This window comes from Balaenoptera musculus, chromosome 12 (assembly GCF_009873245.2).
Source record: "Balaenoptera musculus isolate JJ_BM4_2016_0621 chromosome 12, mBalMus1.pri.v3, whole genome shotgun sequence".
NCBI classification, from domain to species: domain Eukaryota; kingdom Metazoa; phylum Chordata; class Mammalia; order Artiodactyla; family Balaenopteridae; genus Balaenoptera; species Balaenoptera musculus.
Genome location: NC_045796.1, coordinates 75,901,183 through 76,045,361, shown reverse-complemented (window position 1 = coordinate 76,045,361; position 144,179 = coordinate 75,901,183). Strand labels below are relative to the sequence as shown.

Here is a 144,179-nt window from a genome sequence, read left to right as displayed (position 1 = left end):
CACTAGCAATGCTTGAAAGTTCTTATTTTTCCACATCCTTGTCAACACTTGCTGGTCTTTTTAATTTTAGCCTTTTTAGTGAGTGTGTAGTGGTATATCATTATGGTTTTAGTTTACATTTTCCTGATGACTAATAATATTGAGAATCTTTTCACATACATATTTAAGATTTATATCTTTTTGTCTGTGAAATATCTGTTGAAATGTGTTGTTCATTTTTTTCTGTTTTTTTTTTTCTAGGTGGAGGGAGTCTTATTAATAAGTTTTAAAGTTCTTATACTCTGGATACCAAATATTTTCTCCAAATTAGGGTTTGCTCTTTTATTTTGAAGAACAGAATATTTTCATTTTGAAAAAGTCCGTATGAATTTTGTTATTTTGTTGCTAGAATTTTTGGTGTCTTGTCTCAGAAGTCTCTGACTCCCCAAATAGCACAAAGATTTTTCTCCTTTGGTTATACTTTTAGCTTTAGGATTAGGTGTATGATTGAGTCCATGCTAGATTTTGTGCATGGTGAGAGGTAAGTATTGCCATTCACTTTTTTTCATTTGGGCAGATTATAGATTTTCCAGCACCATTTATTGAGAAGGTTATCCTCTCACTTTAAATTAATCTGATTCCTTTGTTGAAAATAAACTGATCATGTGTGTGTGTGTCTGTGTTTATTTTTACTTTCAATTCTGTCTCATTGACCTATATATCTATCTGTATGTTAGTACCACACTGTCTTGACTTCTATAGATTTATTGGGTATTATAAGTCTTCCAATTTTGTTATTTTTCAAAGTTGTTTTGGGTGTTTAGGTTTTTTGTACTTTCATTTGAATATTAAATTCGGCTTGTGAATTTTTACAATACTTGCTGGGATTTTGTTTGAAATTTATAGGTCAAATTGGGGAAAATTGACAACTTAATATTGACTTTTTCAATTCATAAACAGTCTACTGCTTCATTTATTTAGGTCTTTAATAATTTTCAACAATGTTTTATAGTTTGTTTGGAAGTTTGCACAATTTTTATTAAGTTTATCACTAAGTATTTTAGGTATTTTTGATGCTATTATAAAATACCAGTTTTTTATTTTACTTTCCAATTGTTTATTTCTAGTATATAGAAAAATAATTATTGTTGTGTGCACTGAACTTGTATTCTGTTTTCTTGATAAATTCACTTGTTAGCACTAGCAGCTTTTTGTTGTATATTCCTTAGAGTTTTTATGTACATATCATTTCCTATGAAAATCAATAGTTTTACTTCTCTCTATATAATATACATGTTATTATTTCTTTTACTTGCCAAGTAACCCTAGTTTGTAATGATGTTCTTTCCTATATATTGCTAGATTTAATTTGGTGATGTTTTGCTAGGAATGTTTCTATCTATGTTCATGAATATCAGTCACTTTCTCTCTTTTAATTTTTAGTATAATGTTTATGAAGTCTATCCTTTCTTTTATCATGTCCTTGACCAGTCTTGATATCAGGGTAATGATGCCTCAAAAAGTTATTTGGGAAGTATTCCCTTATCTCTATTATGAAAGAGATTTTAGAGGCTTGGTGTTCTTTCTTTCCTAAATGTTTGATAGAATTCACGAGTGAAGTGACTGGACCTTTCGTTTTCTTTGTTAGAAAGCTTTTAATTAAAAATTGAATATTTAAAGTTAGATGAGTATTATGATATTCTATTTCTTCCTGTGTCAGTTTTGATCATTTGTATCTTTCAAGAAGTTTGCCCATTTTGTCAAATTTATTGGCATAATTTATTGATAAAATTTCCTTAATATCTTTGAAATATTGATAGAACCAGAATCAAAGTTCCAGTTTTCATGCCTGATATTGGTAATTTTTATGCTCTCTCCCCCCCCACCTCTGTCTCTATTTCTGTCTCTAAGTTTAGACATAGATATAGCAATTATTAATATATTGATCTTTTCCAATAATGTTTTGGATTTTGATTTTTACTATGTATTGTTTTTTGTTTGTTTTCTATTTCATTGATTGCTGCTCTTTTCTTTTTATTATTCTTTATTTCTATTTACTTTGGATTTCATTTGCTTTAAATTTTCTGTTTATCAGTCTTTGATATTAGACTTTCCTACTTTTTCTGAATAAGCATTTAGTGTTATACATTCTCCATAAATACAGCTCTATATTTAGTCAACAAAATTTGAAGGTTTTATTATTATTATTTTTTTTTACATGCGGGATATTAGTTCCCTGACCAGGGATCGAACCCATGTACCCTGCAGTGAAAGCATGGAGTCCTAACCACTGGACCACCAGGGAAGTCCCCAAAATCTTTGCTTTTTAATTGGAATGTCTAGACCACTTATGTACTTATTCATTTTTAATACTATTTTAAAAATTAACACAGTACATTGACTTTTTTTTTTTTTTTGGTGTACAGCTCTATAAATTTTAACACGTTTACAAATATGAGTAGCCAATACCAAAATCAGGATACAGACAGTTCCTGTAAACCCCCCAAAGCCTTCAAGCTATTTCTTTTTAGTTGCAACCTCCTTACAACCCCAAATTCTGTCAACTATTAATCAGTGCTTTGTCACCATAAATTTGTATTTTTGAGAAAGTAATAGAGATATATATCATACAGTATATAAACTTCTGAAACATTCCCTTGAGATTGATCTAAGTGGTTGTGTATAGCAATAGTTCAATCTTTTGCTCATTAGTTTTCAATGGAATTATGTTGATTTACTACAATTTGTTTATCCATTTGCCCTTTGAAAAACATTTGTTTCTAGGTTTTGGTTATTATGAATAGAGCTGCAATGAAACTTCATGTACAGGTTTTTGTATAAACCTGCAAATTCATAAACAGATAGAGAATTTCAGCAGTGAAATGCAAAATATAAAAAGAGACAAATAGGAATAATAGAAATTTCAAAACACAGAATATCAGAAAGGAAGAATTCTGGAGATGTATTTATTAACAAATTCAATACAATAGAGGAAAAAAAATTGATGAGCTTGAAGACAGGTTGACAGAAATTATTGAAATGAAAGCAAAGAGAAAATACATTAAAAAAAAAGAAGACAGAGCATTCATGAGATATGAAACAATACCAAACTCTCTTTAGTACTGGAGTCCAAGAAAGATAATGGGGCAGAAGAAGATATATGAGGAGAACATAGCTGAGAATTTCTTCCCCAATAATGAAAGGCATTAAAACACACACACACACACACACACACACACAAAATCACCTTATACACATCCTATTCAAACTGATGTTCATTAAAGATAATGAGAATATATGGTAAGGTAAGGCATGGTACAAATAGTCTTCTCTTGTAAAATGATCAAATGATACTGTTTTAAGCTGAAGAAACCAAAAATAAAATTATTTTATTACTTAAATGTTGTAACAGTAAGTCAGAAAGGAATTAAAATATTATATCATCAGAAATATATTAAAAATTGCTGGCTTACAGAGACTGACTCCTCATCAATCGCAGCAGGAAGTCCTTAGATAAAGAAATCTGTCCTCAGATATCTAAATCTAATAAATTGAGAAGTAGCACTAGAATATTTTTTACATATATTGAGTACCACTGGAGAAAACAGTTAAATAATTAGGATTAGTTGTGTTAAAGTACAATTTTTAAAAAGAATGTCTCTCATACAACAATAAAATGAAAGCATGTCAAATATATTATTCAACTCATTAATTAAAGAGGGAACTAGTAAGGTGGTATGACCAGTTCAAAGAGCATTTGAGCTAAATATTGCTAGGCAATTGAAGAAAGAAATATTAGGATAAGATGCTGAGTCAATACAAAATTGCTTAATGTCTTACAGGCCAATAAATTGTATCCTTTAGGATTATCTTTTGCACTGGACTAAAATTGGTAATATTCTCTATCAGACAAAATTATACAAGTTAAATTCACTAAGTCTTGAGCTTTTATCATTGGCCTAGAGTGTTGCTTTTGGGGAATTAGTCTAGATATAGGAAAGAGTATTAAAAAATGTGTTTTTTTTAGCTATGTGCATTTATTACTTTTAATAGAAAATAGAAAATAAATAAAAATATTTGTCTATTAAACAATATCAGCTAACATTTGATGCTTGATGTGTGAGAACTTTGCAAAATATTTTATATGTATTACATAATTTAGTTTTAGCCCAATACTATGAGATAGATAATACAGTTATCCCTCAGTATGGAAAGGGGTTGTTTTCAGCACCTCTGCAGATACTAAAATCCACAGATGCTCAAGACCCTTTATAAAATGGTCAGTGGGCTTTCCATATTTATGGATGTAGAACTTGCTGATATGGAGGGCCAAGTGTATTATTTTCTGCATGTTACACATGAGGAAACTGAGTTACAGGGAAGCTAATAAACTAAGCGAAGGTTACATATATACTAAATGTCATTCTCCTAGCCTGTGATTTTAACTGTTCATTAAGGTGATAAAATTCAGAGAATGAGGAGAAGGTGCTGTTTCAAAATGTGAATAGAACACATTAGGATATGGGGATTATTCTGGAATTTGAATAATTCATTGGGAAAATAAACAAAATTCCTTTCTGATTTGATGTTATTTATGTGTAGGAGCTGCCAGGAACAAGAACTGGAGCAAACAACATTTAAATGCTTCAGTACTCCAACAGTGCAACAGAGACCTTTCGTTTGAATATCCCTATCTTTTCTCTCGCACAATTTTAGCCTTGTAAGCTCTTTTCAACAGATTAGCTCTTTGAAAGTGAATAGTAGTATGTAATTATTAGCATCTTTAGTAAATGCCTTTGCTAACTGCAATTTTCTCTGAATGATTATTCAGCCTACCAAAATATTTTGCTTTTCAGATTCCCTTTTTCAACTACAAGTGATATGATTGTCTTTTGAATATGGAATATCTAATCGTTGCCAAATACTTTTGTTTTTACTACAATAGCTAGTGTCTTAATATAGGTATGCTTGAGAATATTTTGTCTGTTTAAAAACAGAGCTAATTTTTTTTTTTTTTAGTTTTGCTACTTAGAACACTATGCTAATGAACTGAGTCCATGATATTTCATTGTTTTTGTGTTTCTTCTTATGCGGTACTTTTTAGTTTTACCTAGAGAACCCAAGTCCTAACACTGCTGCATATTGAAAAGGAAACTTTGTAGGAATAGTGCTAAAAGAGGAGGAAAATAGACTTAGGTCAGTGTGTGTTTGTGTGTGTGTGACTATTTCTGTCACCTACTCGCTTTAGCTGAGACCCATCCTATCCAGCCCAGAAGACTATGCTTTCTGGTTGCCTTCTCAGTATCTTATTTCTTTTCTCTCTCATCTCACAGGCCAGTATCAGGGGTATGTCTTCTTACCTCCTTTCACTGCTGCCAACCATAACTTTGGCGCCTGTCCTCCTGAACCCTTGGGACTAGAACATTTTCTCTCCCTCCTGTTGGTGTCACCTCCTCTCTTCCTCATCCAGTGGAGACTTTTGCTCCTGGACGTTCATCTCCTCCCTAAAACCTCTTATCCTTTCTGCCACTTTAACACCCACAGGGATAAAAATTCTAACACCCCCAAATTGTCCATTACTTGACCTTTCATTTCCAGTAATCATTTTCTCCATATGACTTTTCCATCCACTCCCATGATCATATGCTAGATTTTGTTTTCAATGTGTTTTATGTCTTTTTTGTTGCTCAGTTTCTCTATTATTGCCTTATTTTGTGTTATATAGATATTTTCTATTGTACTTAAAAAAATTTCTTTGTCATCTCTTTTGCTATATTTTTTTGTTAATTTTTTCCTGGCTGCTCTGGGGATTATAGTTAACACCTTAATATATAACAATCAAGTTCAGATTTTTAAAAATTAACTAATTAATTAAATTTATTTTTTTGGCTCCATTGGGTCTTCTTTGCTGTGCGTGGGCTTGCTCTAGTTTCAGCGAGTAGGGGCTACTCTTCGTTGCAGTGTGTGGGCTTCTCATTGTGGTGGCTTCTCTTATTGTGGAGCATGGGCTCTAGGCATGTGGGCTTCAGTAGTTGCAGTACGCAGGCTCAGTACAGGCTCAGTACTTGTGGGGCACAGGCTTAGTTGCTCTGTGACAAGTGGGATCTTCTGGACCAGGGCTCAAACCTGTGTCCCCTGCATTGGCAGGAGGATTCGTAACCACTGTGCCACCAGGGAAGTCCCTCAAGTTCACATTAATTCCAAATTAATTTCAACAATAAAAAAATATTTGTCTCTATATAACTTGTCCCTCAACTTTTATGCTGTTATTGCTGCAAATTATATCTTTATACATTGTGTGACCATCAGTCTCAATTTAAAATTGTTGCTTTATGCAGTTCTCTTTTAAACCAGATAGAAAAAAAAAGAGTTAAAAACCAAATATACATTTATATTGTCTTTTATCTTTATCTGTATAGTTACCATTCCTAGTGTTCTTTATTTCTTCATGTGGAATTGTTACTGTCTAGAGTTCTTTCATTTCAGCCTGAAAGACTACCTTTAGAGTCTCTTGTAGGGCAGATATGCCAGCAATGACTTCTCACAATTTTTATTTGGAAATGCTTTAATTTCTCTTTCATTGTTGAAGGCTAGTTTTGCCAGATACAGAATTCTTGTTTCACAGGTTTTTTTTTTTTTTTTTTAGTAATTTAAATATGTAACCTCATTGCCTTTTGGCCTCTATAGTTTCTAATGAGAAATCAGATGTTAATCTTATTAGGCATTCCTTGTATGTGATAAGTCACTATTCTGCTGCTGCTTTCAAGATTCTCTCTTTGTCTTGGGTTTCAATGTTTGATTTCAATGTACTTGGTGTGGATCTCTTTAAGTTTTTCCTACTTGGAATTTGTTGAGCTTCTTGAAAGTGTAGGAAAAATGTTTTCAAGTTTTGGAAGTTTTCTTTTATTATTTTTCTCAAAATATTTCTTCTACCTCTTTCTCTCTCTCCTCTCCTTCTAAGATTACCATGACATGCATGTTTTTTCACTTGATGGTGATCCACAGGTCTCCTAGGCTCTGTTCACTTCTTTTTATTTGTCTTTCTTTCTGTTCCTCAGAATGTGTGATCTCAATTGACTTACTTTACAGTTCATTAATTCTTTTTTCTGTTTGCTCAAATCTGCTCCATCCTTCTTGAATTTTCCACTTCAGTTGTATTTTCAGCCCCCACATTTTTATTTAGTTCCTTTTCTTACAATTTTTATCTCTTTATTGATGTTCTGTGTTTGATAAGACATCACTCTCATACTTCCTTTAGTTCTTTAGACATGGCTTCCTTTAGCATGCTAAACAGATTTAGAATAGCTGATTGAAGTCTTTGTGTAGTAGTGTCTGGGCTTCCTCAGGCAGTTTCTATGATTTCCTTTTTCTTGTGTATGAGCCATACTCCTTGTTTCATTGCACACCTTTTATTATTTTTTTGAAAACCAGACATTTTGAATATTAGAATGTGGCAACTCTGGAAATCAGATTCTCAACTCTCCCCAGATTTATTGTTGTTGCTGCTTGTTTTAGTGGTTGTTTGTTTGGTGACTTTTCTAAACCGATTGTGTCAATTCTGTTTTCTTTGTTGTATGTGGCTGTGAAAGTCTTCTCTGAAGTCTGTTAGCTAGTGATTTTACAGAGATTTCCTTAAATGACTATAGACAAAAGCAAACAAAAAATCTCCTCATTTTTGCAGTTTGGCTCTCTGTTGGGAAATTCCTTCTTACTCTCAATGCTTAGCCAGGGCATTTACAACTCTGCCTTAGCCTTCCCTTCCTGCTTCCACAGAACCTCAAGGTCAGCAGGAAATGAGAGCTCAGGACCTTCTCAGGTCTTTCCTGAGCATTTGCACAGGTCTAATCTTGTGTGCAGCCTTCTATATTTCCAACAGTGTATTGGAGCTTTTCAAAGCCCCCATGTACATCTCACTCCTCAGCCTTACTTTTCAAGCTCCTTGGCTAGTATACAACAGTCTTTGATAGTCCCAACTGTCACCCATTATCTCAGGCAGCAGCAACCAAGACATCAGCCTACAAATGTTTTTGACAAATGTCCTCCTGGAAGCAACTTTAGCACTGGGTCAGTTTCAAATTAGGCAAAGTAAAGACAAAAGTTTTGGGTTGTTCCTCCAGGGAGTCATCAGACAGGTCAAAACAAATAATTGCAACTCTCTGTGAATGAGATTTATTCTTTTCCCTCCAATATTGGGAATGCAGGCTGTTATTTTCAAGGCTATCACTGAGCTGAGGTGAGGGAAATGAGAGTGGGGTAAGTTAAAATGCCACAAATTTCATTATTCTTACTGAAAATCAGCTGTTTTCCTTGAATAAGTGCTACCTATGTTGCTACAAGCCTTTAGTTAATTTCCAGAGTTCCAAATAAGTTGATTCTGACAGTTTTTGCCCTTTTTTCATTGATTTAATGGAGTGGTAGAATTTGGACTTTCTTACTCTGCCTTTTTCACAGGTATCACTCTACATGCTAGATTTTTTTAAAATTTATTTTATTGAAATGTAGTTGATTTAAAATGTTGCATTAATTTCTGCTGCACAGCAAAGTGATTCAGTTATATATATATATACACACACACATATATATATTCCTTTTCATATTCTTTTCCATTATGGTTTATTACAGGATATTGAATATACTTCCCTGTGCTATACAGTAGGACATATTGTTTTTTATCCATTCTATATATAATACTTTGTATCTACTAATCCCCAACTCCCAATCTATCACTCCCCCCGTCCCCCTCCTCCCCTGCCCTGGTAACCACAAGTCTATTCCCTACGTCTATGAGTCTGTTTCTGTTTTGTAGATAAGTTCATTTGTGTCATATTTTAGATTCCACATATAAGTGACATCATATGATATTTGTCTTTCTCTGTTTGGGTTACTTCACTTAGTGTGAAAATCTCTAGGTCCAGCCATGTTGCTCCAAATGACATTTTTAAATTATATATATATTATATCTTCTTTATCCATTCATCTGTCAATGGACATTTAAGTTGTTACCATATATTGGCTATTGTGAATAATGCTGTTATGAACATTGGGGTGCACCATATGCTGGATTTTGACATCACCACTAACTTCCCCATCTCTGAAAATTCTGCTGCATAATGAAATATGCTTTTGATTGCTGTAAAACCACCTTCTCCAAATAAAGCAATAGATTTGAAACTCTACACTGGATACATGTTGATATGAGTAAAGTGAAAGTGGCACTTCTTAAACTAGTGTCAAGAGGGACTAAAGCATAATCCTGAGGTCTTTTAGCACAGTATTTCCTCTCACATAATTATCAATTACTCAAAAGATTAGATACACTTCAAAATGTTTCACTCGGTTATAACAGGAAAGATTTACCTAAGTTTTAGACTGATGATGAGTTGAAGCTAATTAAGTATTCAACTGAAGTGACACACATTAGTGATTTTGTCTTTGTGGCTAAGGGGCCCTTGCTTTTTGCATTCATGGAAACGTGCCATTGATCGTATATCATGGAACAAATTTATCATTAACTAAATATATATCTCCCAGAATCTCATTCTCTTCTGTATCTTGGAGAGTTTTATGTGGAACTTCCTTTTTCACACCTGCAGTCACAAAAATAGGTGAACTTGTTGGGCTCAGAAGAGCGAGGGGGCAACAATTTCTTTTAGTTACTTTGTAACAGGAAAATTGTAAGGCAATTTCTCTAAGTTTAAGTTGTCTCTAATTTTCTTTTCAAGAAAGTGACTTTGCAAATCGAATCCGTATTTACAAGGAAAATGCAAGCTCTTTTTAAACATTATCTTGTCACCAGTGATTTATCACTTCGGTCACACTTTGAAGTGAAATGATTTGTAATGCTGATCTCTAAAGTCTGAAGAAAATTTAGCTTGTACTAAATATCTCTGCCCTCTTTTGGAAAGAGTAAATTTTTTTTCACAAAGTATTTGAGATGGGCTAGTATGTATTAATTAGCCCTTTCCTGAGGTTCATGAAAATATTGATAAAACTTAGTATTCACATTGAGAATAACAATGATGTAAATATTTAGGTTGAGCCAGGTAAGTTGCTAATATTTGACCATTTTTGACATACAAAAATGGCAACTTCATATTTATCAGCCACTTTCTAAACAATCAGATATTATTATTTTTCATTTATTTTTAGTGTTGACACCAATCTTTCTAAAAACATCAGTGAGGTCTCCAGAAGATAGTATCTGTTAATTTGTGGTTATTTAAAATAGTGATTATTACTGAAATAATTACAATTGCTAACAAAGAGCTTGAGGTTCAGCCTTTCTAAATTTTTTAAGTGTTTATTATATGGCAGGCATTATATTAAGTGATTTTTAAGCATGATATAATTTAATTCTCACAGTAATTTGTGACACTGGTACTATTATTTTTCAGAAAAAATTAATGAGTCTTACTTAATGTAAGTAGTTTTCCCAAAGCAACACAACAAACAAGTAGGGTTTAAATCCTCCTCTTTCTTCACATCTCATCTCCCTGGGAAGCCTTTCCCAACCTCCCTCATTTGGGGCAGGGCTTCCTCAGATACCCTGTGCTTTCATGGCATCATGCATTTCTGTTTGTTTGAGCATCTGTTTTATCACTTGATGATTCATGAGGGTATGGTCCATAACATATCAGCAACTCTAGAATTACACTTGACATGTAGTAAGCTCTTCATACTTATTTGTGAAATAAGTGAGTAAAGTGAGGAAGCCACTGTTTGATAATCAGGAAGTCTTATTTATAGGTGTGTAAAGTATAGGCTTTAGTCAGTTTGAATAATTTTCTGGACCTCAGGCATGTTGAGAGAAAAGAGACTAAAATTCATTTTTTCCAGTTAGAGTCAAATGGAAAACTCACTATCCAACACTCCAAAGTTCTAAGAAACTAAACTAGTTATCTTTAAGATTATCTGCTATTTTAACTATCCCTTACCATGTTTTTATACATTTGAGATAATTACTTGTATTTTCCTTATGTATGTTGTTAAAAATATATTGTAGAGATATCTTGCAAAAGGTGAACAGGCACACCTAGGGATACTGTGGGTTTGGTTCCAGACCAGTGCAATAGAGGAAGTCACACAATTTTCTTGGTTTCTCAGTGCATATAAAAGTTATGTTTACAATGTACCATAGTCTATTAAGTGTGCAATAGCATTATGTCTAAAAAACAATTAATTAAAAAATACTTTATTGCTAAAAATGTTAACTATCATCTGAACCTTCAGTGAGTAATAATCCTTTTGCTGGTGCAAGGTCTTGCCCCAATTTGATGGTTGCACTGATAAGGGTGGTGGTTGCTGAAGGCTGGGGAGCCTGTGGCACTTTTTAAAAATAAGACACCAGTGACGTTTATTGCATCTATTGACTCTTCTTTTCATAAATGATTTCTCTGTAGCCTGCAATGTGCTTTGATAGCATTTTACCCACAGTAGAAGTTCTTTCAAAATTGGAATCAATCCTCTCCAACCCTGCTGCTGCTTTATCAGCTAAATTTACATACTGTTCTAAATCCTTCATTTTCATTTCAACAATCTTCACTGCATCTTTGCCAGAAGTAGATTCCACCTCAAGAAACCAATTTCATTGTTCATCCATAAGAAGCAGCTCCTCATTCGTGAAAGTTTTATCATGAGACTGCAGAAATTCAGTCACATCTTCTGGCTCCATTTTTAATTCTAGTTCTCTTGCTATTTCCATCACATCTGCAGTTCCTTCCTCCACTGAAGTCTTGAACCCCTCAAAGCCATCCATGAGGATGAGGGCTGGAATCAACTTATTCCAAACTCCTGTTAATGTTGATATTTTGACCTCTTCCCATGAAACATGAATGTTATTAATGGCATTTAGAATGGTGAATCCTTTCCAGAAGGTTTTCAATTTACTCAGCCCAGTGCTATCAGAGGAATCAATATCTATAACAGCTATAGCCTTACAAAATGTATTTCTAAAATAATAAAATAATAAGACTTGAAAATCAAAATTACTCCTGTATTACCAGGCATGAAAACAACATTGATTTTGTTGTACATCTTCATCTGAGCTCTTGGGTGACCAGGTGCATTGTCACCCACGCAGTAATATTTAGAAAGAAACCTTTTTGATCTGAGCAGTGGGTCTCAACAGTGGCGTGAAAGTATTCAGTAAACCATGTTGTAAACAGATGTGTGGTCATCCAGCCTTCCTTGTTCCATTTATAGAACACAGGCAGAACAGGTTAAGCATAATTGTTAAGGCTCCTAGGATTTTCAAAATGGTAATGGACATTGGCTTCAAGTTCAGGTCACCAGCTACATCAGCCCCTAACAAGAGAGTCAGCCTGTCCTTCGAAGCTTTGAAGCCAGGCATTGACTTCTCCTCTCTAGCTATGAAAGTCCTAGATGGCATCTTCTTCCAATAGAAGGCTGGTTTCATCTACATTGAAAATCTGTTGTTTAGTGTAGCCACATTCATGAATTCTCTTAGCTAAATCTTCTGGATAACTTGCTGCAGCTTCTACACCAGCACTTGCTGCGTCACCTTGCACTTTGATATCATGGAGACAACTTCTTTCCTTAAACTTCATGAACCAGCCTCTGCTAGCTTCAAACTTTTCTTCAACAGCTTCCTCACCTCTTTTAGCCTTTATGAATTATACAGAGCTAGGACTTTGCTCTGGATTAGGCTTTCATTTAAGGAAATGTTGTGGCTTATTTGATCTTCTATCCAGACCATGAAAACTTTCTCCATATCAGCAATAAGGCTGTTTTGCTTTCTTATTATTTGTGTATTCACTAGAGCAGCTCTTTTAATTTCCTTCGAGAACTTTTACTTTGCATTCACAACTTAGCTCTTTGGTGCAAAAGGCCAAGGTTTCTGCCTGTCTCAGCTCTCCACATGCCTTCCTCATTAAGCTTAATTATTTCTAGCTTTTGATTTAAAGTGAGAGACATGCAACTCTTCCTTTCACTTGAACACGTAGAAGACATTGTAGGGTTGTTTATTGGCCTAATTTCAATATTGTTGTGTCTCAGAGAATAGGGAGGCTCGTGGAGAGGGAAAGAGACTGGAGAACAGCCGGTCAGTGAAGCAGTCAGAACACACAGCATTTATTGATTAAGTTCACCATCTTATGTGGGTGCAGTTTGTGGCATCCCAAAACAATTATAATAGTAACATCAAAGATCACTGATCACAGATCAGCATAACAAGTATATTAATAATGAAAAAGTTTGAAATATTGTGAGAATTACCAACAGGTGACACAGAGACATGAGGTAAGCAAATGCTGTCAGAAAAATGGTGCCAATAGCTTTGCTGGACACAGAGTTGCCACAAACCTTCAATTTGTAAAATACACAAGATCTGTGAAGTACAATGAAGCAAAGTGCAATGAAAAGAGGTCTGCTTGTAGTAAGAGTCTAAATTAGTAATGAAGACTTCTAAACACAGGGTACAGAAATTGTTTCACAATTTGCTTTCTAATTAAATTCTTTTGTAAATTTGTACTTTGCTTATAATAAATTGGAATCAGACAGACTTCAAATTTAGCCATCTGAGGAATCATTGACTCTCTTCTACTTTGTTAGAATATGAGTTTATTACATACTATTAAGGACATTTTCAATAGTGATTCCATTGACTCATATTTTTATATATTTACAAATCAAAATAGTTATATTCAACATTAATTACTATATATTTTGATATATAAATATATTTTCAAAATATTATGAGATAACCCTATTTTATGTTTTTATGTTCTACTGCTTCATACTGGAAAATTTCATGTTGAAAATAAATTATTTTATGCACATTAGGGAATAAAAGTGCTTCTGTTCACCAATAAATCTTCCTCTGAAAAAGCGCTAAAATAAGAGAGAGTTTCAGAAACTTTCAAGGCATATTTTCATGGTTTATGTTCAATAAAGGGAAAATGATTTCTAAATGATAACGTTACTTAATACCTTGAAGAAGAAATCTTCAATCTTATAGAATTAAACACATCTGATATAGTACCCACAGTATTTTAGCTGCAAAATAGCAAGACAAGCTATGCGAAAAAAATTATCTTCTTATATCTTCATTTTTAAAAAATAAATTTATTTAATTAATTAATTTATTTTTGGCTGTGTTAGGTCTTCATTGCTGTGTGCTGGCTTTCTCTAGTTGTGGCGAGCAGGGGCTACTCTTCGTTGTGGTGCGCAGGTTTCTCATTGCGGTGGCTTCTCTTGTTGCAGAGTATGGGCTCTAGCTGCGCGGACTTCAGTAGTTGTGGCTCGTGGGCTCTAGAGCGCAGGCTCAGTAGTTGTGGAGCACGGGCTTAGTTGCTCTGTGACATGTGGGATCTTCCCGGACCAGGGCTCGAGCCCATGTCCCCTTCATTGGCCACCAGGGATGTCCCATATCTTCATTTTGATTACTCTATTTTTACAAGTATTTGCTTTCTTGTGTTTTCTGTTTCATTAATGTTATAGTAAATAGCTCCTATCCAGAATTCAATTCTCTAACAAAATAATTTTCTGGAATTCCACTGAGAATCTAAACATTAACAAACAGAATCTCTGGTCGTCATATTAGATGACCTCAAATTTATGTCCTTTGTGCATGAGATATTTCAGTCCTGCATTCATAACTTATTTATGTAAGTTTATGTTATCCTTTTAACTTCAAGGTTAATAATTTGGTTATTTATTTTCCAAGATAAAAAATGAGAAATAATATTGGAAGTGGAAACCAGAGTTGCTGTAGCCAGGCACATTGAAAGCGCTGATGACAGATCTGAGAAATAGTATAGAGAAATGCAAAGCAGATCACAAATCAAGGGTAATCCTCTCACAAATCAAGCCAAACAATAGTAACAACAATAAAAGAAACAATAATAACAAAAAGAATCACAGAAATGTAACTTAGGATCATTTAGTTCAGGGGCAAATTTCTGTTCTTTTGTTAGTTCCTGCAAGTATTACATTGCAATAACTGATGTTTATAATAATGACACACATGTTAAAGATGACTTAAATATAAAATATAAACGAATTAAATATATTTCAACTATTTTACCAATTTTTTATTTGAATAATAAATAATGTTGCTGCATAAAGGAGTCAACCAGAAACTGTGAAATTCTTAATTAGCCAAAACCTATTTTTGAGGACTTCCTATAATCATGAAACCACCTTACAGTGACCATTACTATGATACAAGAAGGGGGTCAAAAAGGAGAAAAGAAACCATCATTTATTGAGTGTCTATTCCGGGCTTGTTACTCTGCTAGACTTAAACTTATTACTTATTTTTAGTAAAAAAAAATTGTTTTGCTAATTTTCCGGGAAATTTGCAAGAGAAAATTAGAAAGTAAACTGGAGACACACATCATGAAATCTACTCCCAAAGGGTCTTGAGCAGTGAGGCATTCCAGCAACTCTCATCAGGGAGGAGCAGTGAGCTGATTAGGTGAAACTGACCAGAAAATCAAATCTGAGCACCTGTTGCAAGTTCGTATTGGGTCTAGCCTGGGACAATATGCAAGAAAAGGTTCAGTCTGTGAAGGAAGAAACAGATCTTTGATGAAGCAGAAATGAGCATGATATGGTTTGTTAACTAAACTGTCACTAAATGCCTAACTAACATCTCAAGTACAGTGGAATCTTCCAAGATACAGTTAGCTTAGAAGACATTCTCTTCTAAGGGGACTGTTTCTGTGTTGAGCAGGTGCCCTTCTACATGTGAATTGACTGGTGCAACCAGAATTTTGGTTAATAGAAAATTGTTCTGTTGAATGTTATTAAGCATAAAGATAAGGATAATAAAGTCTCCCCCTTTAATTATATGTATATATATAGTTTCCTCATAATTATAACTATATCTAAACAGGTAATTATAAAATCCCTGGTAAGCAGGATTTTTAAAATTGTTGTTCTAGTTGGGTTTGATTTAGTTTATTGCAAGATTTCTCAGAGATTATACTATGCTACTGTATACTCCGAGTCTCTAAGATGGAGATAAAAGGGGTTAACAATCATAACTACTTTTGTTGAGCCCTTTCCATGTATCGAACACTATGCTAAGCACTTTAAATTCATCATTTCATTTTATCCATAAAGTAAGGGGTAAAATTTTATCTCCATTTTACAAGTAAAGGAACAGAAAAATAGAAGGGTTAAACAGCTTTTCCAAAGTCATGGATTCTGATGGGGTAGAGTCTGCAATCTGACTCCAGAGCTGATGCTCTTACTTAAGGGCTTCCCAAGTTTATTTGACCAGTAGCGTTTTGTTCATATACAAATCACTAACATTTCTAAGAGGAAGTGTGTATAGAAAGACATTTAAGAATTGTTGGGCTAGATTGTAAGCAAGTACAAATGGGAAAACTATGTCCTGCACATCTTTGTGTTTCTAGAGTCCTCAATAATAGCTACCACTAAATAGTTAATTAAAGCATCGTCATCATTATGATGTAAATAGTATTCTACATGCCACAATTTAGAAAATTATCTGAGCCAGATAACAGACAGAATGCTAGTGAGAATATGGAGTAAACAAGCATGGCAATATGCTGTATATTAATCAGTGCTGGGGGTAGGTTGGTACCTATATGAGAGAGTGGTACTTTCCAATATTTTTTGTTTCATTCACCACCGAAAACCCATAGTATGAGAAAATATTTTAAAACATTAGTTTAAGATATATATTATGCTTTTAGTACACACTTGAAAAAGTATAAGATAATTAGTACCCATTGGGCCCCATTTATGTATTCAACAAAGAATGCTAGAAAAGGTTAACTTCTGTAACAAATAGACCCAAATGTGTACAATATTTAATTATCATAGGTTATAATAGATTTTTCTTGTCCTACTAGCAGTATGGATAGATAAAAACATTGGGGGCATCCTTGCTTTATACAGCTAGCTCATCAGGGACCAAGAGTGACAGTCTCTGCCCTCTTGAAGGTTACTCTGAGTGTCTTCTTCATACTAGCTTGCCAGTAACAGACAAGAGCATAAAGGAGCACTATATTGGGGAACTTTATGGGCTAGTCCTGTAAATGGCATTCATGACTTCCATTCACACCCCAGTGGTTGGTAGTCAATGATATGGTGACACTTAATTCCAAGGAGACGGAGAAATGTGAGGCCTGGATGGCCAGCTACTTTCCAGTCTCAAATCTGGCATACACAAAGGGAAGCAAATATCTTGGTGGACTGCTAGTCACAGTGTTTATGCTATATAACCTAAATTCCAATCCATACATTATTTAACTATTGACGACAACAATTTTCCTCTGGATCTTGGTTCAGTGGTATAAGAAAATCATGAAAATTAAGAACCTAGTCTAGACCACATGTCTTTTAAGCATGCAATATAATGACACTTGTTGCAAATACAAGATGACTCTGCTTTTGACGTTGAACTATGCCTGCTAATGAAGGGAAAAAGGTATGAAATATTTTTGAAGTGAGGAAATATTAAAATATTTTAAAGTGACACTAAAGTTAATAAAAACATGTCTAAGATTTCCAGTGGTCACGTAGAGGCATGATATGTTCAATATTCTGAAATATCATGATTCGTAAAAGCTGAGGATATCGAGATTGCTAAAACAGATTGGACTTGAGTGCAAATGTTCCAGTAGCTACCATCACAACACTGTTAGACCACGCTAGGTCTATGTTGCAGTGTAATAGTTTCCATGAAACTCCACTGGCTTAAAATCATAAAGATTTATTTCTTACTCTCAATTCTGGCCACTGTAGGGCAGCCAAGACTTGGCCTCATATAGCCACAGAGAAATCAAATCTGATGGAGATTCTACCGTACTCTAGTTGCCTCATCTGGAACACACAACCTCCCAGTTACTACAGCAGAGGAGAGAGCCTGGATATGCACACAACAGCTGCTTACTGCCTCGGCTTGGAAATAATGTGCATAAATGTCACTTTCATCTTATTGGCCAGAATGAGACACATGGTTCTACTTAATTGTGGGGAGACTGGGAAATGTAAGGGAATAATTGGTGGGCATATTTGGTTAGTGTTATAGCTTCTGCTACAGGCATGTGCCCACAGATTGATAAATTTCTTCATTCACCTAAATGATAAGTTAAGGTCATATGCCTTATCATAATTTAGAAAAACATCCAAATATTTTTACAGAATATGAAGTAATGGTTTTCCAGAGCCAAATACAACCAGAGAGTAGATAAGGAATCTGTGTCTATTCCAAGTTAACACAGTCAACATTCCAGCATTTGAGGAGGAAATAGTCATTCATTATCAACTAATGGCACTTTGAAAATACTCCGCAGTAAGACATTGTTCTGTTTTTCCTGGGTCCACATCTATCCAATTATGCAACACTATCTGACAGAGACATCAAATACTTGGCAGAATTCTCACAGATATGAAATAATTATTAACAATAATTTCAAATTGGATGTAATTTTAATTTTTCTGAATTACTGTGGATTTTTCTGCAGGAAAACCAAAATCCATTAAGTGGAACATTGATGTTAAAACTTTGATAAACAATTCTAGACGGAGTGTGGTCAAGCTCCAGGGGGTGCTTGAAGCACTTGAAATTAATTATATATGAGTTTTTTGTGTGAATGGGCATGCTTTTGGGGAAGAGTCATTAAATTCTCAAAGAATTAATGATCAGCAAAGGAAACAAATCACCAACTTTAATCAATATTAATTTATTAAATAAATAAGTGTGTTCATGCATGCTATTTAATTAAAACCTATACTTCTTAAACTATTCTAAAAATTGCAGAGGAAAGAACACTTCCAAACTCACTATAAGAGGTCGGAATTACCCTGATACCAAAATCAGACGAAGATATCACACACAAAAAAGAAAATTACAGGCCGACATCACAGATGACCATAGATGCAAAAATTTCTCAACAAAATATTAGGAAACTAATCGAACAATACATTGAAAGGATTATAACCATGATCAAGTAGAATTTGTTCCAGGGAACGTGAGGATGGCTCAAGACCCACAAATCAATCAGTGTGATACACCGCATTAACAAGTTGCAGAATGTAAACTATATGATCATCTCAATAGATGCAGAAAATCTTTTGACAAAATTCAACATCCATTTATGATAAAGACTATCAACAAGGTGGGTATAGAGGTAACATACCTCAACATAATAAAGGCCACATGTAATTAGCCCACTGCTAACATCATACTAAACAGTAAAAAGTTGAAAGTATTTCCTCTAAGTTCGAGAACAAGGCAAGGATGCCCGTTCTTGCCACTGTCATTCAACATAGTATTGGAACTCCTAGCCACTGCAATCAGACAAGAAAATGAAATAAAAGGAATCCAAAATGGAAAAGAAGAAGTAAAATTGTCAATGTTTGCAGATGACATGTTACTATACATAGAAAATCCTAAAGATGCCACCAAAAACCTACTACAGCTCACCAATAAATTTGGCAAAGTTGCAGGATATAAAATTAATGTACAGAAATCTGTTTTATTTCTATACATCTACAATGAACTATCAGAAAGAGAAATTAAGAAAATAATCCCATTTACAACTAAAAAGAATAAAATACCTAGGAATAAACCTACCTAAGGAGGTAAAAGACCTGTACTTGGAAAGCTGTAAGACACTGAGGAAAAAAATTGAAGATGACACAAACAGATGGAAAGATATGTCATGTTCATGGATTGGAAGAATTAACATTGTTAAAATGACCATATTACCCAAGACAATCTACAGATTCAGTGCAATTCCTATCAAAATACCAATGGAATTTTTCACAGAACTAGAACGAATAATTTTAGTATTTGTATGGAAACACAAAACACTCAGAGTAACCAAAACAATCTTGAGAAAGAAGAATAGAGCTGAAGATATCACATTCCCTAACTTCAGACTATACTACAAAGCAACAGTTATCAAAACACCATGGTATTGGCACAAAAACAGACACAGATCAATGGAACAGAATAGAGAGCCCAGAAATAAACCCATGGACTTATGGTCAATTAATCTATGACTAAGGAGGCAAGAATATACAATGAATAAAAGACAGTCTGTTCAATAAGTGGTTCTGGGCAAACAGGACTGCTACATGTAAAAGGATGAAATTAGAATATTTTCTCACACCATATACAAAAATAAACTCAAAATGGATTAAAGACCTAAATTTAAGACCAGAAATCATAAACCTCCTAGGAGAAAACATAGTCAGAACACTCTTTGACATAAATTGTAGCAATATATTTTTTAAATCTGTCTCCTAAGGCAAAAGAAACAGAAGCAAAAATAAACAAATGGGGCCTAATTAAACTTAAAAGCTTTTGCACAGAAAAGGAAATCATTCACAAAATGAAAAGACAACCCACTGAATGGGAGAAAATATTTTCAAATGACATGACCATTAAGGGGTTAATACCCAAAATATATAAACAGCTACCTAAATGTCCATTGACAGATAAATGGATAAAGAAGATGTGGCATATTATACAATGGAATATTACTCAGCCATAAAAAAGAACAAAATAATGCCTTTTGCAGAAACATGAGTGGACCTAGATATTATCATATTAAGTGAAGTAAGTCAGACAGAGAAAGACAAATATTATCTGATATCAGTTATATGTGGAATCGAAAAAATGACATAAATAAACTTATTTACAAAACAGAAATAGACTCACAGACATAGAAAACAAACTTATGGTTATCAAAGGGGAAATGGCAGGAGGGATAAATTAGGAATTTAGGATTAACAGAGATACACACTACTATATATAAAATAGATAAACAACAAGGACCTACTGTATAGCACAGGGAACTATATTCAATATCTTGTAATACCTATAATGGAAAAGACTCAGAACAGGAATATGCATTGTATAACTGAACCACTTTGCTGTATACCTGAAACACTGTAAATCAACTATACTTCAATAAATAAAAAAGAAACAAAAAAATGGGCAGAAAACCTGAATAGACATTTTCCAGAGTAAATGCAGATGGCCAAAAGGCACATGGAAAAATGCTCATCATCACTAATCATTAGGGAAATGCAAATCAAAGCCACAATGAGATATCACCTCACACCTGTCAGAATGGCTATCATCAAAGAGAACACAAATAAAAAATGTTGAAGAACATGTGGAGAAAAGGGAACACTTGTACACTGTTAATGGGAATGTAAATTGGTTCAGCAACTGTGGAAAATAATATGGAGGTCCTTCAAAAAACTAAAAATAGAACTACCATATGATCTAACAATTCCACTCCAGGGTGTATATCTGAAGAAAACAAAAACATTAATTCAAAAAGATACATGCACCCTAATCTTTATAGCAGTGTTATTTACAATAGCCAAGATATGCAACCTAAGTGTCCATCAACAGATGAATAGATAAAGAAGATGTGGTATATATATATATACATACACACACACACACAGTCAAATACTACTCAGCCACAAAAAAGAATGAAATTTTGCCATTTGCAACAACATGGATGGACTTGGAGGGTATTATGCTTAGTGAAATAAGTCAGACAAAGAAAGGCAAATGCTATATGATATCACTTATATGTGGAAACTAAACAATAAAGCAAACTAGTGAATATGACAAAAAAGAAACAGACTTACAGATATAGAGAACAAAGTAGTGGTTACCAGTGGGGAGAGGAAGCTGGAAGGGACAAGATAAGGGTAGGGGATTAAGAGGTTCAAATTACTATGTACAAAATAAATAAACTACAAGGATATATTGTACAACATGGCAAATATAGCCAATATTTTATAATAACTATAAATGGAGTATAATCTTTAAAAACTCTGATTCACTATGTTGTACACCTGAAACTTGTATAATATTGTAAATCAACTATAGCTCAATAAAAAATAATTCCACAAAATGTGAATGATACAATATTGAACAATATTTTGGAGCTATTTGGGCTGCAAAGGACCTTCCAGAGTGTTTTAGTACAGTAGTGTATAAAACAGAGAGGGCTCTTTCCATGAGTTTCATCCTCTGAAACAAAGAAGGAAACCAGGACCTCAATGGATTTCAGTGAAGAAGGGAAGCAGAAGAAATTGGTATGGAGCCAAATGGTTAAGATATTTAAAAGTTTAAAACTTTGCAATGTCTCCAACTCTGTTATGTGTATCCAGTATATAAAGAAAAAGTACTAAAAAGGCATTCAAGACCCTGAGCACAAAATAAATGTGAAAGAAAGAAGTCTGCTCTTCTTCCACTTATATTTATCATGGAGCAGGTTTGGAAAGCATTCGTTCTGGCAGTATTTTAAAAGAATGATCATAAGGAATTTAGTGGATGAATGGATAGTTTTAAAGACTTTAGGAAACCTCGGATAAAGGGATTAACTGGAGCTAGGGAGTAGACCATAGCTTACCTGTGGAATAATACACCTGGGCTTAAAATTCAGAACTTGCGTTTGAGGTCTTTTTGGCTACTTTCACCCCAGGCTCTCACAGCCTGAAGAAAATGCTCTGGGCTTTCAGGAACTCTTTTACTACCCTGCATGAATTTGAGTCCAAGATTCAGGTCATATGTTACTAGGAACAACAGTAATTCAGAAGAACATCAAACAAATTTGACATGTCGTCATTATAGGGATCTTATTTATTATATTTGTATTGTATAGAATACCGTATAACTGTGTGTTGTATGTAGCTTAGATTAGTTAGTTCATAGGTGTCAAAATATCTTAAAGATAAACTTTCTTTTATACTTTTTTCTTTCTTTATGTTTTAAGTTGTTTTTAAAAAATTTTTATTGGAGTATAGTTGATTTAAAATGTTGTGTTAGTGAAGACAAATGTTCAATTGCTTGCAGTGTTAGTCATTTGATTATATTTCTGTTTATCTTTGTTTGTTTCCCTTAGTAAATATTACTTAAGAACAATCTTGATAAATATTTGACTTGGTTCATTCAGTTCAATTTTGCAACCACTTATGGAGCTTATTGAGTGTCTGTTCTGTGCTGCATTTGTTGGGCCATGGGACCCTGCCTTCACATAGTTCTCAGGGGAAAGGATTTACATGCTCTAGCAGAGACATATAGGGGCTTAGGAGAACATGAGGAAGGAAGTGAATTCAGAAAATGATAGAGAGAACAAGAAAGATTTTATAGAGGAGAGGTACATGTAGAATTTTGAAAGATAAGCAAGAGTTGGAAGGTAAAGAAGAATAATGGAGGCAAGGGCCTTACAAACAGAGAGAACAGTAAAATGTAAGTGAACAGTCTGCACACAATGAATGGCAGAAGTTTCAGGGGCTGTGCGGGCAGTGTATACCAGGTGGGGAGACTGCAATGAAAACAGGCAGGGCTTTTATTCCAGAAGGGAGTAAGCTAATCATATTCAAGCTCTAGAGCTATTCTGCTGGGCTAGAATGTACAGGGTGGAAAGGATGTGGGGAAGAAAAGAGACAGAATAAAGTCTTCGGAGGCTCCTAAATGATCTAAGGGAGAAATTAATGTAATTCTGAGCCGTGAGGATGGAGAAGAGAGGAGGGATTTTAGAGATGCTAAGGCAAAATGTAGGCAGGACTTTATGATCTATGTGAAATGGATGATGAGAGAGAGGCAAGAAAATGGAATGACTTCCAGATTTCTGTCTTAGGTGATTGGGTTTCATTAAATAAGAAAGGGAATATAATCTGGCAAATAACATGTTTCAGAAGCATCTGACAAATTCTCTTTCATCATGAATAGAATATAGCATATGCCAGACTATAGATTATACCCAACATATTCTGTAACATGGAAATACTCTTAAGTTTTTTCTGGGTAAAAATATGAAATCTATAACTAAACATCCATGAACAAATGGTTTCAATATGTGACTCCTGACAGGCCCATCCTCTCCAGAGACTCTAGTATGAGAATGTGCTGCTGTGTATTTTGTAAGGGTGATTCAGACCTCCGTTTAGTTAAGAAACTTGCAGAAAGCAATTTTGAATTTTAAAAAAATCTTGTTTTAGCTCTTGCCATCTGAGGGGTAGAGTATGAAGTGTTTTTCTGCCCCTCCGATTGCCCAGAATTTTTCTACCTTTTCTCCATGCCTACAGAGCAATAAGAGTCAACACTGGTGAACATATGTTGTTCTGTTAATGTCACACTTTTTCAAATGACAACTTCCATTTGAACTTTTTGTTAATTCATTTTTTTTTCTGTGTTAGAGGAGGTGGAATAAATACGTTGGCAAAATTTGCTGTTTCAGCCCTCAGGAGACCACCTAAGGGGTGGTCCTTAGATAAAGTGACATTGTGATCATGTTATCTCCATTTTGAATTGTTAGCAAGTGAGTGATGGAAGTGTCGTGGTGATGATGGAAATGATGTGACAAGCAGCTGCATCCTTTGTTGAGTATCTTTTTATGAGTTGATATATCCCTTTGGGTCTTCCTCCTTGTCAGACTTGCCATATTCCAGAACTCGGCCTATATATGCCCTCCTTCTGATTCACCTATAATTTCAAGAATTTGGCACTTGAAGTATAAAAATATTGTTAGCATGGTAATATAGCATCAGGCAATTAACACTCAATATCTGATGTTATACTCCAACTCTGATCATAAACCCCTAGACTATAAGTCAAAATGGGAGTAGGGAAAGAAAACCTCTACAAAAGTTTGTCGTTATTTTAGTTACCTTACTTAAATAGTGTATGCTTCTCTTTTATGTTTCTGCAGATATAAATAACAAGCTTATTCAAATTAATAACTTATTCATTATTTAACATTATCAGTATTAGTCTAACATGGCATACATATGTTTTAGTTTTCAAATAATACACAAGTCAGATGAGGAACTAAAGAAATAAATGACTGATATCATGATTCCTTTTCCATTGATATAATTTCATCTGTAGAACTTCTTTCTTAAAGTAAACAAGGGAGTTATACAGCCACAGTTCATGCTTTTTAACTTAAATTTATAAAGTGTGTAAAAGTAAAGTTCAGTTAAACAGTAACTTTTTTGCTGCCCTTTAAATCTTCTTCTTTACATAAGTTTGATTTTGACTACTCCATGCAATTGTAAATTGTTCAAGTGCAGTGTATTTTGGAACTTTTCAGAGGAGTTCCAGATGGTGAAGGTAAAATAATGAACAGGTTAAATCTAATCAGATTACACGGTACCTTTAAAAAATATTCATTAAAGTTTTTACACCCCATACCCTAGATCTTTATTCTACCTATTGTAAATCCCACAGGCTGTCTTTGATTTTGTTTTGTTGTCAACTTACAGTGAAAGATACTGACTTTGGAGCTGAGGGAAATGATACCTTCACAGTGTCTATTGCGGAGGACTGCAGGATGAAGGCATCTCAAGTTAGTGTCTGCTGACAGAGATGTTTCCCTTACCAGGCCTTGCTTAGCTTGAAGGAGTTCGGAAGTAGGAGTCAGAAGACCCGACTTCTAGTCTCAAAACACTCATTTGCATTCTATGTCACTGAGAAAATCACTTCAGCTCTCAAAGATCAGCTGGCAGTTAGGTTCCACCAAACATCGACATCCGGGACCCTGATTCTAGTGGCTGAGTTCAAGTTTCTTCACTGTGCATTGAAGTCATTGAACCTCTTTCTCTTCAGGCTGCTCAGGATGCTTTCATGCCCGATGTATCTCCCCGCTAATGAAGAAGGAAGCAAAGCCCGTATGATGGTCATAGATCTTCACTCTTCCTCCTGGAGCTGCCTTAGCTAGGCGTAAAGTTCTAATGTTCTTTTCTCCTCCTCCTTCTCCTCCTCCCCCCTTCCCTTTCCTCTCCTTCTCCTCCTCCCCTTCTTCTTCTTCTTCCTCTTCTCTTTCATCTTCTCCTCCTCCTCCTCCTTTTCTTTCTTGTTCTTCTTGTTCTTGCTTTTCTTCTTCTCCATCTCCTTCCTCTTCTTCTTCTCCTTCTCCTTCTCCTTCTTCTTTTTATTTCCCTCTCTCTCCTTATTTCTATAGCCCAGGGCCCTCATTTTCCTCCTTTACCCAGCCTCCCATGTCATGATGTACCATGAGTTTCCAACTTATAGCAAAATATAAAAACTGTCCTGTTTCCAGCCCTTTCAGGGTTCTCCAATATGCATCCTTTGGTAATGTATCAATGGTGGTTAGGGGCTTGGTGCTCTACTGGTTCTGAGCAATGTATTTATATTTTGAGTTTCAGGAAATAACAAACTCAAGGGAAGGTCAAGAAAAGTGCTGATGCTTGTTCTTGACAGGCAGGTATTAGTATTAGTATTATCCACTAAAAATAGTTTAGGTGGAGAAACACTGTGGGAACCTTAGGGGGTCTTCCCATTTACCTGACTTTACTCTTAAACTCCGTGCCTGATTGAATCTATGAGGCATATTAGGCCATAAGTGGATTCCTTGTCATTAGAGCACATATGAGAGTAAGAGATAAGTCAACTCAGAGTGCTTTCTTTGGTCTATGCAAAATCTGAAGTTTTAAAATATCAATTTAAAACATGGGGATTTCAAAGGTTCCTCTGAGCACGTTCTATGGTTTACCCAGTGACAACCTTACAAACTGATTTTCAATTTCTTTATTCTTTTATTAGTGTGTTGATTCCAGCTTTCAGACCTTAAACTCACAGAGGCTCCCTTAGAATCTTGGGACCCTTCCCAGGCCCTACAGTCATGAATGGCCCTGTTGGGGAAGTAAAGGGTCTTGAGCTGTCCCCCATGCAGGGATTCCTGGAATTTGGGGCTGGATGGGATTGGACTAACCTACAGCTGCAGGCATGAGCAAAACAAAAACAAGATCTGAGTTCTTTATGAGAGACTGAGGTGGGAGTTCAGCTTTAGGAAATCTGTTCAAAACATTAATCCCAGAGCAAAGACTGCGTCCATAGTGGAGGTTTATCGTCGATGTAAATGGGAAAAAGAAGAAAAGATGGAGGTGAAATGTTGGCGATAGCATACAAGAGAGACAGAATCTTTGAGGAACATCTGATGTAAGAGCCCTAGCAAGGAGATGACTGATAAAGGCACGGAGCCTGGTCAGAAAGTTTCACGTTAAGCAGAGTAAGTGTATTTTTACTTTAATTTTTTCCCATTAAATACAACTCATGTGTTCCTGAAGAAATGCAAAATGCAGAAAATAGAGGGGAATTTTAAAGATGATATGAGAGTAGAGGAAACAGGTTGTGAGCTCCATTATAGGAATGTCTGCCTGGACACGTGCAAGTCCAGATCACTGAGTCACTGTGATTCTGATGTAGTTGGGAATTCCTCTAAATGGGAAAAGTCAAAAAAGGAAGCGAAAAATATAGGGTTGAAGAAGCTGTGAATATGAGCATGGATGACTACTTTTGTGTACCCTCGTGTATGAAATTGTTATTTTTAAAAATACTATTTATGCATTGAGAACAAATAGAAATGTCCACCCTAGAAGGAGGACTCATTGTCTACAACGTTGAGGTTTTCAAAATTGTAAAGAAACAACCTGGGTTAATATGACAGGCTGTCTCTTTCTATAAAGAATACAACATGCCCTCTTGCAGTTGTTTTTGGACTGAGGTCCACCGAAGCTAGCAGATTTCCTTCAGTGTCCCATGTGCTTTATGAGAGAGGGGGTGTAGACCAGAGGCTGCTTCTGTCAATTTTAGGGGCAGTTTATACTGGACTTCTTTTCATTCCCTACACAGTGCTTCAGTTCTTTTCTAAAACTCCACTCTGGTCTTCCTCTAGCCACAGCACTCTGTTGACCCATTCATTTTTTTATTCCCATGAAGTCCTAAATCACTCTTTTTTCCATGAACATCTCTGTAGTTTCCAGTGTCCTCAACCTCACCTTTCACACAGACAATTATAGATATTCAGGAATAGACATTATTTGTGAGTGTAAAATATTTAAAACAAAAATGTAACAAAGAGAACGAGAAGGTTAGAGAATTATGGCTAGGAGGGCTAAAGTCCCATGACATCACAAACATACATATATATATATATATATATATATATATATATATATATATATTTTTTTTTTTTTTTTCTGTAAGTCTGTCCACCACTTCTTCCAAGGACGAGTGTGCCATCTTAGATGTGCCATTATTGCATCCAATGCACTGGAAAAAGCCATACCTTCTGTCCTCTGGTCATCCAACCACTCCCCACCTCTAGCTAGGTTCTAGAATGCAATGATATGCAAATCGGACAGACAGTCCCCATACTCATAGGATCTGGTGTGGGGGGGTGAGAGGTATAAGATTCAATGAAATCATCACACAGATACAAAGTGCAAGCCATGTTAAATGATGTGAGGGAAAAGTACAGTGAGCTATGATGCAGTTCGTGTAGATATTGCAAAAGCAATTCCTTCACACATGACACGTAACATTAAAGGCAAGAAGTGAATCAGCCCCACACACTCTGACTGAATTTCATATTTTGAAACATAGGATAACGAATGACAATAAATAATAAGTGAAGATGAATTCACTTGTGAGCCATATGTCTCTCGTCTGCTACTTAACAAATTGTAACTTTCCCTCAGTTTCCATAAAGATAGTGGAATTTTTATCACCAATCATCTAGTAGTTCCATGGGTTCTATATTGTCTCAATTTACTTGCCTTGGGGAAATCTCACACATCACCTGAAAAATCTCATCTGGTATGTGAATGAAGACCTTTTCTGTTCAAAACCAGGAGACTGAATGTTCAGTTACAACCTCATAATCATGATAGGTACACAGTGTGTTTGTACATAGTAAAAGGAGTCATTGAACATTTCTCTTTTGATAAATGTGTTTCTCAGTTCCTATGGTCTGGTCACGCTTGTGGTAGGACAGCCCAGCCATACGAGCCAAACCATGCCCTCAAATTACACACCTAAATTCTCTAAAATTCAGTGGTAGCTATTTATGTGTTGACTGATCACTATTACTATAGCAAAATATCCTTTCAGTTTAGTGGAGTTATTTATAGGGCTGGATTTGTCTGCAAGGACTGTTATATATATTACTGTAATATTGTTTAATATATAATATATTATTATATGAAAAACTCCATAGGAAAAACATGAATATTCAAGAAGACACATTTTGGGTTATTAATTTTTTCATTAACTCCTTTACTTACTTATTTCTAGCATTTAACTACTAGCTTTTATTAGTTATGTAATAGTTAAGTTTTATGGACAGACAAGAAAGCAAGAAGGGACATTTAAAAGATAAAGAATTCACTCAAGGTCATTTTCAGAGCTAGGCAAAGTCTGATATTTTCCTGGGCAGCTTATCTCTGTGCTTCTGTCAATGAATTCTATCTGTATCTCCATGAGAGAGCATATATTTTTACTCCCTTGTGATTAGGAAACACCCATATTTGGAATCTAATACCAACTTTATTTTACTGTCACTTTTGGTTTTAACCTTGGCTCTGTCTCTTACTCTGCCTTTGGGCAAATCCTATTCTCTCTGAATTTCAACCTTCTCATATAAAAATGAGAATAATAATGTCTCCATTGAAAACTTCAAAAGGTTACTGTGAAGGTCAAATAAAATGACACTTGTAAAACAAATTTAATCTGTGAGATGCTGTGCAAATATATTATTTAAGTTATCCCTTTTCTTCTATTTTCAATGGAAAAGCTGACCCATGGTAGAAAACTGCTTAGAATATAGTGTTGCACCTAAGATCAGTCATTTTCAACTTTAGGATGAGTTCAGAAGGTCTGGAGTGAGAAGCAGGGGTGGGAAAAGATTGAGGGAATGTTCTCAGCATGAACAATTCTAGAATAAGTTGTTCTGATCAATCTCTAAAAATTTATTAGGATATTCTTTCTTGCAGTGAGTAAAAGTTTTTCTTCTTTCCTGAATTGGTTCTAATTTTGATTTCTGGACACACCTGTACATACTTTCTCAGTATTTCCTAAATGAAAACACTTTATACTGTTACATATTGTCTTGTTAGATTTCCCTATCTTTCTATGGTATCCTAGATCCTTTGTGCATCTTATTTTAGTCAGTTAATCAAATTGAGTTGTCCCCTTGGTTCCAGGTCATTTTTGAATTTGATAAGCATATTACACCTATGTTTTTACTTATTTATTTTTGGCTACGTTGGGTCTTCATTGCTGCACATGGGCTTTCTCTAGTTGCGGCAAGCAGGGGTTACTCTTTGTAGTGATGCGTGGGCTTCTCATTGGGAGGCTTCTCTTGTTGCAGAGCGGGGGTTCTAGGAGCGTGGGCTTCAGGAGTTGTGGCATGTGGGCTCAATAGTTGTAGCTCACGGGCTCTAGAGCGCAGGCTCAGTAGTTGTGGTGCATGGGCTTCGTTGCTCCGCAGCATGTGGGATCTTCCCAGACCAGGGCTCAAAGCCGTGTCCCATGCATTGGCAGGTGGATTCTTAACCACCGCGCCACCAGGGAAGCCCAAATACCTATGTTTTCCTTGCATTTTTTACAGGAGATTAAATGAATGCTGGCATATGCTGGGTCCTGTGCCAGGACTTGGGGAGAATACAAAGATGAGTAAAAATCATGGTACCTGATTGCCATTTAGACTTCTTACCGTCAACCGGAAAGAGAAATAATATACTTTAGTAGCTCAAAGAAAATAGTGATTTCATATGAAACAAGGCTAAGGTTGTCCAACTATAAGTCAACAAAGCCCAGGGTTTTAGACAGCCCTCTAAATGTAAAAGAAATCAGGAAATGGCACTAAAATATTTGCTATTACTTTCTTATTTATTTATTATAATTTATTTATTTATTTACTTATTTATTTTAACATCTTTATTGGAGTATAATTGCTTTACAATGGTGTGTTTGTTTCTGATTTATAATAAAGTGAATCAGTTATACATATACATATATCCCCATATCTCCTCCCTCTTGCATCTCCCCCCCACCCTCCCTATCCCACCCTTCTAGATGGTCACAAAGCACCGAGCTGATCTCCCTGTGCTATGCAGCTGCTTCCCACTAGCTATCTATTTTACATTTCTTAGTGTATATATGTCCATGCCACACTCTCAATTCGTCCCAGCTTACCCTTCCCCTTCCCTGTGTCCAAAAGTCCATTCTCTACATCTGAGTCTTTACTCCTGTCCTGCCTCTAGGTTCTTCAGAACCATTTTATTTTATTTTTTATTAGATTCCATATATGTGTGTTAGCATACGGTATTTGTTTTTCTCTTTCTGACATACTTTACTCTGTATGACAGACTCTAGGTCCATCCACTTCACTACAAATAACTCAATTTTGTTTCTTTTTATGGCTGAGTAATATTCCATTGTATATATGTGCCATATCTTCTTTATCCATTCATCTGTCAATGGACACTTAGGTTGCTTCCATGTCCTGGCTATTGTAAACAGTGCTGCAGTGAACATTGTGGTACATGGCTCTTTTTGAATTGTGGTTTTCTCCAGGTATATGCCCAGTAGTGGGATTGCTGGGTCGTATGGTAATTCTATTTTTAGTTTTTTAAGGAACCTCCATACTCTTCTCCACAGTGGATGTATCAATTTACGTTCCCACCAACAGTGCAAGAGGGTTCCCTTTTCTCCACAACCTCTCCAGCATTTATTGTTTGTAGATTTTTTGATGATGGCCATTCTCACTGGTGTGAGCTTATACCTCATTGTAGTTTTGATTTGCATTTCTCTAACGATTAGTGATGTTGAGTATTCTTTCATGTGTTTGTTGGCAGTCTGTATATCTTCTTTGGAGAAATGTCTGTTTATGTCTTCTGCCCATTTTTGGATTGGGTTATTTGGTTTCTTGATATTGAGCTACATGATCTGCTTGTAAATTTTGGAGGTTAATCCTTTGTCAGCTGCTTCATTTGCAAATACTTTCTCCCATTCTGAGGGTCGCCTTTTTGTCTTGTTTATAGTTTCCTTTGCTGTGCAAAAGCTTTTAAGTTTCATTAGGTCCCATTTGGTTATTTTTATTTTTATTTCCATTTCTCTAGGAGGTGGGTCAAAAAGGTTCTTGCTGTGATTTATCTCATACAGTGTTCTGACTATGTTTTCCTCTAAAAGTTTAATAGTGTCTAACCTTACATATAGCTCTTCAATCCATTTTGAGTTTATTTTTGTGTATGGTGTTAGGGAGCGTTCTAATTTCATTCTTTTACATGTAGCTCTCCAGTCTTCCAGCACCACTTATTGAAGAGGCTGTTTTTTCTCCATTGTATATTCTTGCCTCCTTTATTAAAAATAAGGTGACCATATGTGGGTGGGTTTATCTCTGGGCTTTCTATCCTGTTCCATTGATCTATTTATCTGTTTTTGTGCCAGTACCATACTCTCTTGATTACTGTAGATTTGTAGTATAGTCTGAAGTCAGGGAGCCTGATTTGTCCAGCTCCATTTTTCTTTCTCAAGATAGCCTTGACTATTAGGGGTCTTTTGTGTTTCCATACAAATTGTGGAAGTTTTTGTTCTAGTTCTGTGAAAAATGCCATTGGTAGATTGATAAGGATTGCATTGAATCTCTAGATTGCTTTGGGTAGTATAGTCATTTTCACAATGTTGATTCTTCCAATCCAAGAACATGGTATATCTCTCCATCTGTTGATATCATCTTTAATTTCTACCATCATTGTATTATAGTTTTCTGTGTACAGGTCTTTTCTCTCCTTAAGTAGGTTTATTCCTAGGCATTTTATTCTTTTTGTTGCAATGGTAAATGGGAGTGTTTCCTTAGTTTCTGTTTCAGATTTTCTGTCATTAGTGTATAGGAATGCAAGAGATTGCTGTGCATTAATTTTGTATTCTGCTACTTTACCAAATTCACTAATTAGCACTAGTAGTTTTCTAGTGGCATCTTTAGGATTCTCTATGTATAGTGTCATGTCATCTGCAAACAGTGACAGCTTTACTTTTTCTTTTCCAATTTGGATTCCCTTTATTTCTTTTTCTTCTCTGATTGCTGTGGCTAAAACTTCCAAAATTATGTTGAATAATAGTGGTGAGAGTGGGTAACATTGTCTTGTTCCTGATCTTAGTGGAAATGGTCGCAGTTTTTCACCATTGAGAATGATGGTGGCTGGGGGTTTGTCATATATGACCTTTATTATGTTGAGGTAAGTTACCTCTATGCCTACTTTCTGGAGAGTTTTTATCATAAATGGCTGTTGAAAGCTTTTTCTGCATCTGTTGAGATGATCATATGGTTTTTCTCCTTCAATTTGTTAATATGGTTTATCACATTGACTGATTTACGTATAACGAAGATTCCTTGCATTCCTGGGATAAACTCCACTTGATTATGGTGTATGATCTTTTTAATGTGCTGTTGGATTCTGTTTGCCAGTATTTTGTTGAGGATTTTTGCATCTATGTTCATCAGTGATATTGGCCTGTAGTTTTCTTTCTTTGTGACTTCTTCATCTGGTTTTGGTATCAGGGTGATGGTGGCCTCATAGAATGAGTTTGGGAGTGTTCCTCCCTCTGCTATATTTTGGAAGAGTTTGAAAAGCATAGGTGTTAGCTCTTCTCTAAATGTTTGATAGACTTTGCCTGTGAAGCCATCTGGTCTTGTGCTTTTGTTTGTTGGAAGATTTTTAATCACAGTCTCAATTTCAGTGCTTGTGATTGGTCTGTTTATACCTTCTATTTCTTCCTGGTTCAGTCTCGGAAGTTGTGCTTTTCGAAGAATTTGTCCATTTCTTCCAGGTTGTCCATTTTATTGGCATATAGTTGCTTGTAGTATTCTCTCATGATCCTTTGTATTTCTGCAGTGTCAGTTGTTACTTCTCCTTTTTCATTTCTAATTCTATTGATTTGAGTCTTCTTGCTTTTTTTCTTGATGAGTCTGGCTAATGGTTTATCAATTTTGTTTATCTTCTCAAAGAACCAGCTTTTAGTTTTATTGATCTTTGCTAGCGTTTCCTTCATTTCTTTTTCATTTATTTCTGATCTGATCTTTATGATTTCTTTCCTTTTGCTAACTTTGTGGTTTTTTTGTTCTTCTTTCTCTAATTGCTTTAGGTGTAAGGTTAGGTTGTTTATTTGAGATGTTTCTTGTTTCTTGAGGTAGGATTTTACTGCTATAAACTTCCCACTTAGAACTGCTTTTGCTGTGTCCCATAGGTTTTGGGTCATCCTGTTTTTATTGTCATTTGTTTCTAGGTATTTTTGGATTTCCTGTTTGATTTCTTCAGTGATCTCTTGGTTATTAAGTAGTGTATTGTGTAGCCTCCATGTGTTTGTATTTTTTACAGACTTTTTCCTATAATTGATATCTAGTCTCATAGCGTTGTGGTCAGTAAAGATACTTGATACGATTTCAATTTTCTTAAATTTACCAAGGCTTGATTTGTGACCCAAGATATGATCTATCCTGGAGACTGTTCCATGAGCACTTGAGAAGATTGTGTATTCTGTTGTTTTTGGATGGAATGTCATATAAATATCAGTTAAGTCCATCTTGTTTAATGTATCATTTAAAGCTTGTGCTTCCTTATCTATTTTCATTTTGGATGATGTGTCCATTGGTGAAAGTGGGGTGTTAAAGTCCCCTACTATGATTGTGTTGCTGTCGATTTCCCCTTTTATGGCTGTTAGTATTTGCCTTATGTATTGAGGTGTTCCTATGTTGGGTGCATAAATATTTACAATTGCTATGTCTTCTTCTTGGATTGATCCCTTGATCATTATGTAGTGTCCTTCTTTGTCTCTTGTAATAGTCTTTATTTTAAAGTCTATTTTCCCTGATATGAGAATTGCTACTCCAGCTTTCTTTTGATTTCCATTTGCATGGAATATCTTTTTCCATCCCCTCACTTTCAGTCTGTATGTGTCCCTAGGTCTGAAGCAGGTCTCTTGTTGACAGCATGTATATGGATCTTGTTTTTGTATCTATTCAGCCAGTCTATGTCTTTTGGTGGGAGCATTTAATCCATTTACGTTTAAGATGATTATCAGTATGTATTTCCGTATTACCAATTTCCTAATTGTTTTGGGTTTGTTATTGTAGGTCTTCTCCTTCTGTTTTGTTTCCTGCCTAGAGAAGTTGCTTTAGCATTTGTTGTAAAGCTGGTTTGGTGGTGCTGAATCCTCTTAGCTTTTGCTTGTCTGTAAAGGTTTTCATTTCTCCATCGAATCTGAATGCGATTTTGTTTGGTAGAGTAATCTTGGTTGTAGGTTTTTCCCTTGCATCACTTTCAATATGTACTGCTACACCCTTCTGGTTTGCAGAGTTTCTACTGAAAGATCAGCTTTAACCTTATGGGGATTCCCTGGTATGCTATTTGTTGCTTTTCCCTTGCTGCTTTTAATATTTTTCCTTTGTATTTAGTTTTTGTTAGTTTGATTAATATGTGTCTTGGCATGTTTCTCCTTGGATTTATCCTGTATGGGACTCTCTGCGCTTCGTGGACTTTATTGACTATTTCCTTTCCCATATTAGGGAAGTTTTCAACTAAAATCTCTTCAAATATTTTCTCAGTCCGTTTCTTTTTTTCTTCTTCTGGGACCCCTGTAATTCAAATGTTGGTGTGTTTAATGTTGTCCAAGAGGTCTTTGAGACTGTCCTCAATTCTTTTCATTCTTTTTTCTTTATTCTGCTCTGCGGTAGTTATTTCCACTATTTTATCTTCCAGGTCACTTATCCGTTCTTCTACCTCAGTTATTCTGCTATTGATTCCTTCTAGAGAATTTTTAATTTCATTTATTGTGTAGTTCATCATTGTTTGTTTGCTCTTTACTTCTTCTAGGTCCTTGTTAAACGTTTCTTGTATTTTCTCCATTCTATTTCCAAGATTTTGGATCATCTTTACTATTATTACTCTGAATTCTTTTTCAGGTTGATTGCCTACTTCCTCTTTATTTGGGCTGGTGGTTTTTTACCTTGCTCCTTCATCTGCTGTGTGTTTCTCTGTCTTCTCATTTTGCTTAACTTACTGTGTTTGGGGTCTCCTTTTTGCAGGCTGCAGGTTCGTTGTTCCTGTTGTTTTTGGTGTCTGCCCCCGTGGCTAAGGTTGGTACAGTGGGTTGTGTAGGCTTCCTGGTGGAGGGGAGTGGTTCCTGTGTTCTGGTGGATGAGGCTGGATCTTCTCCCTCTGGGGGGCAGGATTATGTCTAGTGGTGTGTTTTGGGGTGTCTGTGACCTTATTATGATATTAGGTGGCCTCTCTGTTAATGGGTGGGGTTGTGTTCCTCTCTTGCTAGTTGTTTGGCACAGGGGTTCAGTACTGTAGCTTTCTGGTCATTGAGCAGATCTGGGTCTTAGCACTGATATGGAGATCTCTGGGAGAGCTTTTGCTGTTTGATATCATGAGGAGCCAGGAGGACTCTGTTGTACCAATGTCCTGAACTCGGCTCTCCCACCTCAGAGGCACAGGCCTGACACCTGGCTGGAGCACCAAGACCCTGTCAGCCACACAACTCAGAAGAGAAGTGAGAAAAAAAGAAAGAAAGGAAGAAAAAAATGAAATAAAATAGTTATTAAAATAAAAAATAAAAAATAATTATTAAAATTAAAAAAATTAAAAAGTAATAAAGAAAAGGAAAAAAAAAGAAAGAAGAGAGCAACCAAACCCAAAAACAAATCCACCAATGATAACAAGCGCTAAAAACTATACTAAAACAAACAAAAACAAACAAACATAAAAAACGGACAGGCAGAACCCTAGCACAAATGGTAAAAGCAAAACTATGCAGACAAAATCACACAAAGAAGCATTCAGATACACACTCACAAAGAGAGAAAAAGGAAAAAGAAAAATATATCTATATATCTATAAAAAAAAGGAGGAAGAGAGCAACCAAATCAATAAACAAGTTTACTGATGATAATAAACTCTAAATACTAGACTAAGATAAACATAAAACCAGAAACAAATTCGATGCAGAAAGCAAACCCTAAGTCTACAGTTACTCCCAAAGTCCACTGCCTAAATTTTGGGATAATTTGTTGTCTATTCAGGTATTCCACAGATGCAGGTACATTAAGTTGATTGTAGAGGTTTAATCCGCTGTTTCTGAGGCTGCTGGGAGAGATTTCCCTTTCTCTTCTTTGTTTGCACAGCTCCCGGGGTTCAGCCTTGGATGTGGACCCGCCTCTGAGTGTAGGTCGCCTGAGGGCATCTGTTCTTCGCTCACACAGGACGGGGTTAAAGGAGCAGAGGCTTCGGGGGCTCCGGCTCACTCAGGCCGGGGGGAGGGAGGGGTACAGAGGAGGCGGGGCGAGCCTGCGGCGGCAGAGGCCGGCGTGACGTTGCAGCAGCCTGAGGCGCGCCGTGCGTTCTCCCGGGGAAGTTGTCCCCGCATCACGGGACCCTGGCAGTGGCGAGCTGCACAGGCTCCCGGGAGGGGCGGCGCGGAGAGTGACCTGTGCTCGCACACAGGCTTTCTGGAGGCGGCAGCAGCAGCCCCAGCGTCTCATGCCATCTCTGATGTCCGTGCTGATAGCCGCGGCTCGTGCCCATCTCTGGAGCTCTTTTACGTGGTGCTCTGACTCCCCTCCCCTCATGCACCCTGAAACAATTGTCTCTTGCCACTTAGGCAGTTCCAGACTTTTTCTTGGACTCCCTCCTGGCTACCTGTGGCGTGCTAACCCCCTTCAGGCTGTGTTCATGCCGCCAACCCCAGTCCTCTCCCTGCGATCCGACCGAAGCCCGAGCCTCAGCTCCCAGCCCCGCCCACCCCGGCGGCTGAGCAGACAAGCCTCTCGGGCTGGTGAGTGCTGCTCAGCACCGAGCCTCTGTGCGGGAATCTCTCCGCTTTGCCCTCCGCACCCCTGTGGCTGCGCTCTCCTCCGTGACTGTGAAGCTTCCCCCGCCATCCACCCTCCGGTCCCTGCCAGTGAAGGGGCTTCTAGTGTGTGGAAACGTTTCCTCCTTCACAGCTCCCTCCCGGAGGTGCAGGTACCATCCCTATTCTTTTGTCTCTGTTTTTTCTTTTTTCTTTTGCCCTACCCAGGTACGTGGGGAGTTTCTTGCCTTTTGGGAGGTCTGAGGTCTCCTGCCAGCGTTCAGTAGGTGTCCTGTAGGAGTTGTTCCACATGTAGATGTATTTCTGATGTATTTGTGGGGAGGAAGGTGATCTCCATGTTACTCCTCTGCCGTCTTGTTCTGAGAGAGCTATTACTTTCTTTTGTTGGTGTTTGATCCAATTTCTTCTTATAGACAGAATTTAAAGATATTTTCTAAGAAAGGTATTTGTGTTCCTCAAAAATTATAGCATTGATATTTTCTAAATATAAAATTTGGCAAGTTCTGGGTTGCCTAAGAAGCTTCAGTGAGGCTGTTATGTAAGCTAGAATAATGGAGTAAAAAAAAAAAATAAAGAAATCAAAGTGGATTGGGGATTTCTTTGGTAAGGGGAAGAAAGACACTAGTAGAACAAAGGACAATATATTCACTAGAAGGTAAAGAGAGAGTAAGGGAGAGAGAGAGAGAGAGAGAGAAACAGAGAGAGACAGACAAAGAGAGAAACCAGAATTGAGAACTGAGAGATGGGAAGAGACAGCCCTGATTGTACCGGGTCAAGTTGCATCTGAAGACTGATGTCTCCTGGATTTTTTATTTTCTCCGTGGTTGTCCTTAGAATGATCTTAGAAGCTGTCACTGAAGGTTAAGACACATGAGAGAATTTAATCAGAAGATTTTAATATTTTTAAGGGTGGTAAAGCTAGCTGATGAGAATAACATAAAGTAATGCAGGATTTCTTCCAATTAAAAGAATGTCGAAATCCCATGCCATGGCTTTAATATCTTTGTAGAGATGCACAGTTTCAGAATGTCTGGTTCACATTATGGTCTCTGGTGCCTCCTGGGGTTGTGCATGTGCTATGTGTCATGCAGTATTAGAGCTGCAAGAGAGACACATAAATACTTCTAGAGAGCTGAAAAACACAAGACCATCAGATCATTTAAGGAAGTTAATTTCGTGTGTGTGTGTATACACATACATACATCTACATATATATCCAGTATATGCACACACACACATACATATACACTATGTTGTTGTGTATCATGTATATTTAGATATCCACTGTTCACTCTGAGAAGTAGCAGTTTATCTGAAAGGCTTTAGTTTTCTGGGATAAGGTGGAAGAGTTAGGAAATGATAAGATTTAACCCAAAGACATGAACTCTGTGGACTTCTAAGCAGATCCCATGACACATTAGTCATAAAAATAAGTTTAGCTTAGTTTTTAGAGTCCTGACAAAAATGACCCTGGATAATTACAATTCCAGATGTCACACCTGAGACAAAACCTCGGGTTTTCAAGCCACCTTAACCTCACCAACTGAGAAGGCGCTTGCCTCCTAGGGGATAAATGTCTTTAACTCCAAGGAGAACTGAAACTCTAGCTCTGAGAATTAAGCATAGAGGGATGAAGCAACCAAACCTACGGGACTGCAGTTTTTGGTGGTGAAATATTATTTGTGCAGATTTCAGCAGTTTAAGCTTTTAAAAAAACTTATGGAGATATTATCCTGGTAGAGTAACAAATGAGTAACTGAGTAACGAATGCTTAAACTTCTGATTGTTAGTTGAAGTCTTATAATATTATAAAATAAGATTTGACCACATAAAACATCTCAAAGCTTGTATTTATAAGCATGTCTTTATGAGAATTACTGAGGTGCATAGGAAGGTTTCTCTAATCATCTGGGTGTCCTTCAAAAGGAAATTAAATTTATTACATTTGTAATTACAGTTTTAAAATATTGAAGGGAAATATACATAATTACATTGTAAAATCTCTATTGCCAATGATTATTAAAATAGGCTCAATTAATACATAGAATAATAAGATTTATGAATTGAAAAGAAAGATTAAGGAAGAAGTGTTTTGAATTGGTAACTTTAAAAAGGGGAATAATAATATACCAAGGTTCCCAGTGAATAATTGTTTTGGCTCAAAAATCCACCCTCTAGGACATCCAGAAAACTCAGCTTGACAATATAGCTATGCTTAAAGTCAAAACCATCCTTGGACTTTTCAGTTAAAGTGTAAGTTACTCTGAGTTGGTTATCTAAGACTTGGAATAGAACATGCTTTGACTAATACAGCAGATTTGAGGAGACTTTGGAATGCCGGGGAGGAAGAAAGAAAGACTTTGGGAGGTATGTTGGGTTTTTAAGAGTATTTGGGGGAAATAGGATTTTTTAAAAGTCATGCTGTATATTTGAAGAAAATTCCACATCGAGACAGAGCAATATTAGACAACTGTTCTTTGAAGGTTGTAGAGAAAATTTGGAAAATGCCAAAATATGTAAATTATTCAGTCATAATCCCACCACCCAGAAATAACTAGTTAATATACCTGTGTCTTTTCTTCTAGTCTTTTACTATTTCTATGTATGTATACTTGTGTGCTTGTATAAAATATGTAATGATGACAATATATATCAATATATCTAGTCTATCTCTTTCTGTATATTTGATACATCTTATATACACACACACAGTTTTGTATCCTACTCTTTCAGTGAACTTCACATTGTAAAATATTTTAAAATCTATATTTCAAAACTCTTTTTTTTTTTTGGCTTGAGACTACCCTGGTTTTAAAAATAAAGTCTAATTCCTGCTATTCCATATTAAGCAGATAAAGTGATCTAAATTCTCTACAGGCCTTCAAGCCTGATTTCAAACATTTATCTATATCTCATGGAGTTCGACTGCCTGGGCTTTTAGGTTCCAAGACATGTGGACATATGTTAGATGTGATAAGACACAGGTAAGGCACTTTGGTCCTTGATTCAGGTACCACTTCCTCCCCCTTTCCTGCCACTCACAACTAGGGCTGCCAGATAAAATACAAGATGCTCCGTTCAAGTTGAATTTCATATAAACAACAGATAATTTTTTAACAGAAGTATCTCCATGCAATAGTTGACACATACTTATACGAAAATATTATTCATTAGTTTTGTGAAATTTAAGTTTAACTGGGTATACTCTATTTTTATTTGCTCAATCTGACAACCCTACCCACAACCCTGCCAGTTGCATCAAATTGAAGCAGAGATGGGTCTCAGAGTCTTGGTTAACATGTCCCTCTCTGGTCCACTTCCAATTCTCCCTTGTCCCTTATGCATTCTCAATAACAGTAAGAAAGCCCCTGGTCAAAGTAAAAGGCAATGAGATCCTGACCTAGAGTGGTTATAAGAGGAATGGGAAAGAAGAAACAGGTAAGAAGTATTTTGGATATAGAATTGAGAGAGTAAAGATTCAAGGATGACTCAAGATTTTCACTCGAGGCATGTAGGACAATGATTACGCCATTGAGTGTGACAGGAGAATCAGGAGGCAGGGCCATTTTAAAACCAGCATGATCAGCTCTGTGTTCTGTGACCACCTAGAGGGGTGGGATAGGGAGGGTGGGAGGGAGGGAGACGCAAGAGGGAAGAGATATGGGAACATATGTATATGTATAACTGATTTACTTTGTTATAAAGCAGAAACTAACACACCATTGTAAAGCAATTATACTCCAATAAAGATGTTAAAAAACAAACCAAAAAAAAAAAAAAAAAACCAGCATGACATCGAGTTGAAGACGATTGATTATCAGGTAACTTGTTCAACACAGGTCCCACTCCCAAGGTTTTGCCTTATAACAGATTATTGAGGATTTGATTGGAACTGTTTCAGAAAAGAATCCTTTTTTAAACTTTTTAACACTTGGAAGAACACAGACCACAAGAGTTGGTTTGATGTATTCTTCCTGCTTACCCCCCACTCCTGACCAGCCCTTATCCTTTTTCTACATCAACTGAAATAAACAGGGGTTTTAAATAAGGATGTTTCTAGAAAGTATCTGAATTGTGACAACCAGGATTTTTATTTCAAAAATCATTAAAAACACTCCTCAGAGCTCAATGAAGAATGCACCCACTATTAAGATAAAAAAGGAGGTTTTATGAGATTAGGTTCCAGCTGGCCTGTGTGACTGGACTCAGAGATTTACTCAGTAGATTTATGTAACCAGAAGGGCAACTGTCATGACACATGGAAAGAATAATGTTACATATAAGTGTCTACTCCTCACCAGCCCCCCCATCAAAACCTGATGATTAAATAAAATATTGATGCCTAACATAGCTAAAGAGTAGGGAAAGGGAATAAATCATTTATTTATACAACCTTTTTGGAGGGCATTTTAGCAAAATTAATTAAGCATATTAAAAATATGCCCATAACCTAGAAATACCCATTTAAAAATTAAATTAAGAACATAATCAGAACATATACAAAGATGTTTATATAAAGATGTTCATAGCAGCATTGTTTCGAATAAATATTAACCAAAAAAAACGAATGCAGAAGTATCAGCGGTAACATGTTACAAAAGCCTTATTTTAAATTACTTCTAAAAAAGAAAGGACTTCCCTGGTGGTGGAGTGGTTAAGAATCCGCTTGCCAATACAGGGGACATGGGTTTGATCCCTGGTCTGGGAAGATCCCACACACACACACACAAAAACAATAAAAAAAACCTCCTTACTGTCCATTAATAATAGATTAGTTAAATAATAATTATATATTTCCATATAATAGAATTTTATCTGGACTTTACATATTAAATAGTAAATGACTTAGCAAAAGTATCACAATATTAAATTTTTAAAAGTTATAAAATATTAAGCCCACAGTATTTTTGCAATTTTCCTAAAAATAATATCAGCATATTTTCCAAGGCATGGGAGTGGAAGAGATCATTAAAGGAAGGAAAATATTGAAAAGAGGGGCCAGGATACTTCCCCAAGACTACTGAGATCGAAAGGCCGCATTGGGAGAGAAATTGGTGAAAAGTGAGAAAATGTGGTCAGAACAGGTCAATGAAAAATGGCAAAAGGCACTAAATTAAAGAAGGTGTTTTACGAAGAGGATGGTGGCAAAAAGTCTGCACAATTTCAGAAAGAGTAGGAAAAGGATTATGAAACATTTCAAAAAAGATCAAGTAAGAAGAGAAATAGGTAAAATAATTAACAGTGTCTAGGGAAAGGAGATTTTAAATAGAGTAGTAGAGATATAAACTTGATTGAATAATAAACAAGATAAGGGAAATGATAGAGTGTTTGTAAAACCGAAGAACCAAGTGGTATTTAAGTCTCTCTAATACACTGTTGCTTTATAATGGGGAAAACTCCAGAATTTAAGATCTTGAGAAATATTTGTTAAAATGTGAAAGTTAAATTTTAAAAAATACATAAATATTCATAGAAAAACTGGAAGAATATGAAACGAAGTGTTAATAGTGATTATCTGTGCGGCAAGATAAGTGGTTTTTATTTTCTTCCACGTATTTTTATTTTCCAATTTACTACAAATATCACGTATTGCCTTTGAAATTAAAAAAATATGCAATTTAATAAACAACTGAATAAAATTATGGATTAGTATTGCATGCCTTTAAATTTCAACTTTGGTGGTGGAGGGGAAATCCTATTAAAACCATTTGTTTATTGTTTTAAAAAACGGAAAGTGTATTAGCAGGAAAGAACTTCGTTCTTCAAGCCTAGGAGACTACTAAAATTTTTGCATTTGTAGGGTTGATCTAAGTTTGGGTTCATCTAATCTTGTAAAAAAAGTGACCTCTAGTTTTTAAAGCTATATTTTAAAAGGTCTCTAAAATGCTGGAAAAAATTTTTTGGACATAAAAATTGCTCTTTAAATAACACTTGATGTCCTGTGTATAAAGGAACTAGAAATGTAGATTTGGAACTTAGAAGCAAAAATGCTTTGCAAAATAGCTTTTAGGTTCTATTCAGGCCTTTTGAAAAAATAGCTTTAAAAAGTGAAAGTAACCTACAATGAAAGTCACTCTAACTTGTAACTTAATGCAAAGTATCTAAAAGCAAAATTCAACCCTTTTACATGATTGCCATAGACCAAGTAGTTCCCCATGAATCTCCTCAGTCTCAAATCAAATGAAAATGCTCTTAAACCAAACTATAATGACTCTTAAAATAGAAAGTTTCTTGAGTTTATGGGGAACCACAACCTTTCAACCACCCAAAAAGCATTCTACAAGTAGGAATAGGCATCTATTTTGGGTGAAGTATTTTGAGTCCAAATCTTAAGGACAATGCTCAAGTTCTTCCTTGGGGCATTTCTGGGGTGGTGTAGGAAGAACTAACATTGTGTGTGGTCTGCGTTTCTGCAGTAATGACAAATCACTGAAAAGATCTGGAAGGGGAGCAGATAATGCACTCAGATTTCACTTGTGTCGGTGTTCTCCAGGCAATGAAATCTTCAAGGGGTGACACAAACCGAATTACTTGGACTTATTTTGTTAATTTTAGTGGGTATCAGTGTGATATCATCCCCCTGAAGTCTTCTAGGGAGGACCGATTACTCATTTTAAACAACTGTTTGCCCAAGTACATTACTCTTAAACTCACCCTTTACCATTGCCTTGTTTTATGGTTGCACGTGATACTGCCGATTCTTTGTTTCTGAGCCAGTCTTCCTGTTAACAGCAGGGCTTATATTTGAGCTGTTTCTGGAGGAGATGACTTGACACATGGCTTCAATCTCCCTTCTCCGGCAGCTTGTGAAGCCAGCCAGTTGGCAGATTCCAGGTCTATAGCAGAAATATGGGCTGCTATGCTTGCACTGAGCTGGGTTTCTGTTGTTATAGCAAAAATAAGCTTCCCACAACATGTGAAATAGTATAAGAGAAGAAAAGAAGTAAGGTGGGGATGGAAGAGGTGAGGGGTACATGGAGGCATTTATAGATGATGAGTATGGAAAATAATACAGAGCTGATACTGTCAAGTGTATCTGGGCCGCTATTGGGTAAGTATGGGCAGTTATCACCATTTCTGTTTGTGAAGTGTAGTGTCGGTTCAAAATCTGGTGTTGTTGCAATAGTTGATTCTCTCAGGCTTCAATAATTTTTTCCAAGATGGAGATTATAAAAAATACATTTTTCCGTTTCCATGTTTCTTTGTATGGGTGAAGTAAAAATGGAGTCCAAATTTAGTTTCACTGTTAAATATATGATATTAGGCAATTAATTTATCTTCTTGGACTTTAATTTTTCCTATCTGTACAATGAAACTTTGAGGTAGATGATCTCCAAGATCTGTATTTACTCTCAAATTTGAAATTTATCATTCCCAGTATTGGCCTGTTCCACCTAGAACAGAGGTTCCTGTTCTCAATCCTAATAACCTGAAAGGCTGACTTGAAATGTTTGCTCTTATTTTAGGCAGATTCCCCTCTTGTGACTAAGGACCCCTCTCCTCAGGGTTTGAGGCTTAAAAGTCTCTTAGTTCAAGTATGTCTGACATAGATGAGTATAGGCTGGGAACAAAAATGATTTTTCTTACAATTAAAGACCTTGCTTCTTCATAGAACTTTGTAAATATTGAAAGGGAGAATGTTTTGAGATACGATAGTATTTACTTTGAAAACATAACCTCTATAAGTGAGCATGGTGATATTCTACATTATGTTTATTAAGGTAACAAAATAATGTGACAAATTGTTGAAAATCTTAAGTCAAAGCTATTGTTGCCTGGAATCAATAGGGTCAGAATTTGTTAGAGAAATATATTTAGATACTTGGGCATGATTTACTTATTTGTTTAACAAATATTTATTGAGTACCTATTATGTAACAAGCACTTTTCTCAGTGTTTGGAATGTATCAGTGAAAAAACAGACAATGATCTCTGTGCTCATGGAGCTTACATTCTATTTGTTTTATTAGCTGCTAAGGAACATGAGTTATTTAACAGATTTGAAATAATTTTTTTTTTCAGAAGAAAAATTGATAGCTAAAGTGTAACTCATAATTATTCTCCACTTTATTATTTCCAAAAAAATACGACATGCTCTTTCTCCAAACATCTTGATAACTTGCTAAAGTCACGCATGTTCTCAAATAGCCTGTAAATGGGTTGTATTAAATAATAAAAATGACAGTGGTGTTCTCTTTTGGGTTAATTTTAGTGTGTCTCAGTGTCATAAGAAGATTACCTTTGGACAATTGGAGGATAGAGCTACAAATATTTCCCTAACAACACAACATACAATAAAACAGACGCAAAGAAGCAAATAATCATATAAGTAACAAGAAACTTATTTTTTGTGAAGTTATTAATCTGGTAGTAGTTCTCTCTTATCTAGATAAATAATTTAAACACAGTGTTCAATTTGTCAATCCTTTGGATAGCATCAAACTATTAAACACATTTCATGTTATGCCGATTTTATTTGATTAGTTATAATTATGTCATATAAATAGAGATCAATAGCATCTTGGTTGCACAACACTTTTTAAAAATACTTTATTAAAATGATTTTTTCAGCAATAGAATACTGATGATTCATTTCACTAAATGTTATGGATAGATTTTTTTTTCTCCTAAAATTCTGACACACATTTTCATTTATCAATATTTTGCCAAGAGCTAAGCAGCTGTACATATTTGGAAGTAAAAAGCAGAGCAACTTCCTTTAAAAATTTTTTTGGAATTTGGAATTTCCTTAACAATCTCTGTGGTTCATATTGAAAATAAAATTTGATGGCTTCTTTTTAAATGCTCTTTTACTCTGTCAGTACTTGACAACGAACCATTTTTATGAATTCCATCACTCTTTTCTCTAGGGATTATATAAAGACTAGGCATCAGTATTATTCTTGGTACTAATTGCCTGAGAAATTAATTGGCGGGTTGGGTATTTGTTTATGAATTGATGACCCAGAGTTAGCCTCGACATCCAGGATCTAGTATTGATACTTCATGAAATATTGCAGAAATATTTGGAAATTTCCTGGACTATTGTTTCTGCCTCAAAAAGATTTCATCATATGCTGACAAAAAGTATGGCAAAACTATGCCGTGGCAAGGTACCATTGTTCTTACTCTGAAGTGAATTAGAGATGAAGCGGACTTAGTACATTTACAAGAGTACATCTTAAAATTTGGGTCCCATTGTTTTTTTTTTTAAATTGAATTATAGCTGATTTACAAGATTATATTAGTTTCAAGTGTGCAACATTGTGATTCAATATTTTTAAAGATTATATTCTTTTAAAGTTATTTTAAAATATTGGCTACATACATTGTGCTGTACAATATATACTTGTAGCTTGTTTATTTTATACTTAGTAGCTTGTACCTTTTAACACCTTAACCTCATGTTGCCCCTCCCTCCTTCCTTCTTCTCTCTGGTAATCAAGAGTTTGTTCTCTATATCTGGGAATCTGTTTCTGTTTTGTTATATTCATTTGTTTTATTTTTTAGATTCCACATATAAGTGATAACATACAATATTTGTCTTTGTCTGGCTTATTTCACTTAACATAATACCTGTAGGTCCATCCATGTTGCTGCAAATGGAAAAATTTCATTGATTTTTATGGCTGAGTAGTATTCCATTGTGTGTGTGTATGTGTATATATATATCACATCTTTATCCATTCATCTGTTGATGGTCGGTCCAAGAGTTTTAATGTAGTTTTTGCAAGAAAAAAGTAATGTGGGGTACATGGCGGATTATGCCTTTGCTTTCTTTTCTAATACAGTTATGAGGGGTGGTGAACATCCATTCATCTTTTCCCCATTCCTACGAAATTGTGATGTAATCAATAAAGATTCCTTGACTTAGGATTTTTGTCATTAATAATTTTTCTTCCCATGGCAGTCATGGGAGGTCAATCAGGTTTAGTCACATTCTGTATTTTTAACTTGGATCATACAATTGGAATATATGAACAGCCTTACTTTGTCATAGCCTTCCATCGAATATTTGAGCACACGAATCTTGTGAAACTAGAAAGATCAATAAGGATTTGTTTTTTCAGATTTCTGTGATTATTTTTCTTACTTAACTTTTTTTTTTTATAAATTAGGGAACTATTACATAAATTTTTTTTTTCTGATAATCAGCCTATTTTGCATAGTATTCCAACAATTATTATGGCTTTCAGAAAGTAATATAACTAATTGGAGAAATATCCAACTGATCAATCATCTATCAGCTTACTGTTTTTTTTTCTGTTGAGTGCCTAAGTATGTGATTTGATGGATAATCCTACTCCTTTGGCCTTTGGCCATTTTGGTGTTGGATTACAATCTAAAACTTTGCATTTTCCTCCACTGATATTTATCTTGAAACGTCCTCTGTTTCTGGTTACAAAGCTGATGTAATCTTGAGATTATTCATGATTTTTGTAACTCTGTCTAAAGAGTACACATATTTACATAGCTGATGTTAACTTTACATGAGATGTTAAATGCCAGATTAAAATATCTGGATAAGCCATGATATTTGTGTTGTATTTTTGAACCCCGGGCCCAACCTGACGTTGAGTTTAACCATTTCTGGCCAAAGCCAGCTATTGAGGCCCCAGGAAGATAACAGTGGAAGTCAACAAGCTGTATATATAGACAGGCTGGGTCTGCCATGGCAGAGCAGCCTTTGATGGAAAGGGTTGTTTTGTTGTTCTCTGATGAACTTTGTAGGCCCTCTGTAGCCTTCTAATGGTCACTTCCCAGAGTGGGAAGTCTTCTGTAAGAAAAAGACCAAGGGGAGTAGTTGAGTGATCTCAGGACTGGGATGTCACAACGGCAGATTCAGAAGTTGCAAAGTTGATCTCAGAGGAGAAAATCACAAGGAAAAAGAGATTCAGGCAAAGAATAAGGGGAAGAGATGTAGAACAGATCAAGAGGCAGGGAGTGTGGAGGAAAGGACAGGCATTGAGATCAACAGACCAGAGAGTGGAGGTGCTAGGGCTCTGCTACACATAGGGCTTAGGAGAAGCAGTCCTCACCTGAAAAGGAGCCAGGAGCTTGCCTTGAAGTTACTTTTCAAAGCAAATGATTTCAACCTTGAGCTTGCAGCAAAATCACTTGAAAGGCTTCTGAAAACATAGATGACTGACTTCCACCTTCCAACCCCAGCATTCCTAATTCAGAAGGTTCCACTGGGAGGGCTGAGAATTTGCATTTCTAACAAGGTCTTCAGTAAGAATTCTCTTGCTGGTCTGAGAACCACTCACAGAGAGAGCCTGTCTCTGTCGGGGGCTTGGAGACTTCTGTGGAGATTCTGAAGGTACTAAATCCTGCCTGGCAAGTGGTCAGATTTCTCCATGCCTCACTTCTCTCATCAACAAAAGGGAAACAATGTCTAACTTGACTGTCTGGAATAAAGATTAGTGATAACAGATGTCAAGTGCCTGGTTCATATTAGCAATTCAAAATATGGCGGCTGTAGTGGAAAGAGCAATACAGTTACAGGATGCAAATGAAAAGACCCAAAATATGCAACACTGAAATTTTAATCACCTCTGGAATTTCTGAAGTTTCATAAAACAACATCTTGGTAGTCTTCTCTGACTTCTTAGAAGTTTTATATTTTTTTTTGTTTTTTTTTAAATTTTATTTTATATTGGACTATAGTTGATTTACAATGTTGTGTTAGTTTCAGGCGCACAGCAAAGTGATGCAGTTACACATATACATATATCCATTCTTTTCCAGATTCCTTTCCCTTATAGGTTATGACAGAATATTGAGTAGAGTTCCCTGTGTAGGTCCTTGTGGATTATCTATTTTATATATAGTAGTGTGTATATGTTAATCCCAAGCTCCTAATTTCTCTCTCTCCATGACGTTTCCCCTTTGGTAACCATAAGTTTTTTTTGAAGTCTGTGAGTCAGTTTTTGTTTTGTAAAAAGTTCATTTGTATCATTTAAAAAAATTTTTAGATTCCATATATAAGTGATAACATATGATATTTGTCTTTCTCTGTCTGACTTGCTTCATTTAGTATGAAAATCTCTACGTCTAACCATGTTGCTGCAAATGGCATTATTTCATTCTTTCTTATGGCTGAGTAATATTCCATTGTATATATGTACCACATAGAAGTTTTATATTTTTAAAACATTATTTTGTTCAAATGTATCTTGTGTAGACTATTATTTGTTATGATACATAGTTCCCTTAACCGCATAGTTAAGGTATATGCAGTCATTTGAAAGCAGAATCTAAAGAAAAGAAAATGAATGGCTATTTTTCCTGTGAAATGAGCACAGAAAAAGTGTGTTTTCCAGGTAGGGTCAAGGTTAATAGGAAAATATTGGATTTTAATTGCAGATTTTTTTTTTTAATGGACTGATCTTTTATTAAGTCTATCACTTATGGTCTTAATCTTGTGATTGCTACATAAGGTTCTTTGCCAAAATATAAGCACGAAAGGATGATTGCTTTTAATCCAAACACATGTTTTACTTCAAAAAAAAAAAAACCTATTTATAAAGAATGCTTTTTCCTGCTTTCACACCCCTCCAAGCCTCAAACTTCACTTTCAGGCTATGAACTTGTTATCAATAGCTTGGTTCAAAGAGATTCTTTTCATTTTCTGAATGACAACTGAAACAATTTAGAGGTTTTTATCATTAAAGAACATGCACTGTTCAGCAACAGTGCTTACCAAATTGGTCTGTTTTACTTTAAAAGTGCTTTCAAGGCCAGACTTTTTGACTAACATTCTCTGAAATCACAGAGCATAGTTGTATAAAGTTCCAGATGTTTTCAGATTTTGCTCTAATTGGGAAGAGAAAATGGGAACACCTGAAAGACATTGGCCTTGAATGAGAGATTCTCACTATCAGCACAAAACTAAAACTTTAAGTCCTGACACGTTTTGATTTGTTCCTTAGATAAGGAATTTTAATATCCTGGTTTATCGTGGATGTTTTCAGGTTCCAGAGCAGCAAGAGGAGTAAGTTATCTATGTGCATATTCTGTTCATTCTTTCACTTAACAAACATTTATTGAATACCTTCAAAGGTCCAGATGCCGTTCGAGGGTTCAATTTATACATTTTGTGTCTCTAAAGACGCTAACCAAGTTGTAAAATACATTCTTTCGTTTATTTATTCCACAATCATTTATGGACAATTTATCTTATGCCAAGCACTTTTCTAGATTCTGGATCACAAAGACAAATAAGGCATGATGCTTGCTTTCAAAGAGTTTATAGTGTAACAGGGAGAAAAACCTAAGTCATTAATTAATTAAACATATTTAATGAGCATCTGCCATGGGTCAGACAGGGAGCTGAGACAGAGGCCACGGTATATCCAATCAGACAAAAGATTTGCCTTCACGAAACCTATATGTTCTAGGAATGAAGGCAGAGAGTGAGCAAGTAAACAAATCAACACAGAGCCTTCAGTATGTACGGAAACATGGGGTAATGCGATCTAGGGTAATTGAGGGAGGGACCACTTTACACAGAGTGATGAGGGACTCTTCTACGGGTGATATCAAGCAGAGACCTGAGGAATGACAGTGGGAATGCACTGTGTGAGCCAGGAGAAGTGAGAGAGGAACACGGGGGACTTCAGAGTCTTTGAAGAGCGGAAGGATTCCAGTGTTGCTGGAGAATGATGAGGCTTTGGGGTCAGGCGCGATCTGAGCTGAGGCTGGAGAGACAGGAGGAGCCAGATCTTTGGCTGCAAGGAAACAGGTCCTTGCAGGCCATGGGGACTTTAGGTTTGCTTCTTACAGCAACAGGAACATAGTCAAGGACTTAAAGCGGTTGCTGATCCGAAGACATTTTTAAAAGATCACTCTAGAGGCTGCACGGAGTATGGGTTGGAAAAGAGTGGAAGGTGCAGGGTGGAAAGTAAGAGGCGAGTTAGGAGAATATTGTGATCAACAAGACCGGAAATGATGCCATGGGTTGAGCTGAGTGGTGGTAAAGGAGATGAAAAGAAGTGGGTAATTTAAGACAGGTGTCAGAAGTAGAACTGCTGGGGCTTGCTGATGGATAGAATTTGTAAATTGATATGTGCAGGAAAGTGTCATAGGTGTAATGCTAAGTGACCCAGATGAAAGAGGGGTCAATCCTCCTCAAAGTGTATGGAGCACCAGGAAAGACTTGAAAGGGGATGATAATGCTCTAGTTAAGTCTGTAAGATGAGTCTGTGTTCACAGGCAGTTGGAGGAGGTGTAGAGCAGAGGAAGGGTAATTCGGGCAGATGCATAGCATGAGTGAAGGCATAGAAAGGACAGCAGGGTGGTGAGAGCAGACATGCAAGAGCCAGGGCAGGGTCAGACACTGCAGGTCACAATGAGGAGTTTGGATCATCTGGTAGGATACAGGGAGATTCGTTACCTGGAAGAAGAAGACAGCATAATTGTAGAGTGGGGGAAAAGTAGTACATTTTTCTATTAACAGGAAATCTTTTAAACTTATTATTGAGTCATAGCTCAATCAGTTTTGAATACCATTAGTTTAAATATTATATTCCTACATTTTTATAATGTATACATTTTAAATTCTCTAAATTGTGAATGTTCTCTAAGCATATTGTTCTTTACTAATAAATAGCATTTACTCTGGCAAGAAAATCAACTTCATTATTGGTGGCAAGTAATATGATAGAAGGAGCGCATAGATCATTTGTATATAATTAAAATACCTTTCTTTCACACCTTAATCTCAAATTTTATTCTAACAGATCAGATGGTAATTAAACATTAACACTGATTAACTCAGAATTTATTTTATTTTCGCTTCTCCTTGTGCTATGTAGGTGTGATTCTGATCATTGAAATGACTGTGGTAGTCTGGAATCTTCAGATCTTATATCTAATCTCTGACATTCTTAAGGACTTTTTTTTGGTGGGGGGGGGAGTTTTTTCCCCATGTTTAAAAAATATAAAAGATAAATTTAAGTCTGTGTTTGTAGTATGAAAGTTTCTCAATGGAGTATTTTGAGAGCAATAGTAAGTGAAAATGGGATTATAACAGAAGTTGTCTGGAGACTATAATGAGGTAAAAGTGTTTTGTACCACAAGAACTGCAATCATATTCATTTTGGCGTGGCCAGGATGTCAAGCACTTTCAAGGTAATGCATTCCAGATGATTGTCTGTATTTTTTTCATACTTTAAATAGCATGAAGATGGTTGAAACAATTTGCTGTGGCATCAAAGGCATTGTGAATGGGCGTTGCCCTCCCAATTCTGAGGCAGAATTTAGCTTTGGCAAAGACTGGGTATTTTAATGAGCACTAGCTTACATTTTTTTTGGCATTAGGTTTATATAGGGCCATATTTCTCCCCCTTTGGAAAAGGATACAAAAATGTAAAAAATGACTATAATGGTTAACCAAAATGAATGTCCAATGCTGCTAGGTATTTTAAAGAACATCAGGTAGCATTTTGTGAGAGATTTAGCAACCCGTTGCTACCATGTGGGTGTTGTTTAAATGAGAGAAACAATTTTGAAAATGTGAATACCTTTTTTCTCAGGACTTTACTACATGCAGTAAGGTAAAATTCAGGAGAATGTTATAGTTAACAAAAGTTAATGCGAGTAGTCAGCAACTTGACTTGCTGGTATTCTGATCTGTTATATTGGAGCACAAGAAGAGCTATCATTTTAAGTGGTAAATACTTAAGTTTCCCAAAATGATATCCAGGGCAGCCTTGTTGACTCCATAATTCCACCTTGGATATATAGTTAGTTTAAGGACTTTAAGGTCACAAGTTTAGTGTTCAATCCAATAAAGATTTGATAATAAATTTGAGAAAGCAATTGATGTGGACAGACTTTAGGTTTTCTCTAATTTGTCTTTTGAGAAAATGGGAGAATATATTCTTATTTTTTTCAGAGAAGTAAATGTCTCTCAACACATACTATATGGGGATGAGGACAAAATTCTTTCCGAGATTATGGATCTAATTGTACAAAAATCTCCTAATATTTTAAGGAATTTTTATTGCCTTTTTGTGAAGTATCCTATTTCCTCAGTCTTTATATGTTCAGCCCTATTGTATGCTGACATTTGGTGTCACTTTTCAAATTAGTTTAAGCTGTAATTTTAAAACATGGCTTTAATTGTTCATAATAATTTACTTGAGAAATTTTGTGAGGCTAAGTGGCACAGGAGAGAAGTCCTAACATAGTAACTGCAAGTTTTGTATCATGTGGATTGAGGATCTAAATTAGATGACAACAGGGAAAAGAAAAACCTTTATTAGGATGAAAATTATGGGATTTTAGTCCATTCTGATCCTATATAATTTAAAGGATATAAGTATAATTTGAAGCATAAGCATTCACATTTTATCAGAGGTGTAATAAGGTGCATGGTTTAGTATTATTATGGTGCAATGCTTCCCCCAGGTAGGATAAACAAACAAACAAATCAAATAAGCAAATATTTTATTGGGCAACTTCCATGTGAACTCAGTGCTGTTGGAGAAGGAATTAAGATGAAATTTTCTCTCTTGAGAGCTTCTAAGGTACTAGTATCATATCATTGTCTCAATAATTTCTCAATAATTAAGATTTTTTTTCCCTCACCAAGAGCATTTTAACCCACATGCTATTATAAAGATTTCAACTGTGGATGGAGGTGAATGGGATTTTTCAACCTGTATTGAACCCTTGAAAAATTATTAAGAAGAGTAAATAAAATAAAGCCATGTCTTTTTATGACAGAAGTTTTCCCAACAAAGAAAAAAAAAATCACTGACAAGGAAGTTCAGTTTTCTTTAATTTTGTGAATCAGTAAGATGAAAATGCCATCTGAACTAAATCCAAGTTACATGTTGTATTTCCCTGTCATTTCTTCTGTGGACTCTTTATATCTTTTGGCTCATATATATTAGTATTTGCTTTGTCTAAAATGGTAAACATTAATTATTAGCAAATAAAGCATTTCTTATATATATATATTTCTTATATTACATCTTGATATTTATTCTGAAGTACTTACCCCTGATCAAACTATTTCATAATAAAACCTTAGCCAAAGTAGCACAAACAGTTGTGAAGTTTTTGAAAAGTACATTGCAATAAAAAAGATAAGAATTTGTTTTTCTAACAATTCTCAGATATTGCATAGAACATAAACTGTGTATAAATCAGAATAGTGTTTATTTAATTTACTGAAAGTGTAATAAACGCTTGAATGAGTACATATAATACAATTATAATGATAGATCTTTAGACTGATATTGGCTATGTGGCACATTTCCATTGCACTAGTTTGCTCTCATTTGAACCTTGAAAAATCTATTCAGAGCAGGGGTATATTAGCAAGGTGTCAGCCGATATGCCCTTTCACTTCTATTCCTGTGTTTTAGCCTTCCTGCCTCTGCATAAATTAAGGGCAGACTTTACCTTTAGAATTACAACTGGTTTCATAATATACACAATATTTCTGAAACCAATGCTTCTCATACCACCTGACTCTGAGTTGCCTTCCTACATCTACAGGATCTGCTACTGCCTTTCTAGTTAATTTCTCTGAGTTTGCGACCTTATGTACTCAGTGACAGCTGGAAAGTCATTCATGTTTATCTGGATTCTCATTCTTCTGTTCTTGTTTGGTCTGTTTGTTCGTGTCCTGGATGTGACTGAGGAACTCTGTGGACTGATGGTGCCATTTCCACATTGCTTTTACTAAATCATTAACAATAATAATGAATTTCTTCGCTTTTAAGACATTATTGATTTTAAGATATATCTTCAATGTAGAATCTTTATGTTAAATATAGGCACAACTTTATTATGAACCGGCACTAATATGCATTTATTCATTTTCAAAAAGCCACTTTGCTAGTGCCATAGCCTATGTCTTCTTTCACAATCCATGCCAGATTCATTATTTCAGAGGATTTATAAGTTATTTGGAAGGTTATCAAAGTATACTCTTAGCTTAATATATGAAGAATTGATTTGTGACGGACTACTACTTTGAGATATCATATAGTATGTAAGCTCTTCTGCAGCAACCCCTCCCACCATTCAGATTGGAGAAATGAAGTTTCCTTTTGATGGGAGATTCTTCAAGAATTCAAACCTGAAAGATTCTTGACTCCTGAGATTAAAAGCCTACTGTATGATGGATGGAGAAGATTTCAAAGTAATTTTAAAGTGAGAAAATCTGATAGGTTGGTCTGATCCCCTCTGCCTTCTGCCCTGGAATGTGGTCAACCATTCCAGTTTGCCTAGGATTGGGATTTCAGTACTAATATTGGGAAAGTCCTGGGCAAACTGGGACAGTTGGTCATCCTACCTATACCCATGCAGCTTTTTGCCTTTTGGAGTAGGCTGAGGGGTCAGGGAATGGTAAACAAACTGAAGTGAAGAGAATGAGGGTTTCTGTTACCCAAAGTAACAGAAGAAGTAGAGAAGAACAACTGGGGCAGAGAAGAACAATTAGATTTTTCCCATAAATTATTTTTTGGCGGAATTCAGAGTGTGGTTGTGTACCACACCCTATTTTGCCTAGAGTTCCAATATATGAAAGCCTGAGTTCCACCCTACGAGGGCTTGAAGAAAGCAAGAGAAGTAATAGGATGGCCTAATGAAAGGGCGGTCAGTGGAAGAGAAAGCAAGCAAGCACCCTGCTGGCATAGAGATCAGAAATGTTAAAATGTTTCATTCCTACAGGTATAAGTGGTAGAACACAAAATATATGAGTGGGTTGATTAAAATATTGGTCAGGGTTCTCCAGAGAGACAGAACCAATAGAAGATCTCACACACACACACACACACACACACACAGATTTATTTTAAGAAATTGGCTCATGCAATTATGGGGGCTGATAAGTCTAAAATCTGTGCCGCAAGCCAGCAGGCTGGAAGTTCAGGTCAGAGTTGATGTTGCAGTCTTGAGCTCAAAATCTGCAGGCTGGAAACTCAGGTGGGGGATCTACGTTGCAGTCTTTTTTTTTTTTAATTAATTTTTATTGGCGTACAGTTGATTTACAATGTTGTGTTAGTTTCTACTGTACAGCAAAGTGTACCAGTTATTACATATGCATATATCCACTCTTTTTTAGATTATGTTCCCAAATAGGTCATTACAGAGTACTGAGTAGAGTTCCCTGTGCTATACAGTAGGTTCTTATTAGTTATCTGTTTTATATATAGTAGTGTGTCTATGTCAATCCCAATCTCCCAATTTATCCCTCCCTCGTTTTTCCCCATGATAAGCATTAGTTTGTTTTCTGCATCTGTGACTCTATTTCTGTTCTGTAAATAGGTTTGCTTATACTATGTTTTTAGATTCCGCATATAAGCGATATCATATGATATTTGTATTTCTCTCACTTCACTCAGTATGACAATCTCTAGGTCCATCCATGTTGCTGCAAATGGCATTATTTAGTTCTTTTTAATGGCTGAGTAATATTCCATTGTATTTATGTACCATCAATGTTCATTGCAGCAAAATTTACAATAGCCAGGACATGGAAGCAGCCTAAGTGTCCATTGATGGAGGAATTGGTAAAGAAGATGTGGTATATATATATATATGTTGCAATCTTGAGACAAAAATGTTTCTTCTCCAGGAAACCTCAAGTCTTCAACTGAATGGATGAGGCTGACATGTTATTTAGGATCATCTGCTTTGCTCAAAGTCTGATTTAAATAATAATTACATCTTAGAAATACTTTCACAGCAACACCTAGACTGGGGTTTGACTTAGCAACTGGGTACCATAGCTTAACCAACTGACACATAAAATTAATCATCCCAGGGAGCAAATTCAATGACTCAGTGAACGGAAAATTGACCCTTTGAGAGGCTTGAGGTATGGACCCCCAGCTAGGGTCTACCTGATGCAGAGTGCAGCTGGGCTTCTGGAAATTACTCATACCAAGAAGGAGTACAGAGGCAAGATGGACACCCACGCAGTACCCAATGTGCCACCTGGTAGGACCAGTATTAAATATCACCCTCACTGAGAAAATAGACTACAAATGTTCCAGGAGCTGGATCTGCAGTAGACTTGGGAAAGGACACCACAATCACCCATGATCTCCTCACAATGAACGCAAGCTCAGTTTTTTAAGGGGCTCTTCCCCCTCCTTCCCTCTGTTTGAAAACAACCAGTAGGGCCAGGACTGGAGGAAGGAGAGAAAGTTTATGTGGTGCCTGTGATCAGCAAGATGGTTGAGAAAATAACACTGAGCTGGCTTTTCAAACGATTGGATGGAACTGAATTTATCTGAAAGTATCTAGGTGTTATTAATTAGTTAATTTAACATTTTTTGCTGCTGACAAAAATGGGGTCTTGAGAGTAAATTTCAGATACAGAGAATTTTTAAAGAAAAACAGCAAACCTCCATCTTTATACCCCTGGGTTTTGCTGATTTTCAATCATCATAAGTGAAATATTACACTTACATTGAATGCCTATTGCTGGAAGTTAAGCAGTTTATCTTGAAATTCAGCCAGAAGTCTTACCAACCTCTTCTAACTTTGAAAAGTCCTCTGCCAATTAGTAGTTTCCAAACTTGGCTGCATATTAGAATCACCTAGGGGTACTTTAAAAAACCTTCAAATGTTTAGTCTTCTCCACACCCCTCCACAAATCTGATTTAGTTGGTCTGAGGCAGAATCTGCGGCCTTGGTACTTAAGAAAAAAAAGTCCAAGGGATTGTAATATACAGGAAAGCTTAAGACTACTGATAAAAATATGGTGATTTCTATTGCCTTTCATTGCACTGGCTAGTAAGTTGCAGGCATCATGTTTTAGTTCAAGGATGAATTACGTAATTTTTGAAGATCTGTTATTAGGGATCTGAATTTAAAGTAAAATTCAACTGTGTGAGGCACTGCTAATGCAAATAACTCAAAAGTGGTTTAAATCGAGTGAACAGATGACTTTTAACATATGGCTTTAAAAAAAATCATACAAGTGTAGAGAATATCAATTATTTATATGTTGCATCTCCCCTTTAATCCCATTGACAAGTTTCTTTTTATCTCACTTGATAGATACATCCAGATTAGAGAAATGTTGAAATGAGAAAAAATATGAGAGTTAAGGAAGTAGGATGGTAGAAATAATGGTAATTATAATAACTACTTTGTGTATAAAGTATTTGTTATATGCTAAATTCATATAAATTTTTGATATATTCCTCCCAACACACACTGTACATGTGAGAAAACTGAGGTTTAGAGAAGTCAAGCCATTTGCCCAAGGTCACTTAGCTGGTGAGAGGTAGACCTGGTTATCAAACCCAGGAGAGCCTGACACCAAAGTCTATTTCTTATTTACCATACTTTACATCTTCCCATTTTTATGTTGAATAGCAAAATCACACATTACAGTCAAACCCTGAGATGGGGTAAGACTTTTGTTATTGTTCTGAAAAGAAATCTTCCTGTGTCCACAGTGCTATGAAAGCAAGTCTAGAGAAAGGCAGTGAATGAGTTTTGCAAATGAAGTTCCCATTTATTATCCTATAGATTATCTTGTAAGTGGTAAAACTTAATGTTGCTGAAGTCACCAGGTATTTCAAAGCTTTTGAACAGAGTCCACCCTTAATCAAAACTCTGTCTTTTCTTCCTTTCCAGTTTGCATACTTAATTTCTTTTTCTTATCTAATTGCACTAGCAAGAACTTCCAGTATGATGCTGAATAGATGTGGTGAAAGAGGACATCCTTGCCTTCTTCTCAGTCTTAGGGGAAAAGTGTTCAATCTCTCATCAGTATGATTTTAGTTTAGGTTTTACATATATACTCTTTAAAGGGTTAATGACGTTCCTGTATGTATTTAGAGTTTTTTGCAATTTTTTTTAAAGAATCAAAACTGACAGGTTTTCAGAAACAGTTTATGAAAATGATATGTGAACAAGAATATATATTTTGCAGAGTTGTTGGATCATTTAATTTAATCTCCTGTGTACATCACTGTCTTTATTATGAGCTCTGGTAGAATAGCTCTGAGATTTCTCTGGTTAGTCTTTCAGACATTCGTAAGACTGCCTACCTTAAACACCTTCTATGCCAGCATGTGGTGAACTGTTTTGGATCTATCTTCCGTGATAACAGCAGGCAATGCCTGAAGGGCCATTTCATTTACATACGGCATAGTTTATAAAGAAGCTCCTACTTCACGGGTGATTCTGAACATCTGAGCAGACAAAAAGGACTTTCATACTCTTCCTAGGGGAGCAGTACTAAATTAATGCAACATTAAGTCTAATGAAGTTAAAAGGTGAAAAAAGCAACTTAGGGAACACTTTTCTATGAAATAGAGCAAATAAGTTTCTAGTCTCCTTGCTCAGTTTTAAATGAATAAAATTCCACTTCCCCAAAACAGATATTCAGAAGGATTGCTTCATAATTATTCTTAGATGATAATTTGGGATAGTATGTATGTATGGATTGTTACAGACTGAATGCTTTTTTCTGTTCCCCTCAAATTTGTATGTTAAAGCCCTAACCACCAATGTGATGGTATTTGGAGATAGGTCTTTGGAGGGTAATTACAGTTAGATGAGGTCATGAGGGTGGGGTCCCGATCTGATGGGATTAGTGCCCTTTTAAGGAGAGACACCAGAGAACTCATTCAGTTTCTAGGAGCTCACAAAAAAGAGGTCATGTGAGCATGTGGTGAAATGGCTGCTGCCTACAGTTCAAGAGAAGAGGCTTCAGAATGAAAGCTACCTTGCCAGGACCTTAATCTTGGTCATCCTAGACTCCAGAACTGTCAGAAATAAATTTTTGTTGTTTTAACCACCCAATCTATGGTATTTTGTTATGGCAGCCTGTGTAGTCTGATGTATGCATATATTCCAAAATTTTTCTATTTTATTTTTTAATTCTAAGAGTAATATTTATCTGTCATAAACTATTGAAGAATACAGAAAGGTATACAGAAAAATTCAATAATTTCTCCTTCCTATTTTAATTCCATCTTTTGGTTATAACAAATATTAATTGTTCAGAACAGCCCTTGCTAACATTAATGGGCATATAAATCACTTTGGGAACTTTGTTAAAATGAAGATTCATATTGAACAGATCCAGTGTAGAGATTTTTCCTTTCTAAAATAATCCCAAGATGCTGCTGATCTGAGGACCACATTTGAGTAGCAAGGATTTAAGTGTATTTTCCACAATTTCTCTATGTTTATACAAACAAGTCAAAAGCATTTTAAACAGTGTTTTTCCCCTTAAAAGAGAAGTGGTGATGGCATACATATTATTCTATAATTGACTTACTCAATTAACAAAATAAAATGGTTATCTTATAGGATAATACATGCAAATTTGACTCAACTTATAGGTATAGCATAAACATTGGAAACTGAAAACAAAACAAAAAACCCCTGCAAAACAAGTTTTTCCCTTGGCTCTTAGAATAATATCAAATAGAATAATTGAGTCAAAGGATGGCTGTGGATAGAGTTCACTAGACCACCCCTGTTGAAGACCTTGAGAAGCCTTAGTTTCAATATTGTGGTGGTGATTACTGTAATTAACCCTTTCTCACAAACAATGATCTGAGATTGTAAATAAATTTGCAGATATAACCAGGCCAAAAAAAAAAAAAAAAGAAAGCAAAGAAAACAAGTTAATTTAAAGTAAAAATATGATATAGTAAATGTATTTGATTTATTTTTTATGTATCATTTCAACTTGGACTAGACAACGATTCAGACTTTATGGTAATACTTAACTATAAGCACTTAAAAATGTGGTAAGTTAAATGTAAATTTTTAGAGGAAAATCTTGGGTTTTGTATATTTAAATAACTAGTTTTTCACTTCCAAGCTTCTAAAGCTTGTATGCCTATTCTAAATATGTTTATATTCTGTAGGCAACATGACAGAATGAAAGTATCAACTTTGGAGTTGAACAAATGGAATTTCATGTTTTAGTTTTCAACTGCTTACAAGCTTCAGTTTCCTGTTCCTGAGTTCCCTCCACAGGTAAGATTATGATGGCAGTTACTGCCTTTTAGTATTGTTAAGAGTGCTACAAAATGATGTGAAATGCAAAACATAGTGACTGCCGTGTAATAGGCACTCCATAAATGAAATGATTATGCCTGCTACCCAGAAACTTTGAACTACTCTCTTGAAACTCATTTTGAATCCTAGGTGTAGTGCTTTTATCCTTTGACAGAGATATTGGCTTTTCAAACAGTCAGAGGTACTTCTAAGAAATATCTGGTAAATAAGAGGGCAATTAAGGTAGGCAATACCTGAGGTTATCTTCTTTCTGAAACTAAAAATTATAATTGTAAAGTAGAAGCTCATTTTTGTGTTAGCGTATGTTGGAGGAGGTGATGGAGAGGACGTGACTGCAGGTTGATCCTCAAGTTGGACCCGGCTGATGGGAGGCTCCGCGCCCCTCCTTTGTCCTTGCAATGTACATTCCGCCCACAGTTTCCACAGTGAGAGCCTTCTTCAAGGGCACAGCCTTGAGAGAGCCCTGTGTTGTTGAGACCATCTGGACAGTATACGTGACTGAACCCAGTTAAAGCCTCTATATAAACATTGAGATTCTGTCTGCGGGGTTCGGCGAGATCTACTCATTTTATGGCTGCAAAAACAAGGATCATATGTAAGTTTTCTTGCTTATTAAACCTGCCACCTACCCATCTGGAAGTCTGCCTCTTTCTTCAGGCTCTCCTTGCCCTCTGTATACAGGGGCCAATTTGGGAACCAACCGCGTTTTAAGGTAATTCTGTAAATAATGTGAATGGATTTCATAATTTTATTAAAAGAATATGACTTCTATAATTTTTTTGAAAAAATATCTGGTATCATTGAAGTAAGTGTAAATTGGGCTCTATGAGCTCTCTTATAAATATTAAAAATAATTTCACAGCTTTTTATTTTGTAATGTAATATATTTTAATGTAAATTATAGTTATCATGACATTTCACCTCTAAATACGTCATTGTGCCTCTTATAAAATTAAGGCCATATTTTTAGATGATAAAATAATATCACAGTTCACAAAATTAGTGACAGTTCCAACTAATACCCAGTCCGTATTCAAATTTCCCTGGTTGGTCCCCCAAATGTTTTTCACAGGTGGTCTGTGCAAATCAGGATCCTACCCAGTGGCACACATCACATTGGTTGATATATCCCTTAAATCTATTTGACTCTCCAGTGATATCTTTACTTATGATGCTGAAATGTTGCATGGAGTGAATCAGTTGTCTTGTGAAATATCCTACATTTCAGATTTGCTCTGATTGTTCAGAGTGAGGAGTGTCATTTAGTTTGTTCCTCTCTGTCCTGTCTCTTTCATGTAGCCCAGAATAAAGTGTAAAGGCTTGATTAGTATTCAAGTGAAATATTTTTGGTGAGATTTGGTAATGTTACCTACTTTTAAAAAATCATTCTCATCTCTTCTTGTCCTTTTGGGTAAGATCAAGTGTAAAATCATTCTTAAACTGTCTTATTGAAATATTTGTAGAACACTTCACAGTGTTTTCTGACTTGTAAATTTGTAATTTTTATAGGTATTATCTCTAAAATATGGGCAAAAGAAAAAAATTCCATAACATATCAAGAAATTTCAGAATTCATCTCTAAAACCAGAACTCACTTCTAACTTCTTCCCTCCCTTATCCATCTTCCCTCCCTTCTTCCCTCCCTCCCTTCCTTCCTTCCTTCCTTCTTTCCTTCCTTCCTTCCAATTTCCTTTCAATACTGAGGTTATAAATAGTCTCTTTTAAGAAAACTGCTACCCACACACAGACTTTAGATTATAGAACCAATCAATCCAGAAGTAAGTAATGAATAGGGAGATTTCTTGAGTTAAATTTATTTCAAATGCTTTCTTTTGTTATAGCGTTTGTATTAAATATAAAAATAAAAGTCAGTACTGCAGTGTATTTTCTATGTATGGTTGGGCCAAGCAGCCTGACATAGCACAAGAAAAAAATACATCATCTTCAAGGCAGGAGCCAGTTCTTGATCTGAGTCACCTTTGAAGTGGCTGGTGGCATATTTTTATTTTTAAGTATTTACCTCTGACCTCCAAGGATTTGATGGGATCAGAAACAGAAATACAGATGCCTCACATGAAAATCATTTTGGAAAGATATTCTGCCTAGCTCTTCAAATCCAAGATGTTTGGACTTTGTATAAACTAAAGAGAGGCATTGTGTTGGAATCAATTCAAGCCTACATATCATGGAATAGATATCTCATCCAACTGAAAAATGAGTATTTAAAATTTTTTTTGAAGTACTATATATCTACAAAGAGAAAGCACAGAAAGCATGAGTGTACAACTTGGTGAATTATCACCAAACAAACACTTATGCATAATTAGCACACAGAATACAAAACAAAATATTATCTACACCTCAGAAGATCCCATTGTACCCCCTTCTAGTCTCTACTCCCCAAGGAAAATCACTGTTTTAACTTCTAACACCACAGGTTAGTTTTTACTATTATTTGAACGCTTTATTAAAAGAATGATACATAACGAAAATTTTTGTGCCTGGCTTTTAAAATTAGTGTAGATGTTTTAATATTAATTTTTGCTTTTATAGGTATGCTGTGTAGGGTCATGGAATGAACATATTTAAATTGGGGAAACTGGAAGGCGGATCTTGAGTCTGCCATTTACTAACTGTATTAGCCTTCAGTAAGGTACTTAACCCTTTTGGACCCTGTTTCTTCACCTCTAAAATGGAAGTGGTAATACTTTCTTAAAAGACTGCTGGGAGGATTAAATGAGATACTATGTGTAAAGTACCTGGAAAAATAGTAGAAGCTTAATAATCGCTAGTCTCTTCACCCCACCATTCTTCAGCCTCCCACCTTTTCTATTTAAATGTACTAGTGGAAAAAAAAAACCAAACCACAAAGCTATTATTCCACTTGAAACCTAAAAAAGATTTCATCATGGAAGATCCATGTGTTGTTTAAAGGAACACAAAAATCTTTGCTAGAATTTTTTAAATGATCATAGTTTTTTTCCTTCCTTTAAATTTCAGCAAATTAAATATATTGCAGTTCTACTGATATAAATTGGGAAGACTTCAGATTTTACCAGATGTCCAAGGAAATGTCAAATGACCTATGATTTGTGCTAATGACAGGAAGTTATAAAGCAGGGAGATTGGATGTAAAACCCCACCTCCTGGAGGTGATTTCTTTCCTCTCTCCTCCCCAATTGGCTAATGATGGATTCTCAGACATTATTTCAGTCTTAAATTTAGTGGAGTAAGTGTTACTCTCTAAGATGTCAGTGTATTAAAAACTAGGATATAATTATATTTAATGTGAACACTATTTATTATTGTGTTCATACTAAAAATTAATGCTTGAAAATGATCAAATGAGATAAGTTTATCTTATTTAAAATTTCAGTGATTTTATATATGTTCTGAAAAATAAGCCTTTTTGAAGAAAAACTGAGTTTAGTTATGGAGGGCAAGTTGACATAATTTTCAGAGAAGCCTAAAAATTACTTCTTTTCCTGGAAGAAAATGATAAATATAATGTAATTTAAAATAACAAATAATATGAATTAATTACTCCCATAACTGGAGAGGCATCTTAGTATTTTTGCTCTATTTTAACTTCAAATAAGTATAATTATAAGTAGTTTTGTCTCTGCACAAAGTAGGAAGTACATCAATGGGTGTTTTTCCTTACTCCTTGTTATTGTGAGGCTCAAAAGGTAGTGGACATTAAAGCTCTTTTCTATACTAATATAAGATGAAAACATTTAGAAATACTTAGTTTTTATGTAAGCATGATTTATTAGTATTTTAGGCAGAGCATGAATATCTATCTATACCAATCAATGTCCAAAGATTTCTATTCTTTATTCATAAAAAGCTAATTCAACATGCTGTAAGTCTTTTCAGCAACTTGATCTACCTGCCTAGTCTAACTGTTCATAGCTCTAACCTAAACCACTCACTTAGAAAATTGAAATTAAAAAGTCAGTCAGGGCCTCTGCAGAAGCTGGTTGGCTCAGAACCTGAGCCGTAGACTGGAGCTCTGTTTCCTTTCTCTATTACCAAACAACCAGTCATTATATTGAAAAGGAGCACCAAGAAACATATGTTATTCTTCTCAAACATAGATGGCGCTACTGACCCACCATCACAGAGACTGTTCAGTTTTCACCACTGGCTGTGGACAAACATCAATCTATGTCTGGTCACCAGATAGTTTCTATTTTTGGAGAGCTAACTGAGGTTAAGGGTGGGCTGAGGTTCTTAGCAAGGATCTGTTATTGTTGTGTGTAACTAATTGTGCTAATATTTAGAAACAGTAACACACTGGTTGACTGGACTTTTCATGTTCCAGTGATTAATCGGTAGATATTGTAAGTGAAAACAAAGGATATTGATCTAGATGCTTTTTATTTAGTTAATTGTTTGTGAGATGCTGAGTACTTTATTGCATCTTCTTTGCATCTGTTTTCTCAATTTGAATGGGAGGGAAGGAACCAACATTTATCCACCATCTAGTGTATGCCAGTCACTGGGCTGTTTATAAATATTTAATCCCCTCATCCTATGGGGAATGGCTTCTTATCTTTATTTCAAACATAACGATGAAGGTCAGAGATACTCTATGGCCTGAGATCTTCACCAAGGTGGTGGTGTTCAAGCCTAGTTCTACATGACTTAAGATCTGACTTCAAATGTTCTTTTTATTTAAACCAGTCCTGGGAATAATAATATTAATCTTATAATATAGCCTTAATACAAACTTTATACTAACACTGGCTTATTGGTGCCATGGGGAAAGGTAAATAACCTTTGGAAGGATAAAATACATCAGAAGCTCTTTTAAAGAACTTCACAGAGCTAAGTCGCCAGATTAACCAATGATCTCTTTTCTTCTGTACAGAATACAGTGACTTGTATAAGTGAGGATTTAGAAATACATAAAATATATCCCCAGTTGTTTATATTATCTAGTTCAAGCCCAACAACTAGAATGGTGATTTTTAAAACTTATGCATAGACATTCACAATTTTATTAAGAATTTTAAGAAGCTGGATACTTTTAAGTCCATGGTAATCATAGGATATATATATTTCTTTTGGATTGAAAAGTTTGTCAAAAATTGGCTACTTTTGATGATTTGACAAGATACTTTACTATATCATTTATATTGACTGCTTCCAAAAAATATTAGGACCACTGTCTTCAGAGACAGGAGGAAAAAAATTGCTACAAATTATTTCAAAATTTGAAAATATCTAGAAATGCCTGGCAAGGTTCTCTCTCATATACCCAGTCTAACCTGATTACATCAGATATACGTAATCTCTCTAAGACCATGTTAATGGGATATCATAAAACATAAGGCTTTTTTTTCTGTGTAAATTTTCTAAATAAGATAGATACCTTTTGATTGTATTCTGTAACTTGATTATACTGTTCCTAAATCTCTACAATTTAGTTAGAATATAAAGTCTTCTCAATTCTTTGCATTTAAGCTACTTGTCATTATGATTTGGTAAAGAAATTCCAGGAGAGAGTCAGTTGTGACCGTTAGGAAGAAGGATGCTTACCCAACAAAGACATCAACACAGGAGCAACATCAGAGGCCAGTGATTCAAGGCATGGAGTCATGAAGACTTTGGGGCCAAGAAAAATTCAAACGTTGGGATATCCTTCAAGAGGTCAAGAACAAACAGGAAATGATCACCATGAGTCATAAGTTTCAAGTGAATCTAGGAGATTTGATTTAAGCAGGCATAGGGCTGGCAATTTGTAGATGGCTCTAGACCGAGAATTTGATTGCAATCTTGACAGCTAGAAATGGAAAGGCAGATAAAATGCAGGGCCTCAGACACGGAGAGAGGGTTGTAGGAATGGAATGCCCAGCTAATGGAAGAACTGGCTCTAAGGAAACTTGGTAATTGGGTAGAATATTGAAAAAGAATCTCAGAACTCAGATTACATAGTTGGGGGGGTGGAGTGGAGTTCCAGATGCTATCCATTTTGTATTACCCTTGTCTTTCTTCCTGTTGTATATACCCTTCTACTTACACACAGGCTCTTAAAAATTTTGCTTTCATAGGCACTTTGTATATATATTTATTTTCCTCTCTCTCCTACTTTAGCAGTTTCTCCCTCTTTCTTGCATGTTCTTAAAGCATTCAGAAATTCAAACATAATCCAAGATCTTTCTGTATAATCAAAAAAGCAAAAAATTTCTTTCATCAGAAGTCTGCTTCCAGATTCCATCACATTTTAATGTTTTCCTTAGTAGGCTCAACAAAACACCCAACCTCTCAAGACTTCGCTTAAATTTCCAGTCTTGACTTCTCGATTTTTCATTCACTTTCCAGTGGTCTGGTTTTCATCTCCATTCCCCTCTAAAATTGTTGTTTCATGACTTCCATGTTATCAAATCAAAGGATACTTCTCTGTCCTCATTTCCCTGTGTTTCTTAGTATTCAACACAGATCACCACTCACTTTACATTGAAATAATTTTTTTCTTGGATTCCAGAACACCATATTCTCTTGGTTATCCACATAAGGAATAATTTGACTTTGGAATAAGAAAAGTGATCACCGGATATCTTTTTAGTGCCATGCTGCAGTCTAGAGGGATTGTCTGATTGTATGGGGATTCTGAGCCTTGCCTTTGATCTGTTTTACAACTGGGAATTACAGATAACTGAAAGCAATGGAAATAATTCTTGTCTACAGACATGAAAATAAATTTTATCTGGTGGGGGAAATAATTCTTACCCTCTCCCCTTCCTACTAATAAACCCAGTTTGGGGGTCCATTTATAAATTTATTATTATTTCTTTAATCCATATAAGCTTGTGATTCTTTGACTTCTCCTTTGAATTGGTTGTGACATCTGTCTGGTTCCCTTAATTAATGAGATAAAGTTTTGACACATATTTATTTCATGTCTGTATGAGAGTTATGGTTTTTACTTCCCAAAAAAGTATCCTTTAACACCACTTCTCCTTGATCTGACTGGCTACTGTCTCTCAGTCTCATTGGTTGGCTTCTACTTTTTTCTACAGATGATTAGCTTTTGCTCTATTTTCCCAATAAGTAATATAATTTGGGCAACCTCAGTTTTCAGCGATATCTCTATGCTGATTACTTCCAAATATTTATCTGTTGCTTTAACCTTTCACCTGAGATCCAGAATCATATATCCAATTCCTTATTGGAGAGCTAGGTTTTATTGATAGTGAGTGTTTTGCAAGAAAATGAAATGGACTTCTTCATTACTGCTCTACCTCCATCCACAAAGAAAAACAACAACAACAATAATAAGCAAACCATCAAAAAACAAACTTGTTCCTCTCCCAGATTTCCTCATTTCAATAAATGTTAATACCATCTAGCCAATTGCTCAAGCAAGAAACTCAAAACTCCATATTATTTTATCCATCTGTAATCTTTGTTTCTTCTACCCTAAAGTATCTCAAATTGGTTACTTGTCTTAATTTTTACCATCACCATCACATCACCTCTTGCCTAGAACATCATAAGGGCTGTCTGGTTTGTCTTGCTCACTATTTCCATTCTTGCCCTTCTGTATTCCATTTGCTACAAAGCAGCCAGACTGATCTCTTTAAACATAAATCAGATTATTTCACTTTAACACTTAAGACCCTTTAATAGCTTCCAATTTCATTTGGAAGAAAATTCAAATTCCTTACTATGGCTTACATAATTCTCTATCTCTCCAAATCATTTCTCTTACTAATTGCTGTCTCACTTACTATGCTCCAGCTATGGAGGACTTATTCCTTTTCCTTGAATAATCACAAACCTTTCCTGTTTCTAGGACTTTACACTTACTTTCCTCTATGTAGAACATACTCTGACTTTTCATAAGCTTGACTCTTTCCTGTTTGAATCTGAAGAAAAGTATTTTCAGATTTCAAATCACCTTCCTCAAAGAGTTCTCATCTTACCCTGCCTAAAGTAGCCTCATCCCCCCTTATTTTCTGTCTCACCACTTAGCCTTTCTCCTTCACATTTACCACAAACCACAATATCTTTCTTTGAATTTTTAAAACTGCTTTTATGTGTTTATATCTGCCCAGCTCTGCCTTCTCCACTTCCCCTTTCCTCTACAGAATACAATACACCTGGGAGGCAAATACCTTGCCTGCCCTTTTCATCCTCTTATTCCCAGAATCCAGGATAAACCCTGGATCATAAAAGACACTTACAATGTTTTTTAAAACATGAATGAATTGATGAAGTATTAATCTTATACTTCTGAAATAATATTTTATCAATATCTACCTCAATCTCTCTACTACAGAAGGTGAAGTGCAACTTGTGATATAACTTTTACTCATTCCTGTCTTCCTAGGACAGGTATCATGCCTGGTACATAGTAGGCACTCAATAAATATTTCTTAAATACATGAATGAATGGAGTAAGTAATATAATCCCAAGGTCAGAACAGATTCTTAGCTGCCACTTTCCTGCCATAGGCCAGCTTATAGCTCCAGTATTTGAGGCCGAATGAGTGCCAAGTCTGGCACAGGACGGAGTCTGGAGATGAAGGATGATTAGACTTGGGTAAGAGTTAGAGGAGCAGGCAGGAAACAGGCAGACCATTGAACTACTTTTAGTCTCTAGGTCATTTATTTTGGTGACTAGTTTTTGACTCAGACTCAATTTATGGGATGTCAAAGTCTATACATCTATAACATTATGGTTCATTTATTTTCTTCTCAATAAATAGCCTTATCCATTTGATTATGGAACACATTTTATCTTATGCATGCTCTCTCTCCAACCAGAAACTTTCCTGACAGAGGGAAAACTTTGCTTTTGTTGGCTGTCTGATAACCATATTCATAAGTTTTATTTGAGTTTATTTTAGTAGTTGCAGGAGTTGAATTATACTGCCTAAATCAAGATAACTTTTTCTCAACTCCAAACATTGAAAAACCCCCAATTAAAATTTTAATACAATCTCACATTTCTTGGAAAGCTTAACAGAACCTGTATTAATAGTAAGAGAGATTTGAAATATATTTGAATATTTTTCTGGAAATTATGTATACATACATAAATTATTAGTAGGAAAATTAGACAAGGCTCATTTTTATTGCATTAGTATTTCTTAAAGAACACCAAAGTGAAATATCTAAAACAAACTCCAAATGGAGCAGAAATCAGAGGAGGTAACACATAATTGCTTTTATTTAGAACAGAAATCTTGAATGGGGAGTTTTTTTCATTTTTTTTTAAGCAAGTAGAAAATTATTTCTAATGGAACCAGTGCAACATAGACTTACACAAATCTATTATGTGAATAATGTCTTATTTCAATTAATTCTGATTGTGATGTTTTAGGATCAATTTAGCCTGCTAGGAAATCTTGAATTTGGATAATTTTTAAATATAAGTACTGATGATTAAAAAAAGAGTTTAGCAGCCAATTAAGCCGACTGTGTTCTTTTCCCCATGGGAAAAGTGCGCAATGGCTGCAAACAGCGGCCTCCTTGGTAGTGTACCAGCCTGTTGCCTGTATGGGTTGCCCTAAGGGACCTTGGAGACATCTCTTTCCAGTGGACATTAATGACCGGCATGCTGTCCCCAGTCTAGGCTTCAGACAGGTATGTGCGGTGCCTTTGGAAAGCCCAGGGCACAGTGGCCAGGGTCCACATTGGCCAAGTCATAATGTCCATCCGCATCAAGCTGCAGAACACGGAGCATGTGATTGAGACCCTCCTCAGGGCCAAGTGCAAGTTCCCTGGCCGCCAGAAGATCCACATCTCCAAGAAGTGGGGATTTACTAAGTTGAATGCAGACGAATTTGAAAACATGGTGGCAGAAAAGCGGCTCATCCCTGATGGCTGTGGGGTCGAATACACCCCTAATCGTGGCCCTCTGGACACATGGCGGACCCTGCGCTCGTGAGAGCCTTGGCGCTGTCCCCTCCTTACTCATGCCCACCAATAAATCCTACTTTCCTGTCAAAAAAAAAAAAAAAGAGTCTGTTTTACTTAGAGCGAAAGAAGATTCAGCTTTGATGGTGACTGTTCATTAATGTGGGAGTAGAAGAACTGCTCTAAACTCAGATAAGACTTAATTCCTTAAAACTATCCATAATTTAGGAATAACCCCTTGCTAGAAAGTGACATAGTATATAAATATATAACATTTAAATGTACAAATTAAGTACGAATTTAATAATCTCAATAACTATCAGGTCCAACGAAAAATAATTTAGGGAGAATTTGGGTTAATGGAAGGGATCTTAAACAAAGAATGAGAACTCTGCATTCCAATTTTGGGTCTGACCTGAATTTATTTTATTCTAGGACAAGTAAATTTATCCCAGTGAACTAGAAATCGTCATCTGTAAAATAAGGGGATAAGACATCTTATGTTTCTATGTTTATAGTTAAAGCTCAGCCCTTCATTGAACAATAGGGTATAAGGAGTTATGATCAAGCCTTAACTTATCCACTACTGTACTTAAAGTCTATATTCACAGAGAGAAATAAAAAATCAAAGAATCTAGTCTAAGGGTCTTTTTATATATCACACTTCTTGAGAAATACCTAAATGATTATTTTTGCCTTTTTGCATCACTTTTGATTTCCTGATCCAAGTGGATCTGTTGGCTATGATCAGTTCTTGGATTCCTTATTCTTAAAGAAAATAAGGTCAAAGGAAAGAATAGTCTCGATCTAGAAGCTCTTCTCACTCACTGTCTCCTTGGGATTGTTTTTTTAATACATTACCTCATCTGCTCTGTTACCTACCTGAGGTTTTGAATAAAATTTTAAAATTAATTATAAGCATTTTTCATGCATATATACTCTTTACAGAATATTGGAACATATATGACTATGAGTATAGAGAATATAACTAAATATAACAATAGTCATTGTCTATTTGGAAAAATTGTAACCTATGCCAATGTCATTTATTCCTTCTTTGGAGATAAAGAGTAATTCAGCTGATCTAATAGTCTTGTGATGTAGGTAAGAAATGTTTCCTACTGCCTGCACACATATGAAAATAAAAATAACAAAAAAGTAAATAAATTACCTAAGATATCTAAATGAGTAAATGGAAAGCTAGGAAATAAACATTATAGCTGGAATTAAGATAAAAATACTGAGACAGTATATTAAATTACAGCTTAACTAGTTTTAAATCATTGAAACCTTGAATTCATTATGCATTGTGCAGTATATAAAGTGATTCATAAAAATACATCAAGAAAATGTATGTCCTATCTTTTAAAATTAATCCAGACCAACATTAAGTTTGGTTAGTAATGAATTTTGAAAAGAGAGAGTTTAGAGCAGACACCTCTTATTATTAAGTTTTTCTGTTAAGCAGAGTGAACCAGAAACATCATGGTCCAGTGTGCCCACAGCAAATATTTACAATTTTAACAAAGTCATGTAGCTTTTTCTAAATTCCTGTCAGAGAAACCATTTTCGCTGCACTGGGAAATTTTCTTTTTTCCAGTTTCATGCTCTAGGAATGACAACTGTTATGGTTGGAATGTTTGTGTCTCTTCAAAATTCATATTTTGAAAAATTTTAATGCCCAATATGATGATGTTGGGAGGTGGGGCCTTTGGGAGGTAATTAGGTCATGAGGGTGGAGCCCTCATGAAGGGAATTAGTGCTCTTATAAGAAGAGACAGGAGAGAGCTTTCTCCTCTGTCTCTCTGTCTCTCTCTGGCATGTGAGGACACAATGAGAAGCCAGTCATTTGCAAACCAGGAAGAGTACTCTTACATGATGCTGGATTGAGCACCTTGATCTTGGACTTTCCAGTCTCCAGAACTTTGAGAAATAAATGTTTGTTGTTTTAAGACTCACAGACATAGAAAACAAACTTATGGTTATCAAAGGGGAAAGGAGGGGGGAAGGGGAAGGGATAAATTAGAATTTGGGAGTAATACATACACACTACTGTATATAAAATAGATAAACAACAAGGACCTGCTGTATAACACAGGGAACTATACTCAATATTTTGTAATAACCTATATGGGAAAAGAATCAGAAAAATATAACAATCACTTTACTGTATACCTGAAACTAACATAACATTGTAAATTAACTATACTTCAACAACAAAAAAATTTAAATATTTGTTGTTTAAGCCACCCTATCTTTGGTATCCTGTTATAGCACCCTGAACTGACTAGGACAACAAATTATCGAAATTATTCTATAATTATAGAACTTGCTGACAGCACCTCATTGTACCAAAATCTATGCTCAGTTACTAAGTTTTAGAAATGCATCCATTTATTCAATCCTACAACTACTTACACCTGGAAGTAGCCTTGAAGTAGCTTGGTTCTCTTGATCTTCGGTCATGTATTCATTTTGACATTATCCAAAGTTTTTCCCAACTGGTATATCTTTATCTATTCCTGCATCAACCACTTTATGGGCAATGATCTTGCCTAGCCTGTGAACAGTGCCTTTTATCACCTTACAATAAGTGGATTTGCTCACCTTTCATTTTGTGGTGGTCAGGCCAGGTAGACCATGATGCAGCGGAAACTTCAGGCCAACAGGAGCCAATGAACACACAGTATAAGGGCACCTGAATAATTGGGCAACCACAAAACAGTAAAAAATGATTATTTCAGGGAAATAGTCTAGTTGAACTGTTAAGCTTGATTTTACTGTAACAGAATCATTTGAAATGTAATTGTGGTTCCAGGTACTCCCTTTGATATATACTTTCAGAATACAGCCATTTGTAATTTTTGCTTTAAAATTTTATAGTCTTTTCAAATTAGGTTATGTAACTATCTTAATTTACTTTTAGATTGAATTGTTAAGGTGAATAATTTTATTTTGATTTGAACGTGCCCAGAAAGCATATTTTTGGTGTGAAATATCAAAGTATGTTTTTCTTCCTTACATGAAAATAGCTTGCAGATTTGTTTGACATTTGATATAAAGTGATTTCTATAGTTTGAGGCACAAGTGAACTTCAATTTTAACCTTGTGATGATTATACATGTTTATGGAAAATGAGTTGAAATGTAGAACTGCAATCATTGTCTGCATTTCCAGGCTTTGCCAGGCCTAAATGCCTTTTTATTTAGAGACTTTTCCATGCCTTTAGGTTACTAAGCATCAAAATAATGTAAACTGGTACATTTTTATTTGGTTGACTCTGTAGCCAAGAAGGCAGTGACTAGGAGCTTTTTTCACCATATCATATTTTTCATGGGCTTTGCCTATGGATCTTGGAATACAATGGTGGCATATCAGGAAAAGGGGAATAAACCATTCTAAAAAATGGCCTGGCTTAGGGCTCATGCTCAGAAGGGAGGTCAGCAAGCAAAGTTAAAGTATTTGAGAACACAGTGTTCATAATTAAAAGGCCCTGCCTGGTGGTTGGGTGCCTGGCAGCAAATGATACCCTTATAATTAGGCTGATGGTACTCTCTTGAGTCCAAGGGGAACTCAAACAGTTTTAAATAAAACTCAGCCAGTATCCAATAGGACTGGGACAGGACCTAGCTCCCAAAGGAGAGGGAGCTGGCTAGAGACAGGCAGGCTTGCAGGATCTTGGCCAAACTGGCTAGATTTTAGGATTCTGGTCCCAGAGATATTTGGAACACAAAGTAGGAAGAGTGGCAAAACCCAAATATACAGAATTTGCACAGATGGAGGAGACACAAACAAAGGCTGAGTTTTAGTGATTCAGTTATGGGGATCCCAGCTAACTCTAGGCCCCACTGATTACTTGCGAGATGGTCTCTCAGTGTCATTGGCTTAAGGACCAAGGAGGCTGGAACCTATGGTTGAGGATCCTCAGTGACTAGTGATGAATAAGCAGAAATAGAATCACATGAGGAATCTAGAACAAATATTTTTCCCTCAGTCAATGGACTGGTTTTACAGTTTTCCTTTTCATTGGTCTGATTAATTGGCTCAATTAATCTTATACTTTAGGATTATATGGACGTAATCTAAATACATGGTATTTTCTTCTTCTACATGACCTTGAGCCCTTACAAGCTGAATTCTGAACCATTTTTCATCTGATGTACTTAGAGCTATACGGTAGAGTCTGTTTGATATTATACAAATTTTTAAATATTGGGGTCATGGCCAAACTAATTTCAAGTAACATTTTTGGAATTTTTAATTAAAGTATAAAGTACCACCAGGAAAGGTTGCACATTATCAGTGTGCAACTCATCAATGTTGACAAACTGGACATGCCCAGATCAGGGAAGAGACTATTACCGGCACCCCAGAAGCCTCTTTAGTTCCTTCTACTTACTAACTCCCAAAGAATGACAGCTCCCTTGGTAATAGATAAGTTCTGTATGTTTCTCTACTTTATGTGAAATGAATCATAGAATATGTATTCTTTCATGTCTGGTTTGTTTGGCTCAGTATTATGCTTGTAAGATTCCTCAATGTTGCTGTTAGTCATAGATCATTTATTATCTTGGCTAATGCTGTATTCCATTGTATAAACATATCTTAATTCCTTTTAGCGCTTCTATTGGTGAACATTTAGGTAGCGTCTTCTGTTGGTGCTGTTATGTATAGTGTTGTTATGTATAGTGTTGCTATGAATATTCTAGTAATGTCTTTTGGTAAACATATGTACACATTTCTGTGGATATTATAGAGTGGAATTGGTGCGTCATGTATCAGTGAAACTTAATGTTTTCTAAAGTTTGTAATTTTATTAATTAGCCAATCCCAAAGATTTTTCTGTCACCATAAGTATATCACAGATCTGTCCTTTCCTTGCTTTACCTGACCTACTATTCTATTGGCCTACTTTTGGCCAAAGTTTTAATACATGGAGGCTTAATTATGTGTTTCTTTCCTCTGTTATACATTTACAATTTCCCAAATATTCATTCTGAAGTATAAGTACTGTAATTTTATGAAGAGATAAAGAATAAGCAGTCCTTTTGTAGTTTAAAAAATTATAAAGAAGTATATTTAGTTTTTAGATTTTATCCACAAGTGATACAGAAGAAATATTGACATAATATAAGTTGTTCTCCTTTTTAAAAGTTGCCTGTGCTAAAATCTGACATTTCAGAACAAGTAAATACATAGGTATTTATTCATATTAAAACATTACCTTGCTTTACAGAAGGATCAACTCCAATCTCAAAACTTTATCCTAAAACAAACATTATTTTTAGGACAGTTTTAGATTTACAGAAAAATTGAGAGGATAGTACAGAGAGTTCTCATATATCCTCCACAGAGTTTCTCCTATTATTAATATCTTACAAGTATGGTACACTTGTCACAATTAATGAACTGATACTGAAACATCATTATTAACTAAAGTCTATAGTTTATCCAGATTCCCATAGATTTTAAGTAAGGCCCCACCTCTCCCTGTCCCCCTGCCCCATTCCATCCAGGATACTACATTCCATTTAGTTATCATGTCCCTTAGACTCCTCTTGGATGTGACAGTTTTTAAGATTTTCCTTGTGTTTCATGACCTTGAGAGTTTTGAGGAGTAATGGTCAGGTATTCTGTAGAATGTACCTCAGTTGGGATTTTTCTGATGTTTTCCTCTTTTTCTTAGTTAAAAAAATTAATTGTGGTAAAAAACATATAACAAAAAACTATGTTAACCTTTTTTTCCCAATTTGAACACATCCATCATGTCACATAGTTACGAATCTTTTTTTTTTTTTTTTTGGTGAGAACATTTAAGTGTACAACACTGTATTATAAACTATAATTATTATGCTGTAATTAGATCCTCAGAAGTTATTCATCTTATAACTCAAAGTCTATAGTCCTTGACCAACATTCCTATTTCTTCCATCTCCTGATGCCTGGCAACCACTGTTCTGCACTCTGGTTCTATGAGTTTAACGTCTTTAGATTCCATGTATAAGTGCGATCATATAGTATTTGTCTTTCTATGCCTGGCTTAGCATAATGTCCTCCAGATTCATCTATGTTGTGACAGATGGCAAGCTTTCCTTCTTTTTATGGCTGGATAATATTCCAATTTTCTACAGACACACACATATATGTATACATATGTGTATATATATAGGCTATTATGAATAATGCTGCAATGAACATATGAGTGCAGATATCTCTTCAAGATAGTGATTTCATTTCCTTTGGATATATAACCAAAAGTTGGATTGCTGGATCATATGGTAGTTCTATTTTTTTTTTTTTTTTTTGGAATTTTCTCATGGTTTTCCATAGTGGCTGCCCAATTTACATTCCCACCAACAGTGCAAGTGTTCTCTTTCCTCCACACCTTTGCCAAAATTTGTGAGCTCTTATCTTTTTGTTACTAACCATCTCATTGTGGTTTTGATTTGCATTTCTCTGATCATTAGTGATACTGAGCATCTTTTCATATACCTGTGGGCCATCTATATGTCTTCTTTGGAAAAAATTTCTGTTAAGGTCCTTTGCCCATTTTATAATTGGGTTATTGGTTTTTTTTTTTTTTAAACATCTTTATTGGAGTATAATTGCTTTACAATGGTGTGTTAGTTTCTGCTTTATAACAAAGTGAATCAGCTATACACATACATATACGCCCATATTCCTTCCCTCTTGTGCCTCCTTCCCTCCCACCCTCCCTATCCCACCCCTCTAGGTGGTCACAAAGCACTGAGCTGATCTCCCTGTGCTATGCGGCTGCTTCCCACTAGCTATCTATTTTACGTTTGGTAGTGTATATATGTCCATGCCACTCTCGCAATTCGTCCCAGCTTACCCTTCCCCCCCTCCCGTTGACTATTGAATTTTATGAGTACCTTATGTTTTTTGGATATTAACCACTTATCAGATGTATCTATTTTCTCCATTTCATAAGTTGCCTTTTAATTTCATTGATTATTTCCTCTGTTGTACAGAAGATTTTTAGTTTGAGTAGTCCCACCAAAACCAAAGTTTTATGGTTTCTGATCTTACATTTAAATCTTTAATCCATTTTGAGTAAGTGTTTTTGTATGGTGTAAGATAAGGGTCCAATTTCACTCTTTTGCATAGTGTTTTTCCAAGACTGTTTATTGAAGAGACAATCCTTTCCACATTGTGTATTCTTGGCACTCTAGTCAAGATTAGTTAAGCATACATGTGTGGGTTTATTTTGGGGCTCTCTATTCTGTTCCATTGGTCTATGTGTCTGTTTTTATGCCAGTGCAATACTGTTTTGATTACTATAGCTTTGTAATATAATTTGAAATCAGGAAATGTGATACCTCCAGGTTTGTTTTTCTTTCTCAAGATTGCTTTGGCTATTCAGGATCTTTTGTGGATCCACATGAATTTTATAATTGTTTTTCTTCTATTTCTATGAAAAATGACATTTCAATTTTCATAGAGATTGCATCAAATCTGTTGATCACTTTGGGTAATACGAATATTTAACAATATTAATTCTTTCTTCAGTCCATGAACATGGCATATATTTTCATTTATTTGTGCCTTCTTCAATTTCTTTCATCAGTGTTTTATAGTTTTTAGTATCCAGCTCTTTCACTTCCTTAGTTAAATTTATTCCTAAGTATTTTATTCTTTTTTGATGGTATTGGAAATGGAATTTTTTTTCTAATTTCTTTTTTGGATAGTTTGTTGTTTGATAAAGAAATGCAACTGATTTTTTTATATTGATTTTGTATCTTACAACTTTACTGAATTTGGTTATTAGTTCTAACAGTTTTTTGATGGAGTTTTTTCGGTCTTCTATTAATAAAATTTTGTCATCTGCAACACAGAGACAATTTTACTTCTTCCTTTCCTACTTGGATGCCTTTTATTATTTTTTCTTCCCTGATTTTTTTAGCCAGAACTTCTATTAGTATGTTGAATAAGAGTGGTGAGACTGAGCACCTTTGTTTTGTTTCTGATCTTGGGGGAAAGTCTTTCATCTATTCACCATTAAGTATGATGTTAGTTGTGGGCATGTCATATATGGCCTTCATTATGTCGAGGTGCATTTCTTCTAAACCTTCTATACTAATTTGTTGAGTTTTTTTTTTTTTTTTAATGAAAGGATATTCAGTTTTGTCAAGTGCTTTTCTAAATCTATTGAGATAATCCCATGGTTTTTATCCATCATTCTATAAATGTGGTATATCACAATGACTTGTGTATTTTGAACCATCTTTGCATCCCAGGGATAAATCTAACTTGATGATGTGTGTTTATTTTAATATACTGTTGAATTCAGTTTGCTGGTATTTTATTTTGAGAATTTTTGCGTGTGTGTTCATCAAATATATTGGTTTGTGGTTTTCTTTTCTTGTAGTGTTCTTGTTTGGCTTTGGTATGAGGGTAATGCTGAACTCTTAAATGAGTTTGGAAGTCTTTTCTCCTCTTCAATTTTTGAAGGAGTTTGAAAAGAGTTGGCATTAATTCTTCTATAAATGTTTGGTCAAATTTACACATGAAGCCATCTGGTTCTGTGTCTTTCTTTGTTGGGAGTTTTTATTTTTTAGTACTGCTTCAATCTCCTTACTTGTTAATGTCTGTTCAGATTTTCTCTTTCTTCATGATTTAGTATTGGTAGGCTTAATGTTTCTAGGAACTTACCCATTTATTCTATGTTATTCAATTTGTCAATATATAATTGATAGCAGTCTCTTATGAGCCTTTGTGTTTCTGTAGTATCAGTTGTATTTCTCTTCTTTCATTTACACAATTATTTTTTTTTAGCCTCCTCTTTTTTTTCTTGGTTGGTCTACCTAAAGTTTTGTCAATTTTGTTTATCTTTTCAAAAAATCAACTCATAGTTTTGTTGACCTTTCCTGTTTTCTCTCTAGTCTCTATTATATTTATTTTTCCTCAAGTCTTTATCATTTTCTTCTGCTTACTTTGGGCTTAGTTTGTTCCTCGTTTTCTAGTTCCATGAAGTGTAAAATTAGATAGCTTAACTTGGGATCTTTCTTTTTTCTTAATGTAAGCAGTGATCACTACAGACTTTCTTTTTAGAATTGCTCTTTCTACATCTCATAAGTTTTGGTATGTTGTTTTTCATTTTTGTTTGTTGCAAGATATTTTTTGATTTCTATTTTGATTTCTTCTTTGATGCATTGGTTATTCAGTAATGTGTTGTTTAATATCCTAATATTTGTGAATTTTCCAGTTTTCCTTCTGTTATTGATTTCTAGTTTCATACCATTGTGGTCAGGAAAAATATTTGATATGATTGTAATCTTAAATTTGTTAAGACCTGTTTTGTGACCTAAGATATAATCTATCCTGTATAATTTTCCATGTGTGCCTAAGAACAGTGTGCATTCTTCTGCTGTTGGATGGAATGTTCTATATATGTCTGTTAGATTTTTTAGTCTATAGTGTTATTAAAGTTTGTTGATTTTCTCTCTGGATGATCTATCTATTGTTGAAAATGAGGTATTGAAGTACCCTACCATTATTGTATTGTTGTCAATTTCTCCCTTCTGTTCTGTGAATATTGGCTTTAACTATTTAGATGCTCCAAAATTGGGTGAATATATATTTATAATGGTTATATCTTCTTGATGAATTAATTTTTTTTTCATTATATAGTGACATTCTCTTGTGACTGATTTTCACAGAAAATCTATTTTTTTTCTGATATAAGTTTAGCTACCCCTGCTGTATTTTGTTTACTAATTACATGGTATATCTTTTTCTATCCCTTCACTTTCAACCCATGTGTGTCCTTAAATCTAAAGTGAGTCTTTGGTAGACAGCATAGAGTTGGATTCTGGTTTTTTTTTTTTTAAATCTCTTCATTTGCTCTATGTTTTTTTATTGAAGAATTTAATCCACTTATATTTAAACATTATTTTAGTGAAGCACTTACTTTTGTCATTTTTCTAATGTTTTCCATCTGTTTTATAGTTCTTTTGTCTCTCTATTCCTTTTTGGTTTTCTTCCTTTGAGATTTGTTGGTTTTTTTGTAGTGGTATGTTTTGATTCCTTATCCTTTATCTTTTTGTATCTACTAGAGGTTTCCTCTTTGTGGTTGCCATAAGGTTTACATAAAACTTCTCATAAGTCTATGTTAACTTGATAGCAACTTAACCTCAGTTAAATACAAAAACTCTACACTTCTCCACATTTTATGTTACGTCTTTTTATTTTGTTTCTCCATTAACAGATTATTATAGCTACAGTAATTCTAAATGCTTTTGTCTTTTAATTTTTATACGAGTGTTAAAAGTGATTTATGCACCATAATTACAGTATTGGAGTATTCTGAGTTTGACTATATATTTACCTTTACTGGTGAGTTTTATACTTTCATATGTTTTTATGTTGTTACTTAGTGTCCTTCCATTTCACCTTGAAGAACTCTCTTTAGCATTTTTATAAAGCATGTCTAGTGGTGATGAACACCCTCAGCTTTTGTTTGAATGGGAATTCTTTATCTCTTCTTCATTTCTGGAGTACAGCTCTGCTGGGTATGATATTATTATTGTTTTTCCTTTGAGCACTTTTAGTATATCATCCCACTCCCTCCTGGGTTGCAAAATTTCTCATGAGAAGTATGCTGATAACCTTGTATGTGATGAGTCTATTCTCTTGCTACTTTCAAAATTCTCTTTGTCTTTGGAGGATTAATTTGTAGTGTTTCTAGGGGTAATCTTTGGGTTGATCTTGTTTTGGGTCCTTTGAGATTCATGTATCTTGATGCCCATATCCCTCCCATGATTTGGGAAGTTTTCAGCCATGATTTTTAAAATTGCTTTCTACCCCTTTCTCTATCTCTTCTTGGACTCCCATAATGCTTGATGGCATCCCATAAGTCCCATGTGTTTTCATCACTCTTTTTTTATTCTTTTTTCTTTTTGTTCTTCTAACTGGCTAATTTCAAATGACTTATTTTTGAATTAGCTGATTATTTCTTCTGCATGATCGAGGCTGCTGTTGAGCTCTCTATTGAATATTTCAATGCTGTTATTGTATTCTTCATCTCCAGGATTTGTGCTTGGCTCTTTTTTATGGTTTTTATTCCTTTATTAAATGTCTTGTTTTGTCCATGCATTGTTTTCCTGATGTCATTTAGCTGTCTATCTGTGCTCTCTTTCATCTCATTGAGCTTCTATATGATGATCATTTTGGATTCTTTGTCAGGCAATACATCAGTCTCCATTACTTTGGGGTTGGTTATTGGAGATTTATTAGGTTCTTTTGGTGGTGCCATGTTTACCTGATTCTTTGTGATCCATGTAGCCCTGTTTTGGTGTCTGTGCATTTGAAGAAGTAAACATCTCTTCTAGTTTTTACAGATTGCTTTCATCAGATACATATCTTCTGTTGGGTCTCTGGGATGATGGTATTGTCTCCAGGATCACAATTGAGTGTGGTTGGAGCTGGGTCACATGGCTGCTGCTGGGCCCAAAGTGAGTTTCACAGTTGGTAGGTCTGTTATCAGGTGTGCAGATGAGTGTGGCTCTCTTTGGGTCTCTAGGATGGCTCCTGACAGATCGCTGACAGGTCTTAGGGTAGGCAAGATTGAGCTCTGACTACAGTTGAGAGAGGCTAGAATGAAGTCACAGGGCTGCTTCATGGTCCATGGCTTGCGCCAAGGTCTGCAGTATGCCTCTGGGGGTATGCCTCCTACTAGGTTTTTGGTTGGGCATGACTTCCCCAGGAATATGGCCAAGTGAGACTAGGACCAGGTTACAGTGTTGCTTCAGAATCTGCAGCTGGGTTGATGTTGGCAGCCCTACCTTCTGGGGGGCATAGTCAGGTCTGACTCCCAGTAGGTCCCTGTGTGGTCAGGAGGGCTCCCAGTCTTAGCTGTGAGGGGTTGGAGCTCAGTTACAGGGCTGCTTCAAGATCCACAGTTGAACCATGGTCAATGGGCCTACATCAGGGGACACAGATGAGCCTTGGTGAGTTCCTGGGAGGGAAGGAGTGTTTCTGGCCCATGGCTGAGAGAGGCTGAAACTGAGTTACAGGGACATTTCAGGGTCTACAGGACTGAGGTTGGAGGGCCTGCTTTGGGACATGGATGGGCAGGAATGGTGGCTAAGAGGACTTGGAGCAGGTTTACAAGACCCTTCAGGGTCCACAACCAGAACCAAGGTCAATGGGCCTATTACACAGGCCATGGGCAGGCATGACTTCTAAATTTCTTGGCAGATGGTGCTGGTGACAGGACCATGGCCAAATGAGGCTGTAGTCAAGTCCACACAGGGACAGGATTGTTTATAGGACTGTAGCTGAGATTAGAGTCAACAAATCTGCTACCTGGGCACAGACCTACCTCTTCAAACAGCCCTTCTTTGTCTTGGGTTCCATCATTGTTTCAGAATCTTCTACCTGAATCCCAAAGCTCCCCCAAAGGCAATTTTGTCCATGGATGGCTGTCAAATTATTGTTGCTGAGGGGGAATATGAGCAGGGGACCTCATATTTCACCATCTTGCTGATGTCCTCTCCCATTTTAACCATTTTTGAGCGTATAGTTCAGTAATTAACTGTATTCACATTGTTGTGTAACAGATGTCTGGAACTTCTTGATCTTGCAAAACTGAAACTGTATACCCATTGAACAACAACTTCCCAATTCCACTGTCCCAAGATTCTTTTAATTATTAAGTTTCCCAGTAGACTGAAAATATAACTCTGATTTTGTATGAGACAGGAAAGAATATTTATTGAAAGCCTACCATGTGCCAGGCATTTTGTCAGCTATTTTCAAATATGTTTTCTTATTTAGTTCTTACAAAAGTAGAGTGGAGCTGTACTTACTGTCCCTATTTTTCAGATTTGGGAACCTTGGCTTTGTTGAGTAAACTGCTAAGGGTTCCATAGCAACTGATGAAGCTAATATTAATACTAAACTGCACCTGTGGGAATGCAAAGTCAATGCTCTTTCTTGCATAATATTTTATCAACAGCTTCCTAAGATTCTGCTTATTACATATCATAATGGGACAAATGGATAAATATCTGCCTAGAGGAAAGTTTTTTATAAATGAAGTTATGTCTCTAAATCAGTGGAGGGATTAAAATCTTTGAGGAACTGAAGAGAGAATCTGAATATTTAAATACATATTTTATTAATTCAGTAGACTCTGTAGAGGTTGTATTTTAAATGTTCAGCATTTTAGCGCTGGAAAACCCTCTGCCTCAGGGTCTGCTGCACTCTGGACCATTTCACATTCCGTTCCCGTGACTGACTGATGTGCATGACTATGACAAATGCTTGGCAACCTCACTGGGCGCGGCCTGTAAGTGTGAGGACTCAGACTGTCATTAAACTGGGGCCTGGTGCCAAGGACTGAGTGCATGCTGGAGACCCTGCTCCAAGTTCCACCACCCTATTGGCCAAGGCACAAGTGCAAACTGTGCTTGTGAATTTATCATAAATTACTTTTTAATGGAACATTTTAAATCAGCAAAGAAAATGCTTTCCCTCTGGAATGGAATCCCACCCTACTGCAATCTGCGTCTGACCTGATAAATAATGGGGCAGGCTACTGAGGAGATTACAAACGATATCTCTCAAAGGGTTTTCAAAAGAGGATAATCATCTGTCCATGATGAGCACAAGGTAGAGTTGTGTCTATGAATCTGAAAAGGCTGCTGTGTTGTAAAAGAAATATTTCACTAATAGGAAGGGGACATAGGCTTCTGTTCTCAGCTTTCCAGTAACTCTTCTTGTGACCTTAAACAAGTAGCTTGAATTCTATCACCATATGGTGACATCTCCAGAGAGGGGGTCCTCACCTTTAGATCCTTCTGGCACCTAGATATCCAGGAATCAACACTAACTAAATTAGGATGAGGTTGGACTAAAATGTGTTCAGTGGAAAGCTAGAGCCATGGGAGCTAAGTAACTATTCTAAGGTGTTTTGTAATAAGTTGAGTAAAGTGAGTAGAACAAAATTAAACGTTTTTTTAAATGCTAAGATTTCTCAGAGACTTTAATGTGCTAAAGAGCAGAGTGATTTTTCAGGAATTAACTAGCGTTAAGTGTTTCCCAAACACACTTGACCGTGAAACCCATTTTATGCAACGTATCATAGATTTAGTGTACCATGAAATATTTTATGATAATCACAGATCTCAAGCACAGTAATATAGCATCTAGCTTTGAAAATTCAGTGTGTCTATATTTTATAAAGAGTCCTACTTATTTTAATCTATCAAGGAATGTAGGAACATTTATTTGTTCATTAAATCATTCAATAAGATTTTAGCACCTTTTATGTGCTAGGATAGTGCTAAGTGTTGCAAATAAGTCAGTGAATAAGTATGTCAATAACAAAATTTCTCTCCTCATTAAGCTTATTTTAGTGCCAGGGAGAGATAATAAAGTCAACATATAAATAACATATAAATAACATAATTATGTGTTATGCAGAAAATAAAGATAGAATGCTGGATTAACTTTAGAGATTTGCTATAAATAAGTCTAATAATAGAAGTTAGCAGAAGTGAAACTATGTGATTTCTGAAGCTAGGTCGTAAAAGACCATACTGCTTTCTTTGATTCTCTTGGAATGGCCACTCCCTGGTTGCTTTCTCATAGGATGTTTCCTCTGGGAAACCCTGCTCTGGAGATCCCAAGTCACAAGAAGAAGTCAAATGTAGGTGCTCTGATTAACAGTCCCAGTTGCCTAAGTCCTTCGAACCATTTCAGCCCAAATGCCCAAGATGTCAATGAAAATGCCTCCATATAACTTTAGTGCTCAGGTATGCAAGTTACTCCTGGCCATTTGGGTCTTCCTAACTGAGGCTCCAGGAAAAGAAATAAGATATCCCTACTGTACTCTGTCAATTCCTGACCTACAGAATCCTTGAGCATGATATGTTTTTTGTTCTATGCTATGAGGGTAGTTTATTTAAGAGCAGTAGAATATGTAACAAGGGTCATATCTCTATTCCTTAAGGTCACATCTCGGAGAATGGCCATGATTTGCCATGATTTGCTTCAAAAACCTCTTATATGTCACTTCTTATTTCAGAGTTTAGGTGGCAATTATGAGGTTAGATAGCATCTAAGAAATGCTTAGTTGTCTTATGCCATGGTAAGGGTAACTCAAAAGCTGTGCCTTGATTTTGTGTCAACTATCAGTGGCTTGTGGAACCCCAAACTTGATTCATTCAGTGCCATGAAAGTGAATCTGTCTTTAAGGACTTCTTCATAATAAACATCATAAGAGACTGATATATTAAATAGGTTGCCTACTTATTAACTCATAATGATTTACAACACAGTATGAACTTAGATACTCATGTTGGCTGTTCTGCCTATCATCTCTGTTCAGAAATCTCTATTCAGGAAGTCATATTTTTCAGACACCATGAAATTGGAACAAGAGTTGTTTGATTGATTTAAATGGCTAATAAAATTAAGCTGTGATAACCTATCCATTCCCATAAGAGGCATGAATATCTTACAGTACAAAATATTGAATATAATTAACTGGCTACTTCTTCTCTACATAGTACTAGGGAATCACTATAAATTTTGGTTCACTGAAGATATTTTTTCTGTTCTATGCTGATCCTCCAATTTTGAGGTATACATACATTCTTAAAAATATCCCAATGCCATTAGTCATATTAGCCTAAGATCTTTCTTTACACCTGAAAGCCATTCTATCTCTTTAAGATGATTTTGAATATATCTCATCTCCTAGTTCATACAATTGATTCAATTATTCAAATTCCCAATACTCTGGGAGCCAATTAAATCCTTATTGGGAAGGGTGGTATATTTGTAATTAAATGGGATTTAAGAAGGTGCTTTTCCTAAAAATCTTATGAAGCCAATACGTAAGACAGAGTTTTTCAAATAAATCTATAAAATATTATTTTATATTTTCTTTTAAATGGACATTAAAAAGTAGAGGCAATTCACAGAACATGAATGTGCTCTTTGATAACATTGCTCTTTATAATATAACATTCTTTATTTGAATGAAGACTTTGGAAATTATCCTTAATGGCTTTGATGGCAAATTATAGCACCCACATTTCCCTTCCCACTAACCCCTACAACCAGTCCGATAAACTTTTAAAAACTTAAGTTAAAAGCTTAAATTCTTTCTCAAGAAGAGGAAATTTCCCTGCCACTAAAATGAAAATCAACATAGCTATGCAATTATTTCATGTATGAAGATAATTCTTTAGTCTCTCAGTACTAGTTCTGTGTAGTTGTTACAGTCATTAGTAAGAAAGTATATGGTCTCCAAAGGACTTCAGATTCAACAGTCTGCAATCATGACTATGTACACATTTATTTGTAGGCAGAGTGTTCATCTTTGATTATCATAAAAGACCTAATGTCCCTTTTGGCTGACATCCTAAAAGAAGAAAAGAATAAATAATAATTAAGGAGAAATAAGTAGACATTTATGCAGTCTCTACATCTCACATAATCATAAAAACTGTAAGGAGACAAATCTAGCAGATCATTCTGTCCATCATTCCAAATACATTGGATTATTCTTTATTCAGTGTGCTTGATTTTGCAGTAATTATCCTTCTATTGTTTCCTTTAGGGGCTCATTCCATAGTATAAAAAACTTTTTAATTAGGAAAAAGTAGACTTAGTTTTCAGTGTGAACTTTATTGTGCTTAAAATATGGTATGTTGAATACAAAGAGATTGATATAACTGCACAAAATCCAGGTAGATTTTAGGAAATACAGAAAAATAGGTTTTAAGAATTCCATTCATATCAAACTTTCTTTGTTGTTTTGGTATTTGGTGAGGTTGGAATGATTATAAGTCAAATTATCTGTACACTGAACTTCTCTCAGGCACTCATTTTCCAGAGTTCTATTTATTTCATGTTGAATGAGAGTTGGAGAGTTAACTTGTCTCTGGTTCCAGAGTTGAGGTGTTTTCCAGGGAAGACTGGCTATTTGGCATGTTTATCCAGATTGAATCAATAGGGAATAACAGGAGAAAAGAAAATTGTAGTCTTAAAAGAAAATCGATATTAGAGCTGGAGAAGCATGATGGATGTCAGGCACAGAGTGTGAGGAAGCACAGTCTGCTGGAAGACGATATTTGCGGTCTGAATACAGGAGAACCCAGGAAGAGATTTGGATTCCAAATTCAAAATAGTTTACAATTAGAGGCTAGAATGAAGACTATAAACATTAAGAGGGTGTAAGTGGCTTGTTTTTATGCTATGCTGCCTGTGTGGTGCTGGGGTGAGTTTATAAACTTAGAGGAACTTGTAGGGTCAGACAGCCTTAAGACAAAGCTGAAAAATTACCTTAATTCCCAAAGCATTTTATTGTGAAAATTGGCCCAGGTATTTATAATATTACTTTATACTTCAAGAATGACTAAAAAAGGCTTCTAATAAGTAGAAAAAATGCCGGACCATATTTTGGGTAAAGTCCCTGTCTCCATTTTTTTCCTACGCTTGCATACTGTGTACATTTCCGCCTCTTTCAAATGGCTTTAATGATGCAGCCCGCTCTCTTTCCTTCGTGGCTACTCTATTATTTTGGACCAGGTACTGGGCAAGCAATGGATAAAAGCAGATAGGCTTTCTGTTCCTATGAAGTATAAAATTCTAGTAAGAGAGATAGGCATTAAATCTGGGGATTGTGTAACAAGTGTAACATTTAGTAGTTCTGGGGGTAGGTACATGGGTGGTTGTTATATTTTTGAATGCATAATAATGAGTTAACATTTATAAAGTACCTATTCTGTGCTAGACACTGTGTTAAATGTTTTACATGTGTTAACCAATTTGATCCTCACAATATTTTATGATCCTATGAGATAGGTAGTTATTATGTTCATTTCCAGGTGAAGATATTCAGACTTAAAAAGATTAAATAATTTCCCCAGGTGTACATGACTTGGAACAAAAGCAGGCCTTAAATTTATAGTTGGGAGAAGAACATCTCTCCCTTCTCTCTACCCCCTTTGCCCCCACTGCTTTCCAAGGACAAACTAATCAAAATTGGAACAAAGTTTAAGTTATAGCTGGTTAGTACCTTGGATAGCTCCCAGGGCACAGTTCCCAGATGAAGTTCAAGGCCTCATTGGGTCTTTTATTCTCAGAGCTTCCCAGCTATCTGGTGGAGTTTGCCTTTTACCTGTCCCTCTTCGATGAGTTTCTGAATATTAAAGAGGCTCAGCCAACTTCATTTAGTAACTCATTCATCAACACTTATTTAAGAAAATGTTATAATGGAAGGGTGGAAGGGGTATATATGGAGGCAAATATGCCAGTATAATGTCTGTGATGAGGGTGATTTCTCCTCATTTTCCTCCAATACCCCTCGCCCTCCAGTACACACATCACCCATTAGAAGAGAAAGGCAGAGCACTTTAGCTAGTAAGGTATTATACAGAGATTCAATGACCCCAGGAGCTCTGGCAGACTTGTAATAACACATTTTGAACAGCTAATCAGGAGTTTAACCAACAAGGATTAAAAGTAGAAATTTAAAGTAATTTAACAACATGGGGTATAACTGGTTTCTTTTGCGCCTTGCTCAGTTCAGCCAAAGATATCATGCAATCATACATTTGCTCTAAAATACATTTTGCTTTTCTTCACAGAACTTCAGTGAACAATCTAGCCATATATATATAGTTTATTTATAAACATACCTGATTCTGACCTTCTGATGACGTATAGAAAAAAACATCATTTCATTGCTTTATCCATGAGCAGGAATAATGAGAGAAAAATGCCTGATTCATCTTTTTTATTTTTCTGGGGGAAAAAATGCTGCCACTTTTTCTTTTCATATGCACATAATAGTTGTTCTGCCTCAAAATTTCCCATTAACTGATTAGGTTTCTGTATATTTGTTCTTTCCAAACCCCAAAAGAAGAAAGGATTACCAAAGAATATAACAAATTAAAAATAACGTGTGGACTTCAGACTCTCCCTTCTTTGATGTCACTGTTAAACCAGATGTGTGCTATGCATCAGAAGTTTTATTCTGTTCTATAATCCTATTGGCAAACTCTTGTATCTGTTCCTTACCATATTCTGGAAGGAATTCCATGAAGCAACTTTGAAACAGTGGGAAAAACAACAAAAACAGATCAAGAATCTCATGAAACAGCATTTCAAAGAAAAAATAAAAATAAAATCCCCCATATTTTGAGTAGTCTAAAGTATCTTGATTTTAGTTTGGAATCTTTGCTACAATTGGGCAATAGTACTAATAAAACCAGTCTGCTCTACTTCATTTGATCCTTGCAAGAGAGAGGAAATTATTGGTCTAATTTACATATGTGTTAACTGATGCTTACAGAATATAAATTCACTCAAAGCAGGTGAGGTTAAGTATTCTGACTTCCTTTCTGAGCTATTTCTACTTCACTAATATGCTTTATCTATAATAAAACTAAGTTATTTTTTAACATGAAGTAGAATATCATGAATTAAATGATGAGGCAAAAACAATAACCAAACCAAAAATCAGCATTAAATATTCAAGTGTCTGTGGTTGATTGAATTATATGATCCTAAAAATGTTCAGAGCTTAATATCATGTGCCACCTACTGTAAAACTAAATTTTAAAATTTAGCCTAATGTAGAGAAATAGCCTTATTGAATTATAGAAAAAAGAAAAACATGTTACATTTATATTAACATGAGCTACATTAAAAACATATAATTGATTAAAAGATACATTTCCATCATAAACACTGAGAATTTATAATCAATTGTTATTAAATAAATGGACATTTCTAATATCCCTGAGTGCCAGATGTTCTTTTAAAAAGGTTAAACAGAGTCTTTAGAGTGTCTTATACCATTACTAATTTGTTTTAACATAACTATCCACATAAATAGTGCAAAAGTGTTCGTATCTGTGAGATCATAAAGCCTAACTTAGGATATAAAAGTTGGAGAAGTTCCCAAGATCAAGAGCAGAAGACCCTGAGTTCACCTCCTCTCATGGCACACCAAAATTACAACTATTTATAGAACAACTATTGATGAAAAAGACCAAAACCTACTGTAAAAGGTCTTCTACAGCTAAAGATATAAAAAAGGAAACAAAATGAGACAGGTAGGATGGGGAGAGTCGCAGTATAGTCAAGACCCATACCCCTGGGTAGGACCCACAAACAGGAGAATAATTATAAAGGCAGAGTTTCTCCCCAAGGAGCAAGGGTTCTGAGCTCACATTGGGCTCCCCAGCCTGGGAGTCCTGCACCTAGAAGACGAGCCCCCAGAACATGTGGCTTTGAAGGCCAGCACGGTTTGCTTTTGTGGGAGCCAGGGGCCTGTGGGAAATGGAGACTCCACTCTTAAAGAGCTCACACAAAATCCTACAAGATCCCAGACCCAGGGCAGAAGCAATAATTTGAAAGGATCCTGGGTCAGACATACCTCTTGATCTTGGAGATCTCCTGGAGAGGCAGGAGACAACTGGAGCTCACCCTGGGGACATAGATACTGCTGGAAGCCACTTTTGGGAGCTTGATCTACCATGTGGACACTGGAGTTAGCAAGTGTTTCTTTGGAGTCCTCCCTCTAGCTTGTTAACCTTGGGACGCAACCCTGCCCCCACCCACCAGCCTGCCAGAACCAGTACTGGGACACCACAGGCCAAGCAAATAACTGGGTGGGCACATAGTCCCACCCACAAGGAGACAGGCTGCATTAAAACCCTTGAGCCCACAGTTGCCCCTGGACATGGCCATACCAACCAGAGGGCCCAGGAACTGACACCACATGCCAGTGTGCAGGCACTAGACCTGGGAACCCCAGAGGCTTGCAGCCAGAGACCCTGGGACCCAGATCTATCAACCAGTGGGCAGGCACCAGCCACAGGAAAACTGCAGCCCCACAGCCTGCTATGGCAGGACCCAGCCCACTGGCCAGCAGGCAAGAACCAGCCCTGGGACTGGCTAGGCTCCCACCCCATCCGCCAGCTGGCCAACACAAGCTTTGGGATACCCTGGGCCCTGAAGCCAGACTCTAGGACATGGCTTTGCTGCCAGTGGGCCAGCACTAACCCCAGGACTTGGCTTCATCCATTAGTGGGCAGACACCAGCCCTGGGATCTCCTGGACCCTTACTCCACCCACCAGTGACACAGCACAAGCCCTGGGGCTCCTTGGAGCCCTGAAGCCAGTCACCTTGTGACACGGCCCCACCAATCAGTAACTGGAAGTCTCTGTACAAGGCCAGGCCTGGCAACCAAACAGATCAAGAGCCTGCCATGCCTACCATGCTGCCCACAATAGTCAGCCTGCCACAGTAGAAAGACCTTTGCAGCCCACAGAGGGGACACCCCAAGAGCACATAGCTCTGGTGACCAGAGGGGAGTGTGCTGCTGTGATGCATAGGATGAGTCCTATAAAAGGCCACTTCTCCAAGGTCAGGAAACAAAAGCAACTCACTAGATACACAGAAATAAAAGCAGCAAGTTAGAAAAAAATGGTGACAGAGGAACATGTTCAAAATGAAGGAACAAGATAAAACCCCAGAAGAACTAAGTGAAGTAGAGATAGGCAATCTACCTGAGAAAGAGTTCAAGGTAATGATGATAAAGATGATCAAAGAACTCAGAGGAAGAAAGGATAAACAGAGTGAGAAGGTAAAAGAGTTCCACCACCCCCCCACCCCTGCCCCTGGCGGCTCAGCTGGCTCAGTCACTGGTCATTGCTGGCTCTGCGATCTCTCAGAGGCTGGTTGCAGCTCCTCCCTCTGCATCTGGCGCCAGCATCTCCAGCCCATCCTAGAAGTTAAAAGTTTTTAACAAAGAGTAAGAAAACATTAAAACATTAAGAACAACCAAGCAGAGATGAAGAATGCAGTAACTGAAGTGAAAAATACACTAGACAGAATCAACAGTAGATTCATTGACACAGAGGAACAGATCAGCAAGCTGGAAGACAGTGGAAATCACTGAAACTGAACAGAAAAAAGAATGAAAAGAAATGACAGTTTGAGACACCTCTGAGACAACATTAAGCATATTAATATTTGCATTATAGGGGTCCCAGAAGGAGAAGAGAGAACAAGAGGCAAAGAACATATTTGAAGACATAATAGCTGAAAACTTTCCTAACCTGGGAAAGGAAACAGACGTCCAAGTACAGGAAGCACAGAGTCTCTAACAGGATCAACCCAAAGAGGACTGCACCAAGACACATTGCAATTAAAATGTCAAAAATCAAAGATTAAGAGAGAATAATAAAGGCAGCAACAGAAGAGCAACAAGTTACATAATACAATGGAACTCCCATAAGGCTATCAACTGACTTTTCAGCAAAAACTCTGCAGGCCAAAAGGGAATGATATATTTAAACTGATGAAAGGAAAAAACCTAAAACCACAAATATTCTACTCGGCAAAGCTCTCATTAGGATTTGATGGGGAGGTCAAACATTTTGCAGACAAGCAAAAGCTAAAAGAGTTAGGCACCACCAAAACAGCTTTACAAGAAATGTTAAAGGGACTTCCCTAAGTGAAAAAGAAAAGGCTACAATTAGAAACAAGAAAATTATGAAAGGAAAAAGTTCATTGGTAAAGGCAAACATACAGTAAAGGTAGGGAATCAACTATGTACAAAGCTAGTAGCAAGTTTAAAAGACAAAAGTGGTAAGATCATCTATATCCACAGTAAGCAGTTAAGGGATACACAGGAAAAAATAGATGTAAATCATGATGTCAAAATAGTAATCGTGAGGAGAGGAGAATAAAAATGCAGAGTTGTTAAAATGTGTTTGAAATTAAGAGATCAGCAACTTAAAATAATAATAATCGTATATGTATGACCTAATTCAATTTAAAAGCTTTTGCACAGCCAAGGAAACCATCAACAAAATGAAAAGAAGAAAGGATAAACAGAGTGAGAAGTTAAAAGTGTTCCACCACCCCCACCCCCTGCCCCTAGTGGCTTAGCTGGCTCAGTCACTGGTCATTGCTGGCTCTGTGATCTCTCGGAGGCTGGTTGCAGCTCCTTCCTTTGCATCTGGCGCCAGCAGATGTTCCCAAACTGAATGGGGAAAAAATATCTGCAAATTATATGATGGATAAAGCGTTTTCAAAATATACTCATACAACTCAATATAAAAAAAAACCCCAGTCCAATTTAAAAATGGACAGAAGACCTGAATAGATATTTTTGCAGAGAAGATAGCTGACACACACCTGAAAAGATGCTCAATATTGCTAATTATTGGAGAAACGCAAATCAAAACAACAATGAGATATAATCTCACACCTTTCAGAACAGCTATCATCAAAATGACCATAAGTAAGAAATGTTGGCGATAATGTGGAGAAAAGGGAACCCTTGTACACTGGTGGTGGGAATGCAAATTGGTATAGCCACTGTGGAAAACAGTATAGAGGTTTCTCAGAAAACTAAAAATAGAACAACCATATGAACCAGCAATTCCACCCCTGGGCATATATGGGAAGAAAAGTAAAACACTAATTCAAAAAGATACATGTACCCCAATGTTCATAGCAAAGTTATTTATAATAGACAATATATGGAAGCAACTTAAGTGTCCATCAATAGATGAATGGATAAAGATGTGACACACACACACACAATGGAATACTACTCATTCATAAAAAAGAATGGAAATTTTGCCATTTGCAACAACATAGATGGACCTGGAGGGTATTACGTTTAGTGACATAAGTCAGAGAAAGACAAATGGTGTATGTTATCAGTTATATGTGGGATCTAAAAAATCAAACTAGTGAGTATCACAAAAATGTAATAGACTCACAGATATAGAGAACAAACTAGTGGTTACCAGTGGTCAGAGAGCATGGGGGAGGGGAAGATAAGGATAAGGGATTTAGGGGTACAAACTACTATGTATAAAATAAATAAGCTACAAAGATACATTGTACAGCACAGGGAATATTGCTAATATTTTATAATAACTATAAATCGAGTGTAATCCATAAACATTTTGAGTCAGTACGTTTTATATCTGAAACTAACATAATATTTTAATTCAACTATACTAATAAATTTTTTTAATTGTAAAAGATATAAAAGCCAATGAAGCACAACTTTATGCTACCATAGATTAAGGTTATTGCTGAAAATGATCAATACTACTCATCAAAAATCGTTATATAAAAGCAAATTAGCATCATGCATATCGATTTTAAAACTAACACAATTTTTTGCTCACTCAATTAGATTCATCATGAGCAATATTTTTTGTCAATCTGAACCTATCCAGGAGCTTTCTCCACTACAAAATAGCTGTTTTAAAATATTGTCTCCTAAATAATTTTCCATCAAATATTAAGAAATATCATATGTGTTCTGTGTTAAAAACTTTGTCAAGCCTCAAAAGCATTCAAACACTTCAGAAGAATAATTATTTAAAAAAAATTCATATAGGGAGACCTTCAAGATGGCAGGGGAGTAAGACATGATCACCTTCCACCCCATAAATACATCAAAAATACATTTACATGTGGAACAACTCCTACAGAACACCTACTGAATGCTGGCAGAAGACCTCAGACTTCCCAAAAGGCAAGGAAATCCCCACATACCTGGGTAGGGCAAAAGAAAAAAGAAAAAACAGAGACAAAAGAATAGGGATGGGACACACACCTCTGGGAGGGAGCTGTGAAGGAGGAAAAGTTTCCACACACTAGGAAGCCCCTTCACTGGTAGAGACAGGGGGTGGGCGGGGAGAAGCTTCAGAGCCACGGAGGAGAGCACAGCAACAGGGGTGCAGAGGGCAAAGCAGAGAGATTACCACACAGAGGATCGGTGCCAACCAGCACTCACCAGCCTTAGAGGCTTGTCTGCTCACCCATCGGGGCAGGTGGGGGCTGGGAGCTGAGGCTCAGCCTTCAGAGGTCACATCCCAGGGAGAGTACTGGGGTTGGCAGCGTGAACACAGCATGAGAGGAGCTAGTGCACCACAGCTAGTTGGGAAGGAGTCCGGGAGAAATTCTGGACCTGCCAGAGAGGAAAGAGACCTTTGTTTCGGGGTGAGCGAGGAGAGTGGATTCCTTCCCAGTGTGCCCACAGAAGACAGAGCACCACCTAAGCAAGCTCCAGAAACGGGTGCAAGCCACGGCTATCAGCTCAGACCCCAGAGATGGGCATGAACTGCTAACGCTGCTGCCACTGCCACCAAGACTCCTGTGTGCAAGCGCAGGTCACTACCCACAACCCCCCAGAAGCCTGTGCAGCCCGCCACTGCCAGGGTCCCGAGATCCAGAGACAACTTCCCTGGGAGAACACAGAGCATGCCTCAGGCTGTTGCAACATCAAGCCGGCCTCTGCTGCACCAGGCTTGCCCCACATTCCATTTATGATGACTGTACCCCTTCCTCCCCCTGGCCTGAGTGAGCAAGAGAGCCCTAATCAGCTGCTGCTTTAAGCCCCTACTGTCTGGGCACGTAACAGACCACTGAGGGTGGCCTACATGCAGAGGCGGAGCCACAACCAAAGCTGAACCCCAGGAACTGTGCGAACAAAAAAGGAAAGGAAATTTCTCTGTGTAGCCTCAGAAGCAGCAGATTAAATCCCCACAATCAACTTGATAAACCCTGCATCTGAAGAATACCTGAATAGAGAATGAATGTTCCCAAAATTAAGGCGGTGGGCTTTGGGAGCAACTGTAGATTTGGGGTTTGCTTTCTGCATCTAACTTGTTTCTGGTTTTATGTTTATCTTAGTTTAGTATTCAGTGCTTATTATCATTGGTGGATTTGTTTATTGGTTTGGTTGCTCACTTCCTTATATTTTTATACATATATATATTTTCTTTTTCCTCTTTTTGTGAGTGTGTATGTGTATGCTTCTTTGTGTGATTTTGTCTGTATAGGTTTGCTTTTACCATTTGTCCTAGGGTTCTGTCTGTTCAATTTTTTGTTTTGTTATTGTTTTTGTTTTCCTCTCCTCCTTTTCTGCTGAGCCGTGTAGCTGGCAGGGTCTTGGTGCTCCGCCCGGGTGTCGGGCCTGAGCCCCCGAGGTGGGAGGACTGAGTCCAGGACATTGGACCAACAGAAACCTCCAAGCCCCATGTAGTATCAGTCAGCGAGAGCTCTCCCAGAGATCTTCATCTAAAGACTAAGACCCAGCTCCACCCAACGGGGAGCAAGCTCCAGTGCTGGATGCCCCATGCCAAACAACTAGCAAGACAGGAAAGCAACCCCACCCACTAGCAGAGAGGCTGCTCAAAGTCATACTAAGTTCATAGACACCCCAAAACACAACCGGAGGTGACCCTGCCCACCAGAAGGACAGGATACAGACCCACCCAACAGGACACAGGCACCAGTCCCCTCCACCAGGAAACCTACACAAGCCACAGAAACAACCTCACCACTGAGGGCAGACAGCAAAAATAACGGGAACTATGAACCTGCAGTCTGTGAAAAGAGACCTCAAACACAGTGAGTTAAACAAAATGGGAAAACAGAGAAATATGCAGCAGATGAAGGAGCAAGGTAAAAACCCACCAGACCAAACAAATGAAGAGGAAATAGGCAGTCTATCTGAAAAAGAATTCAGAGTAATGATAGTAAAGATGATCGTAAATCTCGGAAATAGAATGATGAAAATACAAGAAATGTTTAACAAAGACCTAGAAGAATGATAGAGCAAACAAACAATGATGATCAACCAAATAAATGAAATTTAAAATTCTCTAGAAGGAATCAATAGCAGAATAACTGAGGCAGAGCAACGGAGAAGTGACCTGGAAGATAAAATAGTGGAAATAATTGCCACAGAGCAGAATAAAGAAAAAAGAATGAAAAGATTGAGGAAAGTCTCAGAGACCTCTGAGACAACATTAAATGCACCAACATTCGTATTATAGGGGTCCCAGAAGAAGAAGAGAAAAAGAAAGTGTCTGAGAAAATATTTGAAGAGATTATGTTGAAAACTTCTGTAACATGGGAATCAACTCCAGGAAGCAAGGAGAGTCCCATACAGGATAAATCCAAGGAGAAACATGCAAAGACACATATTAATCAAACTAGCAAAAATTAAATACAAAGAGAAAATATTAAAAGCAGCAAGGGAAAAGCAAGAAATAACATACAGGGACTCCCCATAAGGTTAACAGCTGATCTTTCAGCAGAAACTCTGCAAGCCAGAAGGGAATGGCAGGACATATTTAAAGGGATGAAAGACAAAAACCTACGACCAAGATTATTCTACACAGCAAGGATCTCATTCAGATTTGACAGAGAAATTAAAACCTTAGAGATAACCAAAAGTTAAGAGAATTCAGCACCACCAAACCAGCTTTACAACAAATGCTAAAGGAATTTCTCTAGGCAGGAAACACAAGAGATGGAAAAGACCTCCAAAAACAAACTCAAAACAATTAAGAAAATGGTAATAGGAACATACATATCAATAATTACCTTAAATGTGAATGGATTAAATGCTCCAATGAAAAGACACAGGTTTGCTGAATGGATACAGAAACAAGACCCATATGCTGTCTACAGGAGACCCACTTCAGACCTAGGGACACATACAGACTGAAAGTGAGGGGATGGAAAAAGATATTCCATGCAAACGGAAATCAAAAGAAAGCTGGAGTAGCAATACTCATATCAGATAAAATAGACTTTAAAATAAAGAATGTTACAAGAGACAAGGAAGGACACTACATAATAATCAAGGGATCAATCCAAGAAGATATATCAATTGTAAATATTTATGCACCCAACATAGGAACACCCAATACCTAAGGCAAATGCTAACAGCTCTAAAAGAGGAAATCGACAGTAACACAATAATAGTGGGGGACTTTAAACACCTCACTTACACCAATGGACAGATCACCCCAACAGAAAATTAATAAAGAAACACATGCTTTAAATGACACAATAGACCAGATACATTTAATTGATGTTTTTAGGACATTCCATCTGAAAACAGCAGATTACACTTTCTTCTCAAGTGCACATGGAACATTCTCCAGGATAGATCACATCTTGTGTCACAAATCAAGCTTTGGTAAATTTAAGAAAATTGAAACCATATCAAGTATCTTTCCCAACAACAATGCTATGAGACTAGATATCAATTACAGGAAAAAAACTGTAAAAAATACAAACACATGAACGCTGAACAATATGCTACTAAATAACCAAGAGATCACTGAAGAAATCAAAGAGGAAATCAAAAAATACCTAGAAACAAGTGACAATGAAAACACGATGACCCAAAACCTATGGGATGCAACAAAAGCAGTTCTAAGATGGAAGTTTATAGTAAAATCCTACCTCAAGAAAGAGGAAAAATCTCAAATAAACAACCTAACCTAACACTTAAAGCAATTAGAGAAAGAAGAACAAAAGAAACCCAAAGTTAGTAGAAGGAAAGAAATCATAAAGATCAGATCAGAAATAAAAGAACAAGAAATGAAGAAAACAATAACAAAGTTCAATGAAACTAAAAGCTGGTTCTTTGAGAAGATAAACAAAATTGATAAACCATTAGCCAGACTCAAGAAAAAAATAGAGAAGGCTCATATCAACAGAATTAGAAATGAAAAAGGAGAAGTAACAACTGACACTGCAGAAATACAAAGGATCATGAGAGAATACTACAAGCAACTACATGCCAATAAAATGGGCAACCTGGAAGAAGTGTACAAATTCTTAGAAAAGTACAACCTTCTAAGACTGAACCAGGAAGAAATAGAAAATATGAACAGACCAATCACAAGAACTGAAATTGAAACTGTGATTAAAAATCTTCCAACAAACAAAAGCCCAGGACCAGATGTCTTCACAGGTGAATTCTATCAAACATTTGGAGAAGAGCTAACACCTATCCTTCTCAAACTCTCCCAAAATATAGCAGAGGGAGGAACACTCCCAAACCCATTCTACAAGCCACCATCATCCTGATACCAAAACCAGACAAAGATGTCGCCCAAAAAGAAAACTACAGGCCAATATCACTGACGAAAATAGATGCAAAAATCTTCAACAAAATACTAGCAAACAGAATCCAACAACACATTAAAAGGATCATACACCATGATCAAGTGGGGTTCATCCCAGGAGTGCAAGGATTCTTCAATATACACAATCAATCAATGTGATACACCATATTAACAAACTGAAGGTTTAAAACCATGTGATCATCTCAGTAGATGCAGAAAAACCCTTTGACAAAATTCAACAACCAATTATGATAAAAACTCTCCAGAAAGTAGGCATAGAAGGAACCTACCTCAACATAATAAAGGCCATATATGACAAACCCACAGCCCACATCGTTCTCAATGATGAAAAACTGAAACCATCTCCACTAAGATCAGGAACAAGATAAAGCTGCCCACTCTCACTGCTACTATTCAACATAGTTTTGAAAGTTTTAGCCACAACAGAGAAGAAAAAGAAATAAAGGAATCCAAAATGGGAAAGAAGAAGTAAAACTCTGACTATTTGCAGATGACATGATACTATACATAGATAGTCCTAAAGGTGTCAACAGAAAACTACTAGAGCTAATCAATGAATTTGGTAAAGTAGCAGGATACAAAAGTAATGCACAGAAATCTCTGGCATTCCTACACACTAACAACGAAAAATCTGAAAGAGAAATTAAGGAAACAATCCCATTTACCATTGCAACAAAAAGAATAAAATACCTTGGGATAAACCTTCCTAAGAAGACAAAATCCTGTATGCAGAAAACTATAAGACACTGATGATAGAAATTAAAGACAATACAAACAGATGGTGATATATACCATGTTCTTGGATTGGAAGAACCAACATTGTGAAAATGGCTATAGTACCCAAAGCAATCTACAGATTCAGTGCAATCCCTATCAAGCTACCAAAGGCATTTTTCACAAAACTAGAACAAAAAATTTTACAATTTGTATGGAAACACAAAAGACCCCGAATAGCCAAAGCAATCTTGTGAAAGAAAAATGGAGCTGGAGGAATCAGGTTCCCTGACTACAGGCTATACTACAAAGCTACAGTAATCAAGACAGTATGGTACTGGCACAAAAACAGAAGCAGAGATCAATGGAACAGCATAGAAAGCCCAGAGATAAACCCATGCACATATGCTCACCTTATCTTGACAAAGGTGGCAAGAATATACAATGGAGAAAAGACAGCCTCTTCAATAAGTGGTGCTGGGAAAACTGGACAGCTACGTGTAAAAGAATGAAATTAGAACACTTCCTAATACCACACACAAAAATAAACTCAAAATGGATTAAACACCTAAATGTAAGGCCAGACACTATAAAACTCTTAGAGGAAAACTTAGGCAGAGCACTCTATGACGTAAATCACAGCAAGATCCTTTTTGACCCAACTCCTAGAGAAATGGAAATAAAAACAAAAATCAAATCGGACCTAATGAACTTAAAAGATTTTGCACAGCAAAGGAAACCATAAACAAGACGAAAATACAACCCTCAGAATGGGAGAAAATATTTGCAAATGAAGCAACTGACAAAGGATTAATCTCCAAAATATACAAGCAGCTCATGCAGCTCAATATCAAATAAACAAACAACCCAATCCAAGAATAGGCGGAAGACCTAAATAGACATTTCTCCAAAGAAGATATACAGATTGCCAACAAACACATGAAAGTATGCTCAACATCACTAATCATTAGAGAAATGCAAATCAAAACCACAGTGAGGTATCACTTCACACCAGTTAGAATGGGTATTATCAGAAAATCTACAAACCAGAAATGCTGGAGAGGGTGTGGAGAAAAGGGAACCTTCTTGCACTGTTGGTGGGAATGTAAATTGATACAGCCACTATGGAGAACAGTATGGAGGTTCTTAAAAAGCTGAAAATAGAACTACCATATGATCCAGCAATTCCACTACTGGGCATATACCCTGAGAAAACCATAATTCAAAAAGAGACTTGTACCACAATGTTCATTGTAGCACTAATTACAGTAGCCAGGAAATGGATGCATCCTAAGTGTCCATCGACAGATGAAGGGATAAAGAAGATGTGGCACATATATACAATGGAATATTACTTGGCCATAAAAGGAAATGAAATTGAGTTATTTGTAGTGAGGTTGATGGACCTAGAGTCTGGCATAGAGTGAAGTAAGTCAGAAAGAGAAAAACAAATGCCGTATGCTAACACATATATATGGAATCTAAAAAAAAAATAATGGTTCTGATCAACCTAGGGGCAGGACAGACATAAAGACGTAGAGGTAGAGAATGGACTTGAGGACATGGGGAAGGGTAAGTGTAACCTGAGACTAAGTGAAAGGGTAGCATTGACATATGTACACTACCAAATGTAAAATAGCTAGTGGGAAGCTGCTGCATAGCACAGGGAGATCAGTTCGTTGCTTTGTGATGACCTAGAGGGATGGGATAGGGAGGGTGGGAGGGAGGCACAAGAGGGGGGGATATGGGGATATATGTATACATATAACTGATTCACTTTGTTATACAGCAGAAACTAACACAACTTTGTAAAGCAGTTATACTCCAACAAAGATGTTTAAAAAAATTGATATATTCTCATTTTGAAAACAAACAATTCATCAAAGTACAATAAGGGAAAAATACAGTCAGAATTTCATTAGCTCAATACAATGTATAATTAACAGTACATCATACTACATTTTTCTCTATGTGTGCACACATATTTTTTTATATGGACGGAAAATGATTCAATTAATATTGCTTTCAACTGCAAATCACTGAAAACTAAATCAATAATGGTTTACGTAAATAAGCCCCACATAACAAGAAGTTAGAGATGGTATAGAGATTCAGTGATGAAATAAAAAACTATATCTTTTCTCTGTGTTATTATTAGTATGTCCTTTTTTGCCTCGTGGTGGTAAAATGGCTACTTTACATCCAGGCCTTTATTCAAGGCATGAACAAATGGGAGTGCTGGCCAGAGATGTGCTTCTCCTTTATTATCATAAAAGCAAGTATTTATCCAGGCAAATCTCACCTCCAGCAGGTTTCTACTTGTGGCTCATGGACCAAAATATGTTACAGTTCCCGTCCTAAGTGGAATGGAGCTGAAAAAGTGAGGAATTAGTTTGCAGACTTTATAAGAAAATATGTTAAGGTAGAAATATGTTTTTTCATAAAAAATGCATAAAAATGAAATCATATTTAATCTTGATATTTTAAAAGAAAATATGTTAAGTTTAGTTTTACAGAAGGAAAACCCAGAGTAAAATTGAAGGAAATATTGATCTTCTTATAAATATTTTCTCACTAAAATATTATTTTTAAAAACATACTTGTAGGGTTAGAAAAAGTCAATGAAAACTATTAACAAGTTTAAATCATTATGTTTTTTAAACACCATATTTAAATTTTTTACTGAACTGATATAAAATAAAATAAAATGACCACAAAGTTATATCCCTCATAGCTTGATTTTTAAATTTATATTGACAGTGTTGCATTGTTAAGATATTAAACATTTACATTCTTTTTATAATTGTAATTCCCATACTTGCATGTTCAAACTGTTCAATGATTTATCCCGTCATTGTATAATGACTTTTCCCTCACATTTATTTACCTTTGACTCTTTTTTTTTTTTACCTTTGACTCTTAATTACCTTGATAATTGGATGGCACTTTTAAAAAAGACACATTCTTAGATATTGAATTTTCCAAGTTACTTAGCATTTAAGAATATTGCTCTTTTACTTTAAGAAATTGTCACGGTCACCCCCAACTTCAGCAACCACCACCCTGATCAGTCAGCAGGAATCGGTATTGAGACAAGACCCTCCACCAGCAAAAAGACTATCATTTGCTAAAGGCTCAGATGATGGTTAGCATTTTACATCAATAAAGTATTTTTAAATTAAGGTATGTATATTTTTTAGACATAATTCTATTACACACATATAGACTAAATTACAGTGTAAACATAATTTTTATATGCATTGGGAAACCAGAAAATTTGTGAGACTCACTTTATTGCAGTATGCACCATTTTTAGTGGCCTGGGACCAAACCCACAATATCTTCAATGTATGCCTGTATCTATTCATTGCTTTTATGACTAATGGTCATAGTGGTTACTTGTAATATCTTGAGTTATAATTTTTTTCACTCATAGGCATTCCTACTTGTCTTTTGGCATTGTATGTTGCTATGAAGAAATCTGGGCTAGCCTGTTTATTATTATTTTCTTTATTTAGATGAACTGCTTTTTTATCTTGTACTCTTGGAAATGAGTAACTACTTTTGAGAAATTAATGGAATATAAGACCTAAATTATGTCATTTTTATCATATTTATTTTCAAGTTGCTTTAATATCATTTCATTTACTCTTCACAGCAAGCCTGTAAAATAGATATTATCTCCATTTTTTATAAGTAAAACTAAATTTCAAATAATGTAATAGATATTTCCAGTTCTTGGATGTAATATTAAACTAAAATAGACCTCCCCCACCAAAAACAAAACAAAACAAAACAAAACCTGTCTCTAAATTTAATGCTCTTTCCATTATATGGCTTTGTAACATGATTATGAAAAAACTGTCTCGGGTTCACACCTCTTCTACCTTTCATGATTTAGTCTTGGTAGCATGTGTGTTTCTAGGAATTTATTCACTTCTTCTAGATTGTCCAATTTGTTGGTGTATAAATGTTCATAGTATTCTCATGATTTTTTGTGTTTATGTGGTATTGTTTGTAATTTCTACTCTTTCATTTACAATCTTATTTGAGTCTTTTTTTTTCTTGGTTAGTCTAGGTAAAAGTTTGTCAATTTTTTTTATTTTTTCAAAGAACCAACTCTTAGTTTTGTTAATATCTTCCATTATTTTTCTATTCTCTGTTTTATTTATTTCCTTTGTTCTGCTAACTTTGACCTATTTGTTCTTTTTCTAGTCAAATTGGGCGTCCATCTGCACCCCAACTCCCTTCTCTGTATCTGACCCCCATAAGCTAATTCTGAAGGTTCTCCTAGTGACCCTCTGATATGAGACCCAGAGTAGGACTCCTACAAAGCATCTCACTATGCTGAGGAAGCTGGATGTCCACCTTGGTTTTTTGTTTGTGTGTTTGTTTTTATCCTGGAGAAACTGTAGGCCTAGGGAGACCTTTTGGTGCAACAGCTGTGTCAGCCTGGAGGAGGGGTGATATGGTCAAAGTGTAGCCACTCCTCTTACCCTTCCTATGGGGTCCTTCTTGGTCTCTGATGTCCAGGAGGGTGCTTCAGCATTACCTTCAAGTTATGGGTTTTTCACACTGGTGTCTTGTCTATGGATAGTAGCTAGTTCATCTTCAACGAGGGGGGGCTAGCATTGGGATGACATCACTCCTGTGTTGACTATGTTAAAGAAAGCAGTTGTAGTTAATGAGAAATAAGGAAAAATCTGTCTTTGGGTTAAAATTCATGGCATTAAAATGTGAATAACAGCTTGCAAATCAGTAAAGATAATTTCAAGCATACTGCTAGAAAAAACTTTTCTTATATTTGTATATAAAAATGAAATATTGAGTTAGTAACTTTTGTATTTTAATGTAAGGAAATAAAATCGAGAGGCACTTTATAGACTGTATGGTGGCAGGTAAAAACTATGTTATTATAACAGCAACTCTTCAGATAGTTTTATAATTTTTAATTATTATTTTCATCAACTAAATTATATGCCTTAATAGAGAGCTCATTAAGCTTTCAGTTATTGCTAGACTTCACTCTGGGAATCCGCATATTATTCAGAAGGTATATTTTGCAGAACTAATATGTTGCCTATACTTTTTTTTGAAGTTGGAAAAAATAATATGCAGTGACTAGGAAAATAAAAGTAAATTATTTTTAGAAATAGAGGCTTATGATTTTAATTCACCTCATTATTTACCTGTGCTTTGATACTGGTGGAAATCTGTGCTTCAACTTTATGTAGCTTTTCTTAAATGTCATGGTAGAGTCTTAATAATTTCCATTTTTATTAGAAACTATCATACGATGGTGAGAGTAAATACAGATAATTTACAGAATGATAACAAAATGTGTTTTTTAATCTTTTCCCCATCCCTTTTCTGAAACAGACAATCACAGCAAGTTAGAACTGGAAGGAAACTGAGAGGGCAGTTAATAAGCCCCTTCCCCCATCCTTTATTTAAGAAGAAGAAACAAAGTTTAATTGCTTACAGGGCCAAGAAAATGAGTTAGGTTTCTTCATTCCTGTTCAAAGCCAGTTGGGATTGAAACACCATGGGCTGGTGGAAGGATAGGTTACTATTGCGGGTCCAGGCCACAGTAAACATCTAGAAGTGCTGGGAGGTTGAGAAGCCTGTATTCCTGTAAGAAAAGTGAATCAGAAAAAATGAGATGGAAGAGAGAGACAGAGGCAACGAGGTAAAAGCCTTTGTGTTGGCTCATTCTCTGTCACCCTACCCTTTCATGCCAGTCAAACAGATGGTGGCTACTTTAACTTTTTGTCTACCCTTGGTGTTGCCATGGGTGAATATAGATCTTACAACTTTAGGCCAAAAGACAAGTTGATGACACCAACAAGGACCTACTCTATAGAGAACTATACTCAATATTTTGTAATAACCTATAATGGAAAATAATCTGAAAAAGAATTTATAGATTTTGATATGTATAACTGAATCACTGTGCTGTACACCTGAAACTAACACAACATTGTAAGTCAACTATACTTCAACTAAAAAAAAGTTGGTGACTTATTTGTGCTATTTTAATACAATATGATTGTAATAAAGTGGTATCTTCACCTGCAAAGTCCTACTCATCTTCCAGATCCATCTCATATATGGGTTCTGCAACTGCAGATTCAACAAACCTCAGACCATGTACTATGTTTGGTTGAATCTGTGAATGCAGAATCTTCAGATTCAGATAATGGGACTTGAGCATCCATGGATTTTGGTATCGTGGTGGATTCTGGAACCAACCCCCACTGAGGGATGGCTGCATTATAATGTCAGTGTAAATTCATGAGAGATAAAATATAAACAGCAAAATTTATTTCGTTAATAATTACAATATGAATATGCATTATATGATAATAGCTCTGTCAACCTTCACAGCTCATCTTTCATGAATCTTCTCTTAGAACTAAATAACAGAGGAAGGAAAAAGAAGTTGAGATAGAAGAGAACACAGTCCAAATTGAGCTTAGAGGAGCAGGTGATTATTGAAGCCCAGTACCTTTTTATTCACTGCCTTAAATTGATAGGCAATTGGTAACATACGTAAATAAAGAAAATTCAGTTTACCCATTCACAATTCTTCTGTTATACCTTTAAAGATAATATTAATTTATGTTATTTTCCAGTGCCAGCTAAAAATTAATATGACTTCCACCCACACCCAATAAAGTAGGTGATATTCTCCCTTGGTGTCACCTTGTTATTGTTTCTGATTTATTAGACCCAGTAAACTTTGGCACCAACTAAGGCATTACTTTAGTCGCTCCTTGCTTTCCAGTTATTTGCTATCTTTTTCTAGCCATGAAATCCAAAGCCAGCCAAGCAATCTGCATCTTAACCTCGTCACTTTATTTCCTGAGCTGAATCCAGTCCCACACATGGAGGAAAACAAATCTCATCTGAATTCTCATCCAGGGGGAAATGTCTTTTTAGTGTGATCCAGAAGAGATCTAAATAGCAAAATTGTGTTATGAGTAACGTTTGTTAATATCCAACGAGTTTGGCAGGATTTCACCTCTTAGTACCTCACCAGGGTGCTTGTGACTGTAAAGTAGAATCTTATGCAAGAGCCTCAAGTTTATTAGTCATATTTACTTACCTTATAAAAACCAAAATTATATCTCTCAGTTGCTTTCAAGACAGCTGCAGCTAACGTATCTGTTCCTCTGGGTACTCTCAGACTTAGGTTATATTTTCTCAACTCTTTGGAACAGTTTAGATCCAGGCTACCACATTGCTATACTACAGCAAACACATTATTCAGAGCATATTATTATTATGATTCACCACAGAGAGGGAGCTTCAGATTTAGGAAATTTCCAACATCTTATAAACTGGAAAACCTTAAAACAGTGGTGTAACCATCTCTGCTTTTACTGGGAAGGAACTATGTAGAATGGAGAGTTGGATTTAAGGTACTGATTATTTTTTGATCGGAAAAGTTGATTCTTAGAAGAGAACAGAATAGTTGGGATCTAAAAGGGGGACCCCAACCTGCATATGGATTCAGAGACTCCAGTTTCTTTCCCCATTAGGACACAAATATCATGTTGGTAGTTAATACCTGTGTCAGGAATGTCGTATGCTTATAGTACAAAGATGACAATTTGTAAAGTAACTTAACCCACTTCACTTTTGATGTCCGTGTAGTATTTATTTCTTTTTTCAAAAATTGAATTTGTTAGTATAGGCCAGTGGTTAGCAAACTTTTCCTGTAAAGGGCCAGGTAGTAAATATTTTAGACTTTTTGGCCATACAACCTGTGTTACAAAAACTCATCTTTGCTGTGGTAGCTTAAAAGCAGCCAGAGACAATGTGTAAATGAATGGGTATGCTTGAGTTTCCCCAATTTTTATTTCCAAAACCAAGTGGTGAGTGAATGTGGCTTGCTTTTCACCCCTGGTTTAGCATTATTTCCAGCTGAGGCAAAAGACCAGAGATCAATTCCCTTAGGTTCTTAATCTTTGTTATATTTTCAAAAAAATCCTAAACTCTTAGAATTATTTTTTTTTATGACTTGAATCATCTATTTAAAACATGAAACAGGTTAATTTAAAAAAAAGTTTAATCGTGAAATGCTTTTCAGGTGTCTTAAGACTCAACTCTGGTTTTGATTAATATACACGTAATTTGACAAACAGTTGATTTATTAATATATCTATGTCCTGAGAATACTCTCCCATGAGGCATCTAAACACCTTCACGTTTTCCCTTTGTTACTACATCAAACTTTAGTTTCATATAGGAAGCTGTTTCTTAAAGTCTCTACTGAACATATTCACACAGTGTTTGAATTATTCCTGAATTGCAATGAGGAAAATTTGTTAACAATGGATAATTAGCGATTTTTATAGGCTCAGAGGAGAAACTTGCCAAAAGTGATTGCCTAGGCCATTCAACCTCTACTCCTAGCCCTTACAGTGTTAGGACGTTATTATACAAAATAAACCAATTCATTTACTTTGCCCTAAAAGTGCATATTTGCCATCTTTGTTTATTTAGATATTCAAAAAGGGAAGTAGACCAATGAGCTTCCTTGATTTAGTTTGTCAGACTTTAGTATTTATTGTACTTTTAATTTCCTCTCATTTGTTTCTCTGTTACAATTATAAATGGTTCATAATCTAATACTATACTGATAATTTGTTTTTTAATTTGCCAGTTGATGACATTATATAACAATGTCGTAGAACCTCAGAGGTAAAAATACTTAAAAGACATCTATTTTCTCTCTTCATTCAACAGCAGGTTGTGAATATTATCCACAGTTTTAAACAATTTTTTTCTATTGGAGACTCATGGGCATTTTGCACTCATATTATTGCCAGCAAATAATAGGCAAAAAACTATCATTTGGCTAACAGATTTAGCACATATTAAATCCTATATTAAAACAATTTAAAGAGATTATTTACTAAAAGTAGGCTATCTATAACAACTGAATATTCTGCCTCCTTTCTTTTTGTGTAGTGATATGGATTATTCAGAGTGAGATGAACCCACATTCTGAGTTTATTGAATTCAAGTACAGCATAAGGATTTTTCTACTAAACTCAGAGAATGTTAACTAAGAGGCAAAATAAATAAATAAATAAAGCCATCATTTATTAAGCTGTGGTTTTCTCTGACCTTTTCAATGTGCTTTGCATCTTTTATTAGTAGTTTACTATGTACTCTGATAATGAAAACAAAACAAAACAATGACCCACCAAGAGACAGAAAGTAAGAGCCAGAGGGAGAGCGAGAGAGAGAGAGAGAGAGAGAGAGAGAGAGAGAGAGAGATCATATTCTATGGGCTAAATATTTTTAAAAAGCCAGTTTCCATTGCCCTCTTACTGATATCCAATGGTAGCCCAATAGAAGTTGTTTAATTGCAAACAATAACAGGGATTGCATTTTCTGTCAATAATTAACAAAAATAAAACTGACTCTATATTTTAAAAAATTACATTGCCCTGACATTCTAAACAATGTCAATGCTTAAAATATTCATCACTCTCAATTTTTTGTTTGCCTAAGCTCTAAACAGGGAGGGGTTGGCAAACTATGGTCTATGGGCCACATCCAGAATATAACATAATATAAATACATTTTTAAGTGGTTGACAAAAAATTGTGAAAAAAATTTTCTCTTGTTATACAACTACCTACAAATTACTTTCAGTTTTGCTTTTGACCTGCAAAAAGCCTAAAATTTTTGCTATCTGGCTCTTTAAAGAAACAGTTTGTTAATCCTTATTTTAAACAATTGCTGTGGTTAATGTCTTATTTTTATATATGTAATATATAAAAACTTCACAGGGAGATCAGCTCGGTGCTTTGTGACCACCTAGAGAGGTGGGATAGGGAGGGTAGGAGGGAGGGAGACCCAAGAGGGGAGAGATATGGGAACATATGTATATGTATAACTGATTCACTTTGTTATAAAGCAGAAACTAACGCACCATTGTAAAGCAATTATACTCCAATAAAGATGTTTAAAAAATAAATAAACAACTTCAGATCTATAAGATTGAAATTAGCACATTTTAATTATTTATATTTTAATAGCATTGTTCCTTTGGGAAGAAATTATAAAGACGGCCCCTAACACCCAAGCTTGCATTAGGTTCCAGAGTAAGTTTATAATGGTTCGGAACCATTTGAACTACTTTTGTGTCCTGTCAGTACCTCCAATTCTGTGGTACTACATATGCTTATGTTTAAACATTTGAAATAAACAATAATAGCACACTAATTGTAAATACTAAGAAACAGAACTACAGTTATTTAAATTTTGACATTTTCTGTAACCACAAAAATATTTGCAAACAATTAGCCTTGAAGAGTGAAATACAAAATCTAAAATTATTATTCCCCAATGATTAGTGATGGACAAAATCTCTGAAGAATATTAGCCATGCAAGAATAAAATATAAGGAAATTGGTATTTACAGAGAAAAAGGACACAAATGTTAAAGAAAATCATTAGAAATGATAAAAGATGCTCTTACATTGCCAGAAGAAATGAAGATGACTAAGTTGAATGTAGTCATTGTTTTTACCAAAAATTGAATGTTTTTTTCTAAAAAGGTGGACCAAATAATGTCAGTGTTTGTCCTCATTTAATCTTTTCCTCTGATTTTTTCAGGAAGAAAAACTTTGGAAGCTTTTACAGAATGTAATCAAGATTTATGATGAATTTTTCTGGTGAAGATATTTTAGTGAAATTTTTTCAAGTGCAAAGGCATTTGAAAGCTGCTACAATCAATCCTGATGAAATAAGGCCTTCAATAATATTGCAAATTCTGAAATTCAGTGTAAAATGAGGTTTTCATTAACTTCTACCCAACTTATTTTTAAACACCTTTCTAACCTATTTGCATATTTGGTGCTTCATAAATTAATTAAATAAACATTAATAAAAAAGTTTTTTCAATCAGCTATGAGTGAAGATAGATTGACAAAAATCTGGCTATATTGCCTTTTGAACATGAATATGTAAACAAAATCCATATTCATGAAGTCATTGATAATCACAATATTGTTATTATTTATTACTGTGACAGCTCAGTATGTAGGTATAAGATTTTTTTCCTACTTTGTCAAAAATACATTAATCTAATTAAAAAGTATTCATCTAATCCTTTTTTACTATAATATTTGGTTTTACTTATTTTACTGGAATGATGTTATGTTTATATAGAAGATGCATGCATATACGTGATATAGATAGATAAATATAGATATACAAAGTTAAGTAAAAATAAAATTTTAAATTCTGCATTTATTTTCTTCCCATTGTTATTATTGATTTCATGTTAGGATTTGTTACTGAAAATAATTTTGTTGTATAGAAGATGGAGCTCTTTAAAAATGAGGTGTTTTATCTGTCAAATATACCAGACTTGCCCCTGTGTTTGTATGTACAGCCATTATAAAAAAAGAAAAAAATTAACTTTTCTTAGCTTATACTTCTATTTACTGTTACACCACAATTATTAACTTTGAAATTCCTTGTCATCTTTCACTTTTCCAAGTAGTTCCTCATGTTTTCTGTGGCTTACCAGATATAGGTTATTGGTTTGTTTACTTTTTTAACTGCTCATAATTTAGAATTTCAAATTTTAAAATATATTGTGCAAAGCTGAAGCAGTGATTTCTCTTCTTCTGATGTTTCCTCTCACTGAAGGGAGAGCTATTAGCAAAACAATCCTGGCTTCCCTCCATCTTCAGGCCCCCTTTCCCTGGGACAGGGAGTTGAGGGCAAAAAGATGGGGTGGAAGGACAAACTGGTTGCTGAGTTTGGGAATATTAACTGGGCATGTATAGCTCAGCCCTTTCCTTTCCCTTTATTCTGGAACCTGGACATCGTCTCCAGGGGCAGCCTTCTCTGTACTATTATTACTATAATTCTGCCAACACTGCCATGGTTGAGAGTAAGTTGGATTAATTCTGGTGCTTGGGATTAGGAAATCCGTTTGTCCTTGGAAATAAGTCTCATTCTCCAATATCACCTTAATGATTGGCGATACTCTGGCCCCAGGTGCTTTACTCGATTTTCTTATTTCCCAGTTGGTTTAGAACTTGAGCGGAGAAAATGGAAATGCTATATATTGGGACTCCCCAGAAACCTATCAATGGCAAACAACAGTGTTAATTTTCTGGAATATATCCCAAATGATATCATTTCAGCTTATAATTTTATACTGAGACAATAGGGCTAATGTCAATAACAGTGGGAAAATTTAAAGAGAAACTAGAAAATTTTGATTGATAATGTAAATGCAAATGAAACAGAACTTGATGAAAAACTTTCCTGAAAAGTGAGTGATCAGGAAAAATTGCTGCAGATATTTTAAAATTAACTGCTCACTGTCATTTTTAACATACAACTATCTAATTAGGAGAAAATCTAAGATAAAGCTATGTTAAGTTTGGTTCTAGTATAACTTAAGAGCAGTATGTTTAAAGATAAAATCTATTATTAAAATCTGCTTTTTAAATACCAAACTATTTGCCTTATATTTGAAACACAATTCAGAAAATTTAACAGAAAAATCAACAGTATTTTAGTTATATACTTCTGATATATTAATATGCTCTTTCTTCTTTACATACGTAACTTCTAGCTATGTAATGTGATAAAAATGTTAAGTAAAGCCATAATAACATTAAAAATAGAAAGTATATCTTTATGGATTTTACTTGAAAATAATGTACATCAAGCTAATTTTAGACAGAGATACCCCATTTGATTTTTAACTCTCAAAATGTAATAAGTTGTTTTTAATCCTTTTTCTTTGACTTGAATTTTATTTTATTTACTTTTTCCATACAGCACATTCTTATTACTTATCTATTTTATACATATTAATGTATATATGTCAATCCCAATCTCCCAATTCATCACACCACCACCACCACCCCCGCCTACCCCTCTTGGTGTTATACGTTTGTTCTCTACATCTGTCTCTATTTCTGCCTTGCAAACCGGTTCATCTCTACCATTTTTCTATATTCCACATATATGCATTAAGGTACGATATTTGTTTTTCTTTTTCTGACTTACTTCACTCTGTATGACAGTCTCTAGATCCATCCACGTCTCTACAAATGACCCCATTTCGTTCCTTTTTATGGCTGACTAATATTCCATTGTATATATGTACCACATCTTTATCCATTTGTCTGTCGATGGACATTTAGGTTGCATACATGACCTGGCTATTGTAAATAGTGCTGCAATGAACATTGGGGTGCATGTTTGTTTTTGATTTATGGTTTTCTTTCGGTATATGCCCAGTAGTGGGATTGCTGAGTCATTTGGTAATTCTATTTTTAGTTTTTTAAGGAACCTCCATACTGTTCTCCATAGTGGCTGTATCAATTTACATTCCCACCGACAGTACAAGAGGGTTCCATTTTCTCCACATCCACTCCAGTATTTGTGGTTTGTAGATTTTCCAATGATGCCCATTCTAACTGGTGTGAGGAGATACCACATTGTAGCTTTGATTTGCATCTCTCTAATAATTAGTGATGTTGAGCAGCTTTTCATGTGCCTCTTGGCCATCTGTATGTCTTCTTTGGAGAAATGTATATTTAGGTCTTCTTCCCATTTTTTGATTGGGTTGTTTGTTTTTTTAATATTGAGCTGCATGGGCTGTTTATATATTTTGGCAATTAATCCTTTGTCCATTGATTCATTTGCAAATATTTTCTCCCATTCTGAGGTTTGTCTTTTCGTCTTGTTTATGGTTTCCTTTGCTGTGCAAAAGCTTTGAAGTTTCATTAGGTCCCATTTGTTTATTTTTGTTTTTATTTCCATTACTCTGGGAGGTGGGTCAGAAAACATCTTGCTGTGATTTATGTCAAAGAGTGTTCTTCCCATGTTTTCCTTTAAGAGTTTTCTGGTATCCGGTCTTACATTTAGGTCTTTAATCCATTTTGAGTTTATTTTTGTGTATGTTGTTAAGGAGTGTTCTAGTTTCATTCTTTTACACATAGCTGTCCAGTTTTCCCAGAACCACTTATTGAACAGACTGTCTTTTCTCCATTGTGTATCCTTGCCTCCTTTGTCATAGATTAGTTGACTATAGGTGCATGAGTTTATTTCTGGGCTTTCTATCCTGTTCCATTGATCTATATTTCTGTTTTTGTGCCAGTACCATATTGTCTTGATGACTGTAGCTTTGTAGTATAGTCTGAAGTCAGGGAGTCTGATTCCTCCAGCTCTGTTTTATTCCCCTGAAGATTGCTTTGGATATTTGGGGTCTTCTGTGTCTCCATACAAATTTTAAGATTTTCCTTTCTAGCTCTGTAAAAAATGCCATTGTTAATTTGATAGGGATTGCATTGAATCTGTAGATCACTTTGGGTAGTGTAGTCTTTTTCACAATATTGATTCTTCCCATCCAAGAACATGGTATATGTCTCCATCTGTTTGTGTTATCTTTGATTTCTTTCATCAGTGTCTTATAGTTTTCTGAGTACAGGTCTTTTACCTCCTTAGGTAAGTTTATTCCTAGGTATTTTATTCTTTTTGTTGCAATGGTGAATGGTATTGTTTCCTTAATTTCTCTTTCTGACCTTTCACTGTTAGTGTATAGGAATGCAAGAGATTTCTGTGCATTCATTTTGTATCCTGCAAATTTACCAAATTCATTGGTTAACTTTAGTAGTTTTCTGGTAGCATCTTTAGGATTTTCTATGTATAGTATCATGTCATCTGCCATCAGTAACAGTTTTATTTCTTCTTTTCCAATTTGTACTCGTTTTATTTCTTTTTCTTCTCTGATTGCAGTGGCTAGAACTTCCAAAGTTATGTTGAATAATAGTGGCGAGAGTGGACGTCCTTGTCTTGTTCCTGATCTTAGAGGAAATGCTTTCAGTTTTCACCATTGAGAATCAGGTTTGCTGTGGGTTTGTCATATATGGCTTTTATTATGTTGGGGCAGGTTGCCTCTATGCCCACTTTCTGAAGAGTTTTTTTTATCATAAATCGTTGTTGAATTTTGTCAAAAGCTTTTTCTGCATCTATTGAGATGATCATATGGTTTTTATTCTTCAGTTTGTTAATATGGTGTATTACACTGATTGATTTGCTTATACTGAAGCATTTTTGCATCCTTGGGATAAACCCCATTTGATCATGGTGTATCATCCTTTTAATGTGTTGTTGGATTCCATTTGCTAGTATTTTGTTGAGGATTTTTGCATCTATATTCATCAGTGATATTGGTCTGTAATTTTCTTTTTTTTTTTGTAGTATCTTTGTCGGGTTTTGGTATCAGGGTGATGGTGGCCTTGTAGAGTGAGTTTGGGAGTGTTCTTTCCTCTGTAATTTTTTGGAAGAGTTTGAGAAGGATGGGTGTTAGTTCTGCTCTAAATGTTTGATAGAATTCACCTGTGAAGCCATTTGGTCCTGGACTTTGGTTTGTTGGAAGATTTTTATTCACAGTTTCAACTTCATTACCTGTGATTGGTCTGTTCCTATTTTCTACTTCTTCTGGGTTCAGTTTTGAAGGTTATACCTTTCTAAGAGTTTGTCCGTTTCTTCCAGGTTGTCCATTTTATTGGCATAGAGTTGCTTGTAGTAGTCTCTTATGATGCTTGTATTTCTGTGGTGTCTGTTGTTGCTTCTCATTTTTCATTTCTAATTTTATTGATTTGAGACCTCTCCCTCTTTTTCTTGATGAGTCTGGCTAAAGTTTTATCAATTTTGTTTACCTTCTCAAAGAAATAGCTTTTAGTTTTATTAATCTTTGCTATTGTTTTCTTGGTTTCTATTTCATGTATTTCTGCTCTGATCTTTATGATTTCTTTCCTTCTACTAACTTTGGGTTTTGTTTGCTCTTCTTTCTTTAGTTCCTTTAGGTGTAAGGTTAGATTGTTTATTTGAGGTTTTTCTTCTTTCTTGAGGTAGGATTGTGTTGCTATAAACTTCCCCCTTAGAACTGTTTTTGTTGCATCCCATAGGTTTTTTATCATGTTTTCATTGTTATTTGTCTCTAGGTATTTTTTGATTTCCTCTTTTATTTCTTCAGTGATCTCTCAGTTATTTAGTAATGTATTGTTTAGCCTCATGTGTTTGTGTTTCTTACATTTTTTTCCCCTGTAATTGATTTCTAATCTCAGAGCACTGTGGTTGGAAAAGATGATTGATATGATTTCAATTTTCTTAAACTTACCGAGGCTTGATTTGTGACCCAAGATGTGATCTATCCTGGAGAATGTTCCATGTGCACTTGAGAAGAAAGTGTAATCTGCTCTTTTTGGATGGAATGTCTTTTATCAATTAAATATACAGGGTCTCTTGTATCATTTAAAGCTTGTGTTTCCTTATCAATTTTCTGTCTGGATGATCTGTCCATTTGTGTAAGTGAGGTGTTAACGTCCCCCACTATTTTTGTGTTACTGTCGATTTCCTGTTTTATAGCTGTTAGCATTTGCCTTATGTATTGAGGTGCTCCTAGGTTGGGTGCATGTATATTTATAATTGTTATATCTTCTTCTTGGATTGATCCCTTGATCATTATGTAGTGTCCTTCCTTGTCTCTTGTAACATTCTTTATTTTAAAGTCTATTTTGTCTGATATGAGTATTGCTACTCCAGCTTTCTTTTGATTTCCATTTGCATGGAATATCTTTTTCCATCCCCTCACCCTCAGTCTGTATGTGTCCCTAGGTCTGAAGTGGGTCTCTTACAGACAGCATATATATGGGTCTTGTTTTTTATCCATTCAGAGAGCCTATATCTTTTGGCTGGAGCATTTAATCCATTCACATTTAAGGTAATTATTGATACATATGTTCCTAATACCATTTTCTTAATTGTTTTGGGTTTGTTTTTGTAGGTCCTTTTCTTCTTTTGTGTTTCCCACTTAGAGAAGTTCCTTTAGCATTTGTTGTAGACCTGGTTTGGTGATGTGAATTCTCTTAGCATCTGCTTGTCTGTAAAGCTGTTGATTTCTCTTTCGAATCTGAATAGGATCCTTGCTGGGTAGAGTAATCTTGGTCGTAGTTTCTTCCTTTTCATCACTTTACATATATCTTGCCACTCCTTTCTGGCTTGTAGAGTTTCTGCTGTGAAATCAGCTGTTAACCTTATGGGAGTTCCCTTGTATGTTATTTGTCATTTTTCCCTTGTTGCTTTTAATAATTTTTCTTTGTCTTTAATTTTTGTCAATTCGATTACTATGTGTCTTGGCATGTTTCTCCTTGGGTTTATCCTGCCTGGTACTCTTTGCACTTCCTGGACTTGGGTGGCTATTTCCTTTCCCATGTTAGGCAAGTTTTCGACTATAATCACTTCAAATATGTTCTCGGGTCCTTTCTCTCTCTCTTCTCCTCCTAGCACTCCTACAATGCAAATGTTGGTGCATTTAATGTTGTCCCAGAAGTCTCTTAGGCTGTCTTCATTTCTTTTCTTTATTCTCGTCTGTGGCAGTGAATTCCACCACTCAGTCTTCCAGGTCATTTATCCGTTTTTCTTCCTCAGTTATTCTGCTATTGATTCCTTTCAGTGTATTTTTCATTTCGGTTATTGTATTATTCATCTGTTTCTTTGTTCTTTAATTCTTCTAGGTCTTTGTTAAACATTTCTTCCATCTTCTCGATCTTTGCCTCCGTTCTTTTCCTGAGGTCCTGGATCATCTTCACTATCATTATTCTGAATTCTTTTTCTGGAAGGTTGCCTATCTCCACTTTATTTAGTTGTTTTTGTAGGGTTTTATCTTTTTCCTTCATCTGGTACATAGCAGTCTGCCTTTTCATCTTGTCTATCTTTCTGTGAATGTGGTTTTTGTTCCACAGGCTGCAGGACAGTAGTTCTTCTTGCTTCTGCTGTCTGCCCTCTGGTGGATGAGGCTATCTAAATGGCTTGTGCAAGCTTACTCATGGGAGGGACAGGTGGTGGGTACAGCTGGGTGTTGCTCTGGTGGGCAGAGCTCAGTAAAACTTTAATCTGCTTGTCTGCTGATGGGTGGGGCTGAGTTTCTTCCCTGTTGATTGTTTGGCCTGAGGTGACCCAGCACTGGAGCCTACAGGCTCTTTGGTGGGGCTAATTGCTGTCTCTGGGAGGACTCACACCCAGGAGTACTTCCCAGAACTTCTGCTGCCATTGTCCTTGTCCCCACAATAGCCACAGCCACCTGCCGTTTCTGCAGGAGACCCTCCAACACTAGCAGGTATGTCTGGTTCAGTCTCTTATGTGGTCACTGCTCCTTCCCCTGTGTCCCAATATCACACTACTTTGTGTGTGTCCTCCAAGAGTGGAGTCTCTGTTTCCCCCAGTCCTGTAGAAGTCCTGCAATCAATTCCCACTAGCCTTCAGTATCTGATTTTCTGGGAATTCCTCCTCCCGTTGCCATACCCCCAGGTTGGGAAGCCTGACCTGGGGCTCAGAACCTTCACTCCAGTGGGTGGACTTCTGTGGTATAATTGTTCTCCAGTTTGTGAGTCACCCACCCAGCAGTTATGGGAGTTGATTTTTTTGTGATTGTGCCCCTCCTACCATCTCACTGCAGCTTCTCCTTTGTCTTTGGATGTGGGGTATCTTTTTTGGTGAGTTCCAGTGTCTTCCTGTCGATGATTGTTCAGCAGTTAGTTGTGATTCCAGTGCTCTCGCAAGAGGGAGTGAGTGCACGTCCTTCTACTCTGCCATCTTGAACCTGTTTATTTTGCTTTTTTATGTATATCTTGCTAGCATAAGTATTCTAAGCAAGCACTAAAACGAGTCAGAACAAAACAAAACAGCAACACAAATGTTGTTAGTCTGGGTTTATTTGTCCTCATGAATGCTTATAGCATCCAGCATCATTTCATCTCTTTAAAAATAATTGACCAGTTTTAGGTTTATAGGATAATTGAGCTAAAGCACAGAGAGTTCCCACATATCCCCCCCATCCTCCAATTTCTCTATTATTAACATCTTGCAATATTTGGTAAAATTGACGAGCCAGTACTGATGCATTACTATTAACTAAATTGCATAGTTTATATTAAGATTCATTCTTTGTGTTGCATAGTCTATGGGTTTTGACAAATGTATAATGACAAGTATTCACCATTACAGTATCATACAGAATAATTTCACTGCCCTAAAGTATTTCCTGTGCTCCACCTATTCATCCCTTCTCTCTCTATCTCTGACTGTAACACTAATCTTTTTTTTCTATCTCCATAGTTTTGCCTTTTCCAGAATGTCATATAGTTGGAATCATACAGCATGTTGCCTTTCCAGATTGGCTTTTTTCACTTACCGATATGCACTTAATGTTCCTCCATATCTTTTCATGGTTTGATAGCTCATTTCTTTTTTTATTGAATAATATTCAATTGTCTGGGCATACCACAGTTTGTTTAGTCATTCACTTATTAAAGGGCATGTTGGTTCCTTCCAAATTTTGGCAGCTATGAATAAAGGTGCTGTAAAAATTCATGTACAGATTTTTTTGTGTGGAAGTTTTCAGCTCCTTTGGATAAATATCAAGGGACACAACTGACAGATCGTATGGTAATACTATGGTTAGTTCTGTAAGGAATGGCCAAACTATCTTCCAAAGTGGCTGTGTCATTTGCATTCCCACCAGCAATGATGAGAATTCTTATTGCTCCACACCCTCGCCAGCATTTAGTGTTGTCATTGTTTGGATTTTAGGCTTTATAACAGGTATGTAGTGGTATCACATTGTTTTAATTTGTGTTCCCCAATGATATATGATGTTGAACGTCCTTTCATATGCTTGTTTGATTTCTGTAAACTTTCTTTGGTGAGTTGCCCGTTCAGCTCTTTTATCCACTTTTAATTGGTTGTTTGCTTTCTTATTGTTGAATTTTAAGTGTTCTTTGTATATTTTGCACACCAGTTCTTTATTAGATATCTTTTGCAAAGACATTCTCTCAGTCTGTGGCTTGCCTTTTCATTCTCTTAACAGTCTTTTGCAGAGAAGAAGTTTTTAAATGTAATGAAGTCTAACTTTTTTCTTTTGTACATCATGCTTTTTGGCATTTCTTCACTTTTTGAATGTTCACTATCTTTGATGACTTATTTTAAACATTTACTAAGTATTTCAGGTGGTAATGATTTTTCTTCCTTGCCTCTTATGTTACATGCTTCTGAAATTTCACTACTTCTTAGTATTTCTCTTAGGTGGAAGGAAGGCAGAAAATGATTCCATTTTGTTACCTGTAAACTAAATTAATAAAAATGGAGGAAGAAAGTTGAAGCTGGAAAGAGGTTTTATGATATTCTGGACCATCATCTTAGTCTTAGCCCTCACCCTTCAATAATATAGATAATAATGGGTTATTTGAATAAGATACATATCTTATGATCCTAAGTGATACAAGTCTGATTCTTGATTACAAGCATTTTCCCTATCACATCTAAGCCACCATTTCTTAATGTGTGTCCTTGAATTCTAGTCAGTTCCTATATGTACACATGAAGTGTGTTATCAGCCACATTCTCTGTTGACTCCAGCAGACATGCTGACAAGTCTCCTGGTTGGGCTGCCAGCCTTAATGCCCCTTACCTGCACCCACCTCCTTGCGTTCCCTCCCAGTTAGAGCTTGCCACAAGCTTTCTGTGGAGCACATGTGTCACTTATTCAAATATGATGAAGTTATGAGACAGTGCCATAAATGATGCCTTTAGAGACTCTAAGATAGAATAATGGATTTTCAAACAAATGTTCAGAAAACTTTATTCAGATTTTTGCAGAAAAAGGGAGTTTTGAGTGGAAGAGAATGCTAGTCATTCAAACACAGGAAAGGGTGACTCCAACCTGAAAGAAAAAATTCACTGAGGATAAACTTTTCTGAACTGGCCCTGGGATAAGCCTGCAGACCTGGGATCATTCTAGCTTATCTCCTTGAATATTGTTTAATTGTTATTTGAGAGGCGGGACTTGCCTACAGCATGATTTTTTATTTTGTGAATGATTGTTAATTTTAGATAAATTAAATAATTCATTTAACAGTATGAAGTTAATAAAAAATGTCTGGGTTGCAGCTACTGAATAAATCCTTAGAGACCCCCAGAACAATTACAGAAACTGGGAAGTTTGTCTGTATAATTTTATTTCTGGATTAAATTACAAAGGTTCGTATTATCCATGGCAAGGGAAGATCTGTTTTTAATAGGCTGCACTTAAACATATGGCTTGATAATAATGAAATGAATAAGCGGATAAGTCTAGGACAATGTTTTGCACAGAGCTGACATTCTTTAAATTGTATATGTTAAGTTTTCACAAACATAATTAGATACAAAAAAGCAATCTCACTAAATATTATTAAACAGTGGGAAAACATCCTGTTGGTTTTTAAATCCAAGATATGAGTTCCTTATTCAATTCCAGAAGTTTTAATGATAAGGAGATGGTGATGGAATAAACGTTCACTGATTGCTATAATAAAGTTAAAATATTTGATGCTTTGAGAAGATTATAAAGTCAAATAAATGTTTTCACTAATGTTTTCCTTATTATATTTTAAAAAACTGTATATTTTAATAAAGTGTTGACCTTGGAAAAATTATTTAATTGCTAGGTAGATATAATAGTACCTCTCTCATAAGGTAGTTAGTTGATTTAATTCATGAATAACAAATATACGTTTGATTAATATTGATGATAATGATGTTGATGGAGATGGTAATGATAATGACATCATATTTTCCTGGTTTCCCACCCATCCCCCTGGTCACTTTTTTTCAGTTCCTTTGGATAATACCTAATCAGCCTGACCTCTTAACACTGTCGCTCCCCAGAGATCACCTTCTTCACCTGTACTCCCTTCTCTTGTGAACTCATTTAATCCCATGGCTTTCAGTACTGTGTTGGCCAGGGTTCTCTTGAGAAACAGAACGTCTCTCTCTTTCTCCATCTCTCTCTCTCTGTCTCTCTCTCTCTCTGTGTCTCTCTGTCTCTGTCTCTGTCTCTCTCTCTCTCTCTATATATATGGTTAAAGGAATTGGCTCATGCAATTATGGAGGCCAAGAAGTCCCATAATCTGCTGTCTATAAGGTGGAAAGCCAGGAAAGCCTGTGGTATAATTCAGTTTGAGTCCAAAGACCTGAGAACCATGGCAGCTGATGGTAAACTCCCAGTCCAAGGGTGAAGGCTTAAGAACTGGGGAGCTGCTGGTGTAAATCTTGAAATTATTCCTTTCTTCTAGTTTACTTTTAATCCCTATATCCATCCATCAGCAAATCCTATCTGAATGTATTCCAAATGTATTGAGAAAATGACCACTCTCACTCCGTCTACTGCTGCCACCATTTCCCTGTGGATCATGGCAGTGGTCTCCTCACTGGCTTTCAGTATTGTTCCCTTCAGTCACTTCTCAACACATCAACCAGAACGATCCTTTAAGAGTTTAAAAAAATAAAAAAATAAATAAAAAATAAAAAAATAAAAAAAATAAAAATAAAAAAGTTTAAAACATGGGTCAAATCACGTAATACCCCTGTGCAAAACTCTCTCGTATTTCCCTAATTCACTCCAAGTAAACGCAGTCTTTCCTCATGGCCCAAAAGGCCCCTGTCTCAGTGCATCTCTGCTCTGTCATTCACGAATTTCCCTACTGCTGGCTCTGCTGTAACCCACACTACTTTCCTTAGACTCTCCAAACACTCCAGGCAAACTCCAGCCGCACTGTTTTGCCTTAGTTGTTTTCTCTGCTTGGAACCATCTCCCCCAAGGGGGCTTACTATCTCACTTCCTTTAAGAATTACTTTTTCAGTAAAGTTCTATTTAACAAATGAATGAATGGATGATGATGTTGATTTTTATAAGATACATCTTACATTTTATAAGTTACGTCTTAATAGATGGAGTTTGTAAAGTCAAGTTTTCTTGCAATGGGCAGTCATAAAGCTTTGGATAATTGACGACTCACCAAGCACTTAAAACCTTGCAGAAATGCAAGGAATCAATAACACTGATTTATTGTTCTGCCCTTGTTCACCACCCCATACTTTTTTGTTCCTATCAGAAGTGCCATGACTTGAGAAATTCAAATGGAAAAATAAGGTGCTCAATTGTTAACTCAGTGTGGGAGTTAGGAAGTCATAAAAACCAAGCAAATTTTGTTTTCCATTTATCAGCTACTATAAAGCATTGGATTCTACGTAATTAATAGAATTCAGAATATATTTTAGGTTTTAGTCTGAAGCAATATGCAAGAAGGGCTCTATCATTTTAACGCTACATGCCTTGCCTGATGCGTAGTGGAATCTGAGTAAAGTTAATAATTTTGGTAAAGTAGAAGCATCAAACTAAGCAGGCCATCACCTAATAATATTTGAGTTTATGTTCTAGGAGAACATGTACTCCAAAATGTAATTGCTAAACTACATGTTCTTCAAATATAATATAAGTGGTTTCTGCATGCTGTTTCATAGTATATAGGATAAGAAATATGTCTGCCACTTGGGAACATAGATAACCTCCAGGATGTTTTGTTAAATATGATACCAATCAACAATTTTGGTTTTTAAGTAAAAGCATATTTTGCATGCTTTCATGATAGATCTGTTCATTAAGTATTTTCATTGTGAGTGACAATGTTTGATAAAAACAGGTTGAAAGGAAAACTGTTGTAGCAATTTTTAGCAGAGTGATTACAAATAAATTGACAATTCAAATATTACCATTGTGTATATACCTATAACTTTGATCTTTCTGACATTTTTCTTTATAAATCAGCCTTACGCTTTCAGGAAAATTACAAAGGTAAACATGATTTGGTCAAAATAAAGAAGTATTTCAAGAGAATAGTCCATTGGGTTAAAGAAAATGATAGCATAGTCTGACTACTTGTTTTATTTTGGGAATAAAGCACCTGGAGGTACATTCTTCTACCAGGTAATGAGGGACAGGAGATCCATAAGAATAAAGAATGAAGAGACAAGGAAAGATTCTTCCTTAGAGCCTTCAGAGGGAGCAAGGCCCTGCCAACACCTTGATTTCAGAATTCCAGCCTCCAGAGCTGTGCGAGAATAAATTTCTGTTGTTTTAAGCCAAAAAAAAAAAAAAAAAAAAAAAGAGGCAGAATTTCCAATAGGGCATGAAGAGGAGATTATTAATTCTGTCAATGTCTCACCTCCTCCATTTGCACCACCTTGAGTCAAGCACTGTCACCTCTTCCCAGGATGATTACAATTGCCTCCTATTTTGATTGTCTGCTTCCATACTAGTTTCTTTTTCAGGTTGCACCTGTATCATCCCATGCACACATCTCTCTCTCATCATTTTTGACTGTTTATTAAATTTATCTAATTTAGAATCTGTTCTAGATGGTAAGGAACCCATGTCTTACTCAGCTCTGTCTGTCTAAAGTTGGCATATAGTAGGTGCTCAATAAGTGCAAGTAGAACTAAACAAAGACATGTGGTCAAGAACAATGAATGCGGAGTGTGGATGTGGACTTGGGAAAGTTGATGAGCTGGCATTTACAATAAAGGCAAAACTGTGATGTGAAGATGTGTGTGGTAGGACAGGCAAAGACGCTGGAATAAGAGAATAGAAGACATAATAGGATGGACTGCTCTGAATAGTGATGAGTTCAGGGTGTAATATGGTAACCGGTAAGTGTCGAATGAAGATGGTGCTGATGCTTGAGAAGTTTGAGATGTCACAATGAGATGTCAGAATTCCCATGAAGCCATTCAAGTTAGTGAGGATATCTTACTAACAAGGGAAAAAACAAAAGATTTAGATTATTTTATGACCTTTGAAATCATAGGCATGAAGTTAGAAATGTTCAATATGTTTATCTGGTTCAATCCTCCAGCAACTTCTAAGATAGGTACAGTTGAGGAAAAGGAGCCCCAGAATGGTAAAACGACTTGCCTAGTGTCCACAGATAATAAAAGGTGGAACTTAAACAAAATGTCTGTTTATCTGAATTCAAAACCCATGTCGTTTCCACTCTGCTACTATTGCACCCCTAGGGGAGAATTAAAGCAGGTGATGAGATATTCTTCCAAATGAGAGGTTGAGCTAAAGTAAGTTTTGGATGGAAAAAATTGAGCTCCTTAAGTAAAAAGCACTATTTAAGTTGCAGGAACAGAAAACTATTCAAACAATTAAAAAAATAATATCGACCCTCCGAACTGAATAGCCCAGGGACATCTAAATTTAAGGACATCTTTCCCCTGGGCTTATATAATGTGAGCAGGATCTGGCTTGTCTTGCCATTTCCTGACTCTGCTTTCTCCTTCTACATTCCATTCTCGGCATGTTTTCCTGTTTTCATCACACAATTGTCACCAGTAGCTCTTGAGATTGCATTCATTTTTCCTTGATGATGTGCATCAGAACAAAAATAATCTCTTTCAACAGGTTCTGCAAAAGAAAAGAATCTCACCTTCCCTCAAACTACTGCAAACCCTCACTAGCTCTGAGTAGGTCATACACACGTCCCTGAAGCGGTTCCTTTGGCTCTCAGTAGAATCCAAATCGTTTTAAGCCTTTCCTTGGCTTAAATTTGTCCTCATGGACCAATTCCTACAAATCCACATGGCTGAAAATGTAGGAGGGGTTAATTCTCTGCCAGTACGAGGAAAATTGCTGTCAGGTAGATGGTAGACAACGAACGTTGGAAGGTCCACCAAAAATGAATATGTCATCTGGAATAAATATTTTTTGCATTAATTGGCTCATGTATTAATAATTCTTTTGTTAATTTATTTATGTGGCAAAAATTTATTGACCATAAAATGTGTTAGACACTGTATTAGGGGTTGATTATATGGGCAAAACCCAGCACTTATCCTCAAGGAGCTCACAATGGGAGACTGATGAATTAACAAGTAAAATGCAAGTATAATAGATATCAGTGTAACAACCACCTGAGAACAACTAGGTGTCATCTACCAGGAATGACTAGAGTGAAGAGTTAGCAGGAAAGTTTTCTGGGAATGATGCACCTGAGATGAGTTTCAATAGAAATTCACCAGGTGAATAAAAGTGGGTATCCCTGAAAAAAAGGGCAGCACGTACAAAGCCGTGTAGGCTAAAAATTGTGGTTCATCTGCCAATGGCAAGTACTAGTTTAAGAAGAATCTGCTCAAGAGCCTTCAGGCTTTTGAAAAATGTTCCTATGAATGTGAATGTGGGAATAAGATTAGATGAATCAATAGCTGGTTGTTCAAGTAGTGAATTGTGGTTGGCAAGTGAATTACATTTTGAGTAGTAATTTTCTTTACCCTTCACAGCTTGTGAGTGTGTTACTATTTTCTTAGCCATAGATCCTAGCCACTTTGCAGGGAGAGTTGGATGGGGAAAAAAGGACGAAATGGGATGGGAACATTTTTTTCCTAATTTCAGTCCAGTTATTTTGGAAGTGAACATTCCAAATGGCTTGTATGGAGAACAAGTGTGTTTGACAGATCCTAACAGGTAGTGAGCTTAGGAAAACAAATCCGCTATTGATTCTCCTTTCCAGGGTGTTCCGTAATGAAACTGGGCTGTATGAGAGCTTTTCAGAGAACTGAGGCACCCATTCAACCCCAAATAATATTATACTTCTGATAAAAAATAACCAATTCGATAGGATTTTCACTGATAGTATCATACTTGGACCTAAATGGGAATAGGGAAAAGAATCTAGAATCTAGAATTTAGAATTTAGAATTTACTCTTTCTTAAAAATAAAAAGTAATTTGCCAATTCACAGTGGAGAATACTCTATATTCAAATATAATTGCTTTTCTTCTGAGGCTTGAAATCAGGACTATTAGTTTAAGAAAGCCTTTGGAATAACAGACCCTGCCAAACCATTCCATGGACAAACACTTTCCCGGTTAAGAAAATAAAGAAAAAAGCAAGGCAAACAGAATTCACTGGCATGATCTCATTCTCACAGACCCTCTGTTAGGGGCTGCTGGAGGAGGGAGTCTTCTTTGTGTATAAGATGCCACTTTGATGTGACTGTCTGTCTAGCCATTGTCTGGTCTGATTCTGAGAAACACAGCTGGAGACATTTAGAAAACATGTAGAAGAAACCTGTTTAGTTCTCCATTGGCAAAGCCCAAAGCATTGTGATAATAATGAAAATTATACATTTTTTATTTGAATTACAATATTTCATCACTAAGGAAAAAGTTTGGGGAAAATTTATAAGGAGCAAATCCACATCACAGCACACTAATAAAAAGAGGGATACTCTATTTTTTTTTTCATAGTGTCAGTGTTTATATTTTTCCTTAAATAGAATTGAATGAGTGAGAAGGGTAAATGACTATCTTGAATCTAGAGAGAAAAAGAAAGAAATAAGATGTCGGAATTTTATGTGATAAAAGGCATCAAGAATTAACATAAGTTTAGTTGAACACTATTTTTTTTTCAGTTTTGCCCTAATAATCTTTATTTGGTGAATATTGACCATAGTAATAGAATTCAACTCTCATCATTGTGCTACCCTTATTAAGTGCCAGGATACTACACTCTATTTCATTCCGGGGGAAAAAAGCTCCTTTATTCTATGCATATTTATAGAAAGCATAGAAATGAAATACTTCACATAAAATTAGCAGCAAATAATTAAGTACATTGAATAAATGTTATCTTAATTTCTTGAATCATATGGCAGAAAATATTTCTGTATTTTTTTCTTTGCTCCACAATGCCTTTTTCTTTTTTTTTTTTTTGGCCACACCGCACAGGTTGTGTGATCTTAGTTCCCCGACCAGGCATCAAACCTGGGCCCTCAGCAGTGAAAGTGTGGAGTCCTAACCACTGGACCGCCAGAGAATTTCCCACAATGCCATTGTTTAAGAACATTTTTATACAATTTTTAAAGGTAACTTTTCATTTATAGCTATCACAAAATATTCGCTATATTCCCCATGTCGTACAATATATCCTTGTAGCCTATCTTACACCCAATGGTTTGTACCTCTTACTCCCCTACCCCTATATTGCCCCTCCCCCTTCCCTCTCCCCACTAGTAATCACTAGTTTGTTCTATGTTTGTGAGTCTGCTTCTTTTTTGTTATATTCACTAGTTTGTTGTATTTTTTTAGATTCCACATGTAAGTGATGTCATACAGTATTTGTCTTTCTCTTTCTGACTTATTTCACTATTTTTACAATTGGTACTCTCCTAAAACTTTTTCCAATGTCTGGAAATAGAGAGAAATTGAGAGACAAAACAGTGAAGTTTGTAGTCACACAGTAAATTCAAGCTTTCATAAAAGCAAAATGATCTATTGAGAGAAAGCTTTGGAGTCAGACAGATCTCATATCAAAATGCTCCATGAGTTTTTAATTGTGTGACATTAGGCATGGTTCTAAAACTATGAGCTGTATTTTCCTCATCTACAAAAGGAGAAAATAATATTTATCTCAGAGAATGGTAACGGAAATTTAAAAAAACTATTTTTTTAAAATTTGGGAACTTGTTTTTAAAAAACGACTCATAAAAAAAATCAGACTCATGTAGTAATAAAGACTCCAGATACAGATGTATCTAATTTACTTACTATATTTATTGAAATTTAATATTAATTCAACATAGTTGTTGAGAACCTACTCTAGCAGAGACTGTTTTGGCTCAGAGGATGTAGCCATTAGCAAGAAAAATTGACTTTATATTCTAGAGACAAATCCAACAATAAAAATAAAGGAAAATATGTTAAAGATATAATTATAGATAGTGATAAATTTACAAAGAACTAGATCACATAGGGATATGCATATTAATACAAGTATAATGGGAATTTCTTGAAAAGCTGAAAGTGTCCTATAGGACTTGGATGATGGTTGCAAGAAATAGCTAATACCCTCAAAGAAGTTTACCTGGGGTGGTTTTACTGCTGGCCTCTCCGGGGCTCCCTCGTGGACCTGCATTTGGCTGTCAGCTTGGCTGGGACTCAGCCTAGGAAGCCCTCCCTCACATTTTTGGCAGGTGTCAGGTTGTAAACCAAGACCCCTGGGTTGTCTTCCATGTGGTCTCTACAGTGGGCTATCTCAGCCTCATTCACACCTTCACACAATCTAGGGATTCTGAAAGCTGCAAAACAGGGCAGAATGTGCATGTGCTGGTCAAGGCTTAACTTGCATCACATCTGCTAATTTTCTATTAACAAAATAAATCACATGGCTAAGCCTAGATTTAGGGATGGAGAAATAAACTCTTCCTCTTGAAAGGAGGAGCATTAAAAACACATTGCAAAGCAGCAAACATGGAAGGATAACTTACAGAGGTTATCTTTATGAAAAATCTTTCACACTAATTAAGTTAAATAAGAGGAATAAACACATCTTGAGATTCAATAACAATGAAGACAAAGAAAAAAGTCTAAAATCTTCTTAAAAGAAAGAGCAGATGACTCGCAGAAGAACAAGAATTGAATGCACATCAGATTTCTCCACAGTAAAATAAAACTGCAACACTTAAACATGAGTGTGACAAGTGTATTTTGGAATCATACAAAGGGTCAGAAGTTTAACACACAAAGACCTCCTGGAAAATGCTTTTGAGTAATGTCTTTCAATAAGAAGAAAACAAGAATCAATGCATACGGGGAATAAGACTGAAAATAATTAAGTGAAAAAATGTTTGTGGCTTAAAAGCATAGATATGGTTGGTCCTCCGTGGGTTGGACATTGGCGGATTCAACCAGTCAGAAGATGCAGAACCTGTGGGTATGGAGGGCCACTGACCTACACCGTTTTATATAAGGGACTTGTGCATCCATGGATTTTGGTATCCACAGGTGTCCTAAAACCAATGCCCTGTGGACACCGTGGGACGACTGTACTTCCTACTGTAATCTCCAAGAACTGTATCCTTAACAATACCAAGATCTGTGCCTGATTAGGAGAGGGGAATGGGTCAGTTTTCCCAATTTTAATGCAACATTTCTTTACTTAATTAAATAAAAAAGATAAAGTGTTACATAAATCGCAATATGCGTGTATTTGTGAACGTCTGCAAAAGGAGTAGGGTTCCTGTCTTACCCGGAGCCACATTTTTTAGTCTTTACCTAGATTCCTTCAATGACCTTGGACGGTCATCATTAAGGCATCTCTAGTTCATCCTGTAGAGTCAGTTGCCTATGAGGTTTACAACGGAAGGAACTCAACACCAGAGACTGTTTCAGATAATAAGTGTTTCTTATTTCTGCCTTGTAAAAGCCGTGACCCCAATAGCTAGAATCCTGATGTTAACTGCACCTTGCTGATAGTCAGGGGGTCCAGCTCTCACTAGGAAAACAAGGTATAACAACTCTTGTTTTGTTAAGCTGGTGTCATAGATACTTCAGACTTAGCATCATATGTGCTGCCCATTTTTATTAATATGTGCTTATGTTAATTCTTATGTGCATAACCAGTCCTTTGAAAAAAATATTTTTATATAAACATACCCATCTATGTTGGAAATCAAAGTATTTTCTTGTTTTATCATAAACTTTTCTAACAGCTGTTTGCCAACTAATATTTCTCCTCCAGGCTGAGTTTCTGCAGCTACTGCTTTTAAAGTGTTCCAAAAGGATCATGAATTATATGGACTATGCAAAAGTGTTAAGTATACATTGTGTTTCATTCTAAATTAAGGTTCAATAAACTAGATTTATTTTAGCAATAAATGTAGGGCCACAAGAAAAATAGAAAAAATGTTATTTGTTAAGAGAATGGTTCCTAGTTTTATGTGTTAATTTAATATGAAATTATTGAATGCATTAATTTAATATTAATATATTAAACATCAATTGAATATTAAATACAAATATAATAAACATTAAAGCACAAAATCCATTTCACTTTAACTTTTTGGGAGTCAACTTTCTTGTTTCTAACTTGGGCAACCATTAACCATCATCACTGAATGTAATTGTCAAGGGAAAATGGTCAAAGCTGAAATTGTAAAATGTAATTGTCATAAGCAGAGAGAAAAGAATGGGGAAAATTTAATTTATAAAACTTTATGCCACTTTTTACAATGTCCTAAAGAAAAACTTCTATCATTTGTTATAAAAATTTAATATAAACAGAGATTAATACCTATAAATATACATAGAGATTAATATAAACAAAGAATTGAGAGAACTAGATTATAGCAATCATCATGAATAGTGCTGTATGAAACCTTGTAGCATAACTGTCATAGGTCATAGGTCAGGAGAAGGTAACGGTGACTAGGGATCAAACTCTACAGTGTTAATGAGAGTGGTAACTGGGTAGATAACCTTAACTCTGCCATCAGCTGTGATATATGATAAATATTTGAAACCATAAATCAGAAAGATTTTTGGTTTGATTTTCTCCATTTGTCTCTGGAAACTTCTGTGGCCAATAAAGATTTAGTAATGTGCCTGCAACATCAGTGTAAATATAATCAAATTCTCTGTTGGAATTTAGAATGCCTATAGAACTAGCCTATAGTTTAACTATAAGTCATGTCACCCCCATAGACAGCAGAGTTCTGTGTGGGATGTATCCTATCAGACAGGTCTTTTGAGGCCCAGGTTAAGTATTTGTTTCATTGAATTGAAATCAATTGACAATCATTTATTTGGAGCCTACTTTGTGTCCAGATATATTTTTGATACCATAAGACTCCTATCTATTTATGTAATTGATGTCATATACTTTTATTTAAAACCTTTTTATTTTACACAGTTTTAGATTTACAGAAAAATTGCAAACATAAGAGTTCACATATACTCCACATCCAGTTTCTTCTATTATTAACATTAGTACATTTGTCATAGTTAATGAACCAATATCAATATATTATTATTAACTAAAACTCATGGTTTATTCAGATTTCCTTGGTTTTACCTAATGTTTTTCTTTCTGTTCCATGATCCCATCCAGGAGACCACATTACATTTAGTATCATGTCTCCTTAAGTGCCTCTTGTCTGTGACAGTTTCACACAGTTAACTTGTTTCATGATACTGACAATTTTGAGGAGTACTGGTTACATATTTTGTACAATGTCCTTCTAGTGGAATTTGTCTGATGTTTTTCCCATGATAAGACTGGGGATATGGAATACTGGGAGGAAGAAATAAAGTGCTATTTCCATCATATAGCAAGGGTGCATACCATCACCATGTGTTATCACTGTTGATATTAACCTTGATCACCTGGCTGAGGTAGTGTTTGTCAAATTTCTCTACTTTAAAATTATTATTTTTCCCTAAATCATACTATATTATTTGGAAGGAAGTCACTATGTGTGGCCCCTAGTGACTTAAGAAGATGTGGGGAACAAAGCTAGACTCTTTATGTGAAGTATCTACATAAATTATTTGGAAAATGTCATACACTTTTTAGTGGTATTTCCAGATGCTTCTCTCATTTATTAAAGAAAAAAAATAAGGAATAAAGAAAATATGGATTCCATTTTCATTGAAAAAAATTAAAACTAGAAATTGTAGTGGCCTTCAAAAATGAAAAGTGATATTTAATTGTAGATAAAAGAAAAAGAATTATGCTAAACTAGAAGTAGAATCCAAAAATGAGATTATGATAAAATTAAAATTGTCTAAATAAAATGTGAAATTTAGAATCAGCTGAAAACTAGCTAGATATGTGATTCAAACTGAAAGAATTAAGAAATGTGAGATAAATATAAAAATACAAAATAAAGTAAAAGAGTTTTAAGAATGAGAAGAAATAGCTTAAGGAAATTCTGCTTTAAAATGGTGTGTGATGAGTAACCCCAGTGGTGGTTCTTTTAAACTCTCACTAAAATACTTACAAAGAATCAAAACTGCACAAAACAGATATTCCATTACCACCAAACAGCAATAGTTAACAACTTATTTCTGGAGCCTGCATTGTTGATCCTCCTACATAGATACTTACATAGTTAGAGCTGGATTGAGAAAATTTTACTAGAGCTTTGCTTCATGCAACAGAAGATGCCTGGGAAACACTGGACATTGTTTAAACTCAGATACTTAAGGTGTGAGCAGCTGTCCTTCTACCCTGATCTTTTCGTGTTTCAAGACAACTAGAACTTGGTTCCTCACATTACCTCATCTTCCTCATATAACCCTTCACAGATAGTAATTTCCAGAAAACAACTGGGCACTAAGCAGTCCATCTGTGAGGGAGCGGACTGCAAATTTGTATGTTTCAACTCAGCAAGTAAAAAATATTGCTGGGGCTTATAATGTAGGGAAATTTCTGAAGAAATATTTAATGAAAATTTTAGCCTTCACAGACTGCACTGATTTAGAATACCAGTAATCAGGCAGTTGGGTCAAGAAATGATGTTATCTCAGAAAGGTAGAACTACAAGGAAAATGGAAATTTGACTAGGAGCCATGGACCTCCATTTGCCTCTCAACTATCGAGGTAGATGAAAACCTGTATTTACACACTTATGAGGTATGTGAAAATCTCACAAGGGAAGAACACACTTTATATTGATAACTTAAGTCTGAATATAATAAAAGAGTGTGATTTTATTGTATTTGAACAAGAAAAACATAACTACATGAGACCTCAGATCTAGTGGTGAAACAGAGCCAGACCCTATGGTCCTTTCCCCCATGTCCTCCACCTGCCTTTTGTCTATAGAAAAACTTTAGTCAGAGAATAAGTTTAATCAGCTAAGTGAGAAAACGCAGAAGCAAAGGAAAACAGTCAAATGAGACCAAATAATAATAGTTTAGCCATCAAGCAAAGTCAAGGACCTTTATTTCCTCTTCAAGGGCTATAGATAATATTCTGAGCCATAACCTTTGAGCTGTCTTGTAGATACTGAAACCCCTACCAGGTGGAAGAAGTTAACTACATGATGACTGGACTATAGCCATGACATAAGCTGCCACAATTCTGAGAACTGGCCTCAAAGAAATGAGAACAAACCAACCCTGGAACAAAAGACTAACTGTACTGAAAACAATCAAGATGATACTGCTTGGACCACTGCATGACCGATTTCAAGATGACTGTCAGAGCTGACTGTGCTGTTTCTGTATGTTACCCCCTCCCTCCATCTATAAAAGCTTTTGCCCACTAACTGTCAGTGGGGGTACATGAGTCACCCCCTCCCCCTGTTTCCAGCCTCCAAAATAAAGTAAACTTTCTTTTATACCAACCTTGCCTCTTTATTGGCCTTTAAGAGGTGGGCAGCCAGACCCTACCTTCAGTAACAGTTTTCTGGCACCCAAAAGCGGGGCTGCTGCATTCTCACAATATCTGGCTCCCTGGGGCCGCCACCATAACAGTGCACCAGGATAGCTGTGAGACATCTGCTGCTCGTGGCTAGATGGCCCCAGGAGGGGGATTTTGGGGGGAACTTCCTAACAGCTGCTGAAACCATTTGTTTTGGGAATGCTCCCTGTTTCTCCTCTGCTTAGAATGCTCTGGTTGCCAATTTACACTTTTCCTTGGTGGAATGGAAACATGCATCTGGAGAGTTGACAAGCATCCAAGACTGAGTAAGTCCACTGTTGTGCACCCAGGAAAACTTCTCTTTTGAGCATGAAGTGCTATTTGGGTATTCTGCCAATTGATTCTGGAGTGTGTCTGATGTCAAGGACCGTTTGTGTTGGGGAAGTGTTTGTTTGGGCCTCCATATCGATCATCCTCTTGGAGGGTTTGTGACAGTTTTGTCTTCTGGTGTGTGAATGTACATTCCATTTGTGTGACTGGTATCTTTGTTTTTTTGTAAAATGGGAAATTCAGGTTCAATTCATTAACAAAATTTTAGCTATGAACCTATGACTAAAAAAAAGAAAGATGATTTTTTAAAAATAATGTATGGCAACACTATTCTTCAGACTCCAGAGAAAACTGGTTAAGATGAAACACTTTTGAAACTCCAAAACTGGTTCTTTTTGCATATGCAGTTAGAGAAGTCTAGCTTGATAAAATAATGTTTTCAGAATTCTGACCCTGAGAGAACAAAAACATGCCTAGGAGAAAACTTGAAGTTAACTTTTATTATGTCTTTGAAATACAAACACAACCCACTTTGCCTGAGACTTCTGCCTTGGGTTAATTACTAGAACTTCAGAAGATGTTTGGGTTCATTTAGCATGCATCTTGTACCACATTAAAGAGAAATTGTGCTATGGAAAAAAATGTATGCTTTTAGAGGTTATGGAATATGTTCTTAAGTTTGCCAATCAGAAAATGCTGACATAACAAATAGTTCAATTACTTGTTTCTTGGTTTTGTTAAGGTCTTTTAAAGATTAAAAACTGTAATACGTAAGAATGATAAGGGAACCATTTCAGTGTGTACAACAAGTAGGATATATGTTGTTGGCCAGAGAAGGTATAAAAAATGAAAATATTTTTGTTGAGGGATAAAAGAAGAATTAATTTATTCCTAAACCTGGTTGTTTCTGGATGGGAAAAAAATAAGGGACAAATTAATACAGATGAAATGAAAGTGATAAAAGGTAAGTGATAAAAGAAAGTGATAAAAAGTTTGTAAGAAAAGGAACTTTGAAAAAAGAATTTTGTACATTGTTAAGACTGATTAAGATTAGATCGAATTTAATTAGGTGAATAAGTTTTGCTAGTAATAGTAAACTGATGCAAGGCTGAGTTTGGTTTTCTCTCTGTTAAGAGAACAAAGTTTTTCTAAACAAATTAGGATTATTTGGTATGTTAAATTACACGGAAAACGTCAAATAATAAAGATAAACATTCTTAGGTTATACTATATGGGTAAATATCATTAATATAAGTGTTCTAAAAGTTATATGAAGTTCCTAAAATTTGAATATGTTCTGGTATTATATTGTCAGTTATAGTTCTAGTTATAAATTGTCTAGTGAAGTTGTCACAGAGTATAACTACTTATGATGTGTATCACTGCTGTCACATATATAAAGTTAAATATTTCATAAGAAGTTTTTCTTATGAAATATTTTAAAATTTCTTATGAAATATATCCTTATGAAATATTCCTATGAAATATTGTAAGATTTCTTATGAAATACAGCACACCTTTCATTGTCTTAAAAATAAAAATTTATTTGAATGAAAACTCTTATTACTGAAAAAGTAAAAGAAAATTGAAGTCTTGAGATCTCCCAAATGTAAACGACTAGTTCTAGGGCTGTACAAATAGGCATTTGATGAGGAAGCCCAAAAGTTACGGGAGCCTGTGGGAGTTAGCAACCCATATCTAACCATTAAGCACATCTGTGATGATTATAATGAAGAAACAGATCCTGATGGTGGTATTTCTGATTGGAGAAATCAGAAATCTGACACTTTAAAAAACTAAAGATCTCAGAGTGTCAAGAGCTGGGACTCTTAGCTTTAGATAATCTATGGCTGGACATATTCCACTTGATATCTGTTAGATACAGGTTAATTACTTCTCTGTAACATATCCATTCTACTGCACAAGTGGGTTGAGTGGTTAAAATAAAATTTAAAAAACCTCAAAAAGATGAAATGTAACCTTTACCTAGTTTTGATCACTGACACCGATCACTTACAACAGTGCATACAAATGTCAAAAATGACAATGGCATATTATGTCAAACCAAGAATTCAACAATCTAAAATTGAATCACACTCTATATATATTAAAAAAGACCAAGAAGGGGATTAGTCAATAGGTGGGGAAAATTGTGGGGAGGAAAGGTGGATTAAATTTTCATCTTAAATAGATGAAAATATCAGATCATGCCTCTGATATGATCTTAAAATCGTTATGATCTTTAAAACTTAACTGGTTGTTAGGTTTTGAATCTAAAGTGTGGTTGAATTAGAAATGGGCACATATATCTTCCAAAACTCTATAGAAAATAAAAGCAAAATTATTATAATCCAAATAGAAAAAGCCAGATTAAAAGGAAATACAAAAGCATGTAGAACAGAAAGAGTAACATAAGATGAAAGAGTTGTAAGAGCAAATATATCAGATGAAGCAGTGAGTCAAGTTCTCTAATCCTATGTAAATACTCACAATGTAACCAGAGAAGTGCTTTGGATTGAGAAGTAACTGATTTATTTTTCATTATACCATCTTAGAAAATGCAAATTAATGAACTAGATACTATATTTAAACCATTAATAGTAAATGGTTAAGTGAGGGAGAGAAGGGAGATGAGGAGAAGGGAGAGACTGTAAGCAACGGTCCAACCACAAACGCTGTCAAGATGTCCAAGGAGAGCCGGGCCTGACTTCCTCAAACAATAGCCCACTGCACTAGCGGCCGTTCTTTCCTCAGGAGCAAAGAATCTAGACAGAGACAGTCTTGCATCATCAAGGACCTCCTTACCTTCCTTTTCATACCCAGAAATGCATACTTCAGTGTGTACTTTATTATTACGGGACTTTTTCACCTACCTGTGGAAGAGGAGGGTCCAGCTTCCAAAAACCAAAAATTGATGTCAAAGATCCAACAGCAGGTAAGGCAGTTTTTAATTACGGAAACACCGTACATCTCCCCATTCTGTGCTCTGAAAAAGAGAGAAAGGCAAGGGCCAGCATTGTCTTGTCCTCTACCCGTTTATGAGTGGGTTGTTGAGATGGCTTTGTCCACATAGATCAAACAAACGGGTGGAGAGGAGAAATATAAAATAATAAAATATAAGATAATGCAAGTTTGGCAAGGGAGTAATCAGTGTAGGCTGCCATCCTTAGAATGTCTTCATGGAAACAGAAGGCTTTGAAGCAGTCATGGAGGATAAACGGGCTTTAGAGAGTGGAAGGGTGGGAAGATACTGGAAGAACCAGGCAGGAAGAGCAAGCTGTGAGGCAGGTGACAGAGAGAGGACAGAGTTCAGGGAATGAGGTGTGGACGAATCTACAGGGGAGAGTGCTTAGCAAACCTAGGTCACCCATAGCACATCTTTTTTTGTTTTGGAATAATTTTTACTTTATTTTTATTTTTTTACATATATAGAAATATATATATTCTTTTTAAAATTCTCTTCCATTATAGGTTATTACAAGATATTCAGTAGAGTTCCCTATGCTAAAATTAAGTCCTTGTAGGTTATACGTTTTATATATAGTGGTATGTATATTCTAATCCAAAACTCCTAATTTATCCCTCTCCCCGCATCCCCTTTGGTAGCCATAAGTTTGTTTTCTATGTCTGTGAGTCTATATCCATTTTATAAATAGGTTCATTTGTATCCTTTTTTTAGATTCCAGTGATATCATATGACATTTTTGTTTCTCTGTCTGGCTTACTTCACTTAGTATGATAATCTCTAGGTCCTTCCATGTTGCAGAAAATGGCATTATTTGATTCTTTTTTGTTGCTAAGTAATATTCATATATGTATATATATACCATATCTTCTTTATCCATTCATCTGTCGATGGACATTTAGATTACTTCCATGTTTTGGCTATTGTAAATAGTGCTGCAATGAACATTGGGGTGCATGTATCTTTTCAAATTATGTTTTTCTCTGCATATATGCCCAGGAGTAGGATTGCTGGATCATATGGTAACTCTATTTTTAATTTGTTAAGGAACCTCCATACTGTTCTCCTTAGTGGCTGCACCAATTTACATTCCCACCAACAGTGTAAGAGGGTTCCATTTTCTCCACACCCTCTCCAGCATTTATTATTTGTAGACTTTTTAATGATGGCCATTCTGACCAGTGTGGAGTGATACCTCATTGTAGTTTTTTTTTTTTTTTTTAAATGACTACATTTATTTGTTTATTTTTTGGCTGTGTTGGGTCTTCGTTTCTGTGCGATGGCTTTCTCTAGTTGTGGCTGAGCCGGGGCCACTCCTCATCGCGGTGCGCGGGCCTCTCACTGTCGCGGCCTCTCTTTGTTGCGGAGCACAGGCTCCAGACACGCAGGCTCAGTAGTTGTGACTCACGGGCCCAGTTGCTCCGTGGCATGTGTGATCTTCCCAGACCAGGGCTCGAACCCGTGTCCCCTGCATTGGCAGGCAGACTCTCAACCACCGCGCCACCAGGGAAACCCCCTCATTGTAGTTTTGATTTGAATTTCTCTAATAGTTAGTGGTGATGAGCATCTTTTCATGTGCCTTTTGGCCATCTGTACCCCTAGCACATCTTTCTTGCAGAGCTGCGTGTCTCACAGAAGTCAGGGGGATTGTATGTATGCACCCATAGAAAACGCGAATCTTGAAATTAGTCTGTGGTTTTCTATAAAGTTGCATCCATTGGCAACACCATCTATGTGACTACGGCTCTTAGCTAGGAAAAGGGAAGTAAAGATTAAGACCGATATAAAATATATAGCTTTGAGTGACTCTAGCAATCTTTTCATCAACAATAACCTACTTGCATGGCACAAAAATATCAGAGTTTTGTGGAAACAAGAGAAACTCCAAATAAAATGTGCATGCTGTAAGCTGATGATCTACCAACCATGGCAACATTTTTATGAATTTAATGGATCATAAGTAGAGACCTACATATGGTTTGGCATGGATCATTGAGAGGTAGATTTTTCTTTTTTTATCTGTCTCAGTTGTAACAAGAATGCCTTAGATCCTGATTCTTCTTGCATAATTTTTGAAGTCTCCCAGAGGCTGTTTACAATTGGAGGACCCATAAAAAGAAATGGATGGATACACTCTCAGGTCACAAGAATTCTGCTCTTGAAATAACATGCCATTCTTTCAGCATATGTCTGAAGAGTCAGTGAACCTGGCCACATTTTTAATGTTCCAATGATCCTAAATTAATTTTCTACCATGCCAGGCTAAGAAAAAACCAATACATATTTCGTATAACTTTGTGTATTTTAAGGGCATTTTCATGCATGTGCTTTTAATTCATTTACATTTATACCACCAAATTTTAGTTTTATGAGTGTTTTGATATACAACCAACTTTAGCTGCCTTCCCATAAGGTATGTTTCAGTACTTTTCCCTTTTAACAACAGGAGGACTTGTTTTGCCAAAGGCAAATAAACTCAAATATGCAAAGGTTTAGATGTGATCTGTAAGTCCAAGCTCATGTGATTTGCATATCTAGAATTACCTCCCTTCCCTAGTACCCACATAACTAAAATAACCAGATTCTCAAGATTCTCCTGCCAGATGCTAAACAACCAAAGGGCTTTGGCAATAACCATTGAATAAAAACTCCAGAAGAAAAATGTGGAATTCTTCAAAAGTACTGAGAAAGGGTTGGCTGAAAATGAAATTTCCCTACTGTGTTTAATAGGTCTGAGCCTGATGACTCCCAGGAAAATTATGAAAGCTCACATCATCTTATCTGAAATGTCAAAAACTTATCATTAAAGATAAATATCAGCTAATTCTAGTTTTCTCCAGTATCTCAGAATGGGATCTTCCTGGGAACTATTTGATTTATATGCTTATTTAGTATTATCCTGCTCTGTTTCTTTGAAGTGGACAACTTCTTTCATTTATTGCCTATTGATTAAAGTAGAATACTTTATTTTTTAATTAAAAAATTTTTTTTTGCAGCTAGAGAGTTTGTAAGCCAAAGGACCTGTAGGTTTATGCCCAAGAGATGTGGGGAGGGGAGTCAACTGGTACTATATCTAAAAGTATAAAATATCAACTTGTTCTGGCTATAATATTCAAAGGAAATATATGTATATATGCACATTTAACAATGACATCATGTTGTGAGGAGATGTAATTATCCAGGCTCTCCATTTTTTTGTTGTTGTTTTTTTGTTTCCATTTTTTTCTGTGAAAGGATTTTTAAAATTTTTTTTAATTAAAAAAAATTTTTATTGACATAGAGTTGCTGAATATTTTTTTAAGTTTAAAAAATTCATTCTATAAAATTCAAGAGAAATGCCACAAATCTGTTAGTGTCTCCTGGGATTTAATCAAGAAATCTAAGTTTATCTTTTTCATTACATTTGTGGTTTCATTCACTTTAATCTTAACACTTTTGGTCTGTTTCTCTATAGTAAAAAAATTCAGAAATAACTGAGCATGTGAGCATATGGAAAAATAACTGGATATTGTTTCAGTTTCGGAAAAGAGAAAAAAAGAATTGAACAAGTTCCTTTGCCAAAGTTTTATTGCCAAATGTTATTTAAAATGATGTATAAGGAACTGGGGGAAATCTTTAGTGATGACTGGGGAAATCTTAGTGATAATAAAAATGTAGAGGTAAAATGTAACTTTTCTTAATGGCAAACTGCATGATGTAATATCCCCTATGGAAAGAAATTATTAAGCCCTTTGTATCTTATCAGTGATAACAAAGATCTCATGTTTGAAAAGACATGCATCGCTTCTGTGTAAGTAAGCGCATAATGACTGGGTCTCTGAAGTGCTGTGAAGCATTTGTAAGACAGAGAATTTGGGAATAAATCACTGTATATAGATCTGAGTTATCCAGCACATAATAATCTAAGAATCTATAAGCCCTCTGTACTAGACTGTTTTCTGAAGGCATTGGCTGTACACAGGGAGGAGAGGATAATCAGAAAACATAGCAGAAGCCAAAGAGGGAACATTAATTCCTCCCTCCCTCCCTTTCTGCCGCAACCTCACACCTGCAAATTAATAACAGCTAATATGTATTAAGTGCCTACTATGTGCCAGGCAGTCTTCAAACACTTTATAAATGTTATTTGTCACAAATTTTTGAGCTAATGTACTCTTATTCTTATTTCACAAAAAAGGATACCTAGACACAGATGAATTAATTAACTTGTTTACGATGACCCAGCCAGTAAGTGATAAAAGGCAGGATTTGAACGTGCAGCCAGATTCTAGAGCATGTCTTTTAAGCACCAGTGAGTACTGTCTCTACATAAAGTCATGGTCCATGCACATAAGGGTTATTCTGAGAGATTTGCTATGTCACAGAGATAGCTACCAACCTAGATGATGTTTGGAGAAAAAACATCTAAGAGCTACAGTATTTCAAAATAAGAACAAGTATGGTTCATCCAAAAAGAATTCCAGAGAACAGAATAAAGTACAAGGAGAAGAAACTGCAGAGATCAGACTCTATCCACAAACTCAGTGGTGCCACTGGAATGTTACCTTTCTTATGAGATGGGCATCTATGGGGCTCAGCCAGGCTGGGCCCAGGCCAGTTCCATCCTGTTTGTTCTGTAAGAGAGCTACTAATATATGGAGAATGAGACCTTTGTCAGAGGCAACATTTATTTCATTTTTGGTAGGCATTAAGTAAAATTTCTAGCCATTAGACCTAAAGTTATTGGTACCCTGTGTCTAACACCTCCTTTTATTGGGTGAATTTTTCATGCACTTAACACTTTCAAATGGAAAATAATTCGACTCGGTTCCCTTAATGCATTCCATTGGATCAAATAGAAGGAAGCATCACATTTTATATAGACCCATGGTCGGTTTTGACAGTGTGACATTTTATCTCATTTTCAGTTTGTATCAAACAGGAAATGCCCAAAGGACCATGTTTACTTTCACAATTTGAGTAGTGTTGCTTGTGAATGAGACTAGTATTTATCTATATTTATGTTTACCTATATTTATCTATATTTATAGAGAGCCTCTAGCATTCCAGAATTGTGTTAATGATGGGATTGAGTCTTCAGAAATTTCCCATATTTTCCTAAATGGGACAGAGATATAAAAAAATTCTAATTAAAAAATGCAAATCTTAAAAAAAAGGAATTTAAATCCTTTTATATTTATGTAAAGGGATTTTAAAGTAGTTTTGGGGAGAAAATAATTTTATGTGTTTGTGTAAATACAGTACACTATATAGGAGAATTGAGTATGAATATTTATTAGGATATTCACTATTATTTTACCAACTATAAAAAAGAAATGTATAGGACAAGAAAAAGATAACCTAACCATATATTTAAAGCGTTAGCTCAATAGTTAAATGAGTAATAAAATATTACTCTTGTATATTCTACATATCGGGAAGAAGATACAGTAAGAGGGTGTGAACTTCTGTTTGAAGTTAAATCAGTACGCTGTTTGTTGTTGTTTTTTGTGCTAGTGTACATCCATAACAACGGGGCAGTTGATGCAGGGTAACTCTGAGACAAAATTTTCAGGAAAATGTGTCTTTTATTCTGGCTAATGTGA

The 144,179-nt window shown here is 35.8% G+C and overlaps 1 long non-coding RNA gene and 1 other non-coding gene across 2 annotated transcripts; both read left to right on the top strand.

The window, feature by feature from the left end:
• Positions 1–37,584: 37,584 nt before the first annotated feature.
• LOC118905268 lies at positions 37,585–112,378 on the top strand. The gene is made up of 3 exons (XR_005022189.1): positions 37,585–37,782; positions 61,498–61,609; positions 111,854–112,378. It is a non-coding gene; the product is annotated as an uncharacterized LOC118905268 (long non-coding RNA).
• Positions 71,065–71,196, top strand: LOC118905576. The gene has a single exon (XR_005022280.1). It is a non-coding gene; the product is annotated as a small nucleolar RNA SNORA70 (small nucleolar RNA).
• Positions 112,379–144,179: the final 31,801 nt, after the last annotated feature.